The sequence below is a fragment of the Schistocerca americana genome, chromosome 6, assembly GCF_021461395.2.
Source record: "Schistocerca americana isolate TAMUIC-IGC-003095 chromosome 6, iqSchAmer2.1, whole genome shotgun sequence".
Lineage (NCBI taxonomy): Eukaryota > Metazoa > Arthropoda > Insecta > Orthoptera > Acrididae > Schistocerca > Schistocerca americana.
Window position 1 is genome coordinate 211,618,017 of NC_060124.1, and position 144,179 is coordinate 211,762,195.

Below are 144,179 nucleotides of genomic sequence, written 5' to 3' on the forward strand. Positions count from 1 at the left end.
TGAACAGTCTGTTCTAGGTAGTTCTCAAGAGATCGCATTTGATAATGTTTCGCAGGATGTATTGTCATGCTCACCAAATTTTTTTTTGTGAGTCATCAGTCTTCTGATTTCTTAGATGCGTCCCGCCACGAATTCCTCTCCTATGCCAACCTCTTCATCTCAGGGTAGCACTTGCAACCCACATCCGCAACTACTTGCTGGATGTATTCCACTTCTACAATGTTTGCTCTCTGCATCTCCCTCTAGTACCATGCAAGTCATTCCCTGGTGTCTTAACAGATATCCTGTCATCCAGTCCTTTCCACTTGTCAGTGTTTTCCATGTATTCCCTTCCTCTCCGATTCTTCGCAGAACCTCCTCATTCCTTACCTTGTCAGTTCACCAAATTTTCAACATTCACCTGTCGCACCACATCTCAAATGCTTCGATTCTCTTCCGTTCCGGTTTTCCCACAGTCCATGTTTCACAAACATGCAGTGCTGTCCTTCAAACGTACATTCTCAGAAATTTCTTCCTCAAATTAGGGCCTATGTTTGATGCTAGTAGGGTTCTCTTGTCCAGGAATGCCCTTTTCATCAATGATAGTCTGCTTTTGATGTCCTACTTGCTCCTTCTGTTAAAAAAAAAGGTTCAAATGGCTCTGAGCACTATGCGACTTAACGTCTCAGGTCATCAGTCCCCTAGAACTTAGAACTACTTAAACCTAACTAACCTAAGGATATTACACACATCCATGGCCGAGGCAGGATTCGAGCCTGCAACCGTAGCGGTCGCGCGGTTGCAGGCTGTAGCGCCTTGAACCACTCGGCCACTCCGGCCGGCTCCTTCTATTATTTTGCTGCCTAGTTAGCAGAATTTCTTAACTTAATCTATTTCGTGATCACCAGTCCTGATGTTAACTTTCTCGGTGTTCTCATTTCTGCTACTTCTCATTACTTTCGTCTTTCTTCGATTTACTCTCAGTCCATATTCTGTACTCATTAGACTGTTCATTCCACTCAGCAGATCATGTAATTCTTCTTCACTTTCACTTAGTGTAGCCGTGTCATCAGTGAATCATATCATTCATATCCTTTCACCTTGAATTTTATTTGCGCTCCAGATCCTTTCTTTTATTTACATCATTGCTTCTTCGATGTACTGACTGAACAGTAGGGGCGAAAGACTACATCGCTGTACTTTTTTAATCCGAGCACTTCGTTCTTGGTCGTTCAGTCTTATTATTCCTTCTTGGCTCTTTCCCTTTTTGATCTAAGTCCTCCAAAGCTCTTTCAAATTCCGATTCTAACACTGGGTCGCCTATCTCTTCTAAAGCGACGTCTGTTTCATCTCCTCTCACAAAAGACGAATATTCACCGTCATATAAACCTTCAGTGTACTCTTTCCACCTACCCGCTCTCTCCTCTGCATTTAACAGTGGAATTCCCGTTGCTCTCTTAATGTTACCACCATTGCTTGTAATTTTACCGAAGGTTTTGACTTTCCTATATGCTGAGTCAGTCCTTCCGACAGTCATTGCTTTTTAGATTTCTTCACATTTTTCATTCATCCATTTTGTCTTAGCTTTCATGTACTTCTTATTTATTTCATTCCTCAGTGACTTGTATTTCTGTATTCCTGAATTTTCCTGAACATTTTTGTACTTTCGTCTTTTATCGAGCAACTGAAGTATTTCATCCGTTACTCATGGTTTCTCCCAGTTACCTTCTTTGTACCTACGTTTCTGTTCCTAATTTCTATGAGTATCCTTTTTAGAGATGTTCACTCCTTTTCAACTGTATTGCCCACTAAGGTATTCCTTATTGCTGTATCTATACCCTTGGAGAACTTCCAACATATCTCATTCCTTAGTACTTCTGGATCCTAGTTCTTTGCGTATTGATGCTTCCTGCCTTAGCTCTTAAACTTCAGCCTATTTTTCACCACTACTACATTGTGATCTGAGTCTGTATCTGCTTCTGGGTACCACTTACAATCCAGTACCTGATTTCGGAATCTCTGCGTGACCATGATGTAATCTACCTGAAATCTAACAGTATCACCCGGCCATTTCCAAGTATACCTCCTTCTCTTTTGGTTCTTGAACAGAGTATTCTCTGTTATTAGCTGAAATTTATCACAGAACTCAGTCTTTCTCTTCTCTCATTGCTTGTCCCAAGCCCATACTCTCCTGTTACCTTTTCATCTACTCCTTCCCCTACAACTGCATTGCAAGACTTTTAAATTTTCAGCTCACTTTACGTGCTGTATTACCCATTCAATATCCTCATACACTCTGTCTATCTCTTCATCTTCAGCTTGCGACGTCGACATTTGTACCTGAACAGTCGTTGTCGGTGTTGGTTTGCTGCCGATTCTGATAAGAACAACCCTATCACTGGACTGTTCACAGTAACACGCTCTGTGCCCTATCTTCCTGTTCATACCGAATTCTACCACCATCATACCATTTTCTGCTGCTGTTGATATTACTGACTGAGCCTTCGCATGTTCCTTTTTTAGATTTCCGTACAATGTTCAAGCTTCTGACATTGCACGCCTCGACTCGTAGAACGTCATACTTTCGTTGGTTATTCAGTCTTTTTCTCATGATCACCTTCCCCTTGGCATCACCTCCCCGAATGCAAGAATCTTCCGCAATCTTTTGTCAATGGAGAGATCATCATGACACTTTTTCAGCTACAGGTCACATTCCCTGTGAATACACGTTATGTGTCTTTAAAGAAGTGGTTTCCATTGCTTTCTGCTTCCTCATGCCGTTGATCACTGCAGAATCATCCCAACTTTAGGGATAGTTTCCCACACCAAGGACAAGAGAGTGCCATGAACCTATGTCCGCCCTCCCTCCCTATTTGACTAGGCCGTTGGCAGAATGAGGGTGGCATCTTATGTCGGAAGTCTTCGTCCGCAACAATGCTGATCATTAATTAAAATTTAGGCGGTGGCGTATTTCGAATTCTGATTACTAATCAAAGACGCTATCTTTAGACCACGTGTGCATCCTGCTCACCGTTTCCAGAACCGTAATTTTCCCAAGTCCTTGTTGGGTGACTGAAGTCTCCTCCATTGATGGCAGAATGATTGAGGAGCTTAGGTATTAGTGAAATAGATTTTTTCTAAAGTTTTGTGTTACATTTGGAGATGACGGGTGGTCTATACAAGGATCCGATTGTAAACTTAAGACAACCCTTGATACTGAGTCTCCCCGGTTCATCTCACATGCAGTTTCAATTTCTATCTCGGTGAGTTTAAGTTTCTCTTCTACTGAAACAATACACCATATCTTTTCGATATGCTCTTAAATCTCCTTGAAAAATCCCCCTGCTGTGCTGTCTGTACCTGGTATTATGTGAGCTCCACTGGTTTTTAAGAGCACTTTGGCAATTGATCACTAGAATTTCAATACTCCCGGCTATAGGAGTCTTTTGATTTATATTGATACCTCTTGGTCCCTTACAATTATCACTATCTATAATGGACGGACAGTCGCCTGATCTAAACAAACCCTTTGTGCATCTTACGTATAGTCAGCTTCCTGAGTAGCAGTGTCTGAACGGGACCCCACAGTCCTCAACCCTATGGCGCAAGTCTAGGAAGTCGCAGCTTAGTTTGTCAGAACCTTCGAAATCTCATGTTCGATCATTCCACAAGACCAAGGGGCTACGATCACTTCTGGTGATAATGCTGCAAATTATGGACTTCGTTGAAACTCTAAGAGCTTCTTTTCAGTCTCAACCTTCTCTCCCAATCGCAGGAGTAACCCGAGTCCAGACGAGAGGACTCGTTTGTTTTAACGTGTGCCACAGTTTGCAGGTGGTTGCACCTTGTTCCTGCAATAGCTAGGGTAGTAGCCTCTTCGCTATGTTGAACGAGGCCTCCTGGCATACACACTTCCCATCGCTTGCTACCAGTTCTCTAAGGGGTACTATTTTTCACCTTACGCGTTTGCCTCCGCTTGACAGACAGAATTAACGAAGTAATATTCTTAGAGAAAAACAAGCCACAACCACAAAAAAATCTGCTTCCGAGGAAATACTGCGCTGGTAAGTTAACGACTGGTTTAAATTACACTTAACAAACAAAATGCAAAATGTTGTGCTGAATCATTCAAACAGTCTTGAAAAGGTTGAAAATTTAATGACGGGAGAAATCACAGACTCCCACAAGGTTCCATTTTAGATCTACTCTTATTCGTCATACATATGAATGACCGTCCACTTATTATTCAACATTCAGAATTTTTTTGCAAACCGTTCTACTTTCATAATAAACCCCATTCGAGGAAAAGCAACTAATGAGACTGTTAGTTACATTTCGCAAGGAATTATTAAGTGGTTCTTCCTAAATTTTGAGAAAACACAGTACATTCAATCCTGTAGTACAAATAGAGTTCTACGAACAATTGATGTAGCACGTGAATAGGTCATTAAATAAAGTAGAAACTTACAAATATTTGGGTGTACATACTGATGAAAAGTGGATGAAGCACAGTCAATAAAATTCTTCTGGGTCTGGCCGGCCGCGGTGGCCGAGCGGTTCTAGGAGCTTTAGTCCGGAACCGCGCGACTTCTACGGTCGCAGGTTGGAATCATGCCTCGGGCATGGATGTGTGTGATGTCCTTAGGTTAGTTAGGTTTAAGTAGTTGTAAGCCTAGAGGACTGAAGACCTCAGATGTTAAGTCCCATAGTGCTCAGAGCCATTTGGACCATTTTCTTCTGGGTCTGAGGCTGCATTGTCACGTATAAAAATCCGACGTTTTGGCGACTATTGCAGGAAGTCTTCCTCATTGTGCATTTGCTAACAGCGTCTTGCAACAGTCGACGAAACGTTGGAATTTTATACTTGACAATGCAGCTTCAAACCCAGAAGAATATTACTGACTGGGAGAACGTCCGGGGAAGCTTACGTTTACATGGATGAAGCACATTACTTAGCTTTTCAAACAGTTAAGTTCAGTTACTTTTGCTCATTCGTGTTATTGCTACTCGTGGAAGCAAACGAATCAACTGATGACGCATTTTGCATATTTCCACTGAATGATGTCTTATGGAATAACTCTCACAGACTGTGCGGCTGGTCCCGGACATGGGTGAGTGTGTTTGTCCTTAGGATAATTTAGGTTAGGTAGTGTGTAAGCTTAGGGACTGATGATCTTAGCAGTTAAGTCCCATAAGATTTTACACACATTTGAACATTTTTTATGGAATAATTTTCTGGGATAACTCACTATTTAGAAAGTACCGAGTGCATTAAAGCGAGTAGTAAGAATGGTACAGATTGACAATTGTTGAAGTATATGAACAAAACTTAAATTATTTACAAACTACGGGGCTCAGACACTTTTTTCAACATGTATACGTCATAGCAGAAATTCGGATTTAGGTTACGACATGTTCGATTTGCCTGCCATCATTGGTGATGGTGTGGCGCAGAGGAATAGCGAAATTCTACATGACCCGCTGAAGTGTCGGGACATCGATGATGTCGATGACCGCCTGATTGGCTGTTTTCAGTTCAGCGATGATTTTTGGGGTTATTGCTCTACGCTTCGTCTTCAATATAGCCCCACAAAAAGGAGTCGCATGTGTTCAGATCCGGCCAATCGAGGCCCATACAAAGTAGATGTCCCTATGTGCTCCTCCAGGACATCACTCTCCTGCTTCGACGAGGCCGTGCTCCGTCTAGCAGGAACCATATCTTGTCGAAATCAGGTTCACTTTGGCTAATGGGGATGAAATAATCTTCCAAAACCTTCACGTACCTTTCGGTAATCATTTTGCCATCGAGGAATATCGGACCGATTAGTCCGTGACTGGACACTGTGTAAGTAGGCTGTTTAGGTTTTTATGTTGGTAACGCCACGTACCGCTCTGTATGAAAAACACTGACTGTCCTGCGTGCAGTCTGTGGCTGGTTGGCATTGTTGGAATATTAGCTAGTGCAGTGTTGGGCACTTGGATGTGAACAGCGCTTAGCGTTGTGCAGTTGGAGGTGAGCAGCCAGCAGTTGTGGATGTGGAGAGAGAGAGACGCCAGAGTTTTGAGAGGTTGCTATAAGCGGACGATCTGGACGTGTGTCCGCCAGAAAAGGAAATTTTTAAAGGTGGATGTCATGAACTGATAGATATATACATGATGACTCTTGAACGCTATTGAGGTAAATACATTGTTTGTTCTGTATCATAAACTTTCATTTGCTAACTATGCCTATCAGTAGTTAGTGCCTTCAGTAGTTAGACTCTTTGATTTAGCTGGCAGTATTGGCGCTCGCTGTACTGCAGTAGTTCGAGTAACGAAGATTTTTTGAGGTAAGTGATTCACGAAAGGTATAGGTTATTGTTAGTCAGGGCCATTCTTTTGTAGGGATTTTTGAAAGTCAGATTGCGTTGCGCTAAAAATATTGTGTGTCAGTTTAGTGATGATTAGAATAAGTAAAGAGAAATCTGTTTGAGTACGATGAGTTTTGCTCAGCTGTTTGAGAATCAAATAACGTAGAAGTTTACCATCACAGTCATTCATAATTTCTGAAAGGGGACGTTACAACTGCACACCACACAGTCACCCGTTGAGGAATGCGGGTTCTGTCCCCCAAATGCTCCAATTTTGCTCTTTGACGAACACATCCAAATGAAAGTGGGCTTCGTCGCTAAACCAAACCATCCATGCACATACTAATTCCCATCATGCTCGCTGCCAGCGGTGCAGTTTGAACGTCCTAACGCAAACCGTTCAGAAGTTACGACGATTTTATTTCAAATAGTTCAATAGCTTTCACCCTGTAACTTGGCGTTCACTAGTAGTCATCACGTAGGTACCTCTTCAAGTAGTTAGGCGTTTTAACTGTATCGCCACAGTACATACCTTCGTCATATATGCTCCACCACAATTTGAGAAGAACAGTGATGTCCATATCCACCACACTATGAGAAAATATGTTCTTCATCACCCATTATTAAAACTGTCAGCGGCTCAGAGATGAGTTCAATTCACTGCAACAAAATTTTTTGACCATTTGCCCAATGACATAAAATGTTTGAAAGGTAGCAAAGCAAGTTTTTTTAACTAACTAGCTGCAATTACTTGAGTTTGCTCGGAAGCGGTTGTTAGTGGCACAGGTATTTAACGCTTTAAGTCAAGAAAATTTCCATCCAAAGAGAAACTCTTACCGCCTTAACACAACGGAAATATCGTGAATAATGAATTACGCGCTTTGTTGTTGCTCCGAAGGGACAGACACGGTCTCTAAGCTACTGGTGTCGACGTTTGTTTATGTTCCGCTGTCAAAAGAGACAGAACGTCTGTCGTCATATACGACCAGCTGTCCGGCCTCTGCGTTTGGACAGTGGCAGCGAAGCCCCGCGGCGACGTCAGACGCACAGTAGCAGTCGGCGGCGGCTGCCGTTTGTGGTGACACTGCGCTCGTCTGGCAGTTGTCACCTCAGACGCACACAACGAGGAGGAGTACTGGAACGATACACATACTGCCGCGATTGCTGAATCCGCGGCGGAGCTTCGTTTCGAGAGTAAAATATTGCGTTTTTCCAAAGAGATTTGGGAGCTAACATTATAATTTAGTTCTCTTGGAACAATACTATATCTATTTCACCGTGTTCAATAACTTCAGGGTGAGCAGTGAGATCCCTTGCTATACCCGCAGGACAGGACAGATAGTTTAATTTGTGGAAAGGGGCCAAAATAAGTGGCTGTCAGTTGTACTCGAACATACTATTTAATTCATTTGACAAACATTACAAGAGTAAAGAAAACATGAAAAACAGAGCAAGCCAAACATTAGTTCTAGAACTTAATTCCCGGCTAAATGCGCCATTCAGTCTCACGTCTCAAGGGCAAAACAACTTTAATTTAAAACCGGCTAGAGGCCAATCAATTAAGACTCAAAAACAATAATTTGAATTTTAATAGGCAGAAGGCCTCATCTTAAAACATTTCTCTAAATTAGGCTTAAGGGCCAAACAATCTCACGCCTTAAAGGCAAAACAACTTTAATTTAAAATCGGCTAGAAGCCATACGTAAACAAACAACAAGGAGAAGTAAGAAAGGCTGCACCTCAAACGACGCTCAGACGTTTCCAGTGGTCGGCCTGGAATTCAAACACTAACCCTCGCACAGGTGAGACAGGCAGTCGGCCCAACAATTATCAATCCGACAGCAACCCAACCGACGGACAGTCAACGGACCAAGCAACAGGATAACTTCCGCTCCATCCGACCAGCACACACAAGGGAGTTCAATGGAACAACGCAGAAGGTATCGGCGTCCACAACGAATTACACATTCAGCTGTCAAACTACACGCCATGTTGGACAGCCACAACACGACGAGGAAAATACACTGACTGAATTTACGTCAACGGCCAGGACAGGTAACCGGAACGTTAACTCCCACAAGGCAGGCGATTCCGCTGGTGCACTTCAATTCAAAAATAATAAAGTTAAGTTAATCTCCATAGGAGGGCGGCTAGAATTTCGCCAACTTGAAAACACACGTTGTTGTTCACAGGAATGTCCCAACAACCCACAACGAAATTCAAACGACACAATGTGAACAGTTGGGGCTTCCTGGTTGATTAAGTAAAGACTCAACTTTCGTGTCCGGAATTGGTGAGCCACAGACCTCGTAGCAGTGGGAACAGCCCCTCACACTCTGACCGCGCGTGGACGCCGCCAGCGGCCCCGGCCAGACACGCGCCACGGAGACTTCCTCGCTGCTCCACACCAACCAACCAACTGCCCGCACACAGCACAGCCGGAAACTATAAGCGCGAGGCCAAAGATAGTAGAAGGGTGCGAATATCGATACACGCTGCTAATGCCACTCGCGGAGAGAGAGGATAACAGCATAATCGCGATAACCACGGGAGACTAATCACAGGATAGCAGCCAAGATTAAATGAAAAGCGTAACACGAGCCAGCCACGGCCCAAGCAGTGTTACGCTCATCGATCCGAGCGAGGTAGCGCAGTAGTCAGCACACTGCACTCGCATTCGGGATGGCCAACTCGCGTTTGGCCATCCTGATTTAGGTTTCCCGTTATTTCCCTAAATCGCTTCAGGCAAATGCCGGGATGACTCCTTCTATAAAGCAGGGCCAACTTCCTTCCCCATCCTTCCCTCATCCTGTGGGACTGTTTGGTGCCCCCCCCTCCCCCCCAAATCAACCAACCAACCAATCGAATGTGTGATGTGTGACTAACTTCTATGGCACAGTACCTCAGGAGTCACCACTGTACGTCATGTACCAAGTTTTCAGCAGCTGAAAAGAACATTTTCGGTACTTCTTTTGTACAAACGGATACTACAAAATATTGAAATAGTTTGGTGTCACATTTTATCACACACCGGCGTGTGAGACTGTAGCTAAAAGACAGAGTTAACGTTCTGAGGAAGCTAATCGGTGGCATATGGGGCTCTCAACCACAACTTTTATGCAGAACGGCAGTGTCAGTTTGCCAAAGGACGGTATAGCGAAGGAACTTGAATCACTTAATAAAGGCAAGTCTTTCCATTCAGATAGTATACAAATTAGATTCCTTTGAGAGTACACTGATACAATAGCCCCATACTTAGCAGTCATATACAACCACTCGCTCGATGAAAGATCCGTACCTAAACACTGGAAAGTTGCCCAGGTCACACTAACACTCAAGAAAGGAAATGCGAATAATCCAATGAATTACAAACCAGTATCACTGCTGGCGATTTGCAGTAGAATTTCGGAACATACTGTGTTAGAACATTGTGAATTACGTCGAAGGTGGGTCTATTGACACATGGTCAGCACGGATTCAGAAAATATCGTTCTTGTGGAATTCAGCTAGCTCTTTATTATAATGAGTGTTATCGACAAGAGGTCTCAAATTAATTCCATATTTGCAGATTTCCAAAAGCCTTTTTACACTGTTACTCACGAGAGAGCTCTAATAAAATTGGGTGCCTAGGGAGTATCGTTTCAGTTGTGCGACTGAGTTCGTGATTTCCTGGCGGAAAGGGCCAGTACGTAGTAAGCGGCGGAAAGTCATCGAGCAGATTGTAGTGTTATCTGGCGTTCCTCAAGGAAGTGTTATACGACTCCTGTGGTTTCTAGTTTATATAAACGATGTAGAAATCGATGTAAGCAGCCATCTTAGATTTTTTGCAGATGGTGCTGTCATTTACTGTCTAGTCATCAGAAGGAAACCAGTTGCAAAATGGCTTACACATGGTATCTGTGTTATGTGCAAAGTGTCAGTTGTGTCTGAACAAGAAACCGTCTGAGCTCATTCAAATGTATACTAAAAGAAATCCGTTCAGTTTGGGTCAGAAGATAAATCACTCAAATCTAAAGCCTGTCAATTCAACTAAATACCTAGGAATTATAATTATGAACAGAAATTAGAACGACCACATAGGTAATGTTGTAGCGAAGGTAAATCAAACGCTGCGTTTTATTGGCAGAATACTTAGGGGGTGCAACAGGTCTACTAAGAGGAGTGTCCACACTACGCTTGTTCGTCCTCTGCTGAAGAACTGCTGTGCAGTATGGGATCCTTACCAGATAGGACGCGCGGAGGACATCGAAAAAGTTGAAAGAAGGCTACCTCGTTTTGTGTTATCGAGAAATAGGGGAGATATTGTCATGGATATGATTGGGATATAAACCATTAAAACAAAGGCGTTTCTCGTTGCGACGAGATCTTTTGACGAAAATTCAAACACCAGCTTCCTCCTCTGAACATGAAAACATTTGTTTTGTCGCCAGCCTACACAGAGAGAAATCGGAGATCGTACAGAAATACTTAACGGTTCATATTTGCTCACGCGCTGTTAGAGAGTGGAAGGGTAGCGAAATAGTCTGGAGGTGGTTCGGGGAACAGTCTGCCTGGCACTTGAGTGCGAGTTACGGGGTATTCATGTACAGATCTGACCACGCTAAAGAAGCCGATGAGCATTGAATGACAGTGCAAGCTTGTTACTGATGTTTGTGGCCTACAGCGCTTGCCAGGATAAGCTTGCAGAGCAATGTATTAGCCATCCCCTTAAAATAGTACATTGGTCACTTTGGCATGGTATAGGCGTTGCAGAACTGGTAATAGCTGGCCATGTGAAGCTCCGTCGCTGGAATACATTATATCAGTGAAGTTACACTGAAGAGCCAAAAGAAACTGGTACACCTGCCTAATATAGTGTAGGGCTCCCGCGAGCAGGCAGAAGAGCCACAACACGACGTGGCATGGATCGACTAATCTCTGAAATAATACTGGAGGGAACTGACACCATGAATCCTGCAGGGCTGTCCATAAATCCGTAAGAGTACGAGGGAGTGGAGATCTCTTCTGTACAGCACATTGCAAGGCATCCCAGATATGCTCAATAATGTTCATGTCTGGGGAGTTTGGTGGCCAACGGAAGCGTTTACACTCAGAAGAGTGTTCCTGGAGGCACTCTGTTGCAATTCTGAACGTGTGGGGCGTCGCATTATCCTGCAATAATTGCCCAAGTCTGTCGGAATGCACAATGGAAATGGGTGCAGGATGCATCGTATCTAGACATATCAGGGGTCCCATATCACTTCAACTGCACACTCTCCACACCATTACAGAGCCTCTGCCAGGTTGAACATTCCCCTGTGAACATGAAGGGTCCGTGCATTCATGAGGTTATCTCCATGCCCGTACACGTCCATCCGCTCGATATAATTTGAAACGAGACTCGGCCGACCAGGCAACTTGTTTCCAGTCATCAACAGCCCAATGTCGATGTTTACTGGCACAGGCGAGGCGTAATGCTTTGTGTCGCGCAGTGATGAAGGGTACATGAATGGGCCTTCAGCTTCGAAAGCCCAAATCGACGACGTTTCGTTGAATGGTTCGCACGCTGGCGCTTTTTATTGCTCAGCGTTGAAATCCGCAGCAATTTAGGGAAGGGTTGCACCTCTGTCACTCTGAACGACTCTCTTAATCGTCGTTGCTCCCGTTCTTGCAGGATCTTTCTCCGGCTGCAGTGATGATGTTTTACCGGATTTCAGATATTCATGGTACACTCGTGAAATGGTCGTAAGGGAAAAATACCCGCTTCGTCGCTTCCTCGGAGATGCTGTGTCCCACCGCTCGTGTGACGACTATAACACCACATTACATCAAACTCACTTGCATCTTATTAAGCTGCGACTGTAGCAACAGCAACCGATCTAACAACTGCGCCAGACACTTGTTGTCTTATATAGGCGTTTCCGATCGCAGCGCTTTGTTCTGCCTGTTGACGTATCTCTCTGAATACGCATGCCTATACCAGTCTCTTTGGCTCTTCGATGTGTACATGTATATGGGCCAGCAATGTTTATGGAATCAGCGTAGGTAAGTTTGATGGATATGGAGCTGTACAGAACGGCAGAAAGGAGAAACCGTGTTTGGACGCGCCCAGTGCAACAGCGTGACTGAAATGGCTCAATTTGTAGGAGTGTCAACGTGGACCGTCCATCGTATCTCAAAGTAGTGGTGTTCCACTAGTAGCCATGTAACACGGCGAAAGAACAGTGTTCGTATAAATGTCCTATACGACATGGGCTGGAGGCGAGTTCCACGCCATGTCAGTGACAGCCGGTTTCACATCATAATGCGATTGCTGCTGCCAGTGAGTTGAGGGTCCATCTCGACCAGTTTACGAGCGTACACTGTCAAGGAAACTGTAGACAGTCGAACTTTAGAGTCAGGTACACATAGACACATAGAGATGCTCGTATTCAGTGGGCCAAATAACCCAGAAACTGAACGATGGATGACTGGGGGCGTGTAGTGTAGTTCAGAGAGTCTTGATTTTGCGTATTTTCAAATGATGAAAGGCTTTTAATCAGCAGTGTGTCCTAAGACTCGAGGTAGCTCTGCGGTGTTTTGGGTCCGTTTTTCGAACAATATGTTGGACCCACTCGTTCAGATTAACATGAACATATAAAAAGAGATTTATTTCAACAAGATATCCAAAGATTGTCCTTTCTTCATGATGAGCACTATGTGGACATTACCCTCTTGCAACAGCCGGTTCGCAGTGCAGCAAGTATAAGTTCCAAGTTTGACGAACTATCAAGCATCCTATCGTACCTTGACTGGTCACTAAATAAAGCGATCTTAATTCCATAGGAAACATCTAGGGCTATTTGGAACAACAGGTCTCACATAGGAATCGATATCCCTGCAATTGGTTCTAGGGGATCTAATCATCTATCTACATCTACATACATGCTCTGCAAGCCACGTAAACACTACTAGCCATCTCCTCTCCTGTTCCACTCGCAAATAGAGCTAGGGAAAACGGCTGTCTATAAGCTCCTGTACGAGACCAAATTTCTCTATCTTCTCTTCACTGTCCTTGCGTGAATGTACATCGTGGGATCGTAGTGAATCATTGAGTGGATGAGTACTCTTTATCAGAAGAAACTTACGGGCTCTTACCCTCGCCGAAATGAAGCCACCACGAAGACTGGAGGTGATGTTACGTGGTATTAGCGTTATGACTTCTCGAGGTGACAAATATTTTGTCTGGTGTGCAGGCGGGTATTGCTCTCCTACATACCCTTCATCAGATTAGTGCCAGTGCAGAAAGAACTAACCTCGTCATCAAACGTAACTATCCATTGCATTATTATATACCGTATGTCCAGATAATTTAGGTCCAGCAAATGCTGCATAAAACTATCAATATTTTGCGAACGACTACACCCGAAGAAAGAAATGAAATGTGGAAAGCGCAACCTGCAAATAGTCCCCGCTGGCCTTAACCATCTGAAAATTTCCCCCTCCTGGCCATCAAAAGAAGTGGATAACGTGGTGTGCACTCAAGCGCCTACGCTCTGGATTCAGGAGGATCACATTTAATCTCCAAACAATAGTGATTTCCAGTCACAACAACCAGGTGCGGGGTACATAATAAGAAGCACGAGTGGAACGAGCACACAGAAAGTGTGATGAACCGAATATTGTGAAAACCGTAAGAAACAAATTGTTGTTGTTGTTGTTGTGGTCTTCAGTCCAGAGACTGGTTTGATGCAGCTCTCCATGCTACTCTATCCTATTCTGTTAGCAGAATATGGAATCGGTGGGTTCAGGAGAGTAATACGGAACGCCGTGCTGGATCCCAACGGCCTCGTATCACTAGCAGTCGAGATGAAAGGCACCTTATCCGCATAGCTGTAACGGATCATGCAGCCACGTCGCGATCCCTGAGTCAACAGATGGGGACGTTTGCAAGACAACAACCATCTGCACGAACAGTTCGACGACGTTTGCAGCAGCGTGGACTATCATCTCGGAGACCATGGCTGCGGTTACCCTTGACCCTGCATCACAGACAGGAGCACCTGCGATGGTGTACTCAACGACGAACCTGGGTGCACGAAAGGCAAAACATCATTTTTTCGGATGAATCCAGGTTCTGATTACAGCATCATGATGGTCGCATCCGTGTTTGGCGACATCGCGGTGAACGCATATTGTTGTTGTTGTGCCGGCCGAAGTGGCCGTGCGGTTAAAGGCGCTGCAGTCTGGAACCGCAAGACCGCTGCGGTCGCAGGTTCGAATCCTGCCTCGGGCATGGGTGTTTGTGATGTCCTTAGGTTAGTTAGGTTTAACTAGTTCTAAGTTCTAGGGGACTAATGACCTCAGCAGTTGAGTCCCATAGTACTCAGAGCCATTTGAACCATTTTTTTTGTTGTTGTTGTGGTCTTCAGTCCTGAGACAGGTTTGATGCAGCTTTCCATGCTCCTCTATCCTATGCAAGCTTCTTCATTTCCCAGTACCTACTGCAACCTACATCCTTCAAAATCTGCTTAGTGTATTCATCTCTTGCTCTCCCTCTACGATTTTTACCCTCCACGCTGCCCTCAAACACTTAATTGGTGATCCCTTGATGCCTCAGAACATGTCCTACCAACCGATCGATTCTTCTAGTCAAGTTGTGCCACAAATTTCTCTTCTCCCCAAATTCTGTTCAATACCTCCTCATTAGTTATGTGATCTACCCATCTAATCTTCAGCATTCTTCTGTAGCATCACATTTCGAAAGCTTCTAATCTCTTCTTGTCCAAGCTATTTATTGTCCACGTTTCACTTCCATACCTGGTTACACTCCATACAAATACTTTCAGAAACGACTTCCTGACACTTGAATCTATACTCGATGTTAACAAATTTTTCTTCTTCAGAAACGCTTTCCTTGTTATTGCCAGTCTACATTTTATATCCTATCTACTTCGACCATCATCAGTTATTTTGCTCCCCAAATAGAAAAACTCCTTTACTAGTTTAAGTGTCTCACTACCTAATCTAATTCCTTCAGCATCACCAGACTTAATTCGACTACATTCCATTATTCTCGTTTTGCTTTTGTTGATGTTCCTCTTATATCCTCACCTTTCCGTTCAACTGCTCTTCCAGGTCCTTTGCTGGCTCTGATAGAATTACAATGTCATCAGCGAACCTCAAAGTTTTTATTTCTTCTCCATGGATGTTAATACCTACACCGAATTTTTCTTTTGTTTCCTTTACTGCTTGCTCAATATGCAGATTGAATAACCACGGGGATAGGCTACACCCCTGTCTTACTCCCTTCCCAACCACTGCTTCCCTTTCATGCTCCTCGACTCTTTTAACTGCCATCTGGTTTCTGTACAAATTGTAAACAGCCTTTCGCTTCCTGTATTTTAGCCCCGCCGCCTTCAGAATTTGAATGAGAGTATTCCAGTCAACATTGTCAAAAGCTTTCTCTAAGTCTACAAATGCTAGAAACGTAGGTTTTCCTTTCCTTACTCTATTTTCTAAGATAAGTCGTAGGGTCAGTTTTGACTCACGCGTTCCAACATTTCTACGGAATCCAAACTAATCTTCCCTGAGGTCGGCTTCTACCAGTTTTTCTATTCGTCTGTAAAGAATACGCATTAGTATCTTGCAGCCGTGACTTATTAAACTGATAGTTCGGTAAATTTCACATCTGTCGACACCTGCTTTTTTGGGATTGGAATTATTATATTCTTCTTGAAGTCTGCTCATACATCTTGCTTACCAGATGGTAGAGTTTTGTCAGGGCTGGCTCTCCCAAGGCTGTCAGTAGTTCTAGTGGAATGTTGTCTACTCCCGGGGCCTTGTTTCGGCTTAGGTCTTTCATTGCTCTGTCAAACTCTTCACGCAGTATCATATCACCCATTTCATCTTCATCTACACCCTCTTCCATTTCCATATTATTGTCCTCAAGTACTTCGCCCTTTTACAGGCCCTCTATATACTTCTTCCACCTTTCTGATTTCTCTTCTTTGCCTAGAACTGCTTTTCCATCTGAGCTCTTGATAATCGTACAAGTGGTTCTCTTTTCTCCGAAAGTCTCTTTAATTTTCCTGCAGGCAGTATCTATCTTACCCCTAGTGAGATATGCCTCTACATCCTTACATTTGTCCTCTAACTGTCCCTGCTTAGCCATTTTTGACTTCCTGTCGATCTCATTTTTGAGACCTTTGTATTCCTTTTTGCCTGCTTCATTTACTGCATTTTTATATTTTCCCCTGTCATCAGTTAAATTCAATATACCTTCTGTTACCCAAGGATTTCTACTAGCCCTCTTCTTTTTACCTACTTGGTCCTCTGCTGCCTTCACTATTTCGTCCCTCAAAGTTACCCATTCTTCTTCTACTGTATTTCTTTCCCCCATTCCTGTCAATCGTTCCCTAATGCTCTCCCTGAAACTCTGTACAACCTCTGGTTCTGTCAGTTTATCCAGGTCCCGTATCCTTAAATTCCCATCTATTTGCAGTTTATTCACTTTTAATCTAAAGTTCATAACCAATAGATTGTGGTCAGAGTCCACATCTGCCCCTGGAAATGTCTTACAGTTTAAAACCTGGTTCCTAATCTCTGTCTGACTATTATATAATCTGAAACCTTTCTGTATCTCCAGGCTTCATCCATGTATACAACCTTCTTTTATGATTCTTGAACCAAGTGTTAGCTATGATTAGGTTGTGCTCTGTGCAAAATTCTACCAGGCGTCTTCGTCTTTCATTTCTTACCCCCATTCCTTATTCACCTACTACGTTTCCTTCTCTTCCTTTTCCTACTATCGAATTCGAGTCACTCATGACTATTAACTTATCGTCTCCCTTCACTATCTGAATAATATCTTTTATCTCATCTTACATTTCATTAATCGTCATCTGCTGAGCTAGTTGGCATATAAACTTGTACTAGCTGGCAGGTGTGGCCGTGCGGTTCTAGACGCTTCAGGATGGAACCGCGTGACCGCTACGGTCGCAGGTCCGAATCCTGCCTCGGGCATGGATGTGTGTGATATCCTTAGGTTAGTTAGGTTTAAGAAGTTCTAAGTTCTAGGGGACTGATGACCACAGATGTAAAGTCCCATAGTGCTCAGAGCCATTTGAACCATTTTTGAAACTTGTACTACTGTGGTAGGCGTGGGCTTCGTGTCTATCTTGGCCACAATAATGTGTTCAATATGCTGTTTGTAGTAGCTTACCCACACTCCTATTTTTTTATTTATTGGTATACCTACTTCTGCATTACCCGTATTTGATGTATTTATAACCCTGTATTCACCTGAGTAGAAGTCTTTTTCCTCCTGCCACCGAACTTCACTAATTCCCACTATATCTAACTTTAACCTATCCATTTCCCTTTTTAAATTTTCTATCCTACCTGCCCGATTAAGGGATTTGACATTCCATGCTCCGATCCGTACAACGCCAGTTTTCTTTCTCCTGATAATGACGTCGCCCTGAGTAGTCCTCGCCCGGAGATCCGAATGGGGGACTATTTTACCTCCGGAATATTTTACCCAAGAGGACGCCATCATCATTTAACCATATAGTAAAGCTGCATGCCCTCGGGAAAAATTATGGCTGTAGTTTTCCCTTGCTTTCAGCCGTTCACAGTTCCAGCACAGAAAGGCCGTTTTGGTTAGTGTTACAAGGCCAGTTCGGTCAATCATCCATACTGTTGCCCCTGCAACTGCTGAAAAGGCTGCTGCCGCTCTTCAGGAACCACACGTTTCCCTGGCCTCTCAACAGATACTCCTCCGTTGTGGTTGCACCCACGGCACGGCTATCTGTATCGCTGAGGCACGCAAGCCTCTCCACCAACGGCAAGGTCCATGGTTCGTGGGGGGAGGAGGAACAAATTATCAGCTGGTAAAAGAAATAGTAGCCGTCCAAGGAAAAGATGGAGTGACAGCCACAGAATCGAATGACGGGTACTGAAGGAAACAAGCTTTAACGTAGAAACACAGGACGAAGAAGAAGAATAAGAAGAAGAAGAACTAGCAACTGCGACTAGAGAAGCGCCAGCCAGCGTCAGATGATGTGCACTACTGTAGTTTCCGTCCCTCGTCCTGTGCTGAGGAATATCTGCAGCATTGCCCCCATTAGGTCATCTGTAGTGCACCTTTCCATGTAATTATATTGATGTATATTTCCCCCCAGTAACTTGTTTTTCAGTCCGTAATTTCTTTTTTTGTGTTGCTTTGTATTGATACTGTTGATGCACATAAGAATTTCCTTCACAAGGTTTTCCTTATCATAAAGTGATCTCAAGAGAGACCATAAAGACCTGGACGATTTAGTGCAACTGATAAGAGCGCATTATATAAATGTGCCTCCATTTTTCTTTCAGAAGTACGTTTAATACTATTGATTTGTCTAAATTGTTGGAAATAATAACGATATATGAAGAGTTCACATAAATTAAATGTGTCCTACAAGGAGAGGTGGTGATTGTATTTCTTTTGAACTGCAGTTAATGTTTCGTCTTTCTGAGATGAAACGTCGCAAGGTGCAGCGCAAGTGGCTGTGAAGTGGAAGGGGGAAAAAAACATACATGGGCAGCAGCAGTCACAGTTGTACACTCTTTATTCAGGTTCAGAACTCGGTTAGCAATCACTCAGTTTAACTGGTTGTAACGATTACAATAAATAACAAATTTCATATAGTAGTCAGTGAGAATCTCAACAAGTGATATCACCCCTCAGGGAAAGTAAACACGGGTACTCAGTCAGTCTCTTTATGTTAAAATTACTGTAACATTCTATCTCGTAGATAATATTAAATTCAAACTGCAAAGAAAATTTACAGCCAAGGCTGCACTTAACCAGAGGGGCTCAGATAATGAATGTTCTCCATGGACAAATAATCGAAGTTCATAAAAGCTCTCTAAAAATTTAAAAACAAATAAATGACAGAATAATAAACTAATACATACAACTAAACCACACCTATGGCCAAGTTACGCAGGATAAATTTAAATATAGTTTTACTCCTGCAAGGCAGTCAATTGTAACTTCTCCAAAATTTGCCTCCAGTGGAAGTACAGAAATAATACAATGATTAACAAACTTTAACACTAGAAGCAACCAATCTCAAAGGCAAACTACTGTCATGACTAAATGAATTTAAACTCTAGCTTAACTAAAACGTAAGACTTCAGTTCTTAGGTTTTTTTCACGCCAGGACAAAGAATAACCAAACTATTCAAACATTCAACGTGACAGTGAATTAGCCCCGCACAATGAGATTAAGACATTTTACTTTGCCGTTTTAGGCTTCAATTACTACTACTGAATGAAAAACATCAAAAATCACAAGATATTCAAATTTAGGGCGCGACCCCGCCAGTAAGGTAACCCAATAACACGTCTCTAGGCGAGATACCGCTACGGCACCACCCGTAACAGACTACTGGCGGCAGAAACTCAAGAAGCCACCTATCACACACCAAGACTGTCCATAAGAAAGCGGCAACGGAATTGGTCAAATTCAGTTACAGACATACATAACAAGGCTACAGATTTATCAGGCTTTGGTGGGTATCTAAGGAAATCCGGGATGGGAGCGGACGCAAGGGTTACCAAGCGCAGCCACGCGACAACCAACAGGGAGCAATGACACGAGTACACGAAAGCAGCGCAGTGGCTTAACTGCGCGAATAAAGAAACCGGACGGGCTGGTATACCAGACACAGGAAAGAACTCAGAGCCACCTGCAAGCCGACGCACGTATCCAGCCCACCGCCGGAATTCGAATATTTATCGCAAACATTAAATTTAAACGCTCAAATTCACTATCGCCATTTTAAAGAACGACACTAAAAGGCAAAACAACCAGAACTTTAGCAAGAATTCATCATGCATTATACAGATTTGAATCTGCGTGAACAGTAACCACTCTTCATTATACCAAAGAATCTTTAATTGCAAAACGTACCTTCATTCGTGTTACCTACCCTACATCTACATGTATACTCAGCAAACCACCTTGAGATGTATGGCAGAGAGTAAGTCCTATTGTACCAGGGTATCTTCCTTTTCCACTCACGAATGGAGCGCGGGAAGAATGATGGTCTGAATGTCTCTACGTATGCAGTAATTATTCTAATCCTATCCTCACGACCGCTGTGTGAGCAATACTTAGGGGGCTGCAGTATATCCCTTTTATCCCTAGAGGAATCATTTAAGGCCGGTTCTCTAAACTTTTATAATTGAAAGAAACGTAGTTCATTCATAGGACAGCCACGCAATAACGAGGCCAAAGGGCTTACAAGGTGAGACAGTATATCAGAAATATGTTGCACATGCAGCATTGCGCTCATAACACGGTCACTTGACAGAAGAACCAGCCGTTAGCAACTGCCGAGATAAGAAAATAACGTCCGGCGGAATGCACTAGCCGCTTCCCAGGAAAGACACCTCTCCACGTCCACAGGTTAGCCGAGGCGAAGCAGTCCAACGAGAACACCACTCCGGCTCTCGTTGTACGCGCCTTCATCTTGCTCTGAAGCCAGCCCAGACGTCGTAGCAGGCCGGAGACGCCCGCCGTTAACCGGTGTCCGTTCGTAACTACAAGCTGCTCGGAGCCTCACCTCCCAGCTGCTCGAAAACAGCCAGCCGGCGGGCGCTGCTGCCTTGACCTAACCCGCAGCGAAAGATAGCACAGACGTGCGAATCGATTATCGATGTATTGCCGGCGAGCCACACTGCTCATCATCCCTAGCAGAAAAGTGAAAAACCCTCTCCTCCTTTTCTCTCACAACAAGAATGTAACTACACACCCCTCTTGACCTAAGATACATGGACTGTAGAGATTTTTCCTGTCCTCATATTCTGAACAAAGAGACTGACTGGATGAAGGACGGTCAGAACTTGACAGGGGCTCTCTAAACGAGAGGATAACTTATTAGAGATCGCCTTTTAACCCTGCTGCCCAACTCCAGAATTGCGAATGAGCACCTTATCCCCTGGCTTAACCTCAAAGGGGCGACGCCCTTTGTTATAACGGCAATCCTGTCTCCGGTGTGCGAACTCTATATTTCTACTCGCCAGTTTCCAATTTTCCTTAATGGCCTCTGGGTCTTCTCAGGAAGAGGATCGTTAACTGACAACAAATTGGCCAAAGGTGAATTCATGCGATAGCTTAACATCAAGGAGGCTGGAGTGGCCTTACTTTCCACGTAGTGAGCGGAGTTAAAAGCCAGGTTTAACATGGAAGCGGGGCATTCCATTTCCGTTTAGAATGCTGATGAAACACTATAACAGAGGACTGAAGGTTTCGATTAACTCTCTTTGCAAAGGAGGGTTGTGGATAGTAAGGTATTGTGGTGGAATGATGAATGGCATTCTCAAAGCAGAACCTTCTAAACGGATGTGAAACAAACGCTTGGGCATTATCACTAACAAGTGATCTCGGAGGGCTGAAGATGGAAAATACTTGAGATAAATGCCAAATCGTTCGATCGGCCAAGACGCCACAACTCGGGACAAGCCGTATAAACTGTGGGAAAGCATCCATGACACCCATGATATAAAGTTTACCATGCCGCGTCTTACGTAACGGACCAATGTAATCGATGAACAGCTTGTCCATCGGACTATTTTCCCTCGTGAAATAGAACAGTCCCTAAGCCTTGGCTACCTTACAACTGTGACATAACTCACTAACCTCCGAACTTCCTCATATAAGACGGGCCAGGTAAGATGCTCCCTAGTTTTTGTAAGCGTTTTGCAACTCCTAAACGACCTCCTACTACAGGGTTATGGGGCTGGTAGAAAACAGCTGGAACCAGTTAAACAGATAAACAAGCCTTGAAACGTTTACCGCTCGTGGTTTGGTAGTATACGATGCCCTTTCTTAGGTTGTAACCTGGCACCTGCTTACCTTCCAGAAGCTGCTGCTTAATTATCGTCAAGGAAGCTTGCTTCTCCCTCAAATTAGTGAACAACTGGAACCTCCGCGAGGACACCCGTTGTACAATTGGAATTCTCAATTCACAGACTACACTGATCACTCTGATTACCCTCGTCGAATATGCGACTTAAGGCATAACCTACCGGATTGTCGGTGCCTCTTATGTGTCTAACGGTGAAACTGAAGGCGATATTCGGATCGCCCAGCGTGCAATACGTCCGGGCTTCCTGGGCCGGGCCAGGACCCAACGTAAGGTTTTGTTATCAGTCTTAAGTTCCTAATGCCGATGTTCAAGACAAGAGCGAAATCTCTCTAAGGTAAATAATACTGCCAAGGCTCACAAACGGAATATCTCAGTTCATCTGAGGAGAGCTTTCGAGACGTTTAAGCTATGGGGCGCCTTCCACTTCCCTCTTCCTGTAGAGGTCAGGCAGCCACACCTGAATTGGATGCATCAGTCTGCACAAAGAAGGGCTTCTGAAAATCAGGCACTGCAAGAAGTGGGCATTAGCCAGAGTGGTGTTAACAGCATCAAAGGCTGATTGTTGGGATATCCACCTTACTGTTAGCCAATTGATTCAATAGAGCCGCCAACAGAGCAAAAGGGGGCAAGAACTTCCCAAAAAATTTAGCCACCCCAATAAACTGAGCGATTTCGTTTTTTGCCTTAGATGGAGGAAACGTACATGAATCGCTGGTCCTTCCTTGATTGATCCAAACCCCCACCACCAGACACTAAATGCCCTTGGAAGATGGCTTAACAGTGAGGCCACCAGCACGAAAACGAAGTAAGATTTGCTCAAGACGTTGAAGATGCTGTTCGAAGGTGTCACTGTGAAGAACAACATCGTCCAGATAATTGTAAACTGACTTATATTTCTGATTCCCCATGACATTATCCAATAACCTGGAGAGGATGGCTGCACCCCTGGACAATCTAACTGTTAAATATACTAAGATGGTATCTGTTCTTTCGGACATGTCCGAAAGAACAGATACCATCTTAGTATATATATTGTTAAGGCTCACCGGCCACTTGACCATCTTCTTCTTCTGTGCGAATGCACAAACAGTGCCCGATCTCTTACGGGAATAGGCAACGCGCCGCGAGTAATGAGTATTGTCCAGCACTACAAATGTAGTGCTGGACAATACGTTGAGAATGTGGGTTTCGCGAGAGGCGTGCCAGAGATAAATCCCTGCAGTCGCGCTATCCTCTGTGTCCTCGGTGGCTCAGAAGGATAGAACGTCTGCCATGTAAGCAGGAGATCCCGGGTTCGAGTCTCGGTCGGGGTACACATTTTCATCGGTCCCCGTTGACGTATGTCAACGCCTGCAAGCAGCTAAGGGTGTTCATTTCATTGTAATTCCAACTGTTAAACTAAATAAGTTCCAGTCAGTGCAGGTGACCGCCACCGGCTTGGATTCTTCAGTCAGCGGGGTCTGATAATACGCTTGGTTAAGATCCAAGACCTTAAAAATCTTTGCCCCAGAAAACCAGATAAAACAATGGCGTAAGTCGGGTAACAGAACACATTCCAGAATAACCTACTGATTCATGTGCCTATAGTCAATGGTCGGCCTGTACCCAAACTCCCCTTTGAACAACAGAAACATGAGTGAGGCATAAGGAGATGCAGATTGCCTAATGACTCCTGCCTCCCACATTTTGTCCGCTAGTCGTCGTAACGCCTCCATCTTGAGTGGTGAAAGTCGATATGGGGGTTGCCTAACTGGAATATCATTGGTCAGCTGTATCGTATAATGGATCCTATTGATGACGCCCAATTTAATGGGCAAGAAGTCGGGAAACGGATTACGAACTTTTAACAGGCCCTCAGCTTCCCTACTGGATATGTCTCACGCCAAACACAGAACTCTCCATAGCTACATTATTAACTCCTGTCACAACTTGACATTAATATAATCTGAGTTTCTTGTCAGTGCAAAAACTAAAGGAAAATGCTTTACTATCATAATCTAAAACTAAGCCCATCTGCTGGATCCAATCATAGCCCAATAACAAATTGAAAGATTTCTAACAACCAATAGTTGAATAGGCCACGAAAAATCTTGTAAAGAGTGTAATAACAAGCCATCGAGGGTAACACCTGCCTATTGACAGCACGACACCTCGTAACGTGGGCTGCAAGGGAGAAAGACTACAAATAGAATGGTTATTAACACACCACTGGTAGTAGTTGATGGTTCAAGGAAGCACAAACAAACGACAAAGATCGACTGAGAACCGGCATTATGCTATTCCATCGCTTAAATTGGCGGTGTTCGCCTTATGGTGCCTCCTCTCCCTGGACGTCAGCTGTTAGGCCGTGGCTCTCGCTGTTGGGGGTAGTCACGAACAAAACGCTCGGAACTCCCACAGCGGAAACACCTCTTATCTGCACCTCTACCCTTCCACCCACCTACAGCTTTGGACTGCACACAAACGTTTTCGGACCCAAACATCCTAGCTCTCTGCGCTTATTGTCAGTAAGGTGCAACCCATCGATACCAAGAACTAATTTATTGATATCACGGAAAGAGGCTGGATTACGGGCAAACCGACCGATCCTTGGGCCTAATCCCCTTCAAAAACATTTCTATAGCCTCCTCCTCTGAAACGTATAAATCGAGAGCTAGTATGTCAATCCAAATCTCCTCGATATACTCCTGAAGAGAGTCTGTGGGACCCTGGACTCGTAGGTAGTATTTACTAACTAAATCAGTCTTAATCTGAGGGGTTATTCTACCTTTCTGAAAGTTGGGCAGACTGCTTTTGAGCCATAAAATTCCAGCAAAAATAGCACTCAACCACCCCTTTGTCATGGAATAAATGAACTGGGGAATCGTTCGGTGGACAACACAAAATACACTGGCGTGAGTTCCAAATACGCCAACAAGCAAAGCACTTCAGTAATACGTGGCGACTAATCCAACCTCAGCACATTCGATCCCTGCACCAAGGTAAATATAGGAGTGGGGAGCTTAGCAAAGGTTCTGAAATAAGGTGACTTGCTACAGACCTCGCTTCTGACAGAACTGAGTCATTCCCTGCTCTGGTGTTGAGATACCTCCACCCACTATATCACCCTCTTCCAGGCACCATACAACGTTACGTTCTATTCGCAGCTCCATGGCTTGGCGAAGCAAAAGCCCAATGGTCATCTTTTGCACAGTTGTAACCCTTATCTACTCTAAATCACGCAGCCAAAACTGAATGATTGAGGTGGGCTTGCACTCTAGTAATTAGGGTACTGCAGAGCTGACTGTCCGCATGAATTCGAGGTTATCTCGTACACTTGAGAGAGAGGCAGAGCATAAATGCAATGCAACATCTACCTCCCCTATGTGTCCGGCTGCTGAGCACACCGGTCGATCCAAGGCTACCCGCAAGCGCGCGTTTAGCTCCGAGATGGTCTCATCGGTGGTTGTTCCTCTATATTTAACTCGAACACAGATTGTTCATTTCGGAGGTGGTTAAGCCTAGATACCCTCTGGGTTGCGAGTGACTGGTTCTCTCCTACTGCAACATAAATTCGACACACAAAATCTCTTCACACACGCATTAACAGGCCTTAAAACAGATTATACTAAATACGAATGTTTCTGCTACAACTAACAATTGGACGCAGAACACAACGACGCTCTGCTACCAAACTGTTGCGTCTTTCTGAGCTAAAAAAACGAAGTCAGCAATGCCTAAATGCCCATTTCTTCCATTTCCAGTATCTCTTATAAACAGGCAACTGTATACGAGTATTCTTCAAGTTACTGTTGTCTATTGTGTTTTTAGTTAGTTCATTGTTACTTGAATCTTCGGCATGACGCGTACCAGTTTTATGTGGCACATCCGTGATAACACCCAGTGATATAAGACGAAATACATGCTTCAATGGACATTTCAACCACAGTCCGTATAGTTACCAGCTTTTGATCCAGAAACAACTTTTCTTCCTTCTCTTGTGAGTTTATCATCGAACCCGAACACACCAGAATATCACAAAATCTTGACAAACTTATTGTGGCTCGAAAAAATAGTCAAGCCGTACTCATCTGACCAAAATTCACTCAAAGGTTTCGCATATGCTTTGCGTAAATCAACCATTACTAGAACACCAAAGTGTAGCCAAGTTCAATTCAGCGTTCAAGATATGAGTGTAGAATTTTGCTGACTTTTTCACGATTATTGATATGCATTACTGCTACACTCAGCATGTGATTGGTGATAAAAAGCCTGAGACAACCTGCTTTTTTCTGTAATTGTTGTCTAAGGTGACGTGGAATATGTGCAATTTGAAGTTTAATATTCCTGGAAGCCTGCTTGCGCACAACAAGGGGTACTATATCGTATGCTATCCACTTCAAGATAGAAGAGTAGACGCACTAGTTTCCTAAATACCATTATCATCTTTTCCACATTCATTCACATCCACTTCATCTCCGACCTGTATACCTTCTTCTATCACATCTACATCGGCATCACTTTCATCTTCTTTTTTAAAGTTGCTTCATTATCATTACCACTCTCCTGTATATCTGGCAAAGCCTCCTCGAAACCGTTACCCATTTCGAGATGTACATAATCCATTATGAATAAAATATAATACCACGCCTTACTTCACAAAACTCAATTCTGAATTGTTGTAACAGTGGATGTGTATTTACATTCTACGAATTGCTTTCAGCAACGGACATATAAGTGTCATTCGAGGAGGTGCATGGTTGCCAAGTTTTTATTTTCGTAATAAAACTGAAGTATAACATTGAAAATCACATATTGTATACCTGAGGAATTTTCTGACCCTACTGTAAAAATTTCAAATTATTGTAATACGAACCGTTATATAACCATAAATATTATGCCCAGTTATAATGGAAAGTCCAGAAAAAGCATATCTGGAGGGTGAGAAGCCTACGCACGCGTTAAAACAGAGCCCTTGTGGTTAACAGAGCAATGGCTATGAACACCAATAACTTCGTTAGACGTAACGTTCGTAGCTTTGTTGTCTTTCTGTTTAACGAAATATTTCACTCCCCACGCTATACTGGCGTTAGGATGTTTAATATCCACTTTTCTCTTTATAGTTTCAGCGGACATACTGCACACGTATTCGAAAGAAAGAAAACCTTGATATGTCCAAACAAGAAATACAGCCAGGAAGTGACGAACAGCTGCAGGCAGGGCGCTCCTGGTGGAGTCTCTATTGTTTCTTTTTTTTTTTAATTCTTAATTTCAACAACAACATTTATAAAAAAAGTGAAGTCCGTTCTGATGTGCTTTGAGCGGAGCAATATTCCTAACGGCCTCTACAGACGAGCGCGAAGAATAACGCGCTACTTAAAAAACATTTGCCCAAGCGCGGGCCGAATTAAATCGCTTCACGGGTCGGATGCGGCCTACGGACCGTGTTTTGCATATTCCTGCCCTAGAATATTCTTGGCGCATGTAGATCTTTCGTAGCTTAAGTAACACATGGAAACACTCCGTCGTGGGAGAATTCTCAGACGTGGTCTGCTGACCAAGACATCGAAGTAACGCAGACGTCACAAAGTCAGTACTACCAACTTATTAACACTTAGGATTATATGGGACTTGTTAATCACCGACTACTGAAGGAATTGTACTTAATTAGGTTAAGTCCACTTTCATTATAAACATCAGTACACTATAAATCTGAGACTGGCATAATTATGCACCCGTAAAACGCAGAGAGATGACTGCTAATACTCTGTACTGAAGTCCACCGAGACACGATAGCCGACATCCGTAGCGGACGCACGCGTGCAGTAAGGCTCAGTAAAAGTGTTAGCTTCGGTGCTATCAAATTGCTTTTAGATGTTCTAACTCATTTTATACTCTCCGCCAAGTGTTCACAACTATTTTCAAGTAGCAGCAGGTTTTAGTTTCGTGCAGATGCAAGAAACTTTGTCGTCGATCAGTGAGTTTCGTGAATGAGAAAGTCTAATATTTGTCCGTGAAGCCATTTAGGAGGACGTTAGTTCAACGTTCTCTCAACAAGTTGCAGCTATGTCGCGATGGGTAAGTAATTCTGCTATGTGGCTTCGCATTTGAGTGATTTTTGATGTGTGCTTAGTTTTCTCTCACGCGGATGGCCTGCTAGTAGCGCAATGAAGTTGTAAATTCCCCTTTATTAATAATTTTAGAATACGTAGGTGAGCAAGCCTTTCATTCCGAAGTTAAACTGCATACTCTGTTTTTTTGAAGGAAGTTCGAAAGACCCACTAGCACAGCACTCCAGTTTTATATGCTTTGTCTGTTCTATAGCCTCAGATACCTTTCAAATCCAGAATTCTTTTAGAGAAGCTTTCTTTCAGTTCGCTCACGATCTTTGAATGTGAACATGACGAACAGATATATCGTAGGGGTGCGCTTATTTAGGCGAGTGCCTGAGGTCGATGTCTTTCAGGTGTTCCTGCATATTTCAAGGTGCGAAACACGACTATGTGTACCAAATCCATGTTTCCATGTATTGCCGGTAAGGAGAGGACTATGCACCTTGACAGAAAATGCCATCTTCACTATAGTCTTGGCTAATCAGCTCCTTCCGTGACCACCTCTTACAAAATTCTAAACCGCGTAATTAAAGCGTGTAACTGCCTAAATAAAAATGCCGCGCTAAACCTAAGTCACTAGTAAAGAGAATCACAACTAGGGTCCTACATTTAGCATGTGACTCATTCAAAAATGCTCCGTCGCTACGGATGCCGCTAACAAAACAAGTGAACGCAAAATTTTTATCGTAAGAATATCGTTTGTCTTATCTTCATGCGGAGATTTCAGAACTGCACATTTCGGAAAGCATTTGAAAATAAATAATCACATCAACCTCAGTTAATTTAGGAGACACACCATCCATCACTCATCTAAAACACAATATATTCTTAAATTAGTTTATTGGTACTGTGCATAGTAAAACTACATAACAGTCTTTAAAAAAGAACTGCAACCCTGGTGCAACTATAAACAAGTCGCTCCAGTACAAATACAGTAGCACAGTGCCATATTTGTCTTAATTCTTGAGAAAGCAAAGGTTGATTGCGGGTACCGTTCCTCTTAGATCGCCGTCCTGTGGCTCCACCGCGCCAAGTAGAAATTTTGTCTACGTCATCTTGTATTCTATAGTCACTCACCGACGACACCTTCCGCACACCACAGCATCATCGACAAACAGTCCCAGACTGCTGCTTACCCTGTCTGCCAAAACATTTATGCATATGAAAAATAACAGCAGTCCTGTCGCCCTTACATGGAGCACATCTGACGATACCCTTTTCTCTGATGAACAATCGCCGTCGAGGGCAACATACTGGCTTCTCTTACTAAGAAGTCGTCAGGTCACTCACATATCAGGGAACCTGTTCCGTAACCTTGCACCTTCGTTACCAGTCAGCAGTGCGGCAACATGTCAAATGCCGTACCGATATCTAGGAATATGGAATCCGGCTGTTGCCCTTCACCCATGTATCGAGAATAAGCCAGCACAGCCGATGGAAATAGTTTACAACACGTAATCGCAAATGATAACTTTCGCTACAATAATAGAAATATAATTTCAAGTTAAATATTGAAGTCATGCAATAGATGAGTTGTTAACAGTTCATGTACATTAGAAATTTAGATAAACCAACGAAAAGTCCAGTTAAACTCCTAAATTCCGGCCGGTGTGGCCGAGTGGTTCTAGGTGTTTCAGTCTGAAACCAAGTGACCGCTACGGTCGCAGGTTCGAACCCTGCCTCGTGCATGGATGTGTATGATGTCCTTAGGTTGGTTAGATTTAAGTAGTTCTAAGTTCTAGGGGACTGATGACCTCAGAAGTTAAGACCCATGGTGCTCAGAGCCGTTTGAACCATTTGAACAATGAACTGATTAATAAAATTCTACTTTTATTATAGTGCAGCGTACTTCCGGAAGGAATTACGGAAAAGAACCGTCGTAAACAGAGCATTGTGCCTTGCTACCGACAATTTAGCCACACTGGCTGTCTCTGTAAATGGAAAAGTACCGATCGATCAGATGTGCCAGATGCGTTCTTGAAAAGCATGAGGGAGAGTTTCGTACGCGTTCCATAATAATCAACTGTCCGCTGAATCCAGGACTTGGAATACCGCAGTAAACTGTGTAGAAGATTTTAAGACGGTGGTTGCATTTCAAAAGTGTGTCATCCGCAGCTCGTGCGACAGTTAAAACCTGTAGATTATGGCTGGTGCCTTCAATTTTGCATCACAATGCAAGAAGCACTTGAGGATGAACGTTTCGCCCCCAGGCTGACATTCGCGGGGAAGCAACCTTCCGTTTATCTGGAAAGGTTAATCACCACAGTGTGAGAGCGTTGTGCACTCAACATCCTCGTGAAACTGTGGCGCATCATCGAAATTCGCCGATTTTTAACGTTTCTTTGCAGTGTCACAGACGAAGCTGCATGGACCGTTTATCTTCTGTGAAAAGACTCTTACCTTGATATGTTGCAGTTGTGGGTGTTTCCACTGCTGATTTCCTCTTCCAATGAGACGGGGCGCCCCACTATCAGAACGACGAATTTCCGCATTATTGGATTTGGCATGGTGGCGAAGACGATGTGGCTCTATTCACTTGGCGCCCCCAGGTTGCCTGACTTCACGCCTTGTGAGTTCTTACGTTTCGGGGCGAATTGGGGACCGTGTTTACGTACCCCCACTGGCGAGACACTGGAACAGCTGAGAGAATGTCTCAATGCCGCTGTGTTGACCACTGACACGATGTTGACACGTAGGGTATAGAACGAACCTGACTACCACTTGGACGTGTAGGTGTGACTTCAAGTGCGCTCATAGAACATATGTAGGGCGCTAGATGCAAACTTGGTCAGTTTGCGGTTGTATGCACGCACCAATCATGTCTGTATATGTAAAACTGTGGAAAATGTAGAGCTCTGAAAAATATTGAGAATTTACAGCATCAATTTCAAATGCAAAAGTGAGGATAATCTTCAGCTGTCACTGAGAGACGGGAGAAGGTAGGAGTAGACAAGTGGGAAAAACCCTTTATTAACACTTTTTTAAAACTGTTACTGTTATACTGCAAAGAAATTCGAGGCGTTCCTCGGTTTCGCGCTCCGGGAAATGCAGAACCGAGGAGAGGGGTTAGGGCTAGTATGGAGGCAAACAAAAAGATGCTTTCCGCTGAGTGTATTTGGGTGTGCACTAAAGTAATGTCCGAACAGGCCTAGGAAGGCCTAATGGTACCGATCAGCCACCGGAGTCATCCTTAGCCCACAAGCGTCACGGAATGTGGATATGGAGGGCCTTGTGATCATTACATCTCTCTCCCGACCGTATGCCAGTTTACGAGCCCGGAGCCCCTACTTCCCAATCAAGTAGGTCTTGAGTTTGCCTCACAACGGCTGAGTGCACCCTGCTTGCCAACAGCGTTCGGCAGACCGGATGGTCACCCATACAAGTGCTAGCCCAGCCAGACAGCGCTTAGCTTCGGTGATCTGACGGAACCGGTGTTACCACTGCGGCAAGGCCGTTGGCATTTGGGTATGGAGCAGGAGAGGAAACGACAAGTAGGAGTAATGGTGACCCTCCAACATGCAATGTACGGTGACTTCCGGAGAATGTCTGTAGATGTAGATGTACATGTAAATGCACATATAAATGCACATTAGACATAAGTTTATATGGTCTGCAGCCTTAGTTGATCGGTGTGGAAGAACAATTACAACTTCGGAAACGAAAAGATAGCATCGCCTTTAGAAAACAGTTGTCTATCTCTTCTGTGAGAAGATAGTAACTCTTGCAAATTTTGTTGAGGATGGATTCCTATGGAACAATGTGTTGAACGACCACAATATTAATACTGTGCCGACCGAAGTGGCTGTGCGGTTCTAGGCGCTGCAGTCTGGAACCGCGAGATCGATACGGTCGCAGGTTCGAATCCTGCCTCGGGCATGGATGTGTGTGAAGTCCTTAGGTTAGTTAGGTTTAACTAGTTCTAAGTTCTAGGGGACTAATGACCTCAGAAGTTGAGTTCCATAGTGCTCAGAGCCATTTGAACCATTAATATTGTAAACAAGAAAATTCGCAGCATCGATCGGAGGAGGTTTGAAATCATCTATTACAGCAAATCGATTCCAGTCACTGTGTGATCGTGTTGAGTGCAAATGTAAGTCTTGAATAATAAAAGCTCCTATTACAACTTCAACAAGACGTCAAAATAGAACATAGCAACTAACGACCAGATTTTGAATTCAAAATTTCGTAGTAAACTGTTATGTTCTTCTGTACTGACGCCACGTGGAAGCTGTAATATGTGCTTCCATGACCAAAATCGATCCGCTGTAATAAATGATTTCAAATCTCTTACAACCAATGCTGCCAGTTTGCTTGGTTGCAGTTCTTGCGAATGTATTACATTACAGAACAATTGTGGGTTTTGAACGGTCAGTTCGCAGGTAAGCAGAGTAGGTGTACTGGTGCAGTTTTGGAGTAGATATTCAAACGAATGGTCCGTGATCTTGTTGCAGGAATCGAGAATGCGTCAGCGATGCTACCGCAAACCTTTGTCACGCGCTCGTTATCCCGTCTGCTCCCGTAACGCAGTGAAAAATGAAAAACAGGGACACGCACACACACGCGCGCCCGTGCGCGACACACACCCACACAAAAACAGGAGCGGATGAGCATGTACACATTTCTAGCGCCAAAAAACACGCTGTCGGGAGACAGAGAGACGTAGTCTGTGCGGCAGAGACAGAGGAGAAGAGAGAAAACGGCCGGTAGGCGGACGCGACTGGCCGCGCGCATGGAAATTCTCCGTAATGGGATTCGACTGTTAAAATAACAACACGGGCCGCAGCGCAGATCAAAAGAACCGCCCGGTGACAGTCACACTCGCGCAAGATATAATCACATTTTTGTTATAATTTACATATGAGTTCGCTGATCAACAGATTTAGTCTTTGATGTCGGTCATAAAAATATAATAAAAATACCTTCCGCGGACGGGAGGGGGAGGGGGGGAGGAAAAAAAATATACGCGTACATATGCACGGGCGGCGAGCGCGCTCCGGACAAATAGACTACGGAAAGGAAAAAGAGACTGCAGGAGGATTGCGGTGGGAGGACAGAGGGGAAGTGGAAGAGGGGACAAGCACGGAGACGGGAGAGAGAGAGAGAGAGGGGGGGGGACGCCTTTGATGTAGATAATGTCACTCCTGTGTAATCAGTATTTCAATAATAAAAAAGTAGAATTTAATCGAAAAATGAAGCGAGGCGCGGAGCAGTCTGGACAGGGGAGGCGACACATTCGCTGAGAGCGGTTTGCAAAAGGGAACAGCGCCAGCCATGATGTGGGGCATTGCCTCGCCCGGGGGCGGCCGCCCGCTGCGTTTTTTACGCAGAGCCTTCGCGGCCTGCGAGCTTCCGGTAATCCGGGCGGAGAGGCCGCCGCCAGAGTTGCGTGGGCAGCTGCAGCCGCTCCGATGTCGCTCAGCACAAAGCGGTCCAGTCGACGTCTCCAAGTGGCTTGACTGTGGAAGTACTTAAGTACTTGTTAATGGGGGGGGGGGGGGGATAGGGGGGGGGATGACTCATGAAACTTATTGGTAGAGTGAAACTGTGTGAAGGGTCGGGACTCGAACCCGGAACCTTTGCCTTTTGCAGGGAAATGCTTCACCGATTGAGCTATCCGGGCACGACCCATCGGCACAGCTATACTTCCACTGAGTGTGGTGCTTAAGATATTCGGATCTTTTACTCATAATAAAGACTTTTTTGTGATTTTAGCTCAATGAGAAATTGGCCCCTGCAGTTCGAAGAGAACGAAAAATCATGATCATTATTTCAAATAATATTGTAGAGAAGAAGCTGATTAACCAATAATTTTACTATTTCCTACTTAACTATTAAGATTTATTCGTTAACTTTAATAATACAATATATTACTTACTATGTACGCGGTTCTAGGCGCTACAATCTGGAACCGCGCGAGCGCTACGGTCGCAGGTTCGAATCCTGCCTCGGGCATGGATGTGTGTGATGTCCTTAGATTAGTTAGGTTTAAGTAGTTCTAAGTTCTAGGGGACTGATGACCTCAGAAGTTAAGTCCCATAGTGTTCAGAGCCATTACTATGTAAGATGCTTGTGACATAAATAGGAGCAAATATAATTTTATGCTAAAATTCGTAATTAATTCTCTTTTTTACACCCCAGAGAATCGATCAATTTACTATGTACGATGCTTGTGACACATGTACATTGCAATCCATACATGGCACACAGCAAACCAGTGCTTAACAGTATTGGTTAAAAACAGTCTTGGTTGCAGTTTGCTTTTTTATTTTTCAACTACGCGTTTCGCCTTATTTACGCATCTTCAGGTTGATCTTTTCTTGATGGACGCGAGTGACTCCAAGACTTGCATAACGTGTTCCCTTTCACAGGGGCGAGTAACAGGGTAAGATGGGGCTCAGGTAGTAAGCATCATGCTCACTACATGATCCCCATCATGCTTACTACCTGAATCCCATCTTATTCCGTTACTCGCCCCTGTGAAAGGGAACGCGTTATGCAGGTCTTGCAGTCACTCGCGTCCATGTAGAAAAGATCAGCCTGAAGATGCCTAAATAAGGCGAAACGCGTAGTTGAAAAATAAAAAAGCAAACTGCAACCAAGACTGTTTTTAACCAATATAAGTACATTGCATTTGTGATGTAAAATCGCGATTGAGGTGTGCTCCCATGTTGACACTAGATAGGAGGAGTATGGGAATACCTGCTACGGACGCTACGATAACAGTAAAATAGACACAGATATTTTTTGTGACGACTCTATTCAGTTGCGCGTTTCGAAGATATGGTTCTCAGATTCATTAAGGGAACAGACACAATACAATGTACTGAGTCAACTTAAGTGCGCCATATTGTATAGTTCAATACAGCTCACTTAAGGTGACTCAGTACATTGTATGGTGTCTGTTCCCTTGACTGAATCTGATGGTGATATTTTCTAAACGCGTCACTAAATAGAATGGTCACAAAAATACCTGTGACTGTTTCACTATTATCATAACGTCCATAATACACTACTGGCAGTTAAAATTTCTACACCACGAAGATGACGTGCTACAGGCGCGAAATTTAACCGACAGGAAGAAGATGCTGTGATATGCAAATGATTAGCTTTTCAGAGCATTCACACAAGGTTGGCGCCGGTGGCGACACCTACAACGTGCTGACATGAGGAAATTTTCCAATCGATTTCTCATACACACGCGGCAGTTGACCGGCGTTGCCTGGTGAAACGTTGTTGTGATGCCTCGTGTAAAGAGGAGAAACGCGTACCATCACGTTTCCGACTTTGATAAAGGACGGATTGTAGCCTATCACGATTGCGGTTTATCGCATCGCGACATTGCAGCTCGCGTTGGCCGAAATCCAATGTCTGTTAGCATAATATGGAATCGGTGGGTTCAGGAGGGTAATACGGAACGCCGTGCTGGATCCCAACGGCCTCGTCTCACTAGCAGTCGAGATGACAGGCATCTTATCCGCATGGCTGTAACGGATCGTGCAGCCATGTTTCGATCCCTGAGTCAACAGATGGGGACGTTTGCAAGACAACAACCACCTGCACGAACAGTTCTACGACGTTTGCAGCAGCATGTACTCTCAGCTCGGAGACCATGGCTGCGGTTACCCTTGAAGCTGCATCACAGACAGGATGTGATGGTGTACTCAACGACGTACCTTGGTGCACGAATGGCAAAACGTCATTTTTTCGGATCAATCCAGGTTCTGTTTACAGCATCATGATGGTTGCATCCGTGTTTGGCGACATCGTGGTGAACGCACATTGGAAGCGTGTGTTCGTCATCGCCATACTGGCTTATCACCCGGCCTAATGGAATGGGGTGCCATTGGTTACACGTCTCGGTCACCTCTTGTTCGTATTGACGGCACTTTGAACAGTGGACGTTACGTTTCAGATGTGTTACGACCCGTGGCTTTACCCTTCATTCGATCCCTGCGTAACCCTACATTTCAGCAGGATAATGCACGACGGCATGTTGTAGGTCCTGTACGGGCCTTTCTGGATACAGAAAATGTTAGACTGCTGCTCTGGCCAGCACATTCTCCAGATCTCTCACCAATTGAACACGTCTGGTCAATGGTGGCCGAGCAACTGGCTCGTCACAATACGCCAGTCACTACTCATGATGAACTGTGGTATCGTGTTGAAGCTGCATGGGCAACTGTACCTGTACACGCCATCCAAGCTCTGTTTGACTCAATGCTCAGACGTATCAAGGCCGATATTTCGGCCAGAGCTGGTTGTTCTGGGTACTGATTTCTCAGGATCTATGCACCCAAATTGAGTGAAAATGTAATTACATGTCTGTTCTAGTATAATATATTTGTCCAATGAATACCCGTTTATCATCTGCATTTCTTCTTGGTGTAGCAATTTTAATGGCCAGTAGTGTAATACAATCTATTACTTAGTATGTACGATGCTTGTGACATAAATAGCAGCAAACATAATTTTCTACTAAAATTCGTAATTCATTTTCTTTTTTACACCTCGGAAGATCAATCAATTTACTGCGGTCGATGCTTGTGACACAAGTACGAGGAAACATTGCATTTGTGATGTAAAATGGCGATTGAGATGTGCTCCCATGTTGACACTAGATAGGAGGAGTATGGGAATAACTGCTATGGACGCTATGATAACAGTAAAATAGTCACAGATATTTTTGTGACCACTCTATTCAATTGCGCGTTTCGAAAATCTTATGCTCAGTTTCATTAAGGGGACAGAAACCATACAATGTACTAAGTCAACTTAAGTGCGCCATATTGTATAGTTCAATACAGCACACTTGACTCAGTACATTGTATGGTGTCTGTTCCCTTAGTTGAATCTGATGGTGATATTTTTGAAACGCGTCACTAAATAGAATTGTCACAAAAATACCTGTGACTGTCTCACTATTATCATAACGTCCATAGCAGTTATACCCATATTCCTAACGAGAAAACATAATCTTCTGCTAAAATCCGTAATTCATTCTTTTTACTCCCTGTAAGTTCGATCAAGAGTACGCATCGTCTAAGAGTATGTACTTTTAATTCTGATGATCGGCTGTACACCATCTGATCAAAATTATTCTGCCACCTACTAATGGCTATTAATATGAGATGTGACCACCATTCACCTTTATCACGGTCTTGAATTCGTTGCAGACACTTTCAAGTAGGTGCTTGAAGCCTGTGGAGGAATCGCAATCCATTCTTCCTCAGGAGCCAAAACCAGAGAATCTTCCTGGATCCGTCGTGGACGCGAATTAGCGGCTTATCAAACAGTATGTAGCACAGTATGTAGTTCTTTAAACTACCAGTTTCGAACTGCACTACGCATGAGAATAACTGAAATAGCAGTCGTGCTATCAAGGAAAACGTATTCAGTGGCAAACTCAATAGTCCTCATATTATTATGCGAGTGACGGTATATAATGAATTAGCGGGCAGGAACTCAAAAACCTGAACGGCATAAAACTTCATACCAGACCAATAATTACCTGCTTTTTAGCATTTGTCCTCTGGTTAGTTCAGATTATTCGATGTTAAAGGAATGCTTAGCATGTTACTATTGCTTTCGTATAAAGTTTTGGGTTCCTCCACGCTAGTTCATTGTGTACCATCCCTCGCATAATAATATGAGGACAACTGTGTTTGGCAGTGAATACGTTTTCTTTGATAGTATGACTGCTATTTCAGTTATTCTCATGCGTAGTGCAGATATACTGAGGGTCCATAAATTATCTTTACAGTTTAAGACTTCAATAAATTTAAAACTATATTAGATGTTAACAAATGGTTTTCAACATGTGATAACTCATAACTTATTTGTTACCATCCAAATGACACAATTTTGACTTAAAATTGAAAACATAATAAAAAATGGACACCACAGGAGAAAGCTCAGTGTGTAGTCTGGTTCATATAGACGACGCCCGATACCTAAGTGCAACGTAACTTGTAGGAATATGGTCGTAACATATTATGCAAGACAAATGTGAACTGTTGATCGTCTCATTTCCACCCCTCTGTCTGCCGTACTCGCCGACTTCGTCGAATTGCTTGCAAAAACCTGCCGTATCTTGGCCACGTTGGCGTCTGAAGCAGATGGTCGAACCGCCCCCCCCCCCCTTCCCCCGCCCCACCTTTATGGAGAACACTACTGAATAAGGAAAAGTGTGAAGTTATTCACATGAGTACTAAAAGAAATCAGCTAAATTTTAATTACGCGATAAGTCACACAAATCTGACGGCTGTAAATTCAACTAAATACTTAGGGATTACAATTACAAATAACCTAAACTGGAAAGATCACATAGATAATATTGTGGGTGGAGCAAACCAAAGACTGCGATTCATTGGGCAGAACACTTAGAAGGAGCAGCAAGTCTACTAAAGAGACTGCTTACACCACGCCTGTCCGCCCTGTTCTGGAGTATTGCTGTGCGGTGTGGGATCCGCAACAGGTGGAACTGAAGGAGGACATCGAAAAAGTACAAAGAAGGACAGCTCATTTTGCATTATCGCGAAATAGGGGAGATAGTGTCACAGACATGATAGGTGAACTGGAGTGGCAGTCATTAAAACAAAGGCGTTTTCCGCTGCGACGGGATCTTCTCATGAAATTTCAGTCACCAGTTTTCTCCTCCGATTGCGAAAACATTCTGTTGGTACCCACCTACCTATGGAGAAATGATCATCACGATAAAATAAGAGAAATCAGGACTCACACAGAAAAATTTAAGTGCTCGTTTTTCCCGCGTGCCGTTCGAGAGTGGAACGGTAGAGAGACAGCTTGAACGTGGTTCATTGAACCCTCTGCCAGGCACTTTATTGTGAATAGCAGAGTAATCACGTAGAAGTAGATGTAGATTTCCTTAAATGACGTATGCGAAGCCCGAGAAGTCGATAGTGACGGCTGTTGACTACCATATTGTGTTCGAAAGTTTCGTTCCACTTGCGTATCTATAGTCGTCTGTATGAACCAGGCCACACAACGAACTTTCTCCTATGCCGCCCACATTTTATCAGGTTATCATGTTCAGTTTGCGTCACTTGGAAGGTAAAAGAAAAATTATGTCTCACCACATGTTGAAAACCAACAGATAGCACGTAAAGTGTGCTCGGTCTCGGGATCGTCTACATCTACATGGATACTCTGCAAATCACATTTGAGTGTCTGACAGAGGGTTCGTCGAACCACCTTCACAATTCTCCATTATTCCAATCTCGTATAGCGCGCAGAAAGAACTAACACCTGTATCTTTCCGTACAAGCTCTGATTTTCCTTATTTTATCATGGTGATCCTTTGTCCCTGTATAGGCCGGCGTCAACAAAATATTTTCGCATTCGGAGGAGAAGGCTGGTGATTGGAATTTCGTGAGAATATTGCTCCGCGAGGAAAAACGCCTTTGTTTTAATGATGTCCGTCCCGAATCCTGTATCATTTCAGTGACACTCTCTCCCCAATTTCGCGATAATATATAACGTGCTGCCCTTCTTTGACCTACTTCTACGTACTCGGTGAGTCCTATCTGATAAAGACCTCATGCCGCGAAACAGTATTCTAAAAGAAGACGGACTAGCGTAGTGCAGGAAGTCTCCTTAGTACATCTGTTACATTTTCTAAGTGTCGTGCCAGTAAATCACGGTGTTTGGTTAGCCTTCCACACAATATTTTCTGTGTGTTCCTTCCAATTTAATTTGTTCGTAATTGTAATTTCTAAGTGTTGTGGACTGACAATACAGCCAGTCCAAAGTGACGGGTAACCGAAAGGCGCGCGTTTAAACTCACGCAGGCTGGCGTGAGGTCTGAAACAGGATGCGTAATGAATGCTATAGAGAAAAGTACGTAGCTTCTCGAATACTTAACTTTAATCCACATTTGTAGAACATCACTCTTGATGATACATGTTATAACCACAATATATATAGCAAAGGATTATGGCGCCTTGCTAGGTCGCAGCAATTGTAGCTGAAGGCTATGCTAACTATCGTCTCTGCAAATGAGAGCGTAGTTGTCAGTGAACTGTAGCTATGAACGTCGGCTGTACAACTGGAGCGAGTGCCAGTACGTCTCTCTAGACCTGCCGTGTGGCGGCGCTCTGTCTGGATTCACTGATAGTGGCGACACGCGGGTCCGTCGTATACTAGCGGACCGCGGCTGATTTAAAAGGCTACCACCTAGCAAGTGTGGTGTCTGGCGGTGACACCACACTAAGTATTTAGTTGAATCTACTGTCTTTATATTTTACTGACTTGCCGTGTAACCGAAGTTCAACGGATTCCTTTTAGCACTCATATGGATGACCTCACACTTTTCGTTATTTAGAGTCAACTGCCGATTTTTACACCATACAGATATCTTTTCTAAATCGTTTTGCAATTTGTTTTGATCTTCTGATGACTTTACTAGTCGATAAACGACAGAATCACCTGCAAAAAACCTAAGACGGCTGCTCAGATTGTCTCCCAAATCGTTTATATGGATAAGGAACAGCAAAGGGCCTTTAACACTACCTTGGGGAGCGCCAGAAACCACTTCTGTTTTACTCGATGACTTTCCGTCAGTTACTGCAAACTGTGACCTCTCTGACAGGAAATTATGAATATAGTCAGATACGTGAGACTATATTCTATAAGCATGCAATTTCACTACAAGCCTCTTCTGTGGCACAGTGTCAAAAGCCTTTCGGAAATCCAGAAATACGGAATCAATTTGAAATCCCTTGTCGATAGCACTCAACACTTCGTGCGAGTAAAGAGCTAGTTGTGTTTCACAAGAACGATGTTTTCTAAATTCGTGTTGACTGTGTGTCAATAGATCGTTTTCTTCGAGGTAATTCATAATGTTACAACACAATACTTGTTCCAAAATGCTGCTGCATGTCGACGTTAATGATATGGGCCTGTAATTTTGTGGATTATTTCTACTACCTTTTTTGAATATTGGTGTGACCTGTGCAACTTTCCAGTCTTTGGATACTGATCTTTCGTTGAGCGAGCGGTTGTAAATGATTGTTAAGTATGGAGCTATTGCATCGCATACTTTGAAAGGAACCTAATTGGTATACAGTCTGGACCACAAGACTTGCTTTTATTAAGTGATCTAAGTTGCTTCACTAATCCGAGGATATCTACTTCTACGTTACTCATGCTGGCAGCACGATTCAAATTATGGATATTTACTTCATCTTCTTTTGTCAAGGCATTTCGGAAGGCTGTGTTTAGTAACTCTGCTTTGACAGTACTATCTTCGATAGTATCTCCATTGCTATGGCGCAGAGGAGGCACTGATTGTGTCTTGCCCCTAGCGTACTTCACATACGACCATAATCTATTTGGCTTTTCTGTCAGGTTTCGAGACAAAGTTTCGTTGAATTAACTGTTATAAGCATCTCACATTGAAGCCTGCGTTAAATTTCGATCGCCAATCTTGGAGATTTTGCGCCTGTTTAAATTTGGCATTTTTTTTCGTTGCTTCTGTAACAGTGTTTTGACACGTTTTTTGTACCGAGGAGGACCAGCTACGTCGTTTGTTAATTTGTTTGGTATAAATTTCTCAATTGCTGCCTGTAACAGTTCTTTGAATTCAACCCACATCTGGTCTACACTTGTATTGTTAATTTGGAAGGAGTGGAGATTGTCTCTCAGGAAGGCGTCAAGCGAATTTTTTTCCTGATTTTTTTGAATGGGTATATTTTTCGTTTATTTTTGGAGGATTTGCGGGTTACAATATTCAGTCTCGCTTCGACAACCCTGTGTTCACGAATCCATGTATCCGTTTTGATGCTAGTTATTAAATCAGGGTTATTTGTTGCTAAGAGATCAAGCGTGTTTTCGCAATCGTTTACTATTCGTGTGGGCTCATGAACTAACAGCTCGAAATAATTTTCAGAGAATGTGTTTAGCACAATTTCGAATAATGTTTTATGCGTACTTCCGATATTAAACAAGTGTTTTCTCCAACATATCGAGGGTAAATTGAAATCACCACCAATTATAATTGTATGAATCGGGTACGTGTTTGAAATCAAACTCACGTTTTCTTTGAACCTTTCAGCTACTGTATCATCTGAATTGGGAGGTCAGTAAAAGGATCTAATTATTATTTTATTCCGGTTGCCAACAATGACCTCTGCCCATACTAACTCACAGGAACCACCTACTTCAGTTTCGTGACAAGATAAGCTACTTATAACAGCAACAAAAACGCCACCGCCAACCGTGCTTAGCCTATCCTTTCGGAACACAGGTGCTTCGCAAAACTTTCGGCTGAGTTTATCTCCGGCTTTAGCCAGCTTTCAGTTACGATAATGATTTGAGCATCAGTGCTTTCTATTAGCGCTTGGAGCTCTGGTTCTTTCCCGACATAGCTATGTTCTTCCTGTGTTCGGTACTTTGTGATTGAAGCACTTTTAATGTTTTCCCGAGACCATCTAACCTAAAAAAAAAACCCAGTCCATGCCTCACAGGCCCTGCTACCCGTGTAGCCGCCTCCTGCGTATAGTGAACTCCTGACCTATTCAGCAGAACCCGAAACCCAACCACCCTATGGCGCAAGTCGAGGAATCTGCAACCGACACGGTCACAGAACCCTCTGAGCCTCTGATTCAGTCCCTCCACCTGGCTCTGTATCAGAGGTCCGCAATCGATCCTGTCGACTATGCTGCAAATGGTCAGCCCTGCTTTCATCTCGCAAGCAATACTGGCAGCTTTTACTACTTGTGTTAGCCCCTCGAAGCCAGAGAGAATCTCTTCTGATCCAAAGTGACCACATAATTGGTACCAATATGTGCCACCAACTGCAGTTGGCTGCACCCTGTGCTCTTCATGGCATCCAGAAGGACCCGTTCCACATCTGGAATGACTCCACCCAGTATGCACATGGAGTGTACATTGGCTTTCTTCCCCTTCTTGGTAGCCTTGCTCCTAAGGGTACCCATAACGCGCCTAACGTTGGAGCTCCAAACTATCAATAATCCCACTCTTGGTGATTGTCCAGGTCTTGCAGGCTGAAAGGTTTCCTCATAAACAGGACAGTCATTGGTCTCTGGCTCATCGACAGTGTCAGCCACAGACAGTACCTGGAACCTGTTTGTCAGACTAACTGGGGAGGCCTTACGTACGGCCCCCTGGGAAGTCTTTCGCCACCTGCTACGCCCCAGGGGCGACCACCTACTCCACCAGAGGTGAGGATCAACCTCAATGAGAGCTGGCCACCACCAGTGAGGACCGATCGAAGGTCTCAGACGTGCTGAACGTCCGTTGGAGCCCCACAACAATGGTGCCCATCGACTGCAAGCTCAAACTGTGTAACTGAAGCCATCACAGCCTGGAGATGAGAGCAAAGTGTCACCAACTCGCATCCGCACACAACAATCACAGTCCCAAATAGTGGTCGTTGCTTGGCGTTTCTACTTCACTATCACATCACCAGCAGTCGACTTTAACAGCTTTATAAGGGTTTAAATGCCCCTGATGGATTTGAAACTCAGGTGGCATCCTGGAAAGACGATGCCATTTTCATCCAATAATGGCATATGTCACCCGGGGGTTGACTGATAATGGTTTCAATGTCATCCGCCAAGAGTTAGCGTAGCGGCATAGCTGCTTGAAAGCCATCTGTGTTTACCCTTCAATAGGGAATGCTCACAATCAGAAGGCTCAGTGTGGTGCAAAAGTGTGAAACAATCAGGTAACCATGCCACGAAGATGCTCTCATGGTTCCTACAGCCAAGTAAACGAGTTTGAAAGGGATCAAATTATAGTCTTCCATGTGGTGGGATGGTCCTTTTGGAGAACTGACACGCAAGCTGAACGTGATGTGTGAGTTTTGCAACAGTTGTAGTGTCAAAGGTCATGTGAACGTACTTAAACCAGTACACAAGGTTCTGAACGTCCACGCATCGTTGTACTGTAAGAACAGCAGTGGCAGATCGTACAGTTACCACATCAGAGATAAGGGGGCTTGTTACCACAGACGTGTCAACACGAACTGTTGAGAAACGGTTATTAGCTGTGGGATTACTGGCACGCACATCTCTAGCCCGACTCCCGCTCACACCACAACATTGATGTGCACGGTTCGAGTGGAGCATCGCTTGGGAAATGGATGGCGCGCTGTGGTCTTCAGCTAGGAAAGCAGCTTCTGCCTGCATGCAAGTGATCGTCGTTTGCATGTACAGCATAGACCTGGCGAGCACTGTCTCATATAGTGCACTCGTTCAAGACGTACTGGCCCCACCCCTTATGGTCTTTAGGAGCGATAAGCCACAACTCTCGTTCACCTTTGGTGTTTCTGTAGGCGACGCCAACCAGGGTATCGTACGTGCAGAATGTTATTAGACTCTTTTCTCTGCCGTTCTTGCAACAGGAACGAGGTGTGTTATTCCAACAGGATAATGCTCACATACGCTGTCCCTGAAACTCAACGTGCTCTGCAAGACGTCCAGCAACTTCTCTCGCTAACACGATCTCTGGACTTGTCTCCAATCGAAGACGTGTGGGGTATGATGGGATGAGACGTGACTCGTGTGATTCGTCAACTAATAACTCTTACAGAACTACACGAACAGGTCGATCAGACGCGGAATAACGTACCCCATGACGGTATTCACCATCTGCCTGAGTGACTGGATACCAGAGTCAGAGTCTGCATTGTCGCCCGTGGAGCCCACACCACGTACTGATAAGGGTGTTTCAGTATTGGTCGAGACATGGTGCCTCAGAACAGCTTCTGCCTTTGTTCTGTTAGTGTAATCATCTGATGACTCCATCTACATCTACATCTACATTGATACTCCGCAAGCCACCCAACGGTGTGTGGCGGAGGGCACTTTACGTGCCACTGTCATTACCTCCCGTTCCTGTTTCAGTCGCGTATGGTTCGCGGGAAGAACGACTGTCTGAAAGCCTCCGTGCGCGCTCTAATCTCTCTAATTTTACATTCGTGATCTCCTCGGGAGGTATAAGTAGGGGGAAGCAATATATTCGATACCTCATCCAGAAACGCACCCTCTCGAAACCTGGCGAGCAAGCTACAACGCGATGCAGAGCGCCTCTCTTGCAGAGTCTGCCACTTGAGTTTATTAAACATCTCCGTAACGCTATCACGGTTACCAAATAACCCGGTGACGAAACGCGCCGCTCTTCTTTGGATCTTTTCTATCTCCTCCGTCAACCCGACCTGGTACGGATCCCACACTGATGAGCAATACTCAAGTATAGGTCGAACGAGTGTTTTGTAAGCCACCTCCTTTGTTGATGGACTACATTTTCTAAGCACTCTCCCAATGAATCTCAACCTGGTGCCCGCCTTACCAACAATTAATTTTATATGATCATTCCACTTCAAATCGTTCCGTACGCATACTCCCAGATATTTTACAGAAGTAACTGCTACCAGTGTTTGTTCCGCTATCATATAATCATACAATAAAGGATCCTTCTTTCTACGTATTCGCAATACATTACATTTGTCTATGTTAAGGGTCAGTTGCCACTCCCTGCACCAAGTGCCTATCCGCTGCAGATCTTCCTGTATTTCGCTACAATTTTCTAATGCAGCAACTTCTCTGTATACTACAGCATCATCCGCGAAAAGCCGCATGGAACTTCCGACACTATCTACTAAGTCATTTATATATATTGTGAAAAGCAATGGTCCCATAACACTCCCCTGTGGCACGCCAGAGGTTACTTTAACGTCTGTAGACGTCTCTCCATTGATAACAACATGCTGTGTTCTGTTTGCTAAAAACTCTTCAATCCAGCCACACAGCTGGTCTGATATTCCGTAGGCTCTTACTTTGTTTATCAGGCGACAGTGCGGAACTGTATCGAACGCCTTCCGGAAGTCAAGAAAAATAGCATCTACCTGGGAGCCTGTATCTAATATTTTCTGGGTCTCATGAACAAATAAGGCGAGTTGGGTCTCACACGATCGCTGTTTCCGGAATCCATGTTGATTCCTACATAGTAGATTCTGGGTTTCCAGAAATGACATGATACGCGAGCAAAAAACATGTTCTAAAATTCTACAAGAGATCGACGTAAGAGATATAGGTCTATAGTTTTGCGCATCTGCTCGACGACCCTTCTTGAAGACTGGGACTATCTGTGCTCTTTTCCAATCATTTGGAACCCTCCGTTCCTCTAGAGACTTGCGGTACACGGCTGTTAGAAGGGGGGCAAGTTCTTTCGCGTACTCTGTGTAGAATCGAATTGGTATCCCGTCAGGTCCAGTGGACTTTCCTCTATTGAGTGATTCCAGTTGCTTTTCTATTCCTTGGACACTTATTTCGATGTCATCCATTTTTTCGTTTGTGCGAGGATTTAGAGAAGGAACTGCAGTGCGGTCTTCCTCTGTGAAACAGCTTTGGAAAAAGGTGTTTAGTATTTCAGCTTTACGCGTGTCATCCTCTGTTTCAATGCCATCATCATCCCGTAGTGTCTGGATATGCTGTTTCGAGCCACTTACTGATTTAACGTAAGACCAGAACTTCCTAGGATTTTCTGTCAAGTCGGTACATAGAATTTTACTTTCGAATTCAATGAACGCTTCACGCATAGCCCTCCTTACGCTAACTTTGACATCGTTTAGCTCCTGTTTGTCTGAGAGGTTTTGGCTGCGTTTAAACTTGGAGTGGAGCTCTCTTTGCTTTCGCAGTAGTTTCCTAACTTTGTTGTTGTACCACGGTGGGTTTTTCCCGTCCCTCACAGTTTTACTCGGCACGTACCTGTCTAAAACGCATTTTACGATTGCCTTGAACTTTTTCCATAAACACTCAACATTGCCAGTGTCGGAATAGAAATTTTCGTTTTGATCTGTTAGGTAGTCTGAAATCTGCCTTCTATTACTCTTGCTAAACAGATAAACCTTCCTCCCTTTTTTTATATTCCTATTAACTTCCATATTCAGGGATACTGCAACGGCCTTATGATCACTGATTCCCTGTTCTGTACATACAGAGTCGAAAAGTTCGGGTCTGTTTGTTATCAGTAGGTCCAAGATGTTATCTCCACGAGTCGGTTCTCTGTTTAATTGCTCGAGGTAATTTTCGGATAGTGCACTCAGTATAATGTCACTCGATGCTCTGTCCCTACCACCCGTCCTAAACATCTGAGTGTCCCAGTCTATATCTGGTAAATTGAAATCTCCACCTAAGACTATAACATGCTGAGAAAATTTATGTGAAATGTATTCCAAATTTTCTCTCAGTTGTTCTGCAACTAATGCTGCTGAGTCGGGAGGTCGGTAAAAGGAGCCAATTATTAACCTAGTTCGGTTGTTTAGTGTAACCTCCACCCATAATAATTCACAGGAACTATCCACTTCTACTTCATTACAGGATAAACTACTACTAACAGCGACGAACACTCCACCACCGGTTGCATGCAATCTATCCTTTCTAAACACCGTCTGTACCTTTGTAAAAATTTCGGCAGAATTTATCTCTGGCTTAAGCCAGCTTTCTGTACCTATAACGATTTCAGCTTCGGTGCTTTCTATCAGCGCTTGAAGTTCCGGTACTTTACCAACGCAGCTTCGACAGTTGACAATTACAATACCGATTGCTGCTTGGTCCCCGCATGTCCTGACTTTGCCCCGCACCCGTTGAGGCTGTTGCCCTTTCTGTACTTGCCCAAGGCCATCTAACCTAAAAAACCGCCCAGCCCACGCCACACAACCCCTGCTACCCGTGTAGCCGCTTGTTGCGTGTAGTGGACTCCTGACCTATCCAGCGGAACCCGAAACCCCACCACCCTATGGCGCAAGTCGAGGAATCTGCAGCCCACACGGTCGCAGAACCGTCTCAGCCTCTGATTCAGACCCTCCACTCGGCTCTGTACCAAAGGTCCGCAGTCAGTCCTGTCGACGATGCTGCAGATGGTGAGCTCTGCTTTCATCCCGCTAGCGAGACTGGCAGTCTTCACCAAATCAGATAGCCGCCGGAAGCCAGAGAGGATTTCCTCCGATCCATAGCGACACACATCATTGGTGCCGACATGAGCGACCACCTGCAGATGGGTGCACCCTGTACCCTTCATGGCATCCGGAAGGACCCTTTCTACATCTGGAATGACTCCCCCCGGTATGCACACGGAGTGCACATTGGTTTTCTTCCCCTCTCTTGCTGCCATTTCCCTAAGGGGCCCCATTACCCGCCTGACGTTGGAGCTCCCAACTACCAGTAAGCCCACCCTCTGCGACTGCCCGGATCTTGCAGACTGAGGGGCAACCTCTGGAACAGGACAAGCAGCCATGTCAGGCCGAAGATCAGTATCAGCCAGAGACAGAGCCTGAAACCGGTTCGTCAGACAAACTGGAGAGGCTTTCCGTTCAGCCCTCCGGAATGTCTTTCGCCCCATGCCACACCTTGAAACGACCTCCCACTCTACCACAGGTAAGGGATCAGCCTCAATGCGGGCAGTATCCCGGGCAACCACAGTCTTAGTCCGATCAGGGGATGCGTGGGACGAGCTGGCCGTCCCCGACAAACCCCCATCCGGACCCCCACAGTGATGCCCATTGGCAACAGCCTCAAGCTGTGTGACCGAAGCCAACACTGCCTGAAGCTGGGAGCGAAGGGATGCCAACTCAGCCTGCATCCGAACACAGCAGTTGCAGTCCCTATCCATGCTAAAAACTGTTTTGCAAAGAACGTCTGAACTAATCTACAGAGAGCGCAAACAAATCGACAAAATTTAAACGGTTATTAAAATACAAGATTGCCTAGTAAATGCAGTAATGCTGCTACTTGCGCACTGCTGACACTGCTCGGCGGCGGAAGGAGACTAAGCGAAATTACACTATTGAGGTACCAAAACACGATGCTACAACTCTCAAATACTATAATACGCCCGAAATTTATGAATTAAACAATGCAAGTACCAAAAACACGCAAAGAAATTAAGAATCAAACTATGTAGCAAATGAGTGAGCTAGGAGTATACGACTTGCTGCTGCAGCTGCTTATCCAACGGCGGCAGGGAGCACACTGACTGCGACCAACCGACACTGGCCGTTCAAAACAAAAACAGTAGACAAACGACTACGCGAATTTACACTATTCAGGTACTAAAACGCGATGCTACAACTCTCAAATACTATAATACGCCCGAAATTTATGAATTAAACAATGCAAGTACCAAAAACACGCAAAGAAATTAAGAATTAAATTATGTAACAAATGAGTGAGCTAGGAGTATACGACTTGCTGCTCAGCTGCTTATCCAACGGCGGCAGGGAGCACACTGACTGCGACCAACCGACACTGGCCGTTCAAAACAAAAACAGTAGACAAACGACTACGCGAATTTACACTATTCAGGTACTAAAACGCGATGCTACAACTCTCAAATACTATAACACGCCCGAAATTTATGAATTAAACAATGCAAGTACCAAAAACACGCAAAGAAATTAAGAATTAAACTATGTAACAAATGAGTGAGCTAGGAGTATACGACTTGCTGCTCAGCTGCTTATCCAACGGCGGCAGGGAGCACACTGAAACAAGAAACAAGTTGAAACAAGAAATCTTAACTAGAAAAGAGTGTAGTAATTTTTTCCGGCAGTGCAACAAAAAACCATTTCGTAACTGCATTTTTATTTTAATTCACTCGGTGACTATTTTCTGGCCGAGGCCCATTTTCAAATCATGCTACAGGACAGAAAACCAAATTAAAAAAAAAAAAAATGGTTCAAATGGCTCTGAGCACTAGGGGACTTAACTTGTAAGGTCATCAGTCCCCTAGAACTTAGAACTACTTAAATCTAACTAACCTAAGGACATCACACACATCCATGCCCGAGGCAGGATTCGAACCTGCTACCGTAGCGGACGTACGCGCGTAGGTCTTGAAACAATGTGTTGTGTACTTCTGGCGTGTGCGTTAACACCTGTATTGAATGGTTTTTCGTTGTACTGATTAAAAGGAGTTGCTGACCCACAGATACTCCAGCATGCCGGAAGTTCGTAAAAAAACTTTTTGTGTGTGTTTATACAGGGATGAAAAAATTTAAAGCTGATTATCACATGTTGTTTTCTCTGAGATACATGCTGTTTGACCTTTACGTGGTCAAGAATACTTTATGCTGACGTGTAATTAATAACTGCTGTAGAAAATAAAATTTGTTATTGTCATATTTGCTTCTATGGGCTCAGTAGTTTCCACTCCCGGATCCCCATGACCTCTTATGACATTTCACCAGGTAAGAGTACTCACGACTGTAGCGGGTTATGTAGAAGCGCGTACTACCAGATGACACCAGTAGAGAAGGCATCTGAAGTACCGGGACTATGCCCATACAGTCGTAACGTTTATTCGGCGGAAGATGTGTTCCTTCTTGTGTAACGGTAAAAGACGAAACTACAGCCTTTTTTTAAGTTTCTACATCTACATCTACATCTACATTGATACTCCGCAAGCCACCCAACGGTGTGTGGCGGAGGGCACTTTACGTGCCACTGTCATTACCTCCCTTTCCTGTTCCAGTCGCGTATGGTTCGCGGGAAGAACGACTGTCTGAAAGCCTCCGTGCGCGCTCTAATCTCTCTAATTTTACATTCGTGATCTCCTCGGGATGTATAAGTAGGGGGAAGCAATATATTCGATACCTCATCCAGAAACGCACCCTCTCGAAACCTGGCGAGCAAGCTACACCGCGATGCAGAGCGCCTCTCTTGCAGAGTCTGCCACTTGAGTTTATTAAACATCTCCGTAACGCTATCACGGTTACCAAATAACCCGGTGACGAAACGCGCCGCTCTTCTTTGGATCTTCTCTATCTCCTCCGTCAACCCGACCTGGTACGGATCCCACACTGATGAGCAATACTCAAGTATAGGTCGAACGAGTGTTTTGTAAGCCACCTCCTTTGTTGATGGACTACATTTTCTAAGCACTCTCCCAATGAATCTCAACCTGGTACCCGCCTTACCAACAATTAATTTTATATGATCATTCCACTTCAAATCGTTCCGTACGCATACTCCCAGATATTTTACAGAAGTAACTGCTACCAGTGTTTGTTCTGCTATCATATAATCATACAATAAAGGATCCTTCTTTCAATGTATTCGCAATACATTACATTAGTCTATGTTAAGGGTCAGTTGCCACTCCCTGCACCAAGCGCCTATCCGCTGCAGATCTTCCTGTATTTCGCTACAATTTTCTAATGCAGCAACTTCTCTGTATACTACAGCATCATCCGCGAAAAGCCGCATGGAACTTCCGACACTATCTACTAAGTCTCGATGTACTCCGTTAATCCTATCTGATAAGGATCCCACAACGTGCAACAGTACTCCAAAAGAAGACGGACAAGAATAGTGTATGCAGTCTCTTTAGTGGATCTGTCGCATCTTCTGATGTTCTGCCAATAAAATACATTCTTTGGTTCACCTTCCCCACAACATTTTCTATATGTTCTTCCAATTTAAGTAGTTCGTAATTGCAATTCAAAGGTATTTACTTGAATTTACGGTCTTTAGATTTGGTTGATTTATCATGTAACCGAAATTTAACTGATTCCTTTCAGCTCAATTGGATGACCTCACACTTTCCATTATTCAGGGCTAATTGCCAATTTTGCACCATACAGATATCTTTTCTAAATCATTTTTCAATTTTTTTCTCTTCTGATTACTGCACTAGGCGATAAAAGGCAGCATCATCTGCAAACAACCTAAGACAGCTGTTCAGATTGTCTCCTAAATCGTTTTTATAGATAAGGAGAAGCTGATGGCCTATAACACTATCTTGGGGAACGCGAGAAATCACTTCCATTTTGCTCAGCCACTTTCCATCAGCTACTATGAACCGCAATCTCTCTGACAGTATATCAGGGATCCAGTCATATAGCTGAGTCGATATTCCATAAGCACGCAATTTGTTTACAAGCCGCTTGTGAGGTACGATGGCCGGCCAGAGTGGCCGAGGGGTTCTAGGTGCTCCAGTCTGGAACCGCGCGACCACTACGGTCGCAGGTTCGAATCCTGCCTCGGGCATGGATGTGTGTGATGTCCTTAGGTTAGTTAGGTTTAAATAGTTCTAAGTTCTAGGGGACTGATGACCTCAGAAGTTAAGTCCCATAGCGCTCAGAGTCATTTCATTTGAAGTAAATCTAGAAATACGGAAACAATTTGAAATCCCTTGTCGATGGCATTCAACACTTCGTGTTAGTAATTTCCAACCCAAAGGGCTAGAGATCACCCTAAAGCTGTCTTTGCTCCTCCGCCCTCTTTGACAGGGTTCAAATGTTCAAATGTGAGTGAATTCCTAAGGGACTGCAGAGGCCATCGGTCCCTAAATTTACACTCTAATTAAACTAAGTGTAACTTATGCTAAGAAAAACACAAACGCCAATGCCCGAGGGAGGTCTCGAACCTCCGGCGGGAGGGGCCGCGCAATCCGTGACATGACGTCTCAAACCGCGCGTCCACTCCGCGCTGCTTTTTGACAAGGCCAGTGGCTGATGATGCTTTCTACGAGGAGTATTCAGCCGGCATTTCTGATGATTACTGAAAATTAAAGAATTTTCAGGGATCGAGTGCGGGATTCAAATGGTTCAAATGGCTCTGAGCACTATGGGACTTAACATCTGAGGTCATCATTCCCCTAGAACGTTGAACTACTTAAACCTAATTAAGCTAAGGACAACACACACATCCACGCCCGAGGCAGAATTCGAACCTGCGACCGTAGCAGTCGCGCGGTTCCGGACTGAAGCGCCTAGAACCGCTCGGCCACCGGTGCCGGCCGAGTGTAGGATACTGATCGCTTTTATTATTAGTCAAAGACTCGTAGCCCTAGACCATGTGTGCTACTGAGTCTGATAAGTTCAGAAAAAAAAGGTAGAAACGGTGAAGACGTGATGCCGTCAAGACTTCGGCTGATCGATGTCAATCTATGGCTTCAGTGTCTACGTTCTGAGGTGTATTTGTTGTTGATATTCCCTTCTACTGAACCTGCAATAAGAGTATCGTATTTTGGTCTTCGATAATAATAGAAGCTGAAGAAGTTAATTAAAATCTGCACCACAGCCAGGACTTAAACATAGGTCTGCCACTTACTAGGCAGATGGGTTAAACATGGCACCAATGTAACAGTACAGGTACTACCGTAGTCCAGAACCCTACCTAATACAAACTGTGGTTCATGCCTTCAGCACATTTTCCCCTTCTTAAATTGTCAGTATTGCTAAGGCTCTCCAGTATTGGAATAGCACCCCTGCTTTGTACATAACAAGGAAATCCTGCCTGAATCTCAGGCGTAGGTGATCTATTGATCTGATGGAATTACATTTCCCTTGAGTCATATGAGTCTCTACTTTATCTTCGATAATAGCTGAAGCTGAAAAAACGAATAGAAATTTGTGCTGCAGCCTGAACTTGTACCCAGGCCTCCCACTTACGAGGCAAATGGGCTAACCATTCCACCACCTTAGCAGCATGGATAATACAGGTGCATGGACTATTCTAATCCAATGCCCTTCGTCAGTATTAGAGAGGGCACTGGACTAGGGTAATCCATGCAGCTGCGACACCCATAGCTACAGTGACGTAATGGTCAGCACATCTGTCGAGTATGCGGGAGATATGGGTGTAAGTCCGGGTTATGGAACAAATATTAATTCATTTCTTCAGCTTCTGTCATTACCGAGGTAAACGTTGGGACTGTGCGTTTCAAGGAAAATATAATTCCATCAGGCTGTAGGGAAGCAGCCTACTCACGCCATGTAGAATTCATATGCTTTCCACTGTGTGCCAGCCTAGTCCGCTGTAACTAGCTATGACGTCACAAATGTTTCGCAATACCTTAAAAGTAAAGTAAATAATCTGAAAAGTTAATAGCATGCCAAGAATGATGCTAAAATGATAATGTCTTAAGTTTCAGTTTATTAACTTTAACAGTTTTCGAAGTTTTGACGTTTTACATAAAAAATCATCGGCGCAACAGAAAGGAGCTAGAAACTGCAAAATTTATACTCAGATTCCTTTTTCATTGTAATTTAATGAAAACAGCATGCTGGATCTCACAAAATGATATTTTGGTTGAAATTCATGATTTTCTGTTTTTGTGTCCTAAAAGTTCGGAAGCAAGATAGATTAAGTAAGTGGTTAACTAAAGCTAGGATATTTAGATTTACGTAGAATGGAGATACGCTATAATAACAAAGATGTGAGAAGTTTCAGAAAGGTAGCTATAGAAGTATAGCTGAAGCGTCTCTCCAAAGGGCAAGTTCAATCCATTGTGTGCAGTACAACTAAGATAATTCTCTCGCCAAAAGTATTTAACGTAGCCACATTAGAATTTTTTATAGATACTTGCCTGTGTGCTGATTGCACAATTAAATCTAGAGCTTCATTGACCTTCAGCGAATGAAGCGATTAATTATTTAGTAACTTGAAGTGGTTCCTGCTAGCCCCAGCGGCTACTCAGTAAGGCAAATGTTGTCGGCTGCGCCTTCGGCGGTCCGCACCGGGGCTATATAAATAAGAGCGTGCGAGCTAGAGTAAGCTGGAATCTATCCTCACCCGCCGCATCCACCAGCATCTCCGCCAGCACCGCCTCCTTCCCGTCACCCAGTGTGGCTTTCGGCCATCCTTCTCTTCCGACGATCTTCTCCTTCACCTCACTCATCTCCTTTCCGAACAGCTTAATTCCCGTCGCTCCGCAATCTTCCTCTCCCTTGACCTCGAACGCGCTTATGACCGCGTCTGGCATTCCGGTCTCCTCTTCAAGCTCCAAACCTTTGCCCTTCCCATTAACTACGTCCGTCTGATCGGTTCCTTTCTCTCCCGCCGTCCTTCCTATGTCACCATCCATAACACAGATTCCTACACCTTTTTCCCCTCCGCCGGTGTGCCCCAAGGCTCCGTCCTCTCCTCCCTTCTGTACCTTTTGTACACGGCGGACATGCCGCCGCCGTCGCCCCCCGTCCACCTCCTCCAGTTTGCCGATGACACCGCCTTCCTCGCCCTTGCCCCCACCCTGCAACGCTCCCAACGCCTTCTCCAATGCCATCTTGACCGGTTCACCGCTTGGTGCAACCAGTGGTTGCTCAAGGTCAATCCCTCCAAAACCCAGGCGATCATTGTAGGCAAAACCACCCCTTCCTTCCGCCTCCTTGATTTCTATCTCACCGTCTATGGCCGTCCTATCGCCCTCACTCCCACCCTTAAGTACCTTGGCGTCACACTCGACCGTCGCCTCTCCTGGACTCCCCATCTCCAGACGATCCAAGCCAAGGCACGTTCCCGACTCCGTCTCCTCAAGCTCCTTTCCGGCCGTACGTGGGGTCTGGACCCCTCCACCATCCTCCACACCTATAAATCCCTCATCCGCCCTATCCTTTGTTATGCCCATCCTGCATGGATCTCCGCTCCCCCTACCTTTTATAAATCCCTCCAAATCCTTGAACGCCATGCTCTCCGCCTCACCTATCGCATCCGTCTCCCCTCCCCCACGCGGATCCTGTATGATCTCATCCCCTTCCCCCACCTCCTCCTTTTCCTTGAAAGGATACGGATCCTGTACACCTCCCGTAAACTTGATCCTCCTCACCCGCTCGTGTCCCCGATCCTCTCCCACCCCCGCCCGCTGCCGCGCCTGTATTCCCACGTCCCACCCGGTCTCCATCTCTCCACCCTCCTTACCCTCTCCCAAGGTGGCTTCCGCCAGCTCCCCCTCCCTGATGATGTCCTCCTCCCCTGCATCTACCCCTCCTATCAACTTTGATCCTCCCCCCCCCCCCACCTCCTGTGTCCTTTCCTTCAGGCACCCTCCCTCCCCCCCTTTCCCTTCCCTTCTCTTTCCTTTCCCCCCTCCCTCCTACCCTCTCCTCCGGGCTTCCCTCCCCCTTCCTCCCTCCCCCTCTCTCCTTTGCCCATGGCATCTCTGCTCTCCCCTCTCCCATTTCCCCTTCCTCCTCCTCCACCTCCTCTCTTGGCAGGTCCCCGGACTCGTACACGCTGAGTGGACATTCGCGCACCGGAGATCATCGCCATCAGTGTCTCGTGAGTGCCGTCGTGTTTCGTGTTCAGTGTTCCCGTCATACTACATCGTTCACCTGTGCCATCGCCATCTTCAGTGTTAGTGCGTCGTGACAACAGTTTGTAGAGAATTATCGTCGAGTGTGAACGGCTCCGTGTTTGTCTTTATGTGTCTACTGTTTTATTACCCACCGTTGTGTCACATTTGTGTATTCTTCCTGTTCTTTCTTTATCTCCTCTACGGCTGAAGAGCGGCGTACCATGCTGCTGACAGCCTGCCTGTTTGTACGGGTTTGAAAATAACAATAAAGAAAAAGAAAAAAAAAAACTAGAGTAAGGTCCCAGTTCTCTTCTAGATTCGCATCAGAGTGCACTCCGTGTCGGAAGCCGCGTCGCGTTTGTGCAGTTGCCAGGAACAGCCTTGGATGCTGTATTATGTAGCTCGGTATGCACGTAACAAAGAGTTCGCATTGGGATACAGTGTTAATTATGGAACAACTCCAGTGATTTATTCTCAGTTTTCGTATGTCGTGTTTTCACGTGTTGCCGCAGGACAGACTTTCTACCATTACTAGAGTGGCGTTTGATGAGTATTAACATCAGATTTTGGCGAGGATTCACTTTGAATATTTACATCGATAACGATTATTGAACAGTTTCGTTATCTAGGGATAACAGGATCCGCGCAATAGACTCTGAACAGCTCTGATAGTACAATAGCTGATATGGGTAATCAATTGTCTGGAATTTTACGTTTTATCGTTTTCAGAATATAGTGAAAATTGTTATAGTAAACTTCATTTTCTATGAATCCCAGGCATCTTCCTAAATCCTCAGAGCAATAAACTTCAATAATCAATAGCTTCAATTCTCCATCAGAGTGGGCACAGTGATCCCTAATTACAGGCATCACGTTTTTGCTAATCACTTTCTGGTTGCCAACATTGTAGTTAGAGAGCCTGGGTTGAGAACGGCAAACAAGTAATAGAAATTCTTATTTTCCACCCGCCGCCCCACAAGGTCAATAATATTTTTATCTAGTTGCTTCTGGCAGAGTTTTCGGGTGAGTAGTTAAACGAGATTACAGACAGCATCTTTAGACATGCCCCTCTAATTCTAACTGGTGCTCCGTCTCTATCGTCCTAGATAGTGACGTGAGGTGAAGGTGTAGTATTCCAGACTTAAGTCGTGATTCTGCACGTGTGGCTATCGTGTGAGGTAACTGGCGACGAGAGTATTTCACCGTCTCGAGTTTTCGATTACTGGGCCCGATATAATTCGTTATTATTTGAGGCGAGACGAGGCTCTGCCCCGCCGTACCGGGTAGCGGTGTGTCCCCCTCGTAGGCTGGAGAGGGGGGAGGGGGGGAGCGGGGAGGTGCAGACGCCCCGGGCGTCGTGGCGCGGCTCCCCCGTCTCCATTACAGAGGGCCCGGGTCTGCCGGGGCAGCGCCGGCGATCGGCGGCGCTTTCACGGCCAATAACGCGGCCGACACTCGATACTGTGGCGCCGGGGGCGGCTCTCCCGCGTCAGGTGGCCACCGGCTGCAGCCGCACAGCCGGCACCTACCCCCAGACACGTATCGCCCTATTTTTTGTTTTTCAGCTACACCTTGCACTGTGATGCAGGATGCTGCAGATTTAAGTGAAAGAGAATTGTCGACACGCTGACGCCATCGGATATTTCATAACATTAACACAGCATGATCCATTTTCTTTTTTTTGTGTCAGTTTACTAATACAAAGCGTCGCCGGTTCAGATCCAGCCCAACTGTCTCGGTGGGCAAGTGAGAGGAGACTGAAGGCAACGGCTGAAAAAGAGCCGACCATAGCACGTTGAAGGTGTGGCGGTAGAACTTTAAGTTCTGTGCCACCCTCCGAAGTACAGTTTCTATTATCTTTTTTTTCCTTTATTGACATTCGATTCCCTGAAGGGGGTGGGCTGGCAGCAGCTTAGTACGCCGCTCTTCAGCCTACAGATTTTTTTTTTTAATGAAGATAGTAAATAATAAAAGCAGGCGATAAAAGCGGTGACTTAAATGGTAAGATAGCGGAAAATTGTGGAACTTAAAACGTAAAACAAAAGGTTGGCGATGCTAATAAAATACACAGGAAGCAGACAGGTAAAATAATAGACAGACAATTAAAAAACACGGCGACAGTCTAGTGTCTGTTCGCAAGAGATATAGAAATCAGACCCAGCGACAGCATGATTTCTGTTTGCAACACTTTGGAAAAGACGCACAACACTGAACACTCACTTGCTTGAACACTGCACTAAAAAGTTGGCACAAATATGACACACCACAACCAAGGGCAGATGGGGGAAACCTGGGCAGATGATGGGAAAGAAAATGGGGAAGGAGAGGAAAACGAAGTGGGGGGAGGGGGGAAGGAGCCAACGGGGGATGAGGACACATAAGATGGGGGGAGGCTGGGCAGATGTGAGAGGGAGTGGTGAAAGGCAAAGGAGGGGAATGCAAAAGGACTTGGGGGAGGGGGAGAAAGGCAGAGATGGGGTAGGTGGGGAAAAAACAGGAAGGAAGGGGGGAAGAGGGAGCCCGGAGGAAGGACAAAGGTGGAGGAGGAGGTGGGGATCAGAGTTGATAGGAGGGGTAAATGGAGGGAGAGAGGGTATCATCCATGAGGGGGAGTTGATGGAAGCCACCTTGGGAAAAGAGATGAAGGGTGTAGAGATGGAGGGTAAGGGAAACACAAAAGTGAAGGCGAGGCAGAGAGTGGGGGTTGGAGAGTTGGAGAGGAGAGGAGCTACCAGAGGATGAGGGGGATCAAGGCAGCGGGACATGTAGACTATGTGGATATGTTCGAGGAATAGGAGCAGATGGGGGAAAGGAATAAGGTCGTAGAGGATCCGCATGGGGGACAGGAGGCGTATACGGAAGGGGAGGTGGAGTGCATGGCACTCGAGGATCTGGAGGGACTTAGAGAATTTGCGGGGGTGGACATCCAGGTGGGACTGGCATAACAGAGGATGGGACAGATTAAGGATTTGTACGTGTGGAGGATAGTAGAGCGGTTCAGCCCCCATGTCCGGTCAGAGGGGAATTTGAGGAGTCGGTAGTGATTGTGGCCTTTGGATTGGATAGAGCAGAGATGAGGGATCCACGTGTGGTGACGGTCAATGGTGAGGTCAAAGTAGGTGAGGGTGGGGGAGAGGCTGACAGGATAGGCGCAGATGGTAAGGGAGAAATCAAGGAGTGGAAGGAGCGAGTGGTACGACCTACAATGATTGCCTGGGTCTTGGAAGGCTTGATTTTCAAGAACCAATGGTTACACCATGCGGCAAAAAGTTGAAGGTGATTCTGGAGAAGGCGTTGGGACTGTTGGAGGGTAGGAGCAAGGGCAAGGAATGCAGTGTCATCGGCATACTGCAGGAGATGTACTGTATGGGGGGGGGGGGCATATCTGCCCTGTACAGGAGGTAGAGGAGAGGGGAGAGGACAGAGCCCTGGGGCACACCTGCAGAGGGGTAGAAGGTGCGGGAATCGGCGTTATGGATGGTGACGTAGGAGTGGCGGTGGGAGAGGGAGGAGGCAAACAGACGGACGTAGTTGACAGGATGGGCGTAGGTCTGGAGTTTAAACAGGAGACCAGGATGCCAGACATCGTTGTAGGCCTTTTTGAGGTCGAGGGAGACAAAAATGATGGAGGGAGAGGAGATGAGTGAGACATAGGAGCTGGTCATCGGCACAGAAGGAAGGTCGAAAGCCACATTGGGTGTTGGGGAGGAAGTAGTTTCGGTGGAGGTGTTGATGGATGCGCTGGGTAAGGATGGATTCCAATAGCTTGCTGAACACCGAGGTGAGACATATAGGGCGATAGGGAGAACATCAGGATTTGGGAGGTTTTCCACAGGCCAGGGTAGAAGCCGGTGGCAAGGATGACGTTTTAGAGGGTGGCAAGGACTGCAAGGAAGGAGGGAGGGCAGTGTTTGAGGTGGCGGTAGGTAACGCGGTCGCGTCCGGGAGCAGTGTTGCGTCTTGTGCGGAGTGTGAGGCTGATGTCCTGTGTAGTGGTGGGAGTGTTAAGTTCAGATGGTGGTGTGTGCCCCAAGTACTGGAAGCTAGGAGCAAGTTTCCGTTATCATATCCCAGCTTTTATTTTACTGCCATTGAATCACAGAAGATGCAAGATCAATCACTCTACCATTATATTATGCTCTATTCTATGCCATTATCCAGGGTTATTCTAAAAGATGGACCCATTTTTTAAAAAATTCGTATGTATTCAAGTTCAAATCCTAAATGAACAAGCTTTATACCATTGAAAAGAGGAAGTTTCAAAGTTTTTGGCGGGCGGCGGTGGGCGGGCAGTGATGGTTTCAGAAGCCTCCGATAGAGTTCGGGCGGCAATAGGGCCGTCATTCCGTTTCACTGTGAGTTGCGAGTGAGATGGCGACTGTGGAGCATAAGGTTTCCTGCGTTCTCGAGCTCGAGGAAAGTGAGTCGCAAATTGCGGGCATTTCGTACCAAATTCGGTATTCAGCCACCAACTCTCAAATAGCATTGGCCGTTGGTTTAAGCAATTTAAACAGAATGGGAGTGTGTGCAAAGGAAAAAGCACAGGCCGACCGCGTGTGTCAGAGGAAGATCTCCGGCGGATTGTGCGCAGCCCCAGCAAGTCTACCAACAGAGTTACTCGGGGACTTGGAATACCCCAACCAACTGTATAGAAAGTTCTGAGACGACGTTTGTTGTACAAACCCTACCGATTACAACTTGTGCAGGCTCTCAACCACAATGACAAAGATAAGCGTCTCGTATTTTGTGGTTATGCGCTAGCAAAGATTGAGGACGACGCATTTCTGCAGCGTGGAATTTTTAGCGATGATGCGAGGTTCCACCTTCGTGCAAAAGTCAGCAGACACACTCATCATTGCAACATAAAAGAGACTTATCGAAGATCGACATGTTCTGTGCCATATCCCGTACAAAGGTTTACAGGCCATTTTTCTTTGCGGAAGGAACTGTAACGGGAATGACGTACCTGGACATGTTGGAACAATGACTGTTCCCTCAAGTTATGAAAGATTCCCAGGATGGAGCTCCGCGCCATTGACACCGTGATGTACTAGGCTTTTTGAATGACTCCCTTCCTCAGTGCTCAATCGGTCGCACGGAACTTGAGGACCTGGGCTCTGCACTTCTGGCCACCGAGAGCTCCTTATCTTACACCCTGCGACTATTCCTTATGGGGTTATGAGAAGGAAGCTGTTTACGCCCCGCCTCTACCAACTACTCTGAACGATATGAGGAACCGGATCGCTGCTGCCGTGCACTCAGAAGATACGCTTTCGCGTGTGTGGGACGAGTTTGTCTACAGCGTCGATATTTGCCGTGCAGCCAACGATGGCTACATTGAACATTTATAACATTTATCACATTTCTAATTAATAAATAATTATTGAAACCTAATGAATTTATTAAATTGATATCAAACATTATGAAAAATACTTCGAAACTTCCTCTATTCATTGGTATAAAGCTTTTTAGTTTTGGATTTGTACTTAAATAATTACGAAGTTTTGAAAATGGATCCATAATTTTGAATAACCTTGTATATTTGCTACGTATTTGTTGTTTGTTGCACTTCTAATTGCGAATTAAGTGAAGATGGTGCAGAGACTACACATTTCTGACCGTGCTCGGATTGCATCTAGGATGGAAGTACGGCAGTCGCCTTTAATGGTGCAACGATGGTGGAGATGGGAGAGGGGAAAACACCGACTCTGAACGTCGAAACAATAAAGAGACTGCATGTGAATATGTTGCGTACACGCTCGGTTATTCACCAAAGGGCTGCTGGGCCCCCAAAGAGAGTTGTCGCTGGTGAGGCCAAAGTCAGCTCTGCTGTGGTGTTTGCTCGAAGTCCCACGAAATCCCTGAGAAAATTTCAGAGGGAAACCGGTTTCTCATATGGATCGGTCTAACGGGTAATGGAGGAGATCTACGGCAGGCCATGGAAACCATACTTTGACCAATCATTGTCACCGGAAGACTGTGATGTTGGGATGGAGTTTGCTGAATTCACATCACAATGGATGGAGGAAGAATCAAATATCCCGAGTAAAATTTTGTGATCAAACGAAGCCCTGTTCCATGTGGGTTGGTTCATAAATAGCCGCAACTGCCGTTAACGGGACCTGGTAACGACAGTCCTCGAGTTACGATTTAAAATTTGCAGTGGCTCTGAGCACTATGGGACTCAACTGCTCAGGTCATAAGTCCCCTAGAACTTAGAACTACTTAAACCTAACTAACCTAAGGACAGCACACAACACCCAGCCATCACGAGGCAGAGAAAATCCCTGACCCCGCCGGGAATCGAACCCGGGAACCCGGGCGTGGGAAGCGAGAACGCTACCGCACGACCACGAGATGCGGGCAAAAAATTTGCAGTCACGCCCTTCGTGGACAAATGTTCAAATGTGTGTGAAATCTTATGGGACTTAACTGCTAAGGTCATCAGTCTCTAAGCTTACACACTACGTAACCTAAATTAACCTAAGGGCAAACACACACACCCATGCCCGAGGGAGGACTCGAACCTCCGCCGGGACCAGGCACACAGTCCATGACTGCAGCGCCTAAGACCGCTCGGCTAATCCCGCGCGGCCTTTCGTGGACAGTGTGGTGTTTGCGGATGATGGAACTGTTATCGGTTTACATTCTTCGAGAAGCAATAAATGCGCAGAGGCATGTGCAAAAGTCATAAGCTTTGTTTTAACCTGGGGCGGTGTGGACAATGTGCACTTTATGCACTTTGGGTACCTCCCCATTTTGCTTTGATTTCGCGAGAATAGCTTGACAGTGCTTTTCCACGCCGTATTATTCGACGTCGCGGAAATGTTGAGTGGCCACCGTGAAGTCCAGACTTGACCGCACTTCATTATTTCCTCTGGGGAAATTTGAAAGAGGAAGTGTTTGCCAGAAAGCCACGTGACTTGAACAATTTAGCAGCAGTCGTTAGGGAACAAATGATAACGTTGCAAGGATCTGCCAGGAAAGTTCCACCCCGATTGTAGCGGTGCTATGTGGAAATATGAAATGACAAGAGCCATAATACATAACAGAACTGAAAAGGACCATGTAATTTTTTTTAATGAGTAAATAATAGTAAAATGAAAACAGAGATATAATAGTGGATCACCCTATATTATTCATTAACCCTTGAATGCATGAGTTGCTCGGCCAGCAAAAATGTAATAGAGGGATCTGTCAGACACCCACCTCAAAACAAGTGCTAAATGATGGTATTAAATGAAATAGTGAAGGGCTGGTGACACAGTGTGAATGAGAAACTATGTATAATGACATTGTGGCTTTTGTTTTAGTATAATATGAAATTATATATATATATATATATATATATACATATATATATATATATATATATATGTTAGTATGTTGTAGTTTTCCAGAGTTGAATAACTGACTGTCAGTTTTACTGATCCATACCATAATTTTGCTCATACTCTTCAGAAATTGTTTCACTATGCTCTTTGCATATATATTTTTGTGCATTTGCACAATAATTCACAGCTTGTCTGTCTTACAGATGTGGGCACATTAACCATCTTCCAGTTGCTGCAGTCCTGTTCCGTTCGCTACTAATTCCACAGCGTGCGATGGCTTGTAGAACTTCCTTTTGGAGATGTGGCTTGTTGATTTTCCTCTCCACGTGAGTAGAGTTCTGTGTCTATCAGATCTGCCTTCCAAGTAGGTGGGATGTTATTGCGAGAACACAAGTTATTTACTGTCCCATACGTTTGCCCTTACACAAAATATCATCTTCTTCACTGTCTGTTTCAAGAGTAAGTACTTGCCTTCTGATCAAGAGAATGAACTCATGAGGTACTTTTTTTTTAGAATTAGCAAAGCCATACATTTGTTCTTTTTGCTCACACAACGTAAAAGTGTCAAATTGTCTTTCAGACGAAAATGATGATTATGAAAGTTCTCACGTCATGGGAGCCTTCATTTCGAGTGGATTTTCGTTTTTATTTAGTTATAATACCGTTTTACGGGAAAGGAGGAAGTTTCATGATTCTGTGTATTCGTATTCTACTCATTGGTGGCAGCGATTTACTGGTAAGGTAATCAGCAATTCTGTAGTCTGTGTCGTCTAATTCTTCACCTAAGATGCTAGAAGACATGGGTTCATTAGCCTGATGACCACCAGTGTCTGAATCTCTTTTGTCTTTCTCATTAAAGAGAGTTTTATCTTACCTTCAGTCGAGTGCTGGGATGTAACTTCTACAGTTCTTATGACCTCACAATACAGAGTGTAATTGTGCCAAATTGATGATTTTTTCAGTAATGTAGCTACTTTAATACGTCATTCTGTTAGGAGAGCCACTGATTCGCTACGGGGTCTAAACGATGCCTGTCATGGATTATTCGAGTAGTACTACAAAATTCATAAAACAAAATTTTTAATTTGACTTGCAACAAATAATGTACCTTCTGAAGAACGTCAGTTGTATTTATACGTATTACACAGATCATCAACTAAAATAAATATATTCTAAGACAGTTTCTTGAGAGAATGAAAGGTTGCCGCGTCTAAAAGACCCCCTGTTATGCATCAAAAGGTTAAATATGGAGCAGCCAAAAGAAAACGAGGCAGACTGTATAACTAACATGGTAAGGGCGATGGTAACGCAGGCAGGTTTTATATACGTCGTAGAAAGCCTAGAAGACAGTTCAATAGGTTTGACTTCTGGGGGAGGTCGAGTAGTTGCCACAACATATAAGGAACATTTGTTCAGTTTCCGTTTGAAGGCCGTAAAGTCCATAATCGGTATTCCAAACGGGCAAAATCGCCGTGAGGATTGAGGCAATCACACCACCGACGCACCATGTTGACGATACTTGTTTGCTAAAACGCCGCGTCCTGCTGAGTGAAGAAATGAGTAACTGACTGCTGCACAGGGATATCCGGCTTTCACGGCCTTCTTTGAGGTCCCGAAGGCGTGGTTATCACAGTCGGAGATTTCGGACTATAGGGTGGGAGGTCTGCTCTCTCCCACATGAGCTGGTGTAACTTCTGCCTTACGACATTTGCGGTATGTGGACGTGCGTTATAAGGATGCAGCAGCACGACCTGTCGCAGATTTCTCACACTTTTTGCCTCAACTGTACGCCGCAATTTCTCCAGCACTGCGCAGTACCATTCCCCAGTGATCGATCTGCCGGGTTTCTTGAACTGAACAGTGAGCCCCAGCAATCAAAGAACGGAATGAATATCATCTTTCCAACAAATGTTCGCAGATGACACTGTCATTTACCGTCTTATAAAGTTATCAGATGATCAAAACAAATTGCAAAACGATTTAGGTATCTGTATGGTGCGAAAAGTGGCATCTGATCCCAAATATTGAAAAGTGCGAAATCATTGACATGAGTACCACAATAAATCCGCTAAATTTTGGTTACACGATAGATCATACAAATTTAAAGGCTGTGAATTCAACTAAATACTCAGGGATTACAATTACGAATAACTTAAGTCCGGACGATCACATAGATTATGTTGTGGGTAAAGCTAACCCAAGACTATGATTTAATGACAGAACACTGAGAAAGTGCAATAGGTCTTCTAAAGAGACTGCTAATACAACGCTTGTACGTCCTCTTCTGGAGTACTACTGTGCGGTGTGGGTTCCCGAATCGGATAGGATCGACGGGAGACATCCCAGAAGTTCAAAAAAGGGCAGCTCGATTTTGTACAATAGTGAAATAGGGAAGAGAGCACCAATGATATGATACGTAAATTGGAATGGTATTCATTAAAACAGGGAGTGCTAAAAGGAACTCGTAAAACTTCGGCTACACGATTAAATCAGTCAAATCTAAAACTCGTAAATTCAACTAAATACCTAGGTATTACAAATACGAACAACTTAAATTGAAAGGAAGACATAGAAAATGTTGTGGTGAAGGCTAACCAAAAACTGCATATTTTTGTCAGGACACTTAGAAAACGCAACAGACCTACTAAGGAGACTGCCTACACTACGCTTGTCCGTCCTCTTTTGCAATACTGCTGCGCAGTGTGGGATCCTTACTGACTGACGGAGTACATCGAAAAAGTTCAAAGAAAGGCAGCACGTTTTGTATTATTGCGAAATATAGGATAGAGTGTCACAGAAATGATAAGGATTTGGGCTGGACATCATTAAAAGAAAGGACGGAACCTTCTCATGAAATTCCAATCACCAACTTTCTGCTCAGAGAGCGAAAATACGTAATATATATATATATATATATATATATATATATATATATATATATATATATTTTTTTTTTTTTTTTTTTTTTTTTTTTGAGAAAGCCAAGATTGTTTGATTGTAAGACCTTTCCTCCAATTACTGATTTCGACAGAAACGTGGTGCCATCTTCAGATTGGCATTATTTCACATACATATGCCGGCACGAGTGGCCGAGCGGTTCTAGGCGCTACAGTCTGGAACCACGCGACCGCTACGGTCGCAGGTTCGAATCCTGCCTCGGGCATAGATGTGTGTGATGTCCTTAGGTTAGTTATGTTTAAGTAGTTCTAAGTTCTAGGGGACTGATGACCTCAGATGTTAAGTCGCATAGTACTCAGAGGCATCTGAACCATTTGAACCACAGTGCATCGCTGTGGACAATCACGTCTTCCAGGACGACAATAGACATGTTGGTACAGGTATGTCTTTAGTTCGATGGAAACTCAGATTCCCTATGGCATCTTGACTGGCACGCTAAATCACCTGATCAGTGCGTAGATTACTAAGCCCTTGTAAAATTTACGACTGCAGTCGGTGCCAAATCGTCGTTCCTGCCAATACGGTATTGTCAGTGTCGGGTTTAAAACAGGAATTTTGTGGTCATTTTATATGTGATATACCATTAAAACCAAACTAACTTCCGAACGGGCCTCGGTAGGCCCAACGGAACCGACCGACAACCGTGTCATCCTCAGCCGCTAGGCGTCATTGGAAGCGGATACGGAGAGGCATGTGGTCAGCGCACACTCTCCCAGCCGTTGTAAGTTTTCGTGACCGGAGCTGCTAGTTGTCGATCAAGTAGCTCCTCAATTGGCCTCACAAGGACTGAGTGCATCCCGCCTGCCAAAAGCGCTAGGTAGACACGGACAGTCACCCATCAGAGAGCTTACCGAGCCCGACACCGCATAACCTATGGTGACGGGGAACCAGTGTTACCACTGTGGCAAGGCCACTTGTGACATACCATTAGAGACTTTATAATGGGAGTCAAATAGCGCAAACGGCCTTGCCGCAGTGGATACACCGGTTCCCGTGAGATCACCGAAGTAAAGCGCTGTCGGGCGTGGTCGGCACTTGGATGGGTGACCATCCATGCCGCCATGCGTTGTTGCCATTTTTCGGGGTGCACGCAGCCTCGTGATGCCAATTGAGGAACTACTCGACGGAATAGTAGCGGCTTCGGTCAAGAATACCATCATAACGACCGGGAGAGCGGTGTGCTGTCCCCACGCCCCTCCTGTGCTCATCCTCCACTGAGGATGGCACGGCGGTCGGATGGTCCTGGTGGGCCACTCGTGGCCTGAAGACGGAGTGCTTAAATTAAATAGTGCATAAACTATAAATTATGACTTTCTTTGAATAAAATATGGAGCAGTAAAATTTACGATGGTTTAGTAACAATGCAACAGTCCCTCCCCCCTTCCCTTTTAGTGTTCTAGGCTGAATCACAAATTAAATGTTTGGGAGTATCAGGAACAATGGGTGATAACAGCAACTGATGTCCCTACAGTTTGACAGCTGTGTGGAATCATGTCTGCAGTTAGACACGGCATACTTGTAGAAAGCTACTACAATTTTATAGCTGTGTGGAATCTAATCATGTCTGCAGTTACATACGGCATACTTGTAGAAAGCTATGAATATTCTTCTTCTCAAATGTCACTGTTAATGCTAGAGAAGGTGTTGCATGGTATCAGCGTGGTGTCTGCTGGAAATTTTCTCCGGTGTGCTGATGTGACCTCCAAGGTGTCGAAGTTATCACAAAAGTGGTGAGGGGGGGGGGGGGGGGAGGGGAGCTCTTAGGTTACCTCAGCGGCGAGGCAACAGAGGAAAGAAAAGAGCGACAGACGGGAGCAGTGTGCTGATAGGAGGAATGTGATTGGCGCTCAATACGGCGTGCGCGTAAGGCAGTGGTGGCGGCGGCGGCGGCGCAGCCCGCGGCGCTGGCGGTGGCAGCGCGCTAGCTGCCCCCGGGGGCGGCGGCGGCAGGGCGGGGGCAAGACGCGTGCGCCGCGGCGCTCCAATCACCGCCCGGGGCCACGCGGGGGGCGGCGAGGGGGCGGTGGTGGCGGCGGGGGCGGAGGGGCGCGGCGGCGCCTCCCGCGCTCGATACGGCGACTGCAGCGCCGCCGGCGGCCGCGTCTTGCCGCGGGGCGCGTCTTCTCGACCGCAGCCGACGACCACACGACCACTCCACTGCCCGGGGCGGCGGGGCGCACGCCGCGGCTTGACCACGCGCTGCCCGCTGTTAACAAAGCCTCGGGCGTGGGGTTGCTGAAAGCGATATGTGCACTCGCGCTGTGTTTGTCAGGCGAAACAACCCGAATGCTAACGAGGACCAATACCTGCAGGGTGTCCTGAGAAAGGTCAGCATTCCAGGGGATGACAGAAATGGTCGTATACAGTGTGCTCCATTCATCTTGAGCACCACAGATACATTTTGCCCAGAAGTAAAATAAAATAAAAAATATATATATATACGTACCAAGCGACTGCTGTTCAGTCATGAGGAGAACACTAACCAGTCTTGTGAACTATGTTGTTTACGAAGACATCAACAGTAGTATACATTTTTTTTAAATATTTCTTATTCGATAATCCTCTTCCTCACGTTACAACGCGTCGCATATTCAAGTTGTTGTTATCGGCTTCAGTTCGAAAACTGATTTGCTGCAGCCCTCCGTGCTACTCTATCCCGCACAAACCTCTTCATCTCCGAATAACTAATGGAATCTACACCCTTCTGAACGTGCTAACTGTATTCATCTCTTGGTGTCCCTCTAACATTTTTACCACCTGGACTTCCATCCAATAGTAAATCAGCGATCCCTTGATATTTCCTATCAACTGAACCCTTCTTTTGGTCAAGTAATGCACACAATTTTTTTTGCTGCCCAGTTCTATTCAGTATCTGTTCATTAATTACGTGATCCACCCACACAATCTTCAGCATTATTCTATAACACCAAATTTCAAAAGCTTCTATTGTCTTCTTGTCTATACTGTTTGTCGTCCATGTTTCACTTTGCATACATGGCTACACTCCAAGTACGTCCAGAAAGGACAGAACTCTGTATTCGATGTTATCAAATTCAGATCCGCTTTCCTTGTCATTGTTAATCTACATTTTATATCCTCCATTACTTGGCTGTCATCAGTTATTTTGTTGCCGAAATAGCAAAACTGATCTGTTGTATTGCTTTAAGTGTTTCGCTTCCGAACCTGATAGCCTCAGATTCATCTAATCTAATTCGATTACATACCTTTACCCTTGTTTTTCCTTTGTTGATGTTCGTCTTATATCCTCCTTTCAAGACACTGCCCATTGACTTCAACTGCTCTTCCAAGTCCTATGCTTTCACTGGCAGGATTAAAATGTTACCGGACAACCTTGAGGTATTTATTTTTTCTTCCTCAACTGTAATTTCTTCACCAATTTTTCTTTGGTTTCCTTTACAGTTTGCTCAATGTACAGGCTGAATAACACCGGTGTAGGTTACAACCTTGTCTGATGCCCTTCCCAACCACTGCTTCTTTTTCATGCCCCTCGACTGCTGTCTGGTTTCCGTACAGGTTGTGTATACGCTCCCTGCGTTTTACCGCTGGTACCTTCAAAATTCCAAAGAGTGTATTCCAGTCAATGTTGTCAAAAGCTTTTTCCAAATATACAAACGCTGTAAACGTATGTTTGATTTTCCTTAACCTGTCTTGTAAATCGGAGGCTTAGTATTACCTCGCGTGTTCTTACGTTTCTCTGAAATTTGAACTGATTCTCCCGGAGGTCTGCTTCTACCAGTTTTTACATTCTCCTGTAAAGAATTCACATAAACAACTAAATCCAATGCTCCGGACAGGTCGATTAGAACCGACCGACCGCCGATGGCGCCACTTGGCTGTATTATGGAGGTGCATAACGTCAGCACACAGTTTTCCCGGCTGGTTTTGGCTTTCTAGTCTTCGGAGCCGCTACTGCTCGTTCAAGTAGCTCCTCAGCTGCCATCACGAGGCTAAGTGTACTCCCTTCTTCCCCCAAAGGAAGAATCCAGGAACGTTCGGTAATCCAACCCTGGGCCTTCGTGTAGCAGTCAAACACCCTGATCACTGAACTACGGAGGTGGATCGCCTATTCACGTAAACACAACTTCCGGCTGATGCTGTGATCCATTGTGGACACAAAAAGATGCAGAACATTCAAACCTGCTCAGAGTGGTGACCATGGACAGTGGTACACCGGTACATGCGTTGGATATGAGAAGTCATCGCTGCTTCCAGCGTTGCCTACTGAACTGAACTATAAGCAAGCTTCGTAAGTTTTTCCATGTTCTTTGTAGGTGTTAGAATATCGTAACAGACAGCGTCTTTTACGCATCCCAAAAGAAAAAAGTCCTGAGGAGTTAAATCACGGGACCAAGTAGGACAGTCCACTCCTCTTCCAACACCAACCCATTTGGCAGAATACCTTCGGTTGAGAACGTGACATATAAGCAAGCCTTTATAAGCTGCTATCACATGAGAGGTGGCACATGAGGACGTAGGATGTCCATGATGTACCGTTGTGCTGTCATTGTTCCCTGAATCACTACCAGCCGTGACCTGAAGTTATTCCTGGTGGCTCCCAACATCCTGAAACCAGGAATACGTTGTGGCTCTCCCAAAAGCTTGGGGGAACCCAACTGCAATCCGTGTCCGTCCCTTCTTACTGCATTCCTTCTCCCAACCACTTCTCCTCTGGGTCCACTCACGGGCACTTCCATGGCGTATACCTCGGTCACAGCTTCGTCTAGATCTCTCACTGATCACAAAAGACTCAGTTCACCCTGCTGCGCTCCGCCGCCTCTTTCTCTCTATTCTTGACTCGTCCCAGGATTCAGCAGTAGTTTACACTGATGCCTCGATGGTTGATGGTCACGGTGGGTTTGCTTATGCTTCAAAATAGCTCGAAGCACTATGGGACTTAAGATCTGAGGTCATCAGTCCCCTAGACTCAGAACTACTTAAGCCTAACTAACCTAAGGACATCACATACATCCATGCCAGAGGCAGGATTCGAACCTGCGACCCTAGCAGCAGTGCATTTCCGGACCGGAGCGCCTAGAACCGCTCGGCCACAGCGGCCTGCTCTGCTTATGCTTATGCAGGACGTACCGCACAGCGCTCCTTGCCAGATGGCTACCGTGTTTTCACTGCAGAGCTGGTTGCCAACTCTCGCGCTCTTGAGCACATCCGTTCCTGAGCCGGAAAGTCCTTCCTCATTTATAACGACTTCTTGAGCGCCTTACAAGCTCTTGACCAGTGCTATCTTCACCATCCATTTCTAATGGACATCCAAGGCTCCGTTTACGTTTTCGAACAAAGTGGACAGTCAGTGGACTCCGTGTGGACCCCGGGATTCGTCGGAATCTCGGTAAACGAACTTGCCGACAAGCTAGCCAAACAGGCTACTCATAAGCTGAGTCTGGAGACCGACATACCGGAATCTGATCTCCGACCGATATTACGCCGGCCGGCCGCGGTGGTGTCGCGGTTAAGGCGCTCAGTCCGGAACCGCGCGACTTCTACGGTCGCAGGTACGAATCCTGGCTCGGGCATGGATGTCTGTGATGTCCTTAGGTTAGTTAGGTTTAAGTAGTTCTAAGTTCTAGGGGACTGATGACCACAGAAGTTAAGTCCCATAGTGCTCAGAGCCATTTGAACCATTTGATATTACGCCGCAAAGTTTTTAGACTCTGGAATACTATCCCTTGACTTTGCCAAACAAGTTACTTATCGTAAAGGAGATGCCGAATGTGCGGTGATCGCAAGGACTCCATTGTCCTTTGCCGGCTCCGCATCGGCCATACTTTGCTTATTACGTTCACCTCCCACGTGGCGAGCACGGCCACACCTCACCTCACTGTGGTTCACGCTTGACTGTCCGAATTTAACGGCCCTGAGACGCGCCTTTAACCTCCCTGACGCACTACCTACGTGTTAGGTGACAATGTCTCAACGGCTAATCTGCTTTAAGTTTCATTCGAGAGGTTTTCTTTATCACTCAGTCTAAAGGCGGGCGTGTGGCCTTCTCTCACAGACCTTCACCCTGCCTCCAGCTTAACTCTTCCTCGCTCCCTCTCGTGTTGTCTGTTTGACTTTATGTTTGTCTTTTCACAATCTGTATTTCTCTTGCCTTGTGTTTTTAGACTGGAAATTTTAGTGTGTTGCGGAGTGTCTGGCTCATACTTTTTTCTTAGCGAGCCCAGGCCATCTGCTATATTGTTTTAACACCTTCTACCCTTTTAGTTAATGTTTTCACCTTTGTCTTGCTTCTTTCGTTTTCTCCTTCAGTGTGGTTACACACTTTATTTCATGCATTTTGTTGCTTCCGCAGATTCCAGGCGATGGGATTCTGTGTGACTAAGGAAAAAGGGACTGATGGCCCTACGAACCAACCAACCAACCTCTCCCAAACATTGGAAAAATGGGACCTCTCCCCAGGTCGCCGTCATACTTGCCGACGATTGTCATCCGGCGTAAAGCGGACCCGAAGTTCATCGCTGAACTCAATGCGACGCCATTCACCAGCAGTCCTTGCTTCCCGGTCACGAAACCACTCCAAAGGCAGCCGTTGGTGTTGTGACGTTAACGGCAGCCTACAGGTGAGACGGTAACTCCCTTGTCCGCCTGCTGCTAGTCTCTGACCAAAGATGTGGAATGACAGAGAATGGAGTCCATTACTTGTTGTCGGATGGCAAGCGTAGATGTGGAGGCGTTATAATGTGCTTGGAGCGGAATACGACCGTTCTGCTTTGTGGCTGATGAGCGTTGTCCACTGGACCTCTAATGACGAGTATGGCTGCCCCCACACTCCCACGCAGTCAAACATCGGGCCACTGTCACATTCGAATGACCCACAATTCCGGATATGGTCGATTCGACCAACACTCTTGTTACGTGCTGATAATGCTGTCTCAATTGACTACGCGGTATCTACGTGTCGTTCAGAACGATTGCTCAAAATCTGACACTGTGCAGTCCCGGGAACAACACTAAACACGAACAACACTGTGAGACCCAAGTTTCTGCCGGCGTATACAGTGTTCGAACAACTAATGGGAGTGCAGCTGGGTGGCGTCGACGACAACCATTGATATTTCGACAGGGGCACGTCCTGTAATTCTCCGGATTTAACTGCAATTCTGGAAAAATCCAGATGGCTACCACATCTAGATACCATATCTTTCTCAAAAGAAACGCTTAACGGTTGCAGCGATTTTACGGAGATCGGTCGGTCCTGTCTCTAAAGTGCGTTCTCTTTGCCCTAACGTCTCAGATGTATTCAGTAAGTTTGAGAAGACTCTGGAGGGTAGGCACAGGTTCATGGATCGTTTCTAGGGAGGCACGGGGCGATCCGAAAATCATTACTGTCTCACCTCCTCCCTCAGGGCGCCCCCCCCCCCCCCCCCCCCCCCGCGACCCGCAGCTAGTAGAGAAAGCCGAGAAAGCCTGTGGAGAACTGCAAACAATTACCCAATGGTATCACAAGAACAAACTCAGGATAGCCGAAAACGAAACAACATACACATTACAGAAACGATCACTCCTAAGGAATCCTTCAGTTAAAATACGGGACACAAAACGAGCACATGTCACGCGCTATCTTGGGGTACCCACAGATGAGAAATTGAATTTCCACAAACACATAAGGTTAACAAGAGACAAAGCAGAAAATTACTAAATAAACTGGTGAGGCTACATTCAGAACAGAACAGACTACCTCTACCATTCATACGGACGCACCACCGAGTACTCTTCGAATCAGTACAGACTGAAACTGGTCACCAAGAAAGTATCAGTCAGACGAGGGCAGAGTAAAAAACTTTCAAACGATTCTGTGCACTATGGGACTTAACTTCTGAGGTCATCAGTCCCCTAGAACTTAGAAGTACTTCAACCTAACTAACCTAAGGAGATCACACACATCCATGCACGAGGCAGGATTCGAACCTACGACCGTAGCGGTCGCGCGGTTCCAGACTGTAGCGCCTAGAACCGCTCGGCCACATCGTCCGGCGAGGGCAGAGAAGTGCCCTACTTAGGCTATCTGGAGCCTTCGGCACCACTTCTGGGGATACACTGTGTTTGATGCTCGGGATATGCTCCATTGATACCCCGATCAAATACACAAATACAGAGCTGCTAGATACCGGTTAAAGATGGGGATAGTAGATAAGGTACACATAATAACTGGTGTACAGATACAGACAAGTCACCATAAAAATTGGCGTTTGGATACATGGAAAGACGTGTGTGATGTAAGTGATAAGGGACGTGGACTACACAACTTCCTCCATGACATAAAGGAACTGTTGAGAACGAAACGCATTGATCCCAGACGCAATATGATATTAACGGGACACTGACCTTATTCCACGCACTTAAACCGCGTGAGTCTACATACATACGCGGGGAAGAAGGTTCCCTAGAACACACTGTCTTCTTTTGTAGGCAATACGCGAACAATAGACATACACTACGCTTAAACTACACAGAGACAGACATACATACATACAGAACAGTAAGAGACGATGAACGGTGGGGACAACTAAACGCACTGGCAAACAGTATTTCAAAAACGACACATTAAGAGTACCTGCACACATGACGTAATAGACGTATCTATATGCAATATAACAACAGTCTCCAGAGGGTGAGCAGCGACACTCACAGTGATAGCGAAAACAATCACACTGAAGAGGAGGAGGAAAACGAGGTGTAACAGTAAATAAGCGTAAGGTGCTGGCGATCTAACCAAGAAAGCATCAAATATTGTACACGAATAAGCACCTAAAGTTAATGCATAGAGTTAAAAATTCTATTTCTCTACCACTATCCAAAATTTTACGTTGTGACTGGCGGTCAACAGCTCGAAGATACCATTCAGAGATATTCACCGCCAGTCACAATCGACATTGTTCTTTGTAAAATGTTGTAGATAAAAACAAAATAAAGAGAACTACAAAAAAGGTTAAAAACGAAAACTGTAAGATGTATGACCCGTTTTAAAACATCAGCTAACAGATCTATAATTTTAAAATAAGTAAATAAATAAAGCCTCCCGTGACACACACACAGACGCGCGCGCGCGGGAACAGAACTTGTTGGAACCTTTATGTTTAAAGTGCGGTATATGCCTAAGATATTAATAATATCAAAAGTAAAAAAGTAAATGTTTTAATGTTAAGAGAAAGATAATTTGATTACAGCAGTGCTTAGCACATCGCTGTAGCATAATTTCCGAGAATTTGCAGTTGGGAGAAAAGGATTCGTCCAAAGAAACTGAGAGGTTTGTGAGTCATGCAATTGACTTAAGAATCTCAACAGCAAAAACCTCTGATATCTTTGACAAATCCATTAAACCGTAGTGTAGTCTCATTATTATCAGTATTTCACTACGTAAAATTACGATTTCAGGCACAGGTCTAGTTATGCGGGTGCATAAATTTAGGGTAAACTCTTTCTGTCAGTGCTTCCCGCCAATACTCTGGACGTCAGATTTTCTGTTTGTGTCTACTCAAGTGCCCATTCGTTTCCAACTCTACTAGTGGTCTCACGGTCTACATAGCATTTCTTAGTGAGAGCAAGTACTGTCAACCAGTGGATGTGCGGATTTTTCTATCTTTAATATTCTCCGCAGCCAGTCAGGTCGGAGGCCCATGAACGTTGTCTGGCACTTGAGTAAGCGACTGAAAAGCATCCTGTGTCAATAGCGTGCAATTTTTAAAATTCCGTGGCAATTTCGAGAAAATTTTGATTCTACCTCATTCTCCGAAAGCAAGATGTGATATCTGAGAATTTATATATGTGAAAAAATGAATACACATTCAGATTTTTTTTTAGTAGGGGGGACATGACACTTATGGCGCACCCCCTCCTCCCTCCCTGGATCCGCGCCTGGGTAGAGGGGGGAGGGGAGGGGATGTGGTCCCAAGGCACTCTCGTACCAGTGTCATATTCCACATACCGCTCTGCTGCAGTATTGAAGCGATGTTGGTGGTGCATTGTCTTGTTGGTAGTAACGAATACCCTACTCAAGAATCAAAAGAAGAGGAGGTATACTTGTCAAAGACTCGGAGACACGGGAAGATTGCAGTTGGATTGCATCATGATCAGACAGAGATGTCGAAATCATATGCAGTATTTGATTTAAGGTGCACCCACGTGGAGGTATGGAGTCAGATCGCAATTTAGTAACGACGAAGAGTTGACTGAAGTTTAAGAGAATAGCCAGGAAAAATCTGTGCATAAGGATGTGGGATACTGCAGTACTGAGGAAAGATGAGATAAGTTCGCTAAGGATATCGATACTGCGATAAGGAATACCAGAGTGATCAGTTCAGTTGGAGAGGAATGGAGATCTCTATAGTGGGCAATAGCAGATGGTGGACAGCGAAAGATAGGTATGAGGCAGGAAAATGCGAAGAAATTTTGGGTAACACATGAAATACTTCAACTGATCGGCGAAAGAAGGAAATACAAAAATTTACAGGGAAAGACAGGAATTGAGATCCCCTGCTATAGCCGCAGGACAGGACAGATAGTTTAATTTGTGGAAAGCGGCCAAAATGAGTGGCTGTCAGTTGCACTCGAACATACTATTTTATTCGTCTGACAAACATTAGAAGAGTAAAGAAAACAATAAAACAGAGCAAGCCAAACATTAAATTTAGAACTTATGCCCGGCTAAATGCGCCTTTCAGTCTCACGCTTCAAGGGCAAAACAACTTTAATTTAAAACCGGCTGAAGGCCAATCACTCAAGACTCAAAAACAGGATTTTGAATTTAAAAGGCAGAAGGCCTTATCTTAAAACATTTCTCTAAATTAGGCTGAAGGCCCAAACAATCTTACGCCTTAAGGGTAAAACAACTTTAATTTAAAATCGGCTAGAAGCCATACATAAACAAACAAGAAGGACAAATAAGAAAGGCAGCACATCAAACGGCACTCAGAAGTTCCAAAGGTTGGCCTGGAAGTAAAACACTAACGCTCGCTTAGGTGAGACAGGCAGACGGCCCAACAATTCTCAGTCTGTCAGCAATCCAACTGACAGACAGTCAACGGACCAAGCGACAGGATAACTTCCGCTCCACCCGACCAGCACACAAAAATGAGTTCAATTGAACAATGCAGAAGGTATCGGCGCCCACAACGAATTACACATTTAGCTGTCAAACTGCACGCCGTGCTGGACAGCCACAACTCGACGAGGAAAATACACTGCCTGAACTTACATCAATGCCCATGGCAGGTAACCGGAACGTTAACGGCCACAAGGCAGAAGATTCCGCTGGTGCAATTCAATTCAAAAATAATCAAGTTAAGTTAAACTCCACAGGATGAAAACACACGTAGTTGCTCACGGAAATGTGTCAACAGCCCACAACGAAATTCAAACGGCACAGTGTGAACAGATGGGGCTGGCTGGTAGGTTAAGCAGAGACTCAACTTTCGTTTCTAGGGTCGGTGAGCCACAGACCTCGTAGCAGTGGGAACAGCCCCTCGCACTCCGACCGCGCGTGGACGCCACCAGCGACCCCGGCCAGACTAGCGCCACGGAGACTTCCTCGCTGCTCCACGCCAACCGGCCAACTGCCGCACACGCACAGCCGGAAACTATAAGCGCGAGGACAAAAATAGTACAAGGGTGCGAATATCGATACATCCTGCTGCTGCGACTCGCGGAGAGAGAGGATAATACCATAATCGCGATAACCGTGGGAGACTAATCACAGAATAGCAACCAAGGTTTAATGCAAAGCATAACACGAGCCAGCCACAGCTCAGGAATATACCGATATAAATCACTTGGGAGTGTGTAAATAAGAAGTGCAATGTAGCCAAGGCGAAATGGCTGCAGGAAAAATGTGAAGAAAACGGAGATTAGATTAGATTAGATTAATATTTGTTCCATAGATCATGAATACGACACTTCGTAATGATGTGGAACGTGTCAGGTTAATAAAAGATGTCTGTACAAGATATTACATTACACAAAATATTGCATTTTTCCCTTAATTTATATCTAAAAATTCAGCCAATAAGTAGAAGGAATTGTCATCTAGAAATTCTTTTAATTTATTTTTAAATGTTAGTTGGCTATCTGTCAGGCTTTTGATGCTGTTTGGTAGGTGACCAAAGAATATTGGGGCAGCATAATTTACCCCTTTCTGTGCCAAAGTCAGATTTAACCCTGCATAGTGTAGATCATCCTTTTTCCTGGTGTTATAGCTATGCACACTGCTATTACTTTTAAACTGGGTTGAATTATTAACAAAAAATTTCATAAGTGAATATATATACTGTGAGGTTACTGTCAGGATCCCTAGATCCTTAAATAGATGTCTGCAGGATGACCTTGGGTGGGCTCCAGCATTTATTCTGATTACACGTTTTTGAGGAATGAATACTTTTCTACTCAACGATGAATTACCCCAGAATATGATTCCATACGAAAGCAGTGAATGAAAGTAGGCATAGTAAGCTAATTTACGGAGATTCTTATCACCAAAATTTGCAATAACCCTAATATCATACGCAGCTGAACTCAGACGTTTCAGCAGACCATCAATGTGTTGCTTCTAGTTTAACCTCTCATCAATGGACACACCTAAAAATTTTGAAAATTCCACCTTAGCTACAGACTTCTGATCAAAGTCTATATTTATTACTGGAGTTATGCCATTTACTGTACGGAACTGTATATACTGTGTTTTATCAAAATTTAAAGTGTCCGTTTGCTGAGAACCACTTAATAATTTTGTGAAAAACATCATTTACAATTACATCACTTAGTTCTTGGTTTTTGGATGTTTTTACTATACTTGTATCATCAGCAAAAAGAACTAACTTTGCATCTTCATCAATGTGGAATGGTAAGTCATTAATGTATATCAAGAACAGTAAAGGACCTAAGACCTAACCCTGTGGGACCCTGTACTTGATAGCCCCCCAGTTTGAGGAATCAGCTGTTGTTTTAACATTACATGAACCACTTATTTTAACTTTCTGCATTGTTCCAGTAATGTATGAATTAAAGCATTTGTGCACAGCCCCCCTCAAACCATAATGATTTAGCTTATCTAAAAGAATTCCATGATTTACACAATCAAAGGCCTTTGAGAGATCACAAAAAATACCAATGGGTGATGTCCGGTTATTCAGAGCATTTAATATTTGATCAGTGAAAGCGTATATAGCATTTTCTGTTGAAAAGCCTTTCTGAAAACCAAACTGACATTTTGTTAGTACTTTATTTTTACAAATATGGGAGGCTACTCTTGAATACATTACTTTCTCAAAAATTTTTGATAGAGCTGTCAGAAGAGAGATTGGGCGGTAGTTGTTGACATCCGACTTATCCCCCTTTTTATGCAATGGTTTTATAATGGCATATTTCAGTCTATCGGGGAAAACACCCTGCTCCAAAGAGCTATTACATACGTGGCTGAGAATCCTACTTATCTGTGGGGAACAAGCTTTAAGTACCTTGCTGGAAATGCCATCAATTCCGTAAGAGCTTTTACTTTTCAGTGAGTTTATTACTTTACTGATTTCAGAGGGAGAGGTTGGTGGAATTACAGTTGTTTCAAACTGCACGGGTATGGCCTCTTCTATTAGTAGCCTTTTCTCTTCTAGTGAAGATCTAGATCCTATTTTCTCCACAACATTTAAAAAATTATTATTGAAAATATTTTCAATTTCTGGTTGTTTGTTAGTACACTTGTTTTCTTGGAATTATGTTTAACTATTTTCTTGGGAAAACAATTTTCAAATACCCTTAAAAATGTATCGTGAAATAAGTTATATTTCAAGTTTGCATCGGGTTCCTTATACACTTCATCCCAGCATAGGTGCTGTAGGATTTCCCTAGAGTTTGATATTTATATTGTTAATTGAACGCACTGCTTTGAAAGTGTGATTTGATATAAGAAATGAACATCGGAAGGAGAGACTCAACATACAGAAAGTCAAAGTAACCTTCGGTGAAATTAAAAGCAAGGGTGGTAACATTAATAGTGCAATGGGAATTCCACTGTTCAACGCCGAGGAGAGAGCGGATAGTTGGAAGGAGTGCATCAAAGGCCTCTATGAGAGGGACGACTTGTCTGATGACACGATAGACGACGAATTTTCAATCGATGTGGAAGAGAGAGGGGATAAAGTAATAGAGTCAGAATTTAAAATAGAATTGGGATCCTGCAGATCAAATAAGGCAGAAGATATAGATATCATTTCATCGTAGTTCTTAAAATCATTGAGATAAATGTCAACTAAACAACTATTCAAGTTGTTCTCGGAGCATAATACGTTCTTAACTTAGCAAATAATTATACAAAAATGACAGATTTAGACTCTTGTGCTTTATCGGATAAATTTGTTATGCAATTTTTTCATCGATTTGATTCAAACACTTGATTAGTATTCGACAGCACTGATTTAGATGTTAGCGGGGCGTCGTGTGACTAGGGCCTCCCGTTTAGAGGCTGATCAACTGGGACAACCCTTATTACGCTACCAAATCCTCTCTGGCAACTGAAAACACCTTTTTCTGTGCTGCAGGGCCATCAGTTTCCAGACACTGTTTTGACAGCTGTTTCATGTCTGGTCTGAACTGGTGCTTCAACGCCTCATTCACAGCACGGTGTTAGCGCACTTTCGATCGCCAATATCATGTTGTGTGGTGTGGTTGTAGTTTTGTAAGTGCTGCTGGTGACTTAGCTTCAAGAGACCTTCAGCACATTTTAGACATAGATTTTTTAACTGTTCTGGGTTGATTTATGAAGTGGAAGAAACAGCAAAACACAAAAGAAACCATGATCGTATGATATTTAAATTTGTTCGTTTGAAAGAAAAGAAGAAGACAAGGCTGTTTAACAATTACATAACATTTATGTAGATCAAGTTGATACTTACCTTACTTTGTTGGGTGACGTGTATCAACACAAAAAAAACGTTTCATTCTTAACGACGCAATCTTCTCATCCATTAGGGGACTTGTGTGCCTTCCACTCGTATACTAGTGATCAAAGGCACCCGGACACACCGCCGGTCGGAGTGGCCAAGCGGTTCTAGGCGCTATAGTCTGGAACCGCGCGATCGCTACGGTCGCAGATTCGAATCCTGCCTCGGGCATGGATGTGTGTGATGTCCTTAGGTTAGTTAGGTTTAAGTAGTTTTCTAAGTTTTAGGGGACTGATCACCTCAGAAGTTACGTCCCATAGTGCTCAGAGCGATTTAAACCATTTGAACCATTTGGACGCCTCTAAAGCTGCCATAGTCGACTGTGAAGTGGAAACGTGAAAGGGCAAACACAGCTCAAGCAAGACCAGGCTGATCTCATGTACTGACGGACAGGCACCTTCAACCTTTGCGGTGGGAAATCTTCTTGAGCTCCAAAAAGCTACCATGAGTCCAGCTAACAGAATGCCTGTGCGTATGGAATAAGAATTAATGGGATACAATGATCCAGCGGCCCCTCAGTAGCCACACATTTCTATAGTCAGTGGTAACAGACACTGGAAGTGGTGTAAACAGCGATGCCACTGGACTGTGGATGATTGGAAAAGAGAGATTTGGATTGACGAGTCACGCTATATCCTGTGGGAGCCTGCTGGAAGAGTTTGTGTTTAGTGAATATCTGAAGATCAAAAATCAAAACGAGGATAATGGAATGTAGTTGAATTAAATCGGGTGATGCTGAGGGAATTAGATTAGGAATTGAGACGCTTAAACTTGTAAATGAGTTTTGCTATTTGAGGAGCAAGATAACTGATGATGGTCGAAGTAGAGAGGATATAAAATGTAGATTGCCAATGGCAAGGAAAGCGTTTCTGAGGAAGAGAAATTTGTTAACATCGAGTATAAATTTAAACGTCAGGAAGTCGTTTCTGAAAGTATTTGTTTGGAGTGTAGCCATGTATGGAAGTGAAACGTGGACGATAAATAGTTTAGACAAGAAGAGAATAGAAGTTTTCGAAAAGTAGTGCTACTGAAGAATGTTGAAGATTAGATGGGTAGATCGCATAACTAATGAAGAGCTATTGCATAGAATTGGGGAGAAGAGAAATTAGTGGCACAACTTGACTAGAAGAAGGGATCGCTTGGTAGGACATACTCTGAGGCATCAAGGGATCACCAACTTAGTATTGGAGGGCAGCGTGGAGGGTAAAAATCGTAGAGGGAGACCAAGAGATGAATACACTAAACAGATTCAGAACGATGTAGGTTGCAGTAGGTACAGGGAGATGAAGAAGCTTGAATAGGATAGAGTAGCATGGAGAGCTTCATCAAACCAGTCTCTGGACTGAAGACCACAACAACAACAACAACAAAAACACTGAAGAACTTTGCCTGCCATGATGTGTAGCGCCAACAGCGAAATTCGGAGGAACTAGAGTTGCGGTATGGGGGTGTTTTTCGTCGTTAAGGTGTGGTCCCCTTTTGCGCTTATGAGAATGCCAAGGAGGGAGTAGTCCGGAATCTTTTTTCAATGGACAGATCATCATGACACATTTTCGGCTATAGACCACATGTCCTGTGAACATATATCATGTGTCTTTAATGCAGTGTTTCCTTTGCTTTCCACATCGTCAAGAGAGTGACCTGAACTTCTGTCCCCAGCCCCGTGCGATTTGTTTGACAAGGCCTTTGGCAGAAAGTGGGTAACTTCTTATGCTGAAAGTCTCAGGCCAACATTGGTCATGATTTTTATTTAAAATTTAAGTAGCGGTTGGGTTCGAACTCAGGGCCCAGAACGTCCTGATTAAAAAAGACGTAACCCTTAGACATTATAAAAGACATTGTAAAAGATTTATAAAGTAATATAATACACAAAGACTGGGAAATATATATATATATATATATATATATATATATATATATATATATATATATATTACATTCATTCATGGTTACAAACATAGAGACGTTGCAGGAAGATTGATTTAAGCTAGGTGTGCTAGAAGGAATGGTATGAGGGAAGGGTTGGAAGAGGGAGAGATAGAGGAACATAATAGAACAATGTTAATTAAGATAAGGTAAGAGAAAGAGAAATGACTCATTTAGAAATCAAAACAGCAAGACCTGTAAATGGGATCAGATATGAGCATTTACTTTACTGTCTGACTGACAGGAAACTGCCGTACACATTAATTTTTGCGGAAACGTTATGAGGGTGAGAGAAGCAAGTGTTTCAGCTTCTACTTAAAAGCGACAGGGCATTTAATTGCGCGGAGAGAGCAAGGCAACTTATCGCAGAGGCGGACGGCAACAGTAGAGGGGGACTTCGCGAATGTTTTTATTTTATAATATGCACAAAATGATAATAAACAAATGACCTCTAGTGTTCCTATTGTGACGAAATGATGGCAACTTAATTTCTGACCCAAGCTACTGGAGCTCATGTGCACTGCGCCGAGGAGCCGATGAAGTAAATATAGTGTGTGGTAGTCGAGTAACTTGTATGGCCGCGACCACAGTAACTGGACGTCTAGAGCACTGGCATCGTCCGACACACGGATGTAGAAGGTGTACCGCGCGCAAGCATTCGTGATTACATCTGACTGTATAGTGTCCTCATTGAATGAAAAATGTGAAGAAATCTGAAAAGAAATGATTATCGAAAGCAATAACGTACCATTCAGAAAATTCAAGACAATGTTCGGTGAAATTAAAAGCAAGGGCAGTAACGTTAAGAGTACTTTGGGAAATTCACTGTTAAATGAAGACGAGAGAGCTGATGGGTGGAAAGAGTACCTCATTGTCTCTATGAGGTTAGGACTTGTGATTCAAGATGAATCAGGAGTCCACGGTAAAGAGATACTGGATACAGTACTAGAATCAGAAATTATAAGAGCTTTGGGCAACTTAAGAGCAAAGAAGGCAGAAGGGATAAATGACATTCCATTGGAATTTCTAAAGTCATCGTGGTATGGGGCAAAAAAAAAAAAAAAAAAAAAAAAAAAAACGGCTATTCTGATGAGTAAAGGAAGGGAAATTGGGTTTAATGTACTGGTCAACAACGAGGTCGTTATAGGCGGAGCACAAGCTCGGATTGCGTCAAAGACGTGGGAGGAAATCGACCGAGCCCTTGCAAAGGAACCAATCCACCATCTGTCTGCAACGATTTATGGAAATCACGAAAAATCTAAATGTGTGTGGCCGCACGCGTGCCACCTGGTTCGGTATCATCCTCATTGGCGTGTAGAATGTATGACACTGACGATAGACCATCAGACTTTCGCAAAAACATTATTCGCACAATTCCAAAGATAGCAAGAAATGACAACTGCAAGAATTATCTCACAATCAGCTTAACAGATTCAAGTTGCCGACAAGAATAATATAGAGAAGAAGAGGAAAGAAAACTGAGGATGTGTTAGATAACGTTCAGTTTGGTTTTAGGAAAAGTAAAGTCATCAGAGAGGCAGTTATAACGTTGCAGTTGTTAATGGAAGCAAGAATGAAGAAAAATCAAGACACGTTCATAGGATTTGTGGATCTGTAAAATGGTACAAGGTGTTCTAAATTCTGAGAAAAGTAGGGACAAGCTATAGGAAAAGGCGAGTAATATACAACATGTATTAGAACCAAGAGGGTACAATAAGAGTGGAAGACCAAGAACGAAGCGCTCGGATTAAAAAGGCTGTAAGACACGGATGTACTCTTACGCTCCTTCATCTATACATCGAAGAAACTATGGGGGAAATAAAAGTAATGTTCAAGCCTAGGATAAAAAATTCAGGGTGAAAGGTTATCAATGATAAGATCTGCTGATGATATAGCTATACTGAATGAAGATAAGAAGAATTACAGGATCTGTTCAATGGGGCGAACGTCTAAAGAGTATGGAATATGGACTGAGAGTAACTCGAAGAAAGACGAAAGTAGTGGGAAGTAACAGAGATGAGAATAGAGAGATACTTAACGTCGGGATTGGGGATCATGAAGTAGACGAAGTTAAGGATCTCAATTGAGTAGGCAGCAAAATAAGCCTTGACGGACGGACCAAGGAGGGCATGAAAAGCAGACTAGCACTGGCGGAAAGGACTTACCTGACTAAGACAAGTCTACCAGTATCAAACGTAGGCCTCAATTTGAGAGAGAAATTTCTGAGAATGAACGTTTGGAGCACCTCACTGTAGCGTAGTGAGTCATGGATTGTGAAAAAAAAAAAAAAAAAACGGAACAGAAGAGAATCGAAGCAATAGAGATGTGATGCTAAGGAAGAATGTTGGAAATCAAGTAGACTGATAAGGTAAGGAATGAGTAGATTCTGTGTAGAATCGGCGAGGAACGGAACGTGTGGAAAACACTGACAAGAACGAAGAACAGGATGGTAGGACATCTGTTAAGACATCACGGAATAGCTTCCACAGTACTGCAGAGGATAAACACTCTAGAAGTACATAGAGTTGGGAAAACATCCTGAATATACACTGAGGACGTAGGCTGCAATGGCTACTCTGAGATGTAAAGACTGGCACAGGAGAGAAATTCCTGCCGGACTACATCAAACCAGAAAAAGACTGAAAATTAAAAAGAAAAAAAGTATCCTGCTTGTTCATTCCGTGTCGGATTAAATCGCAATGGTGGAGGCTCGGCAGAACGAGTGATTTCACAAGTTTGCTTTTCACATCCTGAGGGAATATGTTTCGAAGCTTTTTAAGGTCACAGATACAAGCGAAAGCCTTCCTGCATGTGGTAACAGCATTTTCTGCCCAGTTGAGATGCTCATCGAAAGTTACGCCCAAGTTTTTCGATGTTTTTTGATAAGGTCTTGGAATCCCGCCGAGAAGAAGAGGAGGCAACTGTTCGCAGAATTTAGAACATATCGAATTCTGATGGGACTCTTTCGCATTTCATGTTAGTCCTAAGTATTGCATCCATCTCACCGCTGTAGACAGATCATCATTCATCTGGAAGATCGTAGCATTGAAATCTTCAGGTCTGGCCTCTGCGTCAAGTAGGAGGTTCTCGGCATTTAGATGAAATTTGCAGGACTGAACCGACGAGACAGAATTCACACACACACAAATTGTGAGCCCTTGAATGACTCCCGTGAGACTCCTGAGGGAACGTGCTTCCAAGACGACTTTTCATTCGCACAGACACTATGCTGTTTGTTTCTTAGGTAGATTACAATGAAATGAATAGCTGCATACAGGGGTTGATATAAGTCGACGGGGACAGTTGAAAATGTGTGCCCCGACTCCAACCCGACATTCCTGCTTACATGACAGACGCTCTATCCATCTGAGCCACCGAGGACACATAGGACAGTGCGACTGCAGGGACATATCTCTGGCACGCCTCCCGTGAGACCCACATTCCCAACTTATTGTCCCGCACTACATTCATAGTGACCCTGCCCATTATACTCATTAATCGCGGCTTTTTGCTGATTCCCGTAAGAGTTCGGGTACTGTTTGTGCATCCGCACAGAAGATGATATATACACTCCTGGAAATGGAAAAAAGAACACATTGACACCGGTGTGTCAGACCCACCATACTTGCTCCGGACACTGCGAGAGGGCTGTACAAGCAATGATCACACGCACGGCACAGCGGACACACCAGGAACCGCGGTGTTGGCCGTCGAATGGCGCTAGCTGCGCAGCATTTGTGCACCGCCGCCGTCAGTGTCAGCCAGTTTGCCGTGGCATACGGAGCTCCATCGCAGTCTTTAACACTGGTAGCATGCCGCGACAGCGTGGACGTGAACCGTATGTGCAGTTGACGGACTTTGAGCGAGGGCGTATAGTGGGCATGCGGGAGGCCGGGTGGACGTTCCGCCGAATTGCTCAACACGTGGGGCGTGAGGTCTCCACAGTACATCGATGTTGTCGCCAGTGGTCGGCGGAAGGTTTACGTGCCCGTCGACCTGGGACCGGACCGCAGCGACGCACGGATGCACGCCAAGACCGTAGGATCCTACGCAGTGCCGTAGGGGACCGCACCGCCACTTCCCAGCAAATTAGGGACACTGTTGCTCCTGGGGTATCGGCGAGGACCATTCGCAACCGTCTCCATGAAGCTGGGCTACGGTCCCGCACACCGTTAGGCCGTCTTCCGCTCACGCCCCAACATCGTGCAGCCCGCCTCCAGTGATGTCGCGACAGGAGTGAATGGAGGGACGAATGGAGACGTGTCGTCTTCAGCGATGAGAGTCGCTTCTGCCTTGGTGCCAATGATGGTCGTATGCGTGTTTGGCGCCGTGCAGGTGAGCGCCACAATCAGGACTGCATACGACCGAGGCACACAGGGCCAACACCCGGCATCATGGTGTGGGGAGCGATCTCCTACACTGGCCGTACACCACTGGTGATCGTCGAGGGGACACTGAATAGTGCACGGTACATCCAAACCGTCATCGAACCCATCGTTCTACCATTCCTAGACCGGCAAGGGAACTTGCTGTTCCAACAGGACAATGCACGTCCGCATGTATCCCGTGCCACCCAACGTGCTCTAGAAGGTGTAAGTCAACTACCCTGGCCAGCAAGATCTCCGGATCTGTCCCCCATTGAGCATGTTTGGGACTGGATGAAGCGTCGTCTCACGCGGTCTGCACGTCCAGCACGAACGCTGGTCCAACTGAGGCGCCAGGTGGAAATGGCATGGCAAGCCGTTCCACAGGACTACATCCAGCATCTCTACGATCGTCTCCATGGGAGAATAGCAGCCTGCATTGCTGCGAAAGGTGGATATACACTGTACTAGTGCCGACATTGTGCATGCTCTGTTGCCTGTGTCTATGTGCCTGTGATTCTGTCAGTGTGATCATGTGATGTATCTGACCCCAGGAATGTGTCAATAAAGTTTCCCCTTCCTGGGACAATGAATTCACGGTGTTCTTATTTCAATTTCCAGGAGTGTGTGTATATATATATATATATATATATATATATATATATATATATATATAGTAGATTTCACAAAACTTCAACACATCGAATTTTTCTGAGCGGTATGTAAATACTGACGTTATCAAATGCACTGCTGAAGTCCAAAAGATACAGTATCCTGGATTCCTGACAGTCCATGTCATATTTCAGGTTGTTACTTTAATTAATGCGCTATTTGTGGTATGTGGTTTACGAAAACCGGACTGATACTTGTCATATAAATTAATGTGCGTAAGTATAAAACACATCGTTTAAACAATAACATGCTGACATATTTTTCGCTGGGAAAGAGTCTTGAAATCTACAGGATTTTTCAGTAAGAGCGTGCAAGGATTCTGACAGGACACAGAGAATGCTGCAATGAACAATTTGAGGTAGGGAATCTGGGGTCGGAGAAGCCAGCTTAAGGAGTTATGGAAGTAAACTTGACTACCGCTTTGTCCAGCAGTACTATTTTCCAGCTTATTTATAACTATAGCATGTGTACAAGTTTACACGTACTGTGCTGTTTATTTACATGTAGACTCTTTATTTCCTGCAAGGAAACAAGGAGGACGAGCCTGACTACTAGGACGTCATGATGCAGATTTTGTTTACTTGTTCATAAAGTGGTTCTGTTGTGTCGTATTTACATTGTCCCATGACAGAACGTGCAGACCCATTCAATAACCAGTGTTTTTCAGAGAAGTACAGTACGATAAGATGGAGCTGTACCGATAGTTTCGCCGAAATCACTGACATGCCCTTGTGTATTGGGAAGTAAGTTACAATGCTCACGCTGCTGAAAGGCTGCACAGGGAACGCTGGGACGTATTGCAGTGGACGCGTTACAAGAACTCCTATTGCACGTGATATGGGAGCTGCGCGTACTAGCGTGTGGCAAGTACTCCACGGATAAGCCGGCCAGCTGGCCGCGCGGCCTAACACGCAGCTTCCTGAGCGGGAAGGCGTGCTGGTCCCCGACACGAATCCGCCCGGCAGATTAGTGTCGAGGTCCGGTGTGCCTGTCGGCCTGTGGAGGGTTTTTAAGGCAGTTTTCCATCTGCTTCGGCGAATGCGGGCTGGTTCTCTTTATTCCGCCTCCGTTACAGTACGTCGGCGATTGCTGCACAAAACACTGTCTCCATGTATGCGTACGCCATTGAGACGTTCCTGGGGGAGTCCACTGGGGGCCGAACCGCACTGTAACCCAGGGTTCGGTGAGGGGTGGCGGTGGGGCAAGTGAACTGCTGTGGCCTGTTGTAGGGTTTTTTACCACTGAGGGTTACGGCGGGACGAAGCCTCTCCATCGTTTGTAGGTCCCCGGTTCAGTACACACAAACACACACACCCCACGGATAACAATTACACACATACCACCCACAAGGAGTCCATGCAATGCTTGTGACTGACTTTGCGCCAAGGATCGCATTGTGTCAGTGGTTGCTCTAACAGTGGATTGACCGATCAGATTTGCTCCAAATCGCGCTGTTTTCTTCCTATTATATCCTTAAGCTGGCCTCTGCGACCGCAAGTTCCCTACCTCAAATTGTTCAATGGAACATACTTTTTCCCAGTTAAATTTTTGCACGCTCTTACAGATACACCGTGTATATCACTAAGCAGCTGACCCGGGGCATGGCCCAAGGTGCAGGTGGCTTATCTAACGCCTCCAGGGGCAACAAAAACTTTGGTTTTCAGTGGTTCATAAAGTTATAGAGTAAATTTGAAAATTTAATGTCCTGTCTTAATCTACTGATTACGAGCTACAATCATATGTGAAAGGTTTAACATAACAAGTCAAGTGTTTCAGTCATACTCACGACGCGCAAATTACCCAGACTATATTCATCCATTATTTGAGAACAAGAGCATTTAATGACTTCCAGCAAACTTTACACATAATTTCAAACCTTTAGAAAATTTTCCTCCCTGGCATTCCCAACAAAATAATGAGAAGAAAAAAGTTTATCGCTTAAAATATTTTCACGTTTCATGTCGTAAAACTCCGGCATCGAGAGTGACACCGTTATTTGTTTTGTAAATAAAAACGGCCTTTTCTTGCTGCACTGTATTTTATTTCTCCCAGACGCGTTTCGCCTTTTTCACTTTAAAGCATCATCATTAGGAAGTAGAACGATACAGTTTTGTTTTGATATGTATTATTTGTAGATTATAAAACAGTCCACGTCTCGTTTTTTATGTAAGTATGATTTCGTACAGTTCTTCTTATTTACATAAAAAATACAGTGCAGCAAGAAAAGGTGGTTTTTATTTACAAAACAAATATTTATGTATATGCTGTGGAGAATGGCCACTCAAAGTTTTTGTGACATTATTATTTTATTTCGAGAAATGCCCCAACCAGCTACTTCTCTATGTTTTTTTTATTTATGTCAATACATCTTTTGGGCTTTTATCAATCTTCAGTGAACGGATAAGGTATTTAGCTGTTCAGTTGGTAGATCGTTACAGAGATCGACTCCAGTTTAGATGCTGCAGATGGCCTGTACAAAATAACAATTTTTCTTAGCTACAGTGTTCCGCGAGTTGAATGTGTACGATATATTACTCATTAGATGTACTTGATTTCTACACTGCATGTTCGTTTTCTGGTTTTCGCATCTCTAATCGTGGCACAAAGAGATTGTCATTTATATGTTGTAGAAATACAGCGCAGTATCCGCATGTTGCCTTCTGACATCTTTGTTTAAAGTGGAAAATTATGTCTAAGGTCAAAGTTACATTTTACTTAAAGGTTCTGAAAGTAATGTCTTCTAGTTTAAGTCCTTATGAATCAAAAATTGAAATTTCTTAGCATAAATATTCTGAGGCCTAGGTACGAGAATGATTATTTAGTAATTGCAGTAGTGACTGGTTAACTAAACTATAATGGATATTACCAAAATATTATAATACATTTTATATAAAAGAATTTTATATCGAAGAATTAATATTAAATACACAGGTAGTATGAATAACTTTGCTCACAGCTGGAGTGATATCTACACAGAATGAAGGCAGAACAACTGACTTACGCGATTTAGAACTACATGCGCTGGATGCATACGACAACAGAAATATATGGTCTTTTATTGATTGTTACTATTATTTTTTCACAACGGTATTTGGTGTATGGTTGTGTAAGTAGGCTAAATTTTTTTTGTGTAACTCAGTTTGCTCATTTAGTATACCATTTGGCTTTGTTGACCAGTGGAGTTCTTGCAGGCTATGTGCTATGTCTGTCACTTAAGTTCGTCTTGATTCTCATGTGAGGCAAATATGGATTTGCTTAATTTTTTTAAGTGAAAAATACCCACATGTTTCTGGAAAGGTATACTGAAATTTATTTCTATTTGGCCACTGTATGTCCACGAACATAAACTGCAGTCTGTGTATTCATGTTTGATTATATGGCTTACTGTTATTTTTAGTACTGTGAATGACTTTGCCCTTTTTTCATTATTCGTACAAAGGCAGATTTTGATATTTGTTCCCCGTAAAATGTTTGTTGCTTTATATGACATTTTTCCTAAAAATGACTTGCTCACAAGTTTTTCTGTTATCTGTGATATGATGTTATTTAGTGTTGGTTTGCCTGTGTGGTTGGTTATGTGAGAATTTATTTTATTACTTAGGTCATCTAATAATTTCTGACTGTATCCATTCCTGTAAACAGTTACTTTGTGTTCAGTTCATCAGTTTGTTTAAATGTTTCTAATGACATTTTGTGCGTTTTCTTTTGCACGACGTTTTACTTTATTTCTTCTTTACTACTAGATCTTTTCATAACACATTTTGCACACACTATTGTCAGAAGCCACCTACTTTGGGAGATATGACGTTTTATACCTGGGTCTTCGATTCAGTAATTAATCGGGGATGGGGCGTTTAATGGTAAGTAACGAACATACGAATGAGGGTAGTCGTGATGGTTTTTAGGTGAGGGAGACATCCTTACGACTTCAGTGATATTTGAAGGCCTAACCTCCGGAATCTTTGGACTTAATGTTTTCCCTCTTTCACTTGTTTCGCAATTTAATTGCGAATACGAATTTCACCGTTATGCTGGATAAAATATTTTGTCACTTAATGGATTAATTACATCAGCGTGTGTGTGAATCGCGATGTTACTGTTGGCATGAAAGCCAGAGCGACTGCCGTGGTGGTGTTGGTCGGTGAACTCGGGTCCTTCGGGAAACGTCTTCCTCTTGAGGGCATGTTTTACTATAGTGCCTTTAAAACTAGTTCAGGCTTTTGTCGTTTGGCTAACTCCAAGCGCTATGAAACCGTTGCCCAGGTAAAGACAATACCGAGGCAGCTTTCCCTACCACGCCCCAGCTGTTCGTTGGTAAGGCACCCCAGTTGCCACGCCGTGAACAAACAGTACCACATGGTTTCATGCAACAGATGCATCTGCGTTCGTCGGCTCTCGTTGTAAAATGGTATTTTATGGCGTTGAAGTGTTCTGCAGTCGTCAGGTATTGTGAACAAGTTTTTTCTATGTTGGCGTTGCATTAATAATAATAGTGCAGTAACCTGAGTTCGAGATTCTCAATAAAAGTACCGTCCAAGAACCCGTTGAACGTTTGTGAAAATAATGTTCTGCTCCAAAATATTCCTCCAAATTCGACAACAGAAATGAGCAATACGTCGTACGAATCTGTGGTGATGGATAAAGCTCCAACAATCCAGAGGAGGTGAGCAGATATTTTGCTCTGGGTACAAGAAAATGTTCCATGGTATAAAGTTGCACGTAGCATGTATAAGACAACGTTAATGGACCTTGTAGTGCTGTACAAGCCAAAACCTCGACGCCATCTGGTCGACGACATGGTTAACGCTAAAGTGCATAATTTAATCAGACTACCTCCGTATCATGCCCGATTGGGATCATATGGATATAGATGAAAAGCAATGTGGCAATAAACAACAAGAAGTTTACACTCACTGGGGTTGAAATGCTGACAGAATCTGGCATTGCAAGTGTTCACCATAGAACTAGTTTCGAGTTGTCAGACATACCAAGAAGATAGTTGAGGAGACACGGATTCATGAAGAACTGTGTCGAGTTTTGAGGAATACGTAGCTTCTCTTGTTGTCATATTAAAATCTACTTCTTTGGTCAGATCACAGCAGAGTTTAGAAGTATTCATTTCACTAGCAGTGTAATGTAATTAAAATTGCGACAAAATCCTGAACCAGCATATTATTAAACTAGGAACTGATGGCAAAACAAGTCAGTAGTTTATGAAAAAGCCCATTCTGAGTATAAAAATAATCGTGTACCTTCTTCACTTATACACTTATACAGGGTGGTACATTGATAATGACAGCGCTATGGATGGCCCTCTAGATGGCGCTATCATAGGCCAATTGATAGAAACTGCATTTTCTTAAATAGGTACATATAGTACGTAAATAAATAGGAATGCTTGATTTGGAACATTTGTTTCCCTTTCTGATGGAAGGCTCTGTAACATTCTCACAAATGTAGCAACGTGCTCAATAGCACTGTGTGCAATTCATTACTTAAATTAGGTATGATAATACGATTTTTCTCCCCAGAAGGGCTTCATTGCCGACTCTGCTCCCGCCACTTCCCGCGAAAAGTCACCGCCTCCTCCCCCTCCCGTCATCGTCTCCATAGACACAACCCCTCCTCCTGACACCCATTCCTCAGTCCCCACCCTCTACACCTTTGTCCTGTCCACTCCAGACTCCAAGTTCCTTGATGCCCATACCCTCACCATGGAGGTATGTAAGTATTTACCTGGTGCCCCATCTCCCAACTTATTCCCCGCAGGCACTCAGACCTCATCAAGTCCCCCTCCCCCTCCTTTCATATGGACCAACTCCAACGCATTATGTTTGGCCCCACACATCCCTGACACCCATCTTCTCCTCTTCCTCTCCTCATCAGCCCCAGCCTCCCCACTGCCCCCCGACCTACACTGCCATGATCACCGAGCTCAGCCCAGTGATCACAGAGGATGAGGTGTTGGCAGAACTGAACTCATGTCAGGACCTGGAAATCCGTTCTGCCTGCTGTATCCACAATGCCTCTGGTCCCACCTATCTCATCCAGTCCTTTTTGGAGTCTGCCCCCTCCATCGACCACCTCCTTCCCAGGGTGCCCTGATTTTCCACTGCCACCACCCTGTTGAATCCTCTAAATCCCCTATGCTACTGCTGCCAGTGCTAACGCATGTACAACAATCACCTGTCCCCAACTGCAGAGCCCCCCCCCCCACACACACATCCCCATTCCAAGGCCTCCCACTTTCTCAAAAACTGCCCCAATCTCGCCACCCCTCCTTCCTGTAACACGTGAAATGGCCTCCATCCCACCTACTCCCACAAGTGCAAAGCTAACCCCCTCCTACCACCACTCCTGTCCATCCCATCGATCCCCCTGTCCACCCCAACAACTCCATCCATCCACCCCCCACAGCTGAAGATATCATCTGGTTCCTCACCATAGTCCTCCAAAATATTCAAACTTTCCAGTGCCCCCATACCATCCAACAGATCTCTCTCACCGCCCACTCCATCTTTCACCCGAACAACGTTGCAACTTACTCCGACAAACAAGCCCACTTCTCCTTCACCTGCCTTGACATCCTAGTTCAAGCCTCTTCCTTCCCCTTTCTTCACCCTGCTCTCTTCCCTTCATGTAATGGGTGAGTGTCACATCTTATTCCAGAACATCTGCACCTTCTGCATCAACAAGTACCTACTCATGAACACCCTCTTCCACCACCGGGTCGACACCTTCCTCCTGAACAAAACCTTTCTCCAGCCCTCCCGCACTATCCACACCTCTCCCTACACCCTTCACCACACTGATGCTCCTGGTCCTTGAGCGCAGGGTTGAGTCACCATCGGCTAACTTAAGCACATCCCCATCTGGCCACAACCCCTTCTCAATGACCTCACTGAACACTTTACCCTCAGCATCTTCTTCCCAACCGTCATCATTACCTGCACCACCATCTATGTCTGCTCCACTGCTCCTCTTCCCTGTGACTTCATCTCCCACATTGACCACACAGTCTCCACCTATGTGATTGCCACTGACATGAACACTACCCTGCTGCCCTTCTGCTATGGCATCAGTTCCTCACCACATCCCAAGGTGACCTTGTTCCCCTCTCCCAGCACACCCATCCTGAAAGTAAGACCACCCCTAATGTTGTCACTGTCTCCACCAACCCCCTTGGGCATATCGCTGTTGACATCCACCTCGCCAAACCATAATGTCTGCTCACCACCCCCCTCCAGCTCCCTCTCCAGCTCACCACCCTGCAGTGTATGACTACCCTTATGCCAACTTGGATGCCTACTGGGAATCCATCACCACCCAGGTCGAAAGCCACCCTCTTACCTATCACCATCCCGATAATATCATCCACGCCTCATCCTTCCTTCAGCAGGTCGTTATTAACACTTTGGAGGCCCATGTTCCTACCGCAACCATCCACCCCCACCGTCCCAATCTCCCTCCACCATGGGCTGTCCTCCTCCTCCATGAATCCCACCGCCTCTATCTCTCCTTCCTGCCACGCGTGACAGGGATACACAACAAAGCCACTGGCAAATGCAGAGACACGTCTGGAACCTCATTACAGCTAAGAAACGTCGGGACTGGCGCCAGACCTGTACACAACTCAACGCCACCTTCCCTAACAACTCTTCCAAGTACTGGTCCACATTCCATTGCATTCCTATTCTGCACCTCATTACCCCCATCTCCATAACGACTGCTCCCTTCCCAACACCATCAGTAAGGCCAACCACTTTGCTTCCCAACTTTCTGAGGTCTTCTCCGTACCTGATGAACCCCACTTTGATTATTCTCTTTTCCCAGTGGGGAAAAGAGAATAAGTGGGAACACTTAAATACCTTGGTAACTCCACTTGCTCCTAATCTTGGGACAGTTGCCCCCCCCCCCCCTCTGACATTAACATTCCAATCACAGAACAAGACATTACACTTATCCTCTGATGGAAATGCAACACGGCCCCTGGTCACAACTGTGTCACCTACTACCACCTCAGAGAATACCTCTTCTCCTTCCTGACTGTCCTTGCCAATCTATACAACGTCATCCTCTCTACTGGCTTCTACCCCGACCTGTGGAAGACTTCCCACATCTTTTTATTCCTCAAACTTAACAAATCCCCTTTCTTGCCTCTTCCTATCGTCCCATCTGCCTCACCTCCATCTTCAGTAAGATCTACAAATCCATCCTCTCATCGTATCCATCGCCACCTCAATCACCAACACCTCTTCCCACTTGCCGTGTGTGGCTTCTGACCCTCCTCCTCCACTGAAGACCAACTCCTTAACTTCATCCACATTCTTTCTCTCCAACTTAGCTCTCATTGCTCTGCCATTTTTGTTTCCTTTGATCTCCAAAATTCCTATGGCCATGTATGACATCCTGGTCTCCTCTTTAAACTCCAAATCTATCCCCTGCCTTTTTGTCCATTTGGTAGCTTCCTTCCTCTCACACCATCCTTCCTATGTCACACTCCATGACACCAACTCCCATCTCTTTTATCCCACTGCTGGTGTCCCCTAGGACTCCGTCTTCTCTGCAATCTCTTGTACACCACCAATATGCCCAAGTCATCCCCACCTGTCCACTTTCTCCAATATGCTGATGACACTGTCTTCCTGGCTCTCTATCCTACCCGTCGACAGTCCCAGCGCACCCTCCAAACCCACCTTGGTGTAACCAGTGATTCCTTTATATCATCTCCACCAAAACCCAGGCAATCATCAAAGGGCACACCACTCACTCCTTCCATCTCCATGATTTCTACCTCACCATTTCTGGCCGTCCCATCCAGCTTACCCCCACCCTGATATACCTTGGCCTCACCCTCTACTGTCACCTCAACTGGAACCCTCATCTCCTGACCATCCAGCAGAAAGCTCATTCCCACCTCTGCCTCCTGAAACTCCTGTCTGGCCAGACATGGGGATTGCATCCTTCCACCATCCTCCACACCTACAAATCCTTCATCTGCCCCATCCTCTGTTATGCCAGCGTTGCCTGGATCTACATCCCCCCCCCCCTCGCTTTTATAAGGCTCTCCAAATCCTTGAACGTCACCTGCTCTGCCTTGCCTTCTGCATCTGCCTTCCTTCCTTCCCCAACACAACTCCTCATATAACCTCATCCCCTTCCCCTATCTCCTCCTTTTTCTCCAACATTCTGCATCCTTTACACTGTTAACATTCTGCATCCTTTACACAGTCTGGAAGCTTCATCCCCCCACTGCAAGGTCTCCTCCTTCCTCTCCACCCCCCACCCATTGCCATGCTGTATCCCTCCCTCTCTCCACCTCCACACCCTTCATCTCCTTCATCAGGGCAATGTCCAGAGCCTTCCCCTTCCAGATGTTGAATTTCGCCATGACATCTACCCTTCCTACCATCTATAGCCTGTCCTTGCTCCCCCTCTCCCCAAGGACACCCTTTTACCTCTCCCCTCCTTCTCCCAGAGAGGACTTCCCTCCTTCCCCCTGAGTCCCTTCATCCCATCCTCAGCTGTTTTCTTCTCTCTCTCCCCTCCTTCTCGCCTCCTTTTCCTTTCTCCCTTGCCCCCCCCCCCCCCCAGCAGATCCTCCCAGGTTTTTATTCATTATCAAGTGTGCTGCATTTGTGTTGTGTTTGGTGCCGTTATACAGTGTCATCAAGTGACGTGGTTTTAATTGTGTGCTCGACCTGTATATAGTCCATGATTGTTTATGTGCTTTTTATACTGTGTCCGACTTTTAACTTCTTTTTGCCCCCAGTGTTTTTTAAGTCTGCTGCACATTTCCAGCTGTGTTCTTTTTTATGTCGACTTTTTAACTGCCCCCCTGAGCATGTCCCTGTATTAGTGTGTATTTTAACTTCCATTATCTTCATTTACAGTGATTTTTATGTCCCCCTTTTTGTCCCACTTTTATGTAAGAGTTGGCCTTCTGTATTTGTAAAGCCCTTTGGCTGAAGATGGTTCAAATAGCTCTGAGCACTATGGGACTCAACTTCTCAGGTCATCAGTCCCCTAGAACCTAGAACTACTTAAACCTAACTAACCTAAGGACATCACACATATCCATGCCCGAGGCAGGATTCGAACCTGCGACCGTAGCGGTCGCGCGGATCCAGACTGTAGCGCCTAGAACCGCTCGGCTACCCCGGTGGCTGAAGAGCGGTGGACTGTGCCGCTGCCAGCCCACCCCTGCCCATATGGGGCAGGGGAATGAAATTACAATAAAGAAAGAAAACGCTTTTTCTGTCATAATAATTACGCAGAAGACATAATCTTGTTAAAACGGAACATTTAACAGTCACAGAAAAGGTACATATTGTCTTTATTTTCGGCTATTGTGATACATATACGCAATAAGCTTGTGCTATGTTTGTTGATCGTCATCCTGACAGACAGCATCCAAGTGTCTGGACCTTTCATCGGATAGTTAATATATTTAAAGGAACCGGAAGTGTTCAGCCAAAAAAGCAGATGCAACCAAGAGCTGCAACAGATGAAAATGCCCAAATAAGTATTTAGGGGCAATTGAGGCTAATCCGCACATCAGTAGCAGACAAACTGAGCGGGAATCGGTAATTTCAAAGACGTCCGTTTTGAGAATTCTACATTTCACTCTTGCCAAATTTCTATGCACCAGGAATTGCATGGCGATGATTTTGAACGTCGTGTATATTTTTTTCACTGGGCACAAAATAAATTACGAGACGATAACAGGATTTTCTCAAGAGTCCTACTTAGTGATGATGCGTCATTCACAAACATAGGTAACGTAAACCGGCATAATATGCACTATTGGGCAACGGAAAATCCATGATGGCTGCGACATGTGGAACATCAGCGACCCTGGTGAGTTAACGTATGGTGTGGAATTATGGAAGGACATCTAATTGGCCCTTATTTTATCGATGGTAATCTAAACGCTGCACTGTATGCCGATTTCTCCATTAATGTTTTATAGATTCTACTACAAGATGTTTCAGTTCATGACAGTACGGCTATGTACGTTTAACATGATGGATGTCTGGCACATAGCTCGCGTGCAGTTGAAGCAGTATTAAATAGAATATTTAATGCCAGTTGGATTGGTTGTAGAAGCACCATACTATGGCCCGCACGTTCGCTGGAACTTACATCTCAAGACCAGTTTCTTTGGGAAAAATTGGAAGATATTAGTTATTGTGATCCACCTTCATCGCCTAAACATATGTGTCAGTGCATTGTCAATGCATGTGCGAAAATTACTGAAGGCGATTTACTCGCTGTTGAGAGGAATTCCGTTACCCATATTGCCAAATGCATTGAAATTGAAGGACATCGTTGTGAGCAGTTATTACATTAATGCAGTTATTACGTTTTCTCACACAGTAACAGCATGCGTTCTCATAATTTATGATATTGTCACAAAAGTAAATGTATCATACTGGAACAACAGAAATAAAGTCCAAACGCAGCTCAAAAAAAAAAAAAAAATTAATAAAACTTTCAAATGGCTCTAAGCACTATGGAAGTTAACATCGGAGGTCATCAGTCCCCTAGACTTAGAACTACGTAAACCTAACTAACCTAAAGACATCACACACATCCAGGCCCGGGGCAGGATTCGAATCTGCGACCGTAGCAGCCGCGTGGTTCCGGACTGAAGCGCCTAGAACCGCTCGGCCACCGCGGCCAGCCAAACGTAACTACATTTTGTGTTTTAATATAAAAAACCACATTGTTACAAACTGTTAATCTAAATGGGCGAGACATAAGTGTTGTAATATTACAGCGCTATGTATCACAAAGCGAAATAAATTTTCCAAATCCAACATTCGTATTTATATATTTACTATACGAATACGTCATGCAAATGGGGGTACCTATTTTTAAAAAAAATCAATTTCTATCATTTTGACCTATGGCAGCGGATTCTAGTGGGCCATCCATAGCGCCATCTGTTATCCCCCGTCACCCTCCAACAGATTTGTTCTTATTCTTCGTTTGATGCCAATTTCGTGAAATATTTTGCCCAGCCACTATCAGTGGACCACCCTGTATTGTTACAAAAACCACAGCAGTTCTCGTTTCATCAGCAATCGATGGCCGTCAATGACTATATTATTTGACTGATATAATCTGTAGATGGTTGAATATTGCAGTAGATATGGAAGTTTTGCATATTAATCATATCGTAAAACACTCTCCTTTTCGCGTACTATCATTTGCCAGCATCATGTTTCTATATCTCAGACTGTTTATGAGATACGAGGGATTTATGAATATTTCGTCCTGGAATTTTCAGTGTTGCACGAATTTGTGATGGACCACTTTATACAGGGTGAAGAAAAATTCACACACTCAGACTTCGCAGCACGATTCCTCGCGTACTCGTAATACAAAAATGTCTCCCACAAAATTCCGTCTTGAGCATATTTCCGGCAAGAAGTCGATGTTAAGGACTAGTAATCTGGTAACACTGTAGTCATATGTACGGTAATTACCTCTGTCAGCACCAAGCTGTAGAGCTTTGCAGTTGATGCAGTGGGTAACATTCCGCATTAGGGTAGGATTCTGTGTCGATACGTATTTGTTTTTATTTGCTAAATGTAATCTGCGTGATACGAAATCTGGTGTCTTGATCATCATACAGCGATTACAGTGAGTCTTCTACAAAATATTTGGACTTCCGTACTACGAACGTAGAAATGGAAGAACAATCGTTTCCATTGGGCACCTTTTAAAGAAGCCTGTTGTACGTCGTGGACTGCATCTACTATATCCCAAACTTGTTTTCTGTGTACCATCCCCCAATGGTCCCATAGATTAGCACAAACAATTATTCTCGCCACGTTGAGGTCCATTACATTTTGTTATGGTCTTACGTGAGCAGTAGTTCTGGCAACATGCTTTGCAAATAATTTCGAAACATGTACTATGAAAATGTCGGATACGTTTGGCTTGCGAAACTGTGTGTACCACAGTATTACAAGGTGGAATGAAATTGGCAAACAAAAACAGGTACGCCTCGATCCAGAATCGAATACTCGACCTCGTGTACGCTAACCCAAAACGCCAGCCACTGCACCATCCGCCCAGCGCTCTTCCGAGATGCTGACAGAGGTAGCTATCGTACATGTGATTACAATGTTGCCGGATTTCCAGTCTTTACACTTCATTTACTGCCGGAAATACGTGCAGGACGAAATTTTGTCCGAAACATTTTTGTTTCGCTAGGATGTGAGGAATCGTGCTGGGAAGTGCAAGTGCGCGAATTTGTCTTCACCCTGTATACATTCTACTTTATCGATATAGGAAACGGACAGTTTAAAGAATAATTCAATATGTTATCTACATTTAATATGCAGTGACATATGATCTAACATGCACCAGACGCAAATTCATACCGACGCCTATTTTTCGCTGTAAACTTTAACAATTTCTTGCAGTAGTTTACCTAATACCGAAATATCATAGTTGACGAAGTGAGATTTAAGATGTGCAAGAATCTGAATTTATTACTAAATAGTTTTTGTAAAATCGTTCAAGAAAGATTACACATCGGCCGGTTTGCGCAACTTGTTCACACAATCGAGCGAGTGTGACAGATTCCGCGCGGAGTAGGCCTAGCATTAGCATCACCTGCTGACGCGCTCAGCACGTGCTGACAACTACGCTTCCCTCCACTCGCTCCGTCATAACTGTCAAAAGCTCCAACTAATTTTAAACTACACTATAACCGAATTTGAAATTGCTTATTTCCTGCGTATTTTTTTTTTCATAGTTTTTCAAGTCAGATTCATTGGAATGAATATTTACCACCTTGTAACTCACGATGGACGTAGGAATACGTACCCTACTGGACATTAAACTACCTACATCACGAAGATGACGTGCTACAGACGCGACAGGAAGACGATGCAGTGATATGCAAATGATTAACTTTTCAGAGCATTCACACAAGGTTGGCGCCGGTGGCGACACCTACAACGTGCAGACATGAGGAAAGTTTCCAACCGATTTCTCATACACAAGCAGCAGTTGACCGGCGTTGCCTGGTGAAACGTTGTTGTGATGTCTCGTGTAAGGAGGAGAAATGCGTACCTGCACGTTTCCGGCTTTGATAAAGGTCGGATTGTAGCCTATCGCGATTGCGGTTTATCGTATCGCGACGTTGCTGTTCGCGTTGGTCGAGACCTAATGACTGTTAGCAGAATATGGAATCGGTGGGTTCAGGAGAGTAATACGGAACGCCGTGCTGGATCCCAACGGCCTCGTATCACTAGCAGTCGAGATGACAGGCACCTTATCTGCATAGCTGTAACGGATCAAGCAGCCACGTCGCGATCCCTGAGTCAACAGATGGAGACGTTTGCAAGACAACAACCATCTGCACGAACAGTTCGACGACGTTTGCAGCAGCATGGACTATCATCTCGGAGGCCATGGCTGCGGTTACCCTTGACCCTGCATCACAGACAGGAGCGCCTGCGATGGTGTACTCAACGACGAACCTGGGTGCACGAAAGGCAAAACGTCATTTTTTCGGATGAATCCAGGTTCTGCTTACAGCATCATGATGGTCGCATCCGTGTTTGGCGACATCGCGGTGAACGCACATTGTTGTTGTTGTGGTCTTCAGTCCTGAGACAGGTTTGATGCAGCTTTCCATGCTCCTCTATCCTGTGCAAGCTTCTTCATCTCCCAGTACCTACTGCAGCCTACATCCTTCTGAATTTGCTTAGTGTATTCATCTCTTTGTCTCCCTCTACGATTTTTACGCTCCACGTGGCCCTCCAATATTAAATTGGTGATCCCTCGATGTCTCATAACATGTCCTACCAACCGATCCCTTCTTCTAGTCAAGTTGTGCCACAAGCTCCTCTTCTTCCCAATTCTATTCAGTACCTCCTCATTAGTTATGTGATCTACCCATCTAATCTTCAGCATTCTTCTGTAGCACCACATTTCGAAAGCTTCTATTCTCTTCTTGTCTAAGCTATTTATCGTTCACGTTTCACTTACATACATGGCTACACTCCATACAAATGGTTCAAATGGCTCTGAGCACTATGGGACTTAACAGCTGTGGTCATCAGTCCCCTAGAACTTAGAACTACTTAAACCTAACTAACCTAAGGACATCACACACATCCATGCCCGAGGCAGGATTCGAACCTGCGACCGTAGCAGTCGCGCGGTTCCAGACTGCGCGCCTAGAACCGCAAGACCACCGCGGCCGGCTCCATACAAATACTTTCAGAAACGACTTCCAGACATTTAAATCTACACTCGATGTTAACAAATTTTTCTTCTTCAGAAACGCTTTCCTTGCCATTGCCAGTCTACATCTTATATCCTCTCTACTTCGACCAACATCAGTTATTTTGCTCCCCAAATAGCAAATCTCCTTTACTACTTTAAGTGTCTCCTTTCCTAATTTAATTCCCTCAGCATCACCCGACTTAATTCGACTACTTTCCATTATCCTCGTTTTGCTTTTGTTGATGTTCATCTTATACCCTCGTTTCAAGACACTGTCCATTCCCTGCAACTGCTCTTCATATACATCTACATTTATACTCCGCAAGCCACCCAACGGTGTGTGGCGGAGGGCACTTTACGTGCCACTGTCATTACCTCCCTTTTCTGTTCCAGTCGCGTATGGTTCGCGGGAAGAACGACTGTCTGAAAGCCTCCGTGCGCGCTCGAATCTCTCTAATTTTACATTCGTGATCTCCTCTGGAGGTATAAGTATGGGGAAGCAATATATTCGATACCTCATCCAGAAACGCACCCTCTCGAAACCTGGACAGCAAGCTACACCGCGATGCAGAGCGCCTCTCTTGCAGAGTCTGCCACTTGAGTTTGCTAAACATCTCCGTAACGCTATCACGGTTACCAAATAACCCTGTGACGAAACGCGCCGCTCTTCTTTGGATCTTCTCTATCTCCTCCGTCAACCCGATCTGTTACGGATCCCACACTGATGAGCAATACTCAAGTATCGGTCGAACGAGTGTTTTGTAGGCCACCTCCTTTGTTGATGGACTACATTTTCTAAGGACTCTCCCAATGAGTCTCAACATGTTACCCGCCTTACCAACAATTAATTTTATATGATCATTCCAAATCGTTCCGCACGCATACTCCCAGATATTTTACAGAAGTAACTGCTACCAGTGTTTGTTCCGCTATCATATAATCATACAATAAAGGATCCTTCTTTCTATGTATTCGCAATACATTACATTTGTCTATGTTAAGGGTCAGATGCCACTCCCTGCACCAAGTGCCTATCCGCTGCAGATCTTCCTGCATTTCGCTACAATTTTCTAATGCTGCAACTTCTCTGTATACTACAGCATCATCCGCGAAAAGCCGCATGGAATTTCGGACACTATCTACTAGGTCATTTATATATATTGTGAAAAGCAATGGTCCCATACCACTCCGGCCGGCTGGAGTGGCCGAGCGGTTCTAGGCCCTACAGTCTGGAGCCACGCGACCGCTACGGTCGCTGGTTCGAATCCTGCCTCGGGCATGGATGTGTGTGATGTCCTTACGTTAGTTAGGTCTAAGTAGTTCTAAGTTCTTGTTCTTCTCAGAGCCATTTTATGAACCATAACACTCCCCTGTGGCACGCCAGAGATTACCTTAACGTCTGTAGACGTCTCTCCATTGATAACAACATGCTGTGTTCTGTTTGCTAAAAACTCTTCAATTCAGCCTCACAGCTGCTCTGATATTCCGTAGGCTCTTACTTTGTTTATCAGGCGACAGTGCGGAACTGTATCGAACGCCTTCCGGAAGTCAAGGAAAATAGCATCTGTCTGGGAGCCTGTATCTCATATTTTCTGGGTCTCATGAACAAATAAAGTGAGTTGGGTCTCACACGATCGCTGTTTCCGGAATCCATGTTGATTCCTACAGCGTAGTTTCTGGGTTTCCAAAAACGACATGATACGCGAGCAAAAAACATGTTTTAAAATTCTACAACAGATCGACGTCAGGGATATAGGTCTATAGTTTTGCGCATCTGCTCGACGACCCTTCTTGAAGTGTGCGACTACCTGTGCTCTTTTCCAATCATTTGGAACCTTCCGTTCCTCTAGAGATTTGCGGTACACGGCTGTTAGAAGAGGGGCAAGTTCTTTCGCGTACTCTGTGTAGAATCGAATTGGTATCCCACCAGGTCCAGTGGACTTCCTTCTGTTGAGTGATTCCAGTTGCTTTTCTATTCCTTGGGCACTTATTTCGATGTCAGCCATTTTTCCGTTTGTGCGAGGATTTAGAGAAGGAACTACAGTGCGGTCTTCCTCTGCGAAACAGCTTTGGAAAAAGGTGTTTAGTATTTCAGCTTTACGCGTGTCTTCCTCTGTTTCAATGCCATCATCATCCCGGAGTGTCTGGATATGCTGTTTCGAGCCACTTACTGATTTAACGTAAGACCAGAACTTCCTAGGATTTTCTGTCAAGTCGGTACATGGAATTTTACTTTCGAATTCACTGATCGCTGCACCCATAGCCCTCCTTACGCTAACTTTGACATCGTTTAGCTTCTGTTTGTCTGAGAGGTTTTGGCTGCGTTTAAACTTGGAGTGAAGCTCTCTTAGCCTTCGCAGTAGTTCCCTAACTTTGTTGTTGAACCTCGGTGGGTTTTTCCCGTCCCTCACAGTTTTACTCGGCACGTACCTGTCTAAAACCCATTTTACGATTGCCTTGAACTTTTTCCATAAACACTCAACATTCTCAGTGTCGGAACAGAAATTTACGTTTTGATCTGTTAGGTAATCTGAAATATGTCTTCTATTACTCTTGCTAAACAGATAAACCTTCATCCATTTTTTTATGTTCCTATTAACTTCCATATTCAGATATGCTGCAACGGCCTTATGATCACTGATTCCCTGTTCTGCACTTACAGAGTCGAAAGGTTCGGGTCTGTTTGTTATCAGTAGGTCCAAGATGTTATCTCCACGAGTCGGTTCTCTGTTTAATTGCTCGAGGTAATTTTCGGATAGTGCTCTCAGTATAATGTCACTCGATGCTCTGTTCCTACCACCCGTCCTAAACATCTGAGTGTCCCAGTCTGCATCTGGTAAATTGAATATGCTGAGAAAATTTATGTGAAATGTATTCCAAATTTTCTCTAAGTTGTTCTGCCACTAATGCTGCTGAGTCCAACTATTAACCTAGCTCGGTTGTTGAGTGTAACCTCCACCCATAATAATTCACAGGAACTATCCACTTCACTACAGGATAAACTACTACTAACAGCGACAAACACGCCACCACCGGTTGCATGCAATCTATCCTTTCTAAACACCGTCTGTGCCTTTGAAAAAATTTCGGCAGAATTCATCTCTGGCTTCAGCCAGCTTTCTGTACCTACGATTTCAGCTTCGGTGCTTTCTATCAGCGCTTGAAGTTCCGGTACTTTACCAATGCAGCTTCGACAGTTTGCAATTACAATACCGATTGCTGCTTGGTCCCCGCATGTCCTGACTTTGCCCCGCACCCTTTGAGGCTGTTGCCCTTTCTGTACTTGCCCGAGGCCATCTAACCTAAAAAGAAACGCCCAGTTCACGCCACACGACCCCTGCTACCCGTGTAGCCGCTTGCTGCGTGTAGTGGACTCCTGACCTATCCAGCGGAACCCGAAACCCCACCACCCTATGGCGCAAGTCGAGGAATCTGCAGCCCACACGGTCGCAGAACCGTCTCAGCCTCTGATTCAGACCCTCCACACGGATCTGTACCAAAGGTCCGCAGTCAGTCCTGTCGACGATGCTGCAGATAGTGAGCTCTGCTTTCATCCCGCTAGCGAGACTGGCAGTCTGCACCAAATCAGATAGCCGCCGGAAGCCAGAGAGGATTTCCTCCGATCCATAGCGACACGCATCATTGGTGCCGACATGAGCGACCACCTGCAGGTGGGTGCACCCTGTACCCTTCATGGCATCTGGAAGGACCCTTTCCACATCTGGAATGACTACCCCCGGTATGCACACGGAGTGCACATTGGTTTTCTTCCCCTACCTTGCTGCCATATCCCTAAGGGGCCCATTACGCGCCTGACGTTGGAGCTCCCAACTACCAGTAAGCCCACCCTCTGCGACCGGCCGGATCTTGCAGACTGAGGGGCAACCTCTGGAACAGGACAGGCAGCCACTCCGGCCGAAGATCAGTATCAGCCTGAGACAGAGCCTGAAACCGGTTCAGCAGACAAACTGGAGAGGCCTTCCGTTCAGCCCTCCGGAATGTCTTTCGCCCCCTGCCACACCTCGAGACGATCTCCCACTCTACTACAGGTGAGGGATCAGCCTCAATGTGGGCAGTATCCCGGGCAGCCACAGTCGTAGTCCGATCGGGGGATGCGTGGGACGAGTTGGCCGTCCCCGGCAAACCCCCATCCGGACCCCCACAGGGATGCCCATTGGCAACAGCCTCAAGCTGTGTGACCAAAGCCAACACTGCCTGAAGCTGGGAGCAAAGGGATGCCAACTCAGCCTGCATCCGAACACAGCAGTTGCAGTCCCTATCCATGCTAAAAACTGTTGTGCAAAGAACGTCTGAACTAATCTACAGAGAGCACAAACAGTTCGACACAAAATTTAAATGGTTATTATAATACAAAATTGCCTAATAGATGCAGTAATGCTGCTACTTGCGCACTGCTGACACTGCGTATCCAACGGCGGCAGGGAGGACACTGTCTCTGACAGAATTACGTCATTGGCAAACCTCAAAGTTTTTATTTCTTCTCCATGGATTTTAATACCTACTCCGAACTTTTCTTTTGTTTCCTTTATTGCATACTCAATATACAGATTGAATAACATCGGGGAGAAGCTACAACCCCGTCTCATTCCCTTCCCAACCACTGCTTCCCTTTCATACCCCTCGACTTTTATAACTGCCATCTGCTTTCTGTACAAATTGTAAATAGCCTTTCTCTCTCTGTATTTTACCCCTGCCACCTTCAGAATTTGAAAGAGAGTATTCCATTGAAAGCGTTTATTCGTTATCGCCATACTGGCGTATCACTCGGCCTGATGGTATGGGGTGCCATTGGTTACACGTCTCGGTCACCTCTTCTTCATATTGACGGCACTTTGAACAGTGAACGTTACATTTCAGATGTGTTACGACCCGTGGCTCTACCCTTCATTCGATCCATGGGAAACACTACATTTCACCAGGATAATGCACGACCCCATGTTGCAGGTCCTGTACGGGCCTTTCTGGATACAGAAAATGTTCGACTGCTGCCCTGTACAGCACATTCTCCAGATCTCTTACCAATTGAACACGTCTGGTCAATGGCGGCCCAGCAACTGGCTCGTCACTACTGTTGATGAAATGTGGTATCGTGTTGAACCTGCACGGGCAGCTCTACCTGTTCGCGCCATCCAAGCTCTGTTTGACTCAATGCCCAGACGTATCAAGGCCGTTATTACGGCCAAGGTGGTTGATCTGGGTACTGATTTCTCAGGATCTATGCACCATAATTGTGTGAAAATGTAATCACATGTCACTTCTAGTATATTATATTTGTCCAATGAATACCCGTTCATCATCTGCATTTCTTCTTGCTGTAGCAATTTTAATGGCCAGTGGTGTATAAGGGTGCATTTGATTGCTAGACAGGTTAAAACATTTTGTCACTTAGTAGCTTAATTACATCAGTGGTAGGTGTGAATATTGGCCCAGCGACGGTAGTGACGGTGTGGGAGCCGGCGCGGATGCCGCGGCGGTGTTTGCCGGTGAGCAGTAATGGGGGTGGAGCAGGGCGGACGGCGGGGTAATGGCGGGAGCTGTGGCGCAGGGTGGTGGGGGCAGAGGGGGAGGGGTGGCGCGCGTCGCGATGCCCGGGGCGCGTGCGCAGCCGCCGGCGCCCGCCGCGCCTCGGCCACCCGCCTGCGGGGCGCCGCTAGCTGGCTCCCGCCAGTCTCTGTCCCCTGGCTATGTGCTGCTGCTGCTGCCGCCGCTGCTGCCGCCGCTGACGAGGACGCTACCGACGCTGATAGCGACTTCCCGGGGGACGCCGGCGCCACGCACTGTGCGCGTGAGTCCGCCTTCCTTCCCGCGTGTGCGACCGGCCGCCATCCTACCTGTTGTGTCAGTGCCAAAACAAACGCTCTCTCCCCGAAATATCACCCTCCGACGGCGCCCCAAAATTTTCTGATTTTTCTGCACCCCCTCTTTCCTCCCTCTCCCTCTCAGCGTGCAAATTTCCCCCTCGATCATCCGACGCGAGCAGTTTTTACTTCGGCAACGCCGCCGCCACAACTTTCCTGCTGTCACTCCCATTCGTACTGTAGTGACCCCTTCCACTGTCACATTCCATGAGATACGAGCGGTAACTGTGCTGCAGGTTAAACACGTCGCCTGTCCTCGAGCAACGTATGCAGTGTTAGAAAGTGATCCCGCGAGTGGTTTCGAACATCTGCCCTGCTTCCTATGTCAGTTCGTTCAGCGTCAGTGTAAACAACGAGGGACAGTAGTAGGAGGCGCTTCGCTCTGAATGTCACGCTCTGTCCACGTGGTTTTGTTGCTCCACGCCCATGAGTCCGCATCGGCCGGCTCTTGTGAAACGCGAGTAGTGCTGTTCCGACGATCAGCACACTGTGAAGGATAGGCGGTAGCACATATTTATGATTTTTATTAATAAAACCCGAAATTTTGGTAATGAAATGACGATGTCCGCTCGGGTAGTTGTAACAAGTGTCCTTTCGTTGCCATGAAATACTGATCTCCCACTTTCTTGGAATTTGTGCAGCAAATTTCGAGGTAAGTGCGAAATGTGTGAGCCTTTCCGGTTTTAATGCTGTCAGCTTCAGCAGAGCCTTTTTCACACGCCATATTTCTTGCATTTGATATTACTTGTATACTGAAGCGTTATTATGCTCGTCTTTACCTGCAAACTGACTTCTATTCCTCTATCGTCTCAAACGAATGTTCTTCCATTCAGTTCGTCTAGAAACTCCAAGAATTAGCATTATTCTTTCATTTCTTTCCCTCAGCTCAATAATCTGTACTTTTGAAGCACACGTAGAACAGGTATGTCCTCTTTCTCGCCGCGAAAAAAATTAATTTCTTTTTGTTCATTTGCAAATAACAACAAACAGTGAATAAATAAGTTCAAACATATAATTCATACTTTATTTAAAAAATGTTATTAGGACTGCCAACGGCTTTAAACATTTAACATTTTACTATTATAGCGCGAAATTACAAATTGCAATCGTAGTCTTAAATACCATTGTTATAATGGGCTGCCTCCATTGGAACATAATTAACAAGCCAATAATATTTTAAACACAGTGAAGTTGCCGTTCTTGGTTAATCAGTTTACATATTCTACGCTTTTAACCGTCGTACTGCTTCAAATTCTACTGTCGTGAACAGTTTCAGTCTGTTTTACTGCGATGTCTTCACCTTACTTCAAGTGTTAATAGGGGAATGGTACTACTACTTTGGTAGCAACACCTCTGCTGCGTCTAATATTATTTGTTTTTGGTGTACTGTTTTTGTTTCTCACTCTCACCTACATTCACATATAGGCATGTAACTTATATATAATGTATAATGCCAAACTACACTGAGTGTACTTCGTTGTTCTAGATCCTCACGGGTTTTAAACTTATTTGTCTTTTTTTGCATGAGTCCAATAAAATAAAGTTTGCAAGAAGCAAGCGTTTTCATTTTTTTCCAAAGAAATTACAAATATATCCTCTATTCACATACGAAGACATTCTTAAAATGTCCAGGCATTTATTTTATTTCTTTTTTAATCCAGACAAAGTAGCCGTTAGAATTGCCTATAGCTGATGTTATAGTACGATGTAATCTTTTTATTGAGTAATAGTGAAAAATCTTCATGGTTATGTTTCAAAATTAGATTTACGTATTCTTACCTCTCAGACAATGCACGTGTTGTTATACATAATAATTTATCATCCAACTAAATCCGGTATAATACTGGGAATTATAAAATACTAAGAATTTTATCAGGTTCAGTATTCTGTAATTTCAACTACTTTGGAAAACTTGAAAGCCGATTGCAATAAATTTATTGCCGACGTAATCATCTAGTCCTCAGAAGTGAAGTTTAGGTAACAGCGGAACACTGAATTGTAATTAACTAACACACGTCTTGCCGATGGAGTTGATCGGACATAATGCACTATTTTTAGTCGTTTGATGCTTGTGATTTTGTTTAAAATATAGCATAGTTCGAGTTCATCACCCTCCCCTCAACTATGTGAAAGCTGTGGTGAACTACAAATGCACTAAAATCAAATAAATACGTAGACGGTAACGCCGTGTTTATGTGGCCACTCGCCACTATTGCGATCCGCCCCTGGCAGCGTGGCAACCTGCGACGCATGGCTTCATCAGTCCTTTCACAAAAAGCATGCTCAAAACACTGATCCACGTGCTCAGCGGAAAAACTATTATATCTGTCTTTTATAAAGCACAAATTTGTATGCATATTACAACACCATTTCATTAGATTTTCTGCAGCAGGTCACTAAAAGATATTCTGCGGAGAATTTCAAGTGGGTAAAGATATGATTATACCTGATGTTATGTTCGTAAGAAGAAAGTAAAAGTATATGAACTGAAGTTAATTTGCTAACCGAGAAGCTGACAACTTAATGGATTACACAAGAACATATACCCAGCGAGATGGCGTAGTGCTTAGCACACTGGACTCGCATTCGGGAGGACGACGGTTCAATCCCGCGTCCAGCCATCCTGATTTAGTCTTTCCGTGATTTCCCTAAATCGCTCCAGGCAAATGCCGGGATGGTTCCTTTGAAAAGGCACGACCGACTTCCTTCCTCGTCTTTCCCCAATCCGATGAGACCGATGACCTCTCAGTTTGGTCTCTTCCCCCAACAACCCAACCCCACAAGAACATATACTCGGAAAAGATTATAAATCTTCTAGGACTTTCCACACACTATACGATAATCTGAACTTCCTCAGGATACAGTTTCGCGTTATACAGACACCACTGAAAGAGATCTTCTTAAGGATTTCCATAGTTTTTTTCAGAAATATCATGTTTTCGCGTTCCGTGTGTCAGTGAAGGAACTGATGAACTTCTCGCTTTTTGATTCATATATCAGTAATATATTTTGTTTCTTACGGTGTCATTATGCAGTGAATATTCATTGTCTCGCGTTTCCAGAGGAAAGATAATAATAAGCACGTTTCATAATAGCTCGAGGATAAATTAAGTAACACTTCGTTCTTGAAATGATACAAAATTTAAATCGGGAGCTTTATACATCTTTGTCATGCTGTAACTGAAATATTATATGTTATAATTAGGTTACACATTGAAGTGTTTAAAACTGACACTAGAAAATGTAGAGCAAACTTTCTTATTTAAAATACAGATAAATACTGCAGTAGTGACTACATAAAGCGCAAGAAATGACTGGATGCGGACGCGAATAAATATACAACTGAGACCGCACGAACAAAGTTCAAAACAACGTTACAAGATAGTCGGGACATAAAGGTCATTGGAGTAATGTTCAATCAAAAGATGATTCCAGCAACTCGTCTAAAATTATAAATAATTTTATTGTGTGTATTAATATTTCACTGTCATCTGATGATACCTTAACATGAACAAAATAGGTAAGATGAAATCAAATATTAGTGGAAAAAATGCAATACTTTTGCTTTTTATCCGTGAATTGAAACGTAGCTTGTTTTGATTTATACAACCTATTGTGTAGCAGTTGTTTGCCAATTCTTATCGTGTGCTCGATTACATTCTAACTTGCAGCAACCACACATTTTTGCATTGGAAACCGTTTCTGTATATGGCGATGATTTATAGTATGACGTTTATAGTTCGAGAATTTACGAAACGATTCTTATAGCTGCATGAACATGAATATCTGTTGCAGTCTTGCAGCAGAGCACTTCTGTGGTAATTAAAAATATTTCTTCTATTGCACTGGCTGTAGAGAAACTAGCCCTCAAACCAAAAGTTGGTTTAAACATTACAGCGCTACATGAGGCACGGTTTTCTTTGCTATCCCCTTGAAACACTCTGCCAGGAGAATACACACATCCGGGTAGACAGAGGAAAATTCATAGTAAGTGTAACGTGGAATCCGATCCTCGATCCAGTCTGTTTTCGTCTACACATAGTAAACCACTATCACAGATGGATACCATATAACTGTCAGGTATATTCGAAAAAAGAGTCGAGAAATGTACAACGTAAGTGAGGATACCACTGCATCGCATCTAAAATTATGTTAATTTTTCCAACACCCGAGTTATTTTCGAAAGAAAACGTTATTTTGAATTGGCTTGATATTCATGACTAACTACAATGCTCTAAGAAGTACTCCAAAGATTTTGCAAGAGCTGCTACTTTATAGCAACAATTTTTATGTAATCAAGTACCAATTTTACATTGATCAATTTTACTGTCAACGAATGGTACGTCGTGAAGCTGTACTTATGACTCTAGATTCACATTCGAAGGACTTAGTTTGAAATCCCCGTCCGGCCATCATGTTTCAGGTCTGCAGCGATTTCTATAAATCGCAAATCCCTGGATTTTTCGTTTGAAATGGACATTTGCTTCTTCACCCTTTCCCAATCAGAACTGTGTTCAGTCTCTAATGACCTCTGTCGATGAATCGTTAAACGTCACCGTTATTTTTTAGTATTATGGGAACAACTTGTTGCACTTAGTCAAAAACTCTCTTTATCGACAGTACAATTTCTATTATTTTTAGGATGGAATGTGTCCTTCGTTCTGTTGGTACCAGCGGTCACCACTTTAAAAGTTCATTCGGCTGGCAACGTCTTGGCTGTAGCTGATTTGTAAAATTCTGACATTTCTGCCGTTTATCATTCATTGATATAAATTACACACGTTGGCTTAACTACCATGTTAAATGAACTGTGCTGATTCGATGGTTATGAAAGATGTAGTAATTTCATTAATGAAAGAGCATAACATAATGCTGGTACAAAAGAAGCGTCGTACAGTAAGAAATAGTTCTTTCACAGCTGTTCGCAACAACACTAATGCAATTGTTCTTGTGGTATACAACTCGTTCCGGTATGTTAATGAACATTATTTGCTGCAATTATACCGCTTTTAAAGACTTCCTAGTTTTTCAGTCTATTTGTAATAGTTTTTGAAGCAGTTGGAGGTCTGTTACAATAAGAACGCATATTAGGCTATTATTTAGCACAGTCTGAATTATTATTCGACGGAATATCGGTGTCAGTGTTCCATTTCTAACAGCGCAATCGCAAAAGCGTGGTTAACTTAGCCGCTAATTTCTTGGAGAAACCGTATGTAAGAAATGTAGATAATAGAAATAATATACTCTAAGTATTGTCATTAAAACAAAATGGTTCGGCGAATACACGTTTACATACATAAACAAGAACAGGAAGACTCCTTGCTGTGTACTGTTGCGAAGCGGACGCGTTTAAGTTATTATTGACGTAATTACCTGCAACATTTACATCTTGTGCTTTCATATCATCATATTTGGCTAATGAGGTGGGTAGAGACAGGAGAATATATCGTAAATGTACGTAGCTAGTATATTTGTTTCAAACAGAACGAAGATAATACAATGCTTACCGCAGAGATACAGTGACCTTCCATAAGTTTCACAATCTCAGAGAAGTATAATGTGCTGTTAGATCAACAGTTCTCGCTAGCAATTAGTGGAGTATCATATTCATAAACTAAACGTTTAGTTAAACATGTTTTCATCAACCAAGAAAGGTTTATCGGCTATTCCCAGTTATTATAAAAATCCGATAAACTCACCTATTTAATATTTCGCTCAGTAATTTGTAAGATATTCTCCACTCTTCTACGTGGTCGCCATTCCAGTAAATGAAAAGAAACGTCAACAAACCATATTAAGCGCGTATAATGAATCAGTTCCCCAATTCGTAAATAGTGTACTCATTAAAGTCAGTGTCTCAGATTAGTGAAAGCGCAGCAAATCGATCTACTTAGCGAGTTATTACAGTCTTTCATGTGGCATTTTGTTTTTTATTCAGTGACTAAGATATTCCAAATAAAAGGTATCAACAGAAGCGAAGGAGATGAACTGAAAGTGGGAATTGCTTAAAATAAACGAACGCCTGAATTACAAATCCACGTTCAGTATCATCGAAAGAATTTGAAAATTTCAACAAATTTTAAATCAACTGGTAACATTGAAACGTCTTTTATTACAGTTCGACACTACTGACAGTGTCGTTCAAGCACTGAACCTCTTCTAATCATAGCATTTACAAAAAACCGGTCATTTTCAGTTGTCATACACAGCATAAATTAGTGAACGAAATTGTTTATCAATGTAAAAAAGCGGGGCATTAAACTGTAATGAAAGATATTTCAGTAATTGAATTTCCGCTTCCTTAATAAAAATAGCAAATGCACTCGACTTCTATATCTGTAAAGTACGCTTGCAATTGACGTGAAGAATACATAAATAATAATCTCGTAAGAGCCAGAGAAAAGTCCAATTTGCTATGTGTGTTGTAACTGCAGCTGGCATCTGAAGATGGGACTTTACGATTAGAAAAATGTTGTGTACATTAAAAATCATTCCTATTTTCTCAAAAACTTCCATTGTGAGAAATACAAGCAGCTACTGCTAATAATACTCTTAATTACAAAGAAATTATCAATTTAGGTTAAGTTACATAAGCAATATTGCTTATTTTTCGTTCTCGCGAAACTTCCGTGGATTGGTAGTTCCTTACACCAAAACACATTGTAAGAAAAAGGATTGATTTGCTGTAATTCGCACTAGCAATAAATTGAAACAACATAAACAATGTAACATAAGAGCTGACTGTTACCTGCACCGACCATGCATTATAGTGATATTGATTGCTTTTGAAAAATCTCATATTACACAAAATTGTAGCGAAGTTTCACTCTTTTACCTGTCAAGATAAAAAGAGTGTGGAGCATCATACACCCCACTCCCTCCCCCCCCCCCCCTATACACACACACACACACACACATCTAAATATTTCGACCACATGCCTGTTTATGAAACAAAGAGAAACATGAGCCAAAGAAATTGTCTGTGAAGTTGCAATAACCACATAAAGGCTACAACAGGAAGTTCACAACGTATAAATTATAGTTTATTCAATGTATATTGTATGTATATTGTAACATTTATGCCATGTGAACTTTCTGTTAAAGTATTCATGGCTGAATATATATATATATATATATATATATATATATATATATATATATATATATATATATATATATTTCAGCCGCACTGACGTCCTGATCTAGTTGTTCAGGTTCTTTTAGTTATAACGTACATTTATAGTAAAATAGTGCATTTTCTTATATCATTTTTTGCTGTTAGGTACAACCACATCAAGGAACGATTACCGCAACGAAAAAGAAACAACATGGCATGTGCAACATAAGCTAAACGTAATTTGAAACGTAGCAAAGCGTGTAAAGATGAACCTGTTAGTTTGAAATTGAAAATGACGTTGCTTGTTTTAAATAACCATCGTTATTAACGGAGACTGGTTGCTGTTTTTCCTTTTCTGTAACCGAAGGTGGCTTTTATCCATCACTGTACTGATCTTTTTTTTTATCAAAGGCCCATAAAACCGTAGTTCTCCTAATGTCCGTGTAAACATCTGTTCATTTGGAATACGACATACTATTTTATCTGGCGGATAAACGAACTGGCAACACGTGTAGCCTGAATTAAATTAAGGGTCTTTTGACAGCTAGCAGGTTGTAGTGCTCCCTGCATCAGTACACTACTTGGAGCTGCGCAATTTATTGTCCCGGCTAGCTCTCAAGAAGAATTTTTTTCCGGAAACGAAGATTTCGCTTACTACAAGAAAAACACATAACTCCGACTCTAATTAAAATTCAGAGCAGATTTTTCACGTGGTTAGAGACAGTATAGAGATATTTACCATATGTGATCTCAAAATGTCTACGTGACTTTTGTAGAAGTCACAGTTTCAAACGTCATACTTGTTATGAGTTAAATATTTACAAAATTGCAAAGAAAAAGGCGTTTTCCGAAGCTTATACGTAGCAAACGCAATGCGATGCGCAACTTTGGAAAGAACCGTTAGCAAGCACGGTATTTTTATAATAAACGAAAAAAAAATTTCGGTGGGTTTTGTAGTTTTCAGGATATGATACGATGAGATAGTCCACCGGGAAGGGAACGTGTCTCACACACACACACACACACACACACACACACACAGAAAAAAGGAAAAGCACGTAAGTGCCACCAGTGTTCGTACTATGTGAGTTCCTTACAAACTTGATTATGTATATCGATAGTAATAATAATAAAAAAGAAAACACCGTCCAAAGAGGCCTTAAGGCTCAACGGTACCGACCGGTGGCCGTGTCATACTCAGCCGTTAAGAGTCACCGGATGCGGATACGGAGGGCCATGTGATCAGCACACCGATCTTCCGACCGTTGTCAGTTTACGTGATTGGTAGACAGTGATAATGACAATAATAATAATAATTTCGTGTGGCTCAACTGCCTGTTGCACGTCTTTCTATTGGATGCCACTGCAGCGACTTGCTTGTTCTTAACCTGCCCTAGTTGTTCAATCGGAGAAAGGGGACCTACTGCTTAACTTGGAATTCGACCCGCGTGTTGTTTCCGGCGACTCCTCACATCGTTGATAGGTGAAGGGTACATCAAAACGAAGAGTGAAAAATCCGTGGCCCCACTGAGATTCGATAAAATTTGATGAGTACGTTTGCGAGTGTCCAATGTGTGGCATGTATGGCCCTATCTTTTGACTGCGTTGGCTTAGAAGCTTAAATTTTTTACACTGATCGAGGGACTTAGAATCTGACATAAATTTCAACTTGATACCTCTCCCGTTCCTGAAAGTGTATTAATAGACAGACAGACGGGCAAACGATCAACAAATAGCCAACTTTTTTACGTGATTTAATAACAAATTAACAGCTTTAGGATTTTTCTCCATTTCTTGTACTGTGAATCCTCGCTTCTTGTCAAATCTCGTGATTCTAGATCAACGATAAGTACCCTATAAATTTTGATTAGCGAGTTGCGAGTATCGAAATATGTGTCGTAAAAGACCGTATGTTTTGATTGCATTGGTCACAACATTACTACTGTATTTATGTACTTGTATTATCACAAATAAAAGAACGTAGCTCAGTATTAACGACACTTGCAAGAAAAACTTCCTTTTACGGAGAATAAATTTGAGATTTGGCACTTTGTGCTTTTGACTTTTCCACTCTTCGCGTACATACCAGGTGCAAAAATTAAGGTTTTCGAAAAGATCTCAGCAGAATCTTTTAGAATTGAAGGGAAGCATCCTACAAAAAATTGTTCCAATGCCCTTCAATGTATGGAGATATACATAATAACATTAAGATTGAATATCTGATGGAAGCATTTGAGCCGAAGAACAAAAATTGGCCAAGTGCGAGAAGGACTCACTAACACCTTTACAAACTTAATTATGTATACAGACAGTTCATCCATGCCGGGAAGCCGGCCGAAGTGGCCGTGCGGTTAAAAGCGCTTCAGTCTGGAACCGCAAGACCGCTCCGGTCGCAGGTTCGAATCCTGCCTCGGGCATGGCTGTTTGTGATGTCCTTAGGTTAGTTAGGTTTCACTAGTTCTAAGTTCTAGGGGACTAATGACCTCAGCAGTTGAGTCCCATAGTGCTCAGAGCCATTTGAACCATGCCGGGAACCGCGGATACTGACGATTTTTGCCTATTATCAACACTGATACTAGCAAGACATCGGTCCTAAGGATTCCAAGACTTTGGAGACTGTTTTAATTTCAAGTGTGAAGTCGGATGACAAATGACAAAAGAAATATTTTTTCGTCTGATATTATTACAAATCAACAATTTTGGATTGTTCCGTTTTAAATTTCAAGTTCTAAGTCGGATGACAAATGACAAAAGAAATATTTTTTCGTCTGATATTATTACAAATTGTGATGACTGGGTGCTGTGTGATGTCCTTAGGTTAGTTAGGTTTAAGTAGTTCTAAGTTCTAGGGGGCTGATGCCCATAGATGTTAAGTCCCATAGTGCTCAGAGCCATTACTATAAATTAACAATTTTGGATTGTTCCGTTTACTTGTACGGTGAAACCTTGCTTCTTGGCAAATTTCATGACTCTAGGTCAACGGGAAGTGCCCTACCGATTCGGAGAGGAGTGAGTTCTCTAGTATCAAAATATGTGACACAAATTGGCGTATCTTCTGTCTCAATTGAGTCAGAAACTTAAAAGTCTATACCGCAAAGGGCAACCGACCTTAGTATGTGATATAAATTTTAGCTTAATGATATAACCTGTTCCTGAGGAAAAGGGTTTTAACAGACGGATAGAAAACCACGAAATTATTTTTCCTGTTGTATAATTACAAATTAACAATTTTCTGAACTTTTCCGTTACTTGTGCTGTGAAATATTGCTTCTTGCGAAATTTCTTGATTCTAGGTCAACGGGAAGTACCCTACGGCTTATGATGACTGGGTTTCCGAGTATCAATATATTTGCCATAAACGAGCGTATCTTCTGATTGCATTGGCTTAGAAGCTTACACCGCCAAGCGACCATAGACCTTAGTATGTGACATAAATTTGTACTTGACACGTCTAATTGTTGTTGAGAAAAAAGATTCTAAACAGTCGGACAGGAAGACAGACAACAAAGCCATCCACTAAGGGTCTCGTTTCTATAGATTGAGGAAAGGATCCCTAAAAATGATCGCTCTGACGCAAACAGTGGCGAAAAAAATTCGAGGACAACGGAAGCAACTTGGAGGACTCAGGAGTGCAAAGATCGTCGTGGGCACCAACTGCAGCCAGATGTTTCGACTTAGCTTTCATTGGTGACGGGGAAAAGACGGAGAGCAGGAGACCGCTCAAAATGCTGAATGTATTACGAGTTCCTGGACGGATAAACAGTGAATAATGTATGAGTTGTATTGCGGACTGGAAAAGGGATGCCGATGGCGTGACTGGATATCGCGTTTAGCGCGAAAGCTTCCGACAAATCTCTCTTCCGGCCAGCCACGCGTGCGCTTCACTGGCGTGAGCCGCCTCCGCCGCCTCCGCCGCCGCCGCCGCCGCCCCCGCCGATGCTATCGCCGACTGCTCTTTATGCAGTTCGCCGCACGCGATTGTAAACCCGAGTATTCCTGCCTGGGCGCTTGGAGCGCTAAGGAAAAACGTTTGTCTCTGCAATTGCGTCCATAAAACAGGTCACATCAGATCTCCCCGATAGGTGGCGCATTTAATTTTACTTTCCAGGTGTCGGCTACAGTTGTAAATGGTATGCAATGGTATGCACAGTATTTCAATGCCTCCACCCAACCTTTTCGGGATCATTAATTTTCTTTGAGAGGTAAAACGACTATAAGTATTTATCCGTTCCGTACTCTTAATAAATCGTAGATATAAAATATTTTCGTTGAATTCAAAATTGACTGGCCATTGAGCTATAGTCTGATTTACGTGTAAGTAAGTTTAGCCCTCTACGTACGCAACAGGGACCAAATCACATATTCGATCTGATTTTATATCGCGCCTTCTCTTTACTCTTGAGTGAACTCCGCTTATCAGAGCCTTAAGAAACAGCACTCATCAATGCATAGAGATCCATATCCAAAGAGTGACCAGCGTTACTTTATTTATTTATTTATACGTGTCCAGAAGATAACATATTAAATATAATTTATCGTACATAGCATATCATACATATGCATTACAAGTATTACAGAGAACATGTGTATATTTATATTCCATGTGCTGCCCAGAATTCCGCTGCACAGACTGCCTTATCATTGGCGAAAATCAGATCGTCCATGAACACAGCTTCCGACAGTTTCCTATAGTTGAGTAGGTGCTGATGGTCTTGGGGTTCACCACACTCACATAGTTCGTCCCCTGATATGTATCCCCATTTCTTCATGTTCTCCTTGCACCGAGATACTCCTCAGTCTATTGAGTACCTTCCATATCGCGTATGGTAGATGATGACCTGTAGCAAGTTCTTCCTTGGGGTTGTCCCAATATTTCTCTGATGATGAGCTACCCCAGAGTTGCATCCTATGGTCTGCAGGTGATGTCTGGATTGGTTGCGTTGTTCGGAGAAAACTTCTTCTTGACTTGAGTCTTGGTGTTTGATGTTCGCATCCAAACAGGGGGTGTCTCTTATCCGTCTCCTGCTTCTTGCTTTACACTTCAGCAGCTGTTCTCCTTCGGATGTCTGGAGGTGCTACGCCCATGAGGTGGTAGATTTTGTGAACAGGGGTTGCCCGCAAGCAGCCGGTTACATTTCGTCTTGTTTCATTTAGGGCATTATTTACCTGTTTGGCAGAACTCCACAAATTATTTGTTTCGGTCGATCGAAATTACGAGGGTCTGTCAAGTAAAGCTTCCTATTTTTTTATTTTACTAGAAAAGGAAATGTCATACATAGGAAAACACAATTTACGATTAATTTGTCACTTTTCTGTATAATCACCATCTTCATCTAGAGTTTTTTTTCGGTTTTGGAATAAGAGCATGTATACTGGTGCAGTAACAATCAATGTCCTGCTGCTTCAGCAATGTTCAAAAAATTAACCCAAGTCTTGTCTCCATCCATAATTTTCGCCAACAACTCGTTGCGCACCCCAGTGAAGCTCCGCACCTAATTAAATAGAGTTCTTTTCATTGCCTTTTTTTCCTGCTCAATCAACATTTTCGGCACCAGTGTGCCCAAATCTTGGAGTGGCCCAGTTTTTCAGTATTGGCAATCACAATTCATTTACCGGAGGATCACCGGTGACACAATTCATCTGGTACTACCCGGCTGTCATCGCGGATGATGTGGTCGACACGCTGGATGTTGCGTGAAGTCACTGCAGCAGTTGGTCGACCACTCCGCACTGCATTGGCCATGTTTGCGCTTTTACTGCTCTACAGCGACAAATCCATCATCTAACGGTGCTGACGTCCACTCTAGTATCTCCGTACACCTTCTCCAGCCTATCATGAATGCCACTGGACGTTTCACTCTCTGCAGTAGGAAATTAAATCACAGAACGCTATCTTATAGAAACTACAATGTCCGCCATTTTTTAAGCTTATAAACTGCTGCCATGAGTTGATGTAGGAGTCTGTTACTGGAGTGAGCTACAGAAGATGATTTGTGGGAATGCCCCAAATTCATGATAACTACATTATGAACCAAATGAAAAAATAGGAGTCATTGCGTTCTGACTGGCGCTTGTACGATTGTCTTGCGTTAAGACTAGCAGTTTTTCCAGAAGTAATTAAAAAATTTTTGAGACTCTGTTTTCTTAGCCATAATCATTACATACAGACTGTCTGAGTACACGAATTCTTTCACGATTCCTGTTCTCCTGTTTTTGGTTGCTTATAAAATTGAGCTCACTAGAGTGGTCTCCAGTTTTGAACTTAACCTGTTTCTCGGAACGTAATGCGCTAGAACTTAAACTATAAATTCGTTTAAATTAGTTGACATCTGACTTTTAGGGGCCTGCGTTGTGACAAGAAGCTACTGCGGCGAACGGAATCCCTTTAAACTCCCTGCCTGTTACAAAAATAACATACAAAATAACAAATTCATATACGGCAAAGACCTTTAGGGTCTCCTAAGTACTGTAACGTAAAAAATATTGTTTTTCTTGTACAACTTGTTTGAAAGTGTAGGCTAAAAGTAAGGTAGTAGTAGCAATAGGTTTATTCATCCATAGATCACTTTTACAAGGATGTGGGGTTGTCATGATATTACAATTTAAGAACTACAAAAGTAACATAATGTATTTAAAATGTATTTAAAAACTGGATTTAAATACTTACAGCTGTAGCTTGGTAAGGATGGGACAGTGAGTCGGCTGGGACCTTGTAGCGGGAACCATCCCTATCCATTTACTTAGCTATGTGATGAGATATCGATAAACATAAAAACAGTGTCTTCAAAGTATGACAAAATGCGTTCGTGATTTCAGTTAGATCCAGAGTTCTGTTAATTAGTGTTCCGTATCTCCGTCGGTAAAAGCGGAATTCTTATACGACCACTTTATTGTCCGTCTGTATATCTGTCTGTTTGCCCGACTCTTAAGCCCTTTCTTCTCAGGAATGGGAAGAGGTATCAAGTTAAATTTATGTCACATTCTGTGCCCTGGTGGTGTGAAAAATTTAAGCTTCTAAGTTATTAGAATTGTAGTCAAGAAAAACTATTTCTCACATATTTTAAAATTTTTACAAGAGAATAATAAAATTAATTTCAACGAAAAAAATCTCTCAGTATTGACTTCCGTTACTTTCACTACTCCATTATTGAGATGAGATATTACAAAGTTTACTAAAGAACTCTCTCTGTCGATGAGGAAGAAATGGCAGCGTCATCAACAGGTATTTCGGTTTTGTAACTAATAAACGTTGATGGTCTTCCAGATGAAGGATGGCATGGTCTGTTCTCTTTTGAACAAACTAACTGTTTTCCATTCTTCTGTTTCTGAGTGGGTATTTTTAATAGCTTTCGGAAATGGATAAACATGAGACACGCTGATCGTACTGCATTTGTAGATCTTACATGTCTGCATTGACAACAATGTTACAGCAGCATCTTTTAAATCAATGGAGTCAGTTTTATGAAAAAAAAAACAGTAATTAGATTCTTCGACATTTGCGCTCATGTCCTTTGCAATTACCATATTTCTCTTCTCCCAAAAATAGTGACATCACGAATATAACAGTAGTACCACTAAAAGGATGCCAAGGGGATAGCAGTAGTACAGTAATGTTAGATGGCTACACATCTGTTCAACAAAATAACAGTGCACATTAAATTTCTTTTAGGCAATGTTATTGAATTTGGAACTGAATTAAAGAAATTTCTACTGGGCAGCTCCTTCTACTCCACTGAAGAGCATCTTCACAGAATCTCTTAATATTTGAGGTTACTTAATACTTGTCACTGTAATACAATTGTCGGCAATGTTACATTATTTCCATCTACCGCACTTACATTGAATGAAATATACATCTTAGACTTTCTTCCATGCCTCAGGGAACACTACCAGAGAAATAGAATTTGGCAAATGCAATGTCATGAAGAACTATGGCCACAAACGGCTAAACAGACTATTTCCTTAGGTTTCACTGGATCAGTTCTTGCACAAAAATGTAATGCATTCTGTCAAACGTATCAGTTTGAGGTAGGGAATCCGTGTCGAGAAATAACTGGATCGAAATCTGTAAGAAAAAAAAGAGAAAATATTAGATCTGTCACTGGGTTTCTGTTGATGAAGAGAGGTCCAAGGACAAATATTTTATCTAATATTTTTATTCATGTCAGAAGCATCAACACAAAGAAACAAAAACAAGGCATTACAGGTTACATAAAACAAGTGAGTTAAACATGTCCGTGAATGATCGCACGGAAGATTACACCATAGATGACGAAACAACTCGCACCCTCAACAGCATTTGATGCTGGACGTGGAACAATGCTGGCAGCAGACCGACTGTTTCGTGGTTTGTGATTCCCCGCAGTCGCACTTGGCAGTGACAACTGGAAATCTCCGTTGTTAGATATTCAACCCTAATTTTTCGACTGCAAAGCTTAATCTATTTTAAGAATTCCATGGTGGGCAGGAGGGACATTTTCAGACGGTTGCCTCTGAGTGAGTTTCTTTTACAAGCTGTACTTTCCAAATTCCCATTCTTGCTGTAGGAAGTTCGCAAGACATTGATGACTATTTATGTAGTAATTTTATTTATTTATCTACACTATTTGTACAATGTGGTACAATCACGGCAACCGTTCGAATACCCAGACGTTTAAGAAGACATCGTCGCACACAGTTCTATCAGACCTTTGGAGCAACTCCATTATTGTTCGAATAAGGTCACAGCAGCGAGAATTCTTTCAATAGGACCCTCTTAGATTTCGACTGATGTCTAGCATATCGCCGTTTCCGCATGACGCCGCAAAAGGAAATGGAGTCAGAACACGTAAACTAGCTGGCCGCCAAATAGAAGCCCCTCTCCTCCCTTTCTCCCTTCCCCCTTCCCCCTTCTTATCCAACTTTAAGATAACGCCTCTGACGTAGGTGTTCGCGGCAAATATTTACAAAGTGAGCTGCGGCCCCTTTGTGTAGGAAATACACAGTGTCCGAGGAATAAGTGCTGTACTACCCAACACCGTGAGATGTATTTACCTCAGAGCAGCTAACCCGGAAAGGGGGGGGGGGGTAAACAAATACGATACTGTCTGCCAATAATTAACTATGTCCCATAACATGCCAATACTTAACTATGTCCCATAACATATTTTATAGCTCTCCACTCCGTCAATTTGGCGACGACCCTCGTTTGTCTCAAAGTGCTTCATCTTTCCTTCCCCATCTATCTGAAAGTCTCCGTCACCATCCTAAAAACACCGCTTACAGACATTTCTGTAACCATAGAGATACCATACCACAGTGGTAATTTCTTTTCGTGACTGTTGATGTTTGTAGTGTTTGAAACTAACTTGCTACGACACTTTCCACAAAGAATCACAATTGCTAATTTGTTAATGGTTTTAGCAGATATGTGTGTAGATGTACACTACAGTGCAATTTAAAAACCCTTTTTTACGTTATTTGCAATTAAGCTTATTTAGAAAGACTACAATTATTTTTCCGAGTTATCTGGTTCGTAGAGAAGTACGATTTTTGTTTGACTACATCAGGTAAAATTTAGACAATACGAACTAACTTTGCTCTCCTTGACATTTGAACAAATGTTACTTTTTTAATATTAGCAACGATTACAGAAAGCTGTTACAACCAAATAATTATTGCTCATAATATGAAACTACATACAGATAAAGAAACAAAGAAAAAAATTCAAATCATTTTCTTCATACATATTTTTTTAAATTGCATGCTTTTATCGCCGCAATGGATACATTTTACTTTTCATTATGTATGAGTAATCAGCAAAGATCTATATGAACACTTCATAAATTATTAGGATAATTGAAATTTTTATTGTAAAGTAAATCTTGTTGTCCATTTGGCACATTTATAATTCAGAAGCTTTTCCTATATAATAAATATATTGCAGTGCCTCTTGCTAAGTGTATAGAATGTATAAACCACCGAAATGTCTATGTTCGGAATGCAACTCACGGGGAAAAAAAATGTCTCACGGTAAGGCCATGATAGTGGGAAATGGATCAGTTTTTAGTGTATTGCATATCTGAATTGCAGAGTAAAGTTTAAAGTAAGCGAATTTTGGTGAGTGCTTCTATGTGAAAACTAATGGTTGGCTTTACCTATGTACCGGTGAGCTTTAAACCATGATAGTGCCTAAATTGCTATGTTCCTAATCTGAATCATTTGAAATAGATTGTTCTTTAAATATGACGAATGTTTATCTTGATCCGTGTTACCGGTTAAATATCAGAATTGAAGAAAGGAAACAATAAACAAAAAGTATGGCAAAGGGTTCCTGACGCTAAGGCTCACACGAATTCTGAAGTATTCCCTAGGAGCTACTAAAGAGAGATTTTTATTTTTAATGTAATATTTACTTACGAATTCAAAATTCAGCGACGAAAACTCGTATAAAGACAACCTTATGCGTTATGTGACTGTCTCGTCATTAGCTATAACTTCGTATCTCAGACCATCTCTCCCCCACCATCCAACATAGGTAAGAAAACTGCTAATGGCAATGTTAGTGCAATAAGGACAAGAATGATCGAAAGAATTAGTTTTTAGGATATTTACTAATATCAGTCCCTAAAACACGAAAAGGTTTTATGTAAAAAGAAATAACTCAGGGTCTATAAATTCAAATTAAAGGTGTACATGAAATAACGACTGAGTAAAGGGCACAGCATAATTACATCCAAATGTTTTCTTTATTTCTTTTTGGGTTAAATCTTGTTCTCTCTCACTAGTTTAACTATTCATAGGACTTTAACGTAAACCCAAAAAGCCGTAGACTAACTAACTCGATCTTAGTTCTGAAAGTTATTCTATATATTTCTTTCTTTACAGTCAAACTACAGGTTCTAGAACTCATCGACTTAAAAAGGATTTGCATTTCTGCCTGATTTTAGTGTAGACATCTTTCACACCTCTCTTTAAATCTTTGATCCGGTGCGCGCCTCACAATATAAGAGGTTTTCTTAATAACTACAGTAATAATCTGAATGCACCTCTTGAGGGTAAAAAATACACGGTACATCTTCAGGTGACTAACTGTTGACCTAATGAAGATACAAAAATCTTAATTAGAACCATCTTAAACAAGGAAATACTGAGCTGATACAATATTGATCAGCAAGTGAGGAATACGCACCTTACAGTATTTAATGTCCTTAAAATCTTCGTCAGGGTAAGTAATAGTAGCATCTATCTTCCTGCACAAAATTGGCGTCATAAATTTAAAAATTAGTATAGTTCACAAACAGCATGATTGCCTTAAAAGCATTTTCATTACTGTATATCTCACTTAGCCTACACACATTACTATTCTATTTGCATCTTTTGTTCCTCGGGAGCAGGATGGGCTATACAGACTTCTGTTCTCGTCATGCAAAAGCCGAGTCGGGCAAAGGGATTCCCAATTGAGAACGTTCGGAAGAAAGTTTAGAGTTCCGGCATTCGACGGACAAGCAGATGAAATCAATGCGTTATTGCGCGCGCGCGCGCGCGCGCGCGCGCGCGCGCGTGTGTGTGTGTGTGTGTGTGTGTGTGTGTGTGTGTGCGCGTGCGGGAGAGAGACAGAGAAGGAGAGAGAGAGACAGAGAACGACAGAGAGAGAGAGAGAGAGAGAGAGAGAGAGAGGGAGATAGAGAGAGAAACTGAGAGGAACAGAGGAGGAACCGTCAAGGGGGAGGAAAGACAGAAGAGGTAGAGGGAGAGATTAAGTATGCAAGAGGCTTACAATATCACGAAGGGCATTATTCCACCAGGTTATGTTTAAAATATTTTATTTACACTAGTAGTTTCGGGCGCACAGCGTGAAAGTTACGTGGGAAATGTATATAGTATGATTTGAGGTAAAATTACAAGATGACGACCGCTGACGACTGTGCTGCGCTCGAATATGCATGGCACGCGATTTTGTAACATAACGACAACGATTTAATGACATCTGTAAATACAGATGGACTCCAGAACGTGTATTGCCCGGAGCTAGTAGTGCAAATAAAATATTTCAAACACAGCCCGGCGGACCAAGGTCTTTCAAATTTGTTGACGCAGTGGGGCTTGGATTTTTTTTCAAACGTAGGAATTATATAGGCAACCGGTAGCAAATAACTGTTTGGTACACTGACCAAGGTTTCGACACCTACTAAGGGTGTGTACACCAGTATGAAAGTTTTAGAAACAACTTACACTGCGAGAGAGCTATGGTCAGAATTTAGAGCAGCTATGTAGAGAAGCTATGCTCAAGTCAAAAATAAAATAAAACACATTCACCTTTGGCAGGTATGCCTAGCCAGCCAAGTTTAAGATTGTGAGCTTGAACCCCAAGACTATCATATTCCCGGATGAGACGTATTACCCACGCACTAAAACTAATGCAATGACGTGGCTTCGTGGACATGCAGTGCATTATTTGTTTCAAGATGGCACTAAGGACACTTTAGACTTTTGGAACTATTTGCAGGAACGACATTGCAAGATCCTCCGTATCCTAAAGTATCGACAATATTTTTCCAAGTATTTGTGGAGTGCGTTCCACGACCCTCCACGTAGCTGGAACATCACGGGTAAGAGAAACAAAATTACAAGACGATGATAGAACACTACACGGTACAACGTGGGATCCACCTTGGACATTACGAGAAGTCATACCTGGATGATACAGCAGATGGAGAGTTTCGTCGTGAACCCTCACACTCTGTCGCAGTATTTGCCCCATCTCCTCTTTTTGTCCCCGGTGCGAAAAGGTCTTCGCAGTTTTTGTTTCCCATACGGTGCAAGATGTAGCACTGGTTAATGGTGGTATGGATTCCACCCTTCGGTTTTGTTTCATGGTTTCCTTAGCCCCGCACTTTGCTCTCTTTCTTTATGCCTTTTTCTACAACTATTAGCATGATTTTAGTTATGTGCGTCCCCAAATCGACGCAACGAGTGCACTTACTAGTTTTCAGTTCCTTACTGTTAAAAAAATAAAAAAAATAAAAATAAATAAATGAATAAATATAATAAAAAATTCACAATAATACACCAACTGCATCCTTTGTACCACATCCCCAGGATGGGAGGGAGGAGACATCGTGGCCAGGCTTCGGGTTGCTACCCCTGCCCACCTTCTCCCCGCCACACCACTACCTGATCCATCTCCCACAAAAAAGGAAAAATTTAAAAAAAAAAACACAAAAAATAAAAAAAAGCGGTTAAAAAAGCTCAGTCTTTAGGGTACTTACCCGCCAAAAGCGAAGGTCCTAGATCTGAGTCCCATTCTGGCATGCAATTTTTATCCGCCAGGAAGTTTCAAATCACCGCACAGTCCGCTGCAGAATGAAAATTCATTGTGCAGATGTTGAATATTATTTGCGTTATATATTTTTTATTTCAACGAACATCATAAATTTTCTTCTTCTAATGGCATGGGTAAATGTGAATGGCAAGCTGTATATTAACAAATTATTTCATCCTGCGTATACACTGAAGCGCTAAAGAAACTGTGGTATAGACATGCGCATTCAAATACAGAGAAATTGGCACTGCGGTAGGCAACACTTACATAAGACAAGTGTGTCTGGCGCAGTTGTTAGATCGGTTACTGCTGCCGCGTGAGTTTAGCCGAGTGGTCTATAGCGCTGCAGTCATGGACTGTACGGCTGGTCCCGGCGGAGGTTCGAGTCCTCCCTCGGGCATGGGTGTGTGTGTTTGTCCTTAGGATAATTTAGGTTAAGCAGTATGTAAGCTTAGGGACTGATGACCTAAGCAGTTAAGTCCCATAAGATTTCACACACATCAAGATTCAAGTGAGTTTGAACGTTGTGTTATAGTTGGCGCACGAGCGATGGGCCACAGCATCTCCGAGGCAGCGATGAAGTGGGGATTTTCCCGTACGACCATTTCACGAGTGTACCGTGAATATCAGGAATCCGGTAAAAAATCTGTTCTCCGACATTGCTGCGACAGGAAAAAGACCTTGCAAGAATGGGACCAATGACGACTGAAGGGAATTGTCCAGCGTAACAAAGTGCAACCCTTCCGCAAATTGCTGCAGATTTCAATGTTGGGCCAACAACCATTCAACGATACACCATCGATATGGGCTTTCGGAGGCGAAGGACCACTCGCGTACCCTTCATGACTGCAAGAGACAAAGCCTTACGCCTCGCCTGGGCCCGTCAACACCGGTATTGGACTGTTGATGACTGGAAACACGTTGCCTGGTCGGACAAGTCTCGTTTCAAATTGTATCGAGCGGGTGGACGTGTACGGGTGTGCAGACAACCTCATGAATCCACGGACTCTGCACGTCAGCAAGGACTGTTCAAGTTGGTGGAGGCTCTGTGATGGTGTGGGGCATATGCAGTTGGAGTGATATGGAACCCTTGATACGTCTGTGTACGGTTCTGTCAGGTGACACGCACGTAAGAATCCAAGTCTGATCAACTGCATCCATTCATGCCCATTGTGCATTCCGACGTACTTGGGCAATTCCAGCAGGACAATGCGACGCCCCACACATCCAGAATTGCTACAGAGTGGCTCCGGGAGTTTACACACTTCAGCTGACCAGCGAACTCCCCAGACATGAACATTCTTGAGCATATCTTGGATGCCTTGCAACGTGCTGTTTAAAAGAAATCTCCATCGCCCAGCACTCTTACGGATTTATGGACAGCCCCGCAGGATTAATTGTGTCAGTCGCCACCAGCACTACTTTAGGCATTAGTAGAGTTCTTTTGCGTGCTCGCGGGGCCCTACATGATTTTAGGCAGCAGTGACAGTTACTTTGGCTCTTCAGTGTAAATTCTTCTTATAATTTCGTGGCTAATTACTGTACCCTACAACGTAACGTGTATTCTTTTTTTATGCAACTAAATACTTATTTCCCAGTCCTCGTTCGTCTGCTGGAAACGTACAGGTACTTCTTCAACCACCCAAACTAACACCTTCAGTGAAGGCGCGCTTGGGATCGCAGCATGGAACGATGTTTTTGATTTACCGTCCCGTCGACACCAAGATCATTGGAGAAGGATAACAAGCTCTCCTTAGGGAAGGACGCAAAAGGCAACTGGCAGTGTCTTTTCCAACGGAACTAATCCGCCATCTCCCTTAGCCGATTTCGGGAAAGCACGAACGGTAGATTCGAAGCGACGTCCTCCCAAATGTGCGTCCAGCCACTCGATACTCGCCTTCGTTGGCTGTCTTCGCTTTCCTCACATGTCTACTCCAAACGCATTTACCTAAGCGGGCGTGGAAAACAGCCTAAAAACCACTGTCACGCTGGTGGTGTGCGCCGCGCTGCTACTACCCGATTGGCTCCCGTCTTAGTCTCCCAAGCTAGTGGGCTGCGTTTTAAGCGATACGAACAGGTCTGGCTGAACGAATATACAGTAGAAATTACCGACATGCCGGGACTCGAGATACTGAGGAAATACAGAACTTGGCAATAAAAACTGAAGCACCCAGGAGCGGAGGAGGAAGCAAAATGAAACTTCACGGACTGAGAAAACATGTTACGTTGTTTCAGTATTGTAACTGGTCCTTTGTGTCCTTGATACAGCCACTAGAACAGAGCTGACGTCCGACCTATTCTCACACACGCCAGTGACAGATGTGGTGATCTTGCTGGTCATGGTAGTTCGTCGGTATCACGCACAAATCACAGAGACGCGTTCCAAGTGTGGACGAGGATTGTCTTGTTGAAAAATGGCACAACCATAAAATCATATATCACTCGATGCAGGTTGCCCCTGACTATCGTTACGCTGTCAGAATTCCCCCCAGTCATAACCAGCCATGACCCGAATTCATAGCCGATGCCTCCCCACACCACAGCGTTTATGTAGCTGTGTTAACGGCAGACTACGGATGGGACTCTCCAGTTGCTAGTAATAACTCTTTAGTTTGAATCTTTCACCCTACATCTGCGGCTGCTCCGTTTCGAAACTCCCTGGCAAGTTTGTTGTGTTCCTGTCCAGAATTTCAACCAGAAACTTTGCCTCTGCGTAGCTACGCTTTTACGACTTAGTGTACATTTTCGTGTGAACTATCCAGGAACGGAGCATGATCCACAAAAAAAGGAAAAAATCTGTCATCAGTAGTGTTATTATCAAAGAGAGGCAGGTTTTGGCCGTTGTTTTCATATATCCAGTTCCGTATGGCGACTCTCCAAAATACTCTGAAACGAAGCTATCCCCTTCGCCATAGAGCAGAAACGTGTAACTGAGTAAAAATATTATGTTCCGTGCTAAGTCATGAAAGGCACCTCGCAATGTCTTACTAAACCGGGCTAATTCTGCCTTCGGCGTTGACTGTGGACGGTGCGTTATGTGACGAGATGCATGAACTAATTTCGACCTAGACAGTAAGGCTTCATCACCGATATAATATTGCTTCTATACAGATAGGATAAGATTCTAGTGGATAATTTCATACCGAGGCTGTGCCTAACATTCACGGTCGCTACACGACTTTTCTGTTATACATTTCAGCATGTAGACCAGGGCCGCACAAGGTGCATGCACCGGTGCATCGCACAGTGCAGAGTGCAGCAGACGGCTGCGCTATGTTGACGACGGTGCAGACCCCCCACTCCTCGGCTTCCTTAGCTTGTGTCGCTCGCGCCGCCTGTCCCGACCTGTTTCAAAGCTTTTACGCTGTTGTCTTCGTCTTTGCCAAATACTAATGTACACTAGGTGGAGAGCTTAGTTTGGTGTACCGGTACAAAAGAGGTTTATATAATAACTGTAATAGTAACAATTTTAAATTTGGTTTCAACACAAATGTACAGGGTGTTTCAAAAATGACCGGTATATTTGAAACGGCAATAAAAACTAAACGAGCAGCGATAGAAATACACCGTTTGTTGCAATATGCTTGGGACAACAGTACATTTTCAGGCGGACAAACTTTCGAAATTACAGTAGTTACAATTTTCAACAACAGATGGCGCTGCGGTCTGGGAAACTCTATAGTACGATATTTTCCACATATCCACCATGCGTAGCAATAATATGGCGTAGTCTCTGAATGAAATTACCCGAAACCTTTGACAACGTGTCTGGCGGAATGGCTTCACATGCAGATTAGATGTACTGCTTCAGCTGTTCAATTGTTTCTGAATTCTGGCGGTACACCTGGTCTTTCAAGTGCCCCCACAGAAAGAAGTCACAGGGGTTCATGTCTGGCGAATAGGGAGGCCAATCCACGCCGCCTCCTGTATGTTTCGGATAGCCCAAAGCAATCACACTATCATCGAAATATTCATTCAGGAAATTAAAGACGTCGGCCGTGCGATGTGGCCGGGCACCATCTTGCATAAACCACGAGGTGTTCGCAGTGTCGTCTAAGGCAGTTTGTACCGCCACAAATTCACGAAGAATGTCCAGATAGCGTGATGCAGTAATCGTTTCGGATCTGAAAAATGGGCCAATGATTCCTTTGGAAGAAATGGCAGCCCAGACCAGTACTTTTTGAGGATGCAGGGACGATGGGACTGCAACATGGGGCTTTTCGGTTCCCCATATGCACCAGTTCTGTTTATTGACGAAGCCGTCCAGGTAAAAATAAGCTTCGTCAGTAAACCGAGTGCTGCCCACATGCATATCGCCGTCATCAATCCTGTGCACTATATCGTTAGCGAATGTCTCTCGTGCAGCAATGGTAGTGGCGCTGAGGGGTTGCCGCGTTTGAATTTTGTATGGATAGAGGTGTAAACTCCGGCGCATGAGACGATACGTGGACGTTGGCGTCATTTGGACTGCAGCTGCAACACGGCGAACGGAAACCCGAGGCCGCTGTTGGATCACCTGCTGCACTAGCTGCGCGTTGCCCTCTGTGGTTGCCGTACGCGGTCGCCCTACCTTTCCAGCACGTTCATCCGTCATGTTCCCAGTCCGTTGAAATTTTTCAAACAGATCCTTTATTGTATCGCTTTTCGGTCCTTTGGTTACATTAAACCTCCGTTGAAAACTTCGTCTTGTTGCAACAACACTGTGTTCTAGGCGGTGGAATTCCAACACCAGAAAAATCCTCTGTTCTAAGGAATAAACCATGTTGTCCACAGCACACGTGCACGTTGTGAACAGCACACGCTTACAGCAGAAAGACGACGTACAGAATGGCGCACCCACAGACTGCGTTGTCTTCTATATCTTTCACATCACTTGCAGCGCCATCTGTTGTTGAAAATTGTAACTACTGTAATTTCGAAAGTTTGTCCGCCTGAAAATGTACTGTTGCCCCAAGCATATTGCAACAAACGGTGTATTTCTATCGCTGCTCGTTTAGTTTTTATTGCCGTTTCAAATATACCGGTCATTTTTGAAACACCCTGTATCTTCCTATGTGCTCTTTATTTTATTTGCAATTATGCTACTAAGATCTGGAACAAGAGATTGGCTGACAGCAGCTCTGAGAGAATTTTTTAAATTACAATTAGAAACACTCGCACGCAATCTAGTTTTTGTACAAGACAAAACAGAAAAAAAACTTTCACATACACAAGTGGAACCAAACATAGAAATAATCTTCGCTGCTTCTCTGTGTAAATTGGGAAATTCTTCCTTCGGCAAATTCTGGTAGAATTGGAGCAAACCTTTTGTACTGTAAAACACCTCCTTTCGGTGAACATCGCTTTGCAAATCAATTAGTTCGAAATGTAAATCTGAAGGCGCACTTTCAATATCCATTGAAAAAGGTTTCACAAATCATCGATAACTGGCTGCAGGTAGGAAATTTCCTGAAACAATAACAATGCCAACGTTAATAAATGAAAGTAATGTAATCCGTTGTTTCGAAGTACTAAAATGCGATAGATTTTAATAAACATGTAATGTGTACTATTGGTTTTAATGTAATGTTACACTTGCATATGTAATGCAATCTCCTTTATTTAGCTGTATGTCATATACCGGCACATTACCTGGAATCGGTCGTTAAACGCATTTTCAAGGGATTGTAGCACCTCGACGTATTTTTCAAAGCGCGCTCCTTCCTGCACAGATGCTGTCAAACAAAAACATAGTACCATTTTGATTAGAGCGGTTATAAAAATCATGCTGTTTTAATAAAGGTACAAATTATATCTCGCTTACGTAGTTCAGGAAAGTGTTGCGTATTTTTCTCTGAAAGGTTGTTTTTGAGGAGCTTCAGTTTATACTGGGAAGCGTTTATTTGCTGATCATATCGTTGATGAGATTGTTTTATTTTTGGAGTTTCAGACTTAAATCATGTAGGAGAGCCATAATGTCTGCTAAAAATCCTAAATCAGCTGCCCATTCAGGGTCATGAAAAAGTGGCTCCGGACGTCCTTTGCTCTCCAAAAACTGACCCACAGTGTGGCGCAGTCCAAAAATTCGGGAAATCACTTTCCCTTTGCTCAGCCAGTGTACCTCAGCGTGGTAGGGAATATCTGGATACTCCTCTTCAAAGGAAATCAAAAATTCTTTCAATTGACGATGAGTGAGTCCATGAGAACGAATGTAGTTCACGATACGCACCACTACCTACATCACATCTTGAAGGCCGATAACTTTCGCACAAAGAGCCTCTTGGTGTGCAAAACAATGAACGGAAGGTAAATTCGGCATGTTAAGTTTTTTCCGCAATAGGCCAATAAACCCTTTTGCTTTACCGCACATCTGTGATTACGGAAAACAGCTTTTCCCAAGCGAGTCCTATTCCTTCAGCTGCCTTTTCAACAGCTGCTAAAATATCCGCCCCTGTAACAGTGTCCTTCAACGAAATCATATCCAGGAGCTCTTCCGTTACATGTAGGTCGTCGTCCACGCCACGCAAAAATATTGCTAACTGAGCCGTGTCGTTGATATCCGTAGACTCATCAAGTGCGATGGAGTACGTTAGGAAGTTTTCAATTTTGGCTGCCAGTTGTTAATGCAAATTCTCAGCAATGTCATTGATTCTCCGATGTATTGTCATTCTGGAAAGTGGTATTCTGCTGTACGCGGGAGCTAATGTGGGATTCATTGTCTCTACTACGTCCAACATAATGTTTTTAATTAATGGCCCGTCCATAAATGGCCTCCCAGCTCTTGCTAAACGTAGAGCAACTTTGTAACTAGCTCTGAGTGTCCTTTCGCAACACCCCTCATCTTCTTCACCCTAAAGTAGAGAAAAAAAGATATGTTAGAAATAATTTATGCGAAAACGAAAACTAAGGAATCCAAACAAATGTTATTTCGTTTCGCATGACCTTTAACCAAAATATACATGCTAAAGTACTTGCAACAAACCTCGTTTGTAGATACAGAATTCTCTTCTGCAAGAGTTTGCAACTTCCGTAATTCTTCCTCTTTGGCATCCCCTGTTATATCACTATACTTTTCTGAATGCAATTTACTGTAGTGCCTTTCAATAGACGATTTTCAGACACACGTAATTAGTGTACCGCAGATTAGACATTTGGCTTTATTGTCGCAACACACAAAAAGTAGGAGAGTTCCCATTCCGGTTTAAATTGACTTTCGGCAATTTTCCCCTTTTTTGGAGCAGATGGTTCCATTATTCCGGTAATTGTCGTGCGCTTACGTATTCCAATGTTGACTAAGCCGTCTGGCAGCGCATTCGGCAGTGCACAGCGTCGGCCTCACCTAGCAAGCCGAGTTGAGGCGAAGTATGCCGAGTTGAACCGGTGCACTGTGCAGGCACTCGCTGCACCTCGCTTTGCACGCGTGCGGTTTTCCGTGTTTGTGCGGCCCTGATGTAGACCGTCTGCCGCCAAAGTGACCGCTCAGGCTCGTCAGACAGAACGAAGTGTTTATGGCAACACTGTATCCGCCGAATCCAAATACGTTACACACACAATTAGTTTGCATGAAATAATCTTTCCAGTCAAGGTTATTTTACCAATAATTACGTCAGCACTCGTTCCGGATTACGCTTTACACTCTTACATCACCTAACCTTGTCTGTATTCCCCAAAAAATAGGCATTTATTACGGAGGCGTAAAAACAAACCCTTTTTATTAAGAAGACGAAAACAAAGATGACTAAATATCACGCTATTGGCCCTAAAATTATTACGAATGCCACAGAATATAAGATGTTTGCTTTGTTGCTCATCTGGTTCGAATAAAACGTTGATTATGGTCACGAATGACAGGATGGCTTTTAGAAATGCAGATGGCGAAGAACGAAATAAAGAGAGCGTCAGGGTGAACGAAGCCTCGACTGTTCTTAGTGGAGATCACGCCCTGCTAAACACAACCAGGAACGCAAGGGGGGGGGAGTTCCCCACACAATGCTCTCGCTGCCGCACACAGTATAAAGTCTGCCTGCAGGCAGAATCCAGTTCACCGCTAGTAACGGAAATGAAACGGTTCTCTGAACACGCCATTCACTTCGCTGTCGAAATATCTGAGATCATTTGCCGAGTGGTCGCTAGACGCTTAGGATTTCATTCTGTATTTGATATGTTTCAGTATCTGCATATACTAGAGTATCTACATCTATCTACATCCATATTCCGTAAGCCAACTGACGGTGTATGGCGGAGGGTACATTGAGTACTTCTATCGGTTCTCCCTTCTACTCCAGTTATTTTACCAATAATTCTAGTTCGAAGTCAGTCGACACGAACAATATCAAAGTTGCTGCGGAAATTGGGATGTTGACGTGAAAACGTACATTCGCTCGTCGTTCGAAATTCCTGGTGTGACAAAAGATCGTCGGATTTGAATCGCTAATAAATACGAGACTAATAATAGCTAATAGATGGTTCAACCCACAAAGGACAAGTCACGTCTGTAGGTGTTTCTCGCACAGTAGTTGACCTCATAGCACCAGTATAGGCGCATGCTCGTGACTGTAACATACTAGCTTTGTGTAAAGTTATAAGCTGATGCGGGGCACTATTAGGACCCAAAGTGAGACAGCAAAAATATTCGCCCGAATGTAAGAGAAAATCGGTATTAAATTGAAAATTACAGAATAATGAAAGATTTCGTTTCATAAGACTAGTAAAAATGCTTGGAATTACAGAAAACGCAAGTCAGAGCAAAAGGGAACTAAAACGCTTAAAAACTCCAGTGTCGAGTGAATGTGGGAGCTACGACGGCGTTTAAAAGGAAATGAAAAAAAAGAAAACAAAAACAGCGCAGTGCAATTACGTAGATGGCCCATCTTATATAAAGCGGCAACCACAATCCAGACTTGTGTTTAAGTATTCTTTAACCATTGTACTCTATGTAACCACTGTATTAAAGAGCTGTAAATTAAATTTCCTATTAATTGGCAACACTTTACGATTTCGTCGTGACGTTTCCACGTAAATCTACAGCACGGACCGGGACTGCGAGGACAGAAATTTTAACAGAGGTGCAGGATTCGCGCCGGATTCTTCTTGGAAGCGGGCACTTGATATTGCGGCACAGCATCGGATTACGTCCCAATACTATAGACTGTCGTTATGGAAATAAAGACACTGATTGCGAGAGTAACATGACATCTATGGCGTATATACGCAGACTGAAGCGACGCGTAAAAGTTTAGTTCCAAGGCAGGTTTTTTTTATCTCATTTTGTTCTATATTGTTCGTTGAATTCGTTCGGAGCGGACGTCCGATGACACCCGTTCAGGTTCGTCGTTGATACGTTCACTCAGGTTCACTCAGTTTTTTTTTTTTTTATTACAGATGGCAGCTAACCCTCTGACCGAACACGCTGGCCTACCGTGCCGCAATATTCGATCCCGGGTCTCTCGCTCACTAAGCAAATGCGCTAATTACTACGCTACCCTGGCACAGTGGCTTTTCGTAAGAGTCTAGTGAGCAGGTTCCAAACCCAGCCTTCGTACAAACTTTCATTCGTCGCCTCAGTGTCCATGTATGCATCATAGATGTCTGAGACTTGAGTAGGTCCCCGAAACCATACACTTTCATTTGATTAACATTTCGTCGTTGGCGTCAGTATAATCTCTGGTCTCAGTCAATACTGCAACATTCGTGCGATTCAGCAAATTTTTTGATAATTAGTTGCTTCCCTGACGAATAAAACTGCGGTTATTGTCAAAAGCTCGGATTTTCGTGGAGAATTAACGCTACAAATGCACTGAGGAAAGTTTATACAAGACATCTGTCACTAAAGACTTCGTGGACACAAAAAATTTTGGAATATTTCACTCTACTGTCTTTATTTAATATGTCCTTATTTACACTGTGCTATTAATTTCGGAGTTCTGGAACTCCACCAGCAGACAAATAGAGCCATCAGTGGAACGAGACGCATAATTCCGAAATAAATAACACAACGTGGAAATGAACATCAGAAACAAAGACAGACAGGTGAAAAATAAGACAGCTTGGTGAAAAATCCAAATATACACTCTATGAATCAAAACATATGACCACCTTCTTAACAGCGCGTTGGTCCACCTTTGGGCCGCGCGGGATTAGCCGAGCGGTCTTAGGCGCTGCAGTCATGGACTGTGCGGCTGATCCCGGCGGAGATTCGAGTCCTACCTCGGGCATGGGTGTTTGCTTGTCCTTAGGATAATTTAGGTTAAGTAGTGTGTAAGCTTAGGGACTGATGACCTTAGCAGTTAAGTCCCATAAGATTTCACACACATTTGAAAATTATTTTCCACCTTTGGATAGCAATACAACAGCTGTTCTGGTTGGCATTGATTCAATGAGTTCTTGGTAGGTTTCCGGGGTTACGTGGCACCAGTTAGCAGAGGAAAGGCTACATTATTCCCTTACTTCAAGGACCGATGATTTGTGGGTGCTGGTCCCCAACAGTGTCCCTGATGTGTTCTACCGGGGTAAGATCTGACGAATTACGTGGTCAAGTCGTCGAGGTGAGTTCACTATTACGGTCGTGAAATCACTGTAGCACTATTCTGGGCTTGCGACATGGACACTTATAAGTGCTGAAAAATGCTATCGCAGTCGGGGATGATGTTAAGGACAATGGGGTCAAGCGGTCCTCTATAACGTAACGTATTTTTCCTTCGTTGGAAACAACAGCTATGTAGAGCTTTTTGAAAGGAATTACCGCCATTTCACTGTAAATTACTATTCACTGATTTCACAGAATCACGATTTCTGCTTTATAGCCCGATCGAGAGGTCGCGCCATGGTCTGTAATAGAACGTATTTGCTTTAGGAGGATACGGTTCGCGTGGAGATCGGAGGCGCGAGCGCATTGATAGTGAAAGCGTGAAGATGCGACAATTCGCCCGGGGTTAGGCAGCCGAGTTGGAACCTGTCGGGGAGGCGAGTAGTGTGGCGATAGTTGATGGCTAGTAAAAGTTCGGCATTTAACAGACACCGGCTCTGAGCATACAGCGACAACAAGAAGAGACACTCAGGCGGGTTCCTGGATTGCCAACCATTATTACCTCGTTTGTGGTCGGCTGCAAACCTCTGGACGTGTGGGGCGCGTGCTGACGGAAGGAACGTTTTGTGTGCTTCAGCGACCGATTGACCTGAAGGAGGGCAGCGGACAGCCACTGTGTTGAAGCTGTGTGTCGTTTCTTCGCTGCCCTTCCTGGATCGCTGTAAGGATGTTTCTGGTGAGCTTCCGACACGGTTTATAGCGTCGAACCGCCAGTAACCATAGTTTTAATTGCCGTATCCTGTACCAGTGCTGTGACTGTTTAGTTCGGTAGTTTTCTGGTTGTTAGTTCGAGGTTCACGGCCGGTTCCACATCAGACTTCTGGTAACTGATCCCGCCTCTTTATCTAGGTGGGAAAGTTGTTTGTGCACTCATGTAAAACTAGTGAATTTGTTACTTTATGTAACGTTCCAATCTCAGTTTATTTGTGAAGTTCGGTATCAATTTCCTAGTTGGCTGGTGTAAGGCGTCTGATTTGTGGCGGCTCGAATTTATATATTAAGTGGGTTCATTTCATGTGCCACGCCCTGCATGTACTACTACTGGAGCGCACAATTTCGGTTGTTGCTTTATTGGGTGTTTTTAGTGATTGTACTACCAAGTTTGACTTATTTATTTTTTGTAAGTCTCTCTTAGAGAGGAGTTTACTTTGCGTTTGTTAGTAGTACCTTACACGTGGATATAGTGTTGATCAAGCGATTATGTTCTGTCTGTTGTCAGTCGGGGGTTCGTTAGCCAACTCAACGCGTTCGTTTTGGCTTTAGTACTACGCTCCGCATGGCGGTTACTTGTTTACCCCTCTAATAGGTGGCGCGAGATTGGTAAAATTTGTTGTTGGCAGTCGATCTTCATGCTCGGTAATTGTATTAGAAGCTGTGTTCAGATTGTGGCCGCCTTACAAGTTTCATTCATTGAACTCGGTTAACTAATTTAAAAATTATTTTCTTGTTTTTCTTGTTGCTGTAATTTTGACTGTCGTGGGGTGGCTTTTGGTCTATAGTACACGCCTGGCCCAATTCCTGTAGTAAATTCTGTATCTCTCTATCAATTGGGCTACAATTCGTGTTTCTTTCGGTAGGACTAGTTCGTAAATCAGGTGCAGCGTCCGATAGCGGAGCAAGGTCCGCGCTCGACCGAACGGCCAGGCGAGCGCAGATGGTTTTGCAGCATTTAATCTTTCCGAGCCCACTACGCCTTACCAAGACAGTCGATGTATTTATTTGTGTCTTGACCACTGCGTGCCTACTGCAGCTCTCCTTTTAATAATTTTTTTCTAGCTCGTGTAATTTGTTGAAGTGTTAACCGGCTAATTTCCCAATTGAATAATTACTAGAGTTATTGGCCGGCCGGTGTGGCCGTGCGGTTCTAGGCGCTTCAGTCTGGAACCGCGTGACCACTGCGGTCGCAGGTTCGAATCCTGCCTCGGGCATGGATGTGTGTGGTGTCCTTAGGTTAGTTAGGTTTAAGTAGTTCTAAGTTCTAGGGGACTGATGACCACAGATGTTAAGTCCCATAGTGCTCAGAGCCACTTGAACCATTTTGAACTAGATTTATTTGCCTAAGTATGCATATGCATGTGTCGCTCGGCCGACTGAATGGCTATTAATCTTACTCCTTGTATGCACTTTTGCTTTTTGAACTGTCCAAACATTTGGAAATTTAAGATCTGTTAATTTCATGAAGGTTCTCACTGACTATTTGTACCATCCAGGACGCAATATTTAACATCAATTTTGCTGGTTTTTTTTTTTTCTTTTTTCCTCTCGCGTGCCTTTGCACACCTCTGGTATAATAATTTTCTTATATGGTGCTTGCCTGTGGAGTACACTTCTATACTGGATTGTAAATCTTAAAGGTTCTTTCGAGGAACTTTTTAGAGCTTTTGTTGTACTGGTACAGTTTTTTTATTGTATTTAATCTGTTTGCTATTAATCAGTCTGGTACAGTTTTATGATTGTAAACTATTGTTTCTTAGTAGTCAATACAATTGGAAGAATTTTTGCAGTAGGTGTTTAATAAATCTTAGTGTGTTCTGTTACACTGAAGAGATACTTGACAGCAAGTGCATGTTGGAATGTTGCAATTACCTGATCTGTTCAAATGACACGTTATCGTGGAAGTATCCTACAACAAGGCAATCGGTGTATAAGATCAGAGAAATATTTTTTCAACGACGACACGTCACCTGGACAGGTGAGATGGCTTGTAAGATATCAACATGCTCTTGAGAATGACTATAAAGCCGAAATTATGATTGTCTGAAATAAACTAATAGTAATTTACTGTCAAATGGAGGAAATTTGTTTAAAAAATGTTAACCTAGTCTACACCTGTCGAGGTGCCACGCATCCGTTAGCATACCACGCGATTATCCTCCATAGCATAATACTGCTCCCACCGGCGTGTGTCCATGGCGCGTTGCAAGTTTCTAGCAGCGAATCTCCTGGATGACAACGAATCCGGTCACGACCATCGGCCTGGTGTCACCAGAAACTCGATTAATTTCACCACCCAGCACGGTCCGACCTCTATGATTTCATGCCTATTGCAGTCGTAATTGACGAGATTGTTGAGTCAACATGGGGAAACGTAGGGGTCGTTTGCTGTGGACCCTGACGTTCAACGATGTGCTTTGAACGGCGTACTCCGAAACACTTGTGTTTGAACCAGCATTGTACGCTGTCCTCAGATCTGCTACAGATCGCCGGCTATCCTGCTTTGCAGAATGTATAAGCGTCTGACCTCAATTTCTTTGATGAGTTGTAGAGTCCAGCACCTAGTCTGGCCGAGCGGTTCTAGGCGCTTCAGTCCTGAACCGCGCTGCTGCTGCGGTCGCAGGTTCGAATCCTGCCTCGGGCATGAATGTGTGTGATATCCTTAGGTTAGTTAGGTTTAAGTAGTTCTAAGTGTAGGGGACTGATGACCTCAGATGTTAAGTCCTATAGTGCTTAGGGCCATTTGAACGTTTTCTTTTTCCAGTACCTAGTCGCCT

At 43.9% G+C, this 144,179-nt stretch overlaps 1 protein-coding gene across 1 annotated transcript; it reads right to left on the reverse strand.

Moving 5' to 3' along the window:
• Window positions 1-57,736: 57,736 nt before the first annotated feature.
• Window positions 57,737-94,318, reverse strand: LOC124620055 (neural Wiskott-Aldrich syndrome protein-like). The gene is made up of 3 exons (XM_047146722.1): window positions 94,307-94,318; window positions 68,459-68,883; window positions 57,737-57,881 (listed from the first exon to the last, which is right to left on the reverse strand). The coding sequence occupies exons 1-3, from the start codon at window positions 94,316-94,318 to the stop codon at window positions 57,737-57,739; spliced, it is 582 nt and encodes a 193-aa protein (XP_047002678.1).
• Window positions 94,319-144,179: the final 49,861 nt, after the last annotated feature.

Coding starts and splice junctions, on each gene's coding strand:
- LOC124620055 (XM_047146722.1), bottom strand. Junction 57,882..68,458: donor CCTATCAGCACACTGCTCCC/GTCTGTCGCTCT, acceptor GTCTGGGGGTAG/GTGCCGGCTGTGCGGCTGCA.